Genomic DNA, 144179 nt, shown 5'->3' with positions numbered 1-144179 from the left:
ATTAAATCATCAAATATGTGTTAATATATGCATCGATGGTTTTACCTATAGAATATGATATCTGGCGCGTCACAAATGGATGGCGCTATACTGGTCGTCGCCGCAACCGATGGACAAATGCCACAAACGCGTGAGCATCTTCTACTTGCCAAACAGGTTGGCATTGAACGTATTATCGTGTTCATAAACAAAGCTGATCTAGTTGATCAGGAAGTATTAGAATTGGTGGAAATAGAAATGCGTGAAATGTTATCAGATTTTGGTTTTGATGGCATTAACAGTCCGGTAATTTGCGGTTCCGCATTGTTGGCTTTAAATGGTGATACATCGGCTTTTGGTGTGCCAGCAATTGAAAGCTTACTACAACATTTAGATACTTATATACCGACGCCAACGCGTGATTATACATCTCCCTTCATATTGCCAATTGATAATGCATTCACAGTGGCGGGACGTGGTACGGTCGTCGTTGGCACAATCAAACGTGGAACAATGCTTAAAAATGATTTAGCCGATTTGCTTGGTTTCAATCAGAATATCAAAACTAGTTTAGGAGATATACAAATTTTCAAAAAGAGTGTACCGAAGGTAAACGTATTGTATGCATATTAGAATTGCCCTGAATTTTTTATTTTTTAATTTTTTTGTTTTAAATATTGCGCTAGGCTGTAGCGGGTGAAAATGTTGGAGTCTTATTACGAGCCGTTAAAATTTCTAGCGTGGAGCGTGGTATGCTCCTATGTGCGGCTGACACCGAAAATATCTCAAATCACTTCGAGGCCTCCATGTATTTACTATCACGTGCAGAAGGTGGACGCAGTAAACCTATGCTCTCCAAATACATACAGCAATTATTTAGCGCCACTTGGAATGCGCCGGCACGCATTGACATTGGTAAGCATTTTGCAAATAAACAATTAGGCACTATTCTATGTTTTTTTTTTTTATTTTATGCAGTACCCTCCGATGGCATGTTAATGCCTGGCGAACATGGCAAGGTGCGCATAACACTACTGCGAAAAATGGTTTTAATACCAGGACAAGCTTTTACGATAAGAGAAAATGGTGCAACCGTGGCGACGGGCATGATTACCGAAAGAAAAGCCTCGTTGGATATACCAAAAAATAAATTGTCTAAAATTGTGGTAACTTGTTGAGTTGACATGCATACTTATATTTAGATGTATGTATGTATGTGTAATAAAATGCAAATAAAGAAAAACAAATTGGTTTTTTTAATGTATATTATATTTATTTGAAATATGTACGTAGTTTTGTAATTGCATGTTTTGAAATTTAACATTGGAAATCGTTGTTATTTTATGGCAATACCGGAAGTTTTTGGAGCTTAACATAAATATTTAAATATGTACATATGTATTCAGGAATGTGCATACTGTGTAAAGTTTGGCATTTCGGCTAATTTACATTACAATGCATGTTTCAGAGTAAATTATTTTATTAATGCGATTTTGCATAGCTAATAGTAATATTTCAGACATTTGGGCAAGATTTGTAATAATTAAATGGCATTAAGAAAATGAAACTTATGAATTTGAATAAATTAGTGTTTTTCAGATAAACGAATTTTGGCAACTTTTCTATAACTTTTTAAAAAATAATTTTCAATACAGATACAGTTTTATATATTTTTTCAATTATGTTGCATTATTTAATTTTAAATATTTATGTTTGCATTCAAAACAAATATTTTTAAGTATTATGTTATCTAAAACATTCATATTTATAAACAGGCAAAGTCTCAAAATTATTATGTCTACATGTGTCATGCAGTTAAAGCCTCTACAAAAACAAAAATCATTTTTAGCTGCTTTACAAAGTTAGCAAGTACTACATATGTATATATGTACATATGTATATATGTACATATGTATATATATGTGTATATGTGTATGCATACAATTATATACATATGTATAAAATGCGCTAAGTTCATATATTATAGTAATTTAAAGCAACCTAATTTATGTTTTTTTGCTTATGAGCTAATCAAAATAAAGATTTTTCTCAAATACTTTTTAATTCTATTACAATTTCAGCAATATTTCGGCAAATAAATAATTGTATGTAAAATAAATTATGTTTAGAGTAAAGAAAAGTAATCAACATATATAAATTATGAGCGGAAAATGTTGTATACACGAAGTAATAGATGCCACAATGTATGTATGTATATATTTAAGTAACCAAGGCTTGATGGATATTCTAAATGCGCTAAAATTATGCCAAAAGTGTTTAACAACTTTAAATTATGATTTTATTATTGAAGTGCCATTGTTTTGTTGGATTTTTTTAAGTTTGTTCTTATTTTTTTAATTTTATCTGTTTTTACATTGTTTACCAAATTTATTACTGTGTTTTATTTTCTTTTTACAATAATTATAATCATAATCAATATTAATTTTCACAAGTGTTTCACAATATTTTTGCACTAAAAGTAATATAACTAAATAAATGAAAAACAAAATGCAATAAATACAAGTCTATCAAATATGTAGTAGCAGCGTGCTCTATAAACGAAAAGGGCTATGTTCTTCGCTACTTACTAGTGCAGGCAGTTAAACTTTTTAGGAATTTGCATATTCAACAGACGTAGATTTCTTTATAATATATATTTCTATAGATTTAATGTGTACTTTTAATACATATGTATAAGGATGTATGTATGTATGTGTATAAATAAACATTTCTCTTTTTTATATTATTTTTTTTTTATCACATGTACGATTGCTCACAAACACATACTCAGTGGTCGGTGTTGCTGTTGCTGCTGCTCGCTCGCCAACACTAAGGCAACTATGTTGCTGTGGTTTCACCATTATTAACATTATTAAGCTATTCAAAAAGTTTCCCACGCTTTAAATACAACTTCAACTCCAACTCCAATTTCAATGTAACCTTGCAAAATTTAATATAGCTGATTATATCAATTATTGCATTATTTTACTAATTCATTTAATGTGTATATGTGTATATGCCAATAATACTAACAAGTACCGTTAACAAAGTTTTTCAAATGTTTTAGTATTTTATGAAGATGGAGATGCTTAGCTTTTGTCGTGAATAAATTAACTAATAGGCGAGTTTAAGTCGTTGCACAATGTCAACATATGTTCTAAACAAATTCTTAAACGTTTTACACTTTTCATGTACAATTATACATAACAATTTTTTTTTAAATAAAATTGCTTATAAGCTTAATATAAATTAACACAAATAATTTATATAATTTATTTTAAGTAACTGAAATAGTCCATTTAGTGTTTATGCTATGCATGTTTTTTTTTCTAAATATATTTATGTATATTAGCGCTAGTATTAAAGTATTCAGTTACAAAATACTTTTTTTCGTGTAGGGGGGAATGTTCAATTCATTCATAAGTACGTAATTTACTTTAATAATAATATGTGTATGTTTCAATGGCAACAAATTGCGCAAGGTACACAATATATCTTTCTGTCACAACTCTTTTCTAACAATAACAATTTTAGCTTGGAAGTATATAGGTAACTAAGGCTTAGCTAATGTAAATTCATAATTTTAGCATTTTCTAATATTAATTTATGTATATGTATATATTTTCTTTCTTTGTCGGAGGGTGGAATGTTTGGACTGTATAAATTTGCAACAACATTGTTTACACATCTTACACACATAACGGTTAATTTAAATTTTCGCCAATAGGTCTTCCAGGCCCAAATGTTTCGGCAATTCAATATCCTCCAATTTGACATCACTATACTTGAAAACCACTTTGAAGGGATGTATGAATTTCTGATCCATAGTAAATTCGTCGTTTTTAATCTGTAAATTGAGTATGTTGGTTTGTAGTTGACAAATAAAGTAAATATTAAGAAGTATAAAATGAGTAGTGTTGATATTACCATTGCACGTTCGTTTAGCTTTTTGGTGAGTTTCTCCAAAAACGTATTCGTTATTTCACCTTCATAATCATCCAGTTTGTATGATTTCATAACCTTAAAATAGTGAAAAATATTTTTTTATTAATAATTATGTTTACAAGTTGTTTAAAATACAAGTTTTTAGGTTAGAATTTGCTTCTTACATTAAAAGCAAGTAAATTTTAATATGTATATTCATTTTTTTTTAATTAAACTTAAATATTTTTTTTTAAATACTATCTATAGTATAATAATTTATATATTAAACAGAAACAGAATTTCAATAATTAATTAAATTATTTTTTAGTATGTATAATATAATATACATACATACATAGGTGTGAATAACTTATAGCTTAGAAATATATTGAATATTTAGCAATATTTTTTATTTTTTTTTTATTAACGAAAATGACAGAACATGAAGTACACAAACGGGATAAAATTTAGATTCTTGCAATTTTTTGTTTTAATTTTGAATTAAGAGCTTGATTTTTTTCAATTATTGAATTAAATTTATTTTGAGATTAATTTTTTTTATTTTTCTTTTCGGTATTAATTTCTTTACGCAAACGTGATAAAATTTAGATTCCAAAACTTTTTTTATTTGAATTATAAGCTAGGGATTTTTTTCAATCCGGTAGATTGAATTAAATTTTTTTTTGAGATAAATTTTTTCATTTCTCATTTTGGTATTAATTTTAATAAATGCAAATAAAAGTTTAAAAATTATTTTTAATCAATATTTTCTTCGATCCCGTAGAATTATTTTTTTTTAATTTCCATATTATTTGTTTTATTTCGGTATTTATATTTGTAATTTTAAATATTATTTTTAATTATTATTTCGGCAATTAGCAACACAAAAACAATGTAAATGAAATGTTTATTCAGAATTCTGCCGCTTCAACCACAAAAAATGTAATTAACATTTTTTTTTTATTACTTTTTGTAATGCATTATTACACAACCCTGTTGTACATTTTCAAATATTTAAAAAATAGTATAATTAATAGTTTCTAACGAGCTTTCTTAAATAAATAGTTTATAAGATAGAAATATTTGATTAAGTTTAAGAATTTAGAAAGTAAGTATAACAGTTAACTTTAACGATAACTTAAAATATTCCTATTAAATATCTTTAAATTTAAAAATTTCAACGATTTATAAAAATTGTTTATATAGAATTTTGACTTTTTTATTTATACGCTTAAACTAAAAAAATTAATTTAAATAAATTAAGCAATACTTTTAAATGTTTTTTTTTCTCTTCATTTTGAGTATAAAAATATTTTTTAAATTTAAAAATATTTTATAATATAATAAATTTGATTTTATATAATCAAATGTATAAAATATATTTAATTTAACAATAATTTATATAACACACCTTTTAAAAAAATAATGCCTCAATTCATCAAATTCAAATATTTAAAATTTTAGTTTAAAATTATTTATTAAATAGTAAAAAAAATTGTATGCAGTGAACTTTTTTTTTATAAATAAAACGCAAATATTTAAAAGTTTGAGTAAAAAAAAAACAAGAGTGAAATATTAAAACAAATATTTTTTGTTTTTATTCTGTGAACTTTATATTCAAGATTTTTTTTTATAAATTTTACCCTAATTGAAATACTTGATTAAATAAAATTACTAAAAAAGTATATATAAATAAAATTGAGTCTACGTACGAAACATAAAAACATAAAAAACTATCACTTACCTTCAACACTTGCGCCGTATTCAACGATGTGCACAAATCACAAATACTTTGCACATCTTGTTCGCTCTTGCGCGATTGCAACAACTGTGATACTTGATTCAGTGGCGCCAATGGTGCCAACACATCATTTGACTATGAAAAAAGTGTTTAAAACAAATGAATATATAATATACGCAAGCAATAAAACTGAATTTTGCACACTCACCATTCCCTTGCTCCGCACCCAATCCTCAATATAACCCAAATTGTAACGTATAATCATGCCAGTCTCCCACATACAAATATCACCACGTAACATTAAACAATTTAGTGCGACCGCACAAATGAAATACAACAATTGATGGAAAATCTGTTCTGAGTAACAACGATCTAAGCCGAAGTGTTGGAATTGTTTATAAAATTGTTCCAGGTGATTGATGAGCAGCTTCCAGGCAGCTACTTTACCATGCTCGGGTGATGACGTTGAATCCATTGAGGCAGTACGACCTCGCATACCTTGTACTTGCCGATTACGTTGGATTTCGTCATTATCGAGTATGGCTGGTACGATATAACGCTCCAATAGGGTTTGTATCTGCTTCACCAACACCTGGTATAAACTGATAATTATGTCTAATATTACGCGCCGATACTCGTACAGATTGAAGTTCTTTAGTTGTTGTTGATTTTGTTTTTCCGTATTGAATTTAACATATTCCTCAACGTCACCATATTGTTTCAATAAATTGAGAAGTCTGTTGACATGTGAAAATATAAAAAAAAATTAAATGTATTATATACACCAAATATTTATTGTTACATACGTGATGGAATTGACCAACCAAAGTGAACGTATTTCGATTACGTTTGGGTTACGGTGTATTTTTTTGATTTGCATCACGAATTTGCTCAGCAGATCGCGTACATCGTCATCAGCATTTATAAGATCCGTATAACTGAATGAGAATTTCGCATAAAAATACAAAACAACATTAAAATAGTTATAAAAAAATAAATAAATGAAAACATAAAAACAAAATAATAAATAAAATGTTCAAACAATTTTTTTAAAAATATTTTAAGAAAATAGACTAAAAACAGAAAAAAAATACAAAACAAAATTTAAAAAATATATTTAAAAAAATTAAAAATATTTAAAATTACTGGCAATTTAAAAAAAAATTAAATATACATATATGTACATATATGTATATTAAAATTTTTTTTAATATTTTAAAATGTATTAAAAAAAAATATATTAAAAAAATATATAAAAAAATATTTAAAATATATTAAAGATCAATTTAATAATTAATATTAAAACAAGAAATTTAAAAAAATAGAAAATATTTAAAACTTTATATTAAAAATTATAAACAAAATTAAAAATATTACATATATATGACATATTTAAAAATAAAAAATATAAAATATAAATTATTAAAAATATATAAAGAAACATAAAACAAGAAATTTAAAAAATTAGAAAAAATATATAAAACAAACATAAAAATATTAAAAAAGTAAAATATAGTAAAATTAAATACATTATTTAATAAAAAATAACAACAAAAATGTATAAAAAATTTAAAAAATATTAAAATGAATTAAAAAAAATAAAATTAATATTAAAAACAAGAAATTAAAAATAAAACTAATTTAAAAGTATAAAAAGAAATATTTAAGATATACTAAAAGAAATTAAAATTAATATTACAACAATAAATTTAAAAATATTTTAAGAATATATATTTAGAAAAATGTAAGCAATATAAAAAATATTTAAAATATATAAAAAAATTAAATACTATTAAAATCATGAAATAAAAAAATCGGAAAGTGTGGTTGTACATAGTATTTACATGCTCTTACCGTATACACATGAATATTATATACGCAGGGAAACCGGGCAATAGTCCAATAGCCAAACGTGGCGTCATATCGCCCACCAGACGTTGCAGAATTTTGTCGAGATCTTCACTGCGGAACTTCATGACACCTAAAGGACAAGGAAATACTAGTTATTAGTTTCTTAATAAACAAATAAAGTAAAATAAATTTAATGAAAATATAAAAACAAAATTATAAAAATTAACAAAGAATATAATATTAATCACACACAAATCACATAAATGCACTCACCTTGATAATTTTGTATCTTCTGCTTGCTCACGTTAGTCACAGCCTTTTTATCATTTTCCTTGCTATTACCATCTTGAGGAATGCCGTGCTCCTTTAGTTTGAACATTAGCTTGTCGTTGCCCTGTTTTAGCGCCTCAAATTTGCGAGTCATGGCATTCATTTCCTCCTGAATAGAGATTAAAAGGAAAATAATCATATTAAATCTGTGCACACATGCAGAGCGTTTTGTTTTCAATACCCACCTGTAGCTGTGAGTATTGCAATACCGAACGTTGCAACTCGTAACGCAGATACCGTTCACTCTGACGCAATGCCTCAATATTGCTTTCATCGATTTGCTCCAGTCCGTTATGTAGCAGTTCCTGTAGTTGTGTCTTTTCGTGACGCAAGTCATCAATTTGCCGTGTTAGATCGGCGAGATGTGCGTTATTCTCTTCTGTTAAAGCGCTTAACTCGGATTCCAATTGTCTGCAATAATAAAGTAACAATAAGAATAATTAATATTTCGAAAAAACAATCCAACTGCTTTTTGAGAAGATTAAAGTTTTTATATATGAAATCTTGAAGGTTACGATCTCTTTTCGTTATTTTTAAATAATAATCCTTTTTTTGAAATATTTTTCAATTTAAAAAGAATTGCCGTTTTATTAACGCGTTAACGCGCCGCTCAACGCTTTTATTTAGGTATGCCAGTTAGTTGAAAAACAATTTAACCTGCTATATATATATTCAGAACGTTTTTGAAACCATTTTAACACTGCATTTATGAGAGTTGCCAAGAAATAAAAAAAAAAAAGTACCAAACTCCGAAATCGGTTGTCAAATGTAGCAAATGACAAGTGGATATGAAACAGCTTGCAGGATATTTTCACCTGTCATTTATGCATTTAGTTTAGCAATGAGAGTTTTGTCGGAGTACAGAGATGAACAACCGCCAGATAAAGTTGTCAAGCAAACTGTCAGAACTAATGTCAATAATTGACGATTTTTTGCAGTAATTTTGCATACAATAAAAAAAATGAAATGACCGTAAAAAATCTTCAACAAAATTAATTTTTTTTTTTATAAATTTTGAAAAGTTTGCGCAATTTGTGTCCAGTCAAAGCAATATATTACATTTTTATACTTCACAAGTCGCTTACCGATTGACCAGCTTCTGGGCTTGGAAAGCCTCGATCAATTCATTATCATTTAAATTCTTCAAATCCACGCCACGCAACGAAACGCCTGTGGTACCGAATGACTTCAACGATTGACTCTGCTGTTGTAGAACAGCTTTTAGCTGGATACACTCATCACGACGACGTCGGAGTTCCTCTTGCAACGCTTGATATTGAGCTGAAATTACAATAGCACAATTATTTGAAATTTGTTTATTTTAGGAAATATCTTAGATTTCCTGCTACACTTGGTTAAGACATTAGTTAACACAATACCAATAGTTTTACCTTCTAATTCATTCATTTCGGAGCCATGATTGATGCTGCTGCGCAAGAGATCATAGTCGCTACGTAGTTTCTCATTCTCCACCTCCAGTTCGGAAACGCTGAACATGTGGAATATAGAAATAATATTATTTTTAAATTTGAAACAATATGCTTCTTCTTATTTCACCGTATAGAGTCTTCTGTTTGATTATTTCGCTTCGTCAGCCGCTCTAATTGTTCAGTTAACTGCTTGTTTTTCTTTTTCTCCTCTTCGAGTATGCTGCGCAATTTCAAAATCAGAGTCGTTTGTCCCGATTTCGGCGTTGACGTAGTTTCTGTAAGTATTTAGTTGAGTATTAGGCTTATAAGTGCTAGTTTCATATATGAAATATATTTACCGATTGTCGTAAAAGTTTCCGGTGATATTTGATTGGCATTCTCTCCACCTTGATGGCGACGCAGTTCGAGCGTATTCTTGGCGGAAACATAGCCGACGTCGTCTTCATTTTGACTCGAAGCATTACTAACCGAACGTGAATGTTGATTATTATCACGTGTGCCATTCGGTTTCTGATGGCGACTCAACTCCTCCTTCAGCATGTAATTCTCATTTTCTATGATCTCCTTCTCTTTGATTGCACGCTGGTAGGCTTCATTAATTTCGTAGGTTTCAACTTCAGAGAATGTACGTTCCATACGCGAACTGGTGTTCATTTCGGCATTCTTCGCCATTTCGATCATTTGATCGATCTGTTTGCGCAATTCGATATTTTCCATGCGCCAAACCTGCTTCTGTTGCACCCAATCCTCCTCAGTGTGATCTTTCTCCTCGAGTAATTGCATTTTTTCATCGCGTTCAACTTCCAATTGCTTATTCAATGCCACCAAATTGTTATCCTTTTCAGCGACGATCGATTTCAGATTACGCACTTCAAGTTCCAGTGATTTCTTCACTTCTAGTTTCATTCTGTAAATGAAAATTACAAAGTGTTATATAAGCTCATATAAAATTTTCGAAATATGCTTACTTTAATACGGAAATTTCGCTGGACTTCGACTTCAAGCTAACATTCTCGCGATTAAGCTCGTCAATCTTCTGTTGCATTGATATGATCTTGTTCTCGAGACCTTTGTACATTTTCTGTATATGCGAAATTGTTTTCGCCTCCGCCTTCAGTCGCTTGAATTGACGACGCGCCAGGAAACGCCGCACCGCCGACTGGCAGACAATGATAGCGCGTCGTTTCTTCTGATAGGCGCGTCTCGCCAAGTAGCCGCGTATGAAGCGTTGTATTTGCACAGCGCGATAGTGATCCATGGCGGCCTGGAAGCGTTGGCGTGCCAGCATACCACGCGCATACTGTTGTATGCCGCAAATTGTGTGGCGCAGACGCAGGTAACGTCGACGGCACAACCAGCCGCGCGCATATTTCGATATGACAACAGCCGCATGCTCTTCGCGCATTTGTTGCGCTTTCTGGCGAGCCAAATAGCCGCGAGCATAACGTTGTATACCGAGCGCCGTCCGCTGCAAACGCTGAAACCGTCGCCGCTGTATGAAACGACGCACCACCGACTGTATGATCGTTATGTACTTCTTGCGCAGATTTGCGCGCACCTGCTCCAGGTAGGCTACCTGACCGGCCCGAAAGAATATTTGCGTATTGCCGAAACGATATTTGTCCACATCGAGTATCCATTTAGTCACAATATTGTGACACGATTGCTTCATGTCATTTTTGTTGACCAACGTGCGATGAGACAGCAATTGGTAACGCATATAAAAGTCATGGTAGGACCAGCGTGATGGGAAACCAGCGGCTGAGATGCGTACCGTTTCGAGTACGCCACATGCGCGCAGTTGTTGAACGATTTTTGAAGCCTCCCACTTGAAGGCCACTTTGTCATCATTCGGCTACAGAGTGTGGTAGAAGGAAGGGCGAGACACATTTATTATTATAGAGATTTTTTTAATTATTAAGTCAGTTTTTATTTATATTTTAATAAGTGTAGTGTTATAAAATAGTATTTGAATATCTAAACTTATTTTTTTTCGAAACTTCTTCAAAATTATTAATCGAAACAGTCGAGTTTGAAGAATTGTTTTCAAAATTCACATATTTCGGAAAAAGTGGGAGCAACAGATCTATTTTGATCTCTTTTGGTATAAATTAACAATTTAGCTTATAAGCAAATACCGTTAAATAGAAAATAGGCAACATTTTGCACCTACTACGAACAGTTTTACATTGATTGCGTCTAAAAACTTGTACGATCTTTAACATATACTGTATATTTGTTGATGGTTATTTTTGAGAAACGAAAATTAGTTGGTGAAATTTTAGTTTGAATGAAAAAATGAAAATTCCTATGTTAAATGTATGGGAACCTAAAAAAAATTGAGACACCTTAGAGTTAAAAGGTTGAAAAAAAATTAAAAACAAAATTTGAAGCACCCTAATGTATATGTAAAGAAATATATACAAACATGTATTTAACTTTTAAATCGTGATATAGTTTATTCTAAACTATAGAGGTTAAGGCAATATTTTTGAAATTTTCTTGCTTTTAGTTAAAAGATATATTTACATACATACTCCAGAACAGAAAAAATAAACGAAAAAAATCCTAACCTCAAAATTGCATTGAAGAAAAAATTGAAAATTTTTAATTGTTAATTGAAAAACAGTATACATTACAACAAATTTGTATCCAATGTTTCATCATTTTGAAAAGAACTTAAAAAATTAAACGTTAAGGCCGCAAAAAAGCGAGTAAACAAAAATAAATTAACGAAAAGCGTTCCTAACCTCAAAGTGACATTGAAGAAAAAAATTGTTAATTGAAAAACAATATATGGATATTACAAAAAATTTGTATCCAATTTTACAACAATTTGATAGGAATTTAAAAAATTTAACGTTAAGACCGTAAAAAAGCGAGTCAAAAATTAATATGTATGTACATATATATACCAAAATGTTTTTTATTTTAATTTTTTTTTTCATTTGGAACTAATTGAGACCTAACACAATATTGTTGGATTTTTACTGAACAATATCTTAGTCATAAAGTTTCTGAAGAAAACTGACAATTTCTAATTTAGCATATTCTTAAATAAAATAATTACTTTTGCTGTTTAATGTCACTCACCTTTATGCAGCGCACGTAATGTGGTGTTGTTGCATGCAAAGTAGATATGAGCGATGAAAGACTCTCTCTAAATTGTGAGCCAACCGAACGGCGATGTTGCTTTGACGGAGCGATCTAGAAGATAGCGCGATATATTGGCATCAGTTAATTTTTTTTAAAATGATGTAAAATGGTTAAAAATAACTGAATGTCGAAATTAAGTATGCGGCATGCAATGTTTCTTGTTTTTGGTTTTAGTTTTTTGTTTTGGTTAAAATTTTGGTAAGTCAAAAGTGGGTTATTAGAAAGCAACACAAGTGAGTAAACCAAATGACGGTTAGACTTTGCTTATCAACCAAATTAGTTACGTTTATAAACACATAGAACATTATTAGAGTTATAAATATGTTAGTTTTTGTTTGTATTCATAAGAAAATTAGGGAATATTGAGTATTTTTGTGTTAGAAAACAACAACACATAAATGCTATTTAAAAGCACTAACTCGCTTGCGATTGTCGGCAGTTAACTAAACATCCACGCAAATAACGACATCATTATCAAGGTTCAATCAATACAGTGACGTTGACGAAAAAGAGGAAAAGAACAATACGAAAACAGTTACTTATTGAAATGCGTACATAGAACTAATTTGTTTTTTTTTAGGAAAAACTGCTGAAATCTTCAAATAGTTAAATTTAATATGTACATATAAGTATATGCAGTAAAGAGACATTCTTTGCATTTTAAACCTACACATTACACTTACCTGTTGCCTAGTTGCGCTGATCACCACACGCCCACCTAGCGTTGTCACTTTTGCGGCGTCTGCACACAGCGTATCAATTTCCTCCATATCCATTAATTGTTTGCATAGCGACATCTGCGATTGCCGTATAACATTGACCAGCTCTTTCGATACGGTATCACGATTCTTTTCAAGAAAGCCATAAACGTCATATTCAACCGTATCGGAGAAATGCTTGATGTAAAAGCCTTAAATAAAGGACATATTTTATTAAATATATTATTTAAAATTGATAAACATATTAGTCTAGGCGTTCAACACTTACTTGTGGTGCCAAAGCGTGGTTTTTCAAAATGTGGATATTTATTGCATTTTTCAATAAGTTTACAAGCCCAACTCTCGTCACTGCCTTTGGGCATCTGTACAAATATTAAATATTTCGTTAAGTAAATATGTAAATCCGTATATTTTTTACACTCTACACACACACACTTACCCTACATTCCTCATCTAGTAGATCTAGCACGCCCAGCTTCGATTCTATTAAGTCTATGCAGGGCTGATTATCATAAAAGTCTATCATTGTCCATGTTATGCCTTCCTTCAAATATTCCTCTTGTTCCAATTTGAATACATGTTGATTGAATTGTTGCTGCAATTTTTCATTTGCATAGTTAATGCAAAATTGTTCGAATGAATTAACTTCGAATGTCTCGAAACCATAAATATCCAAGACGCCAATGAAACTGTTTTGCTTGCGACTAGCCGTATTTAGGCTCTTGTTGATAACTTGTACAATATACTGAAAGAGTTTCGCATAGATATGCTTTGCGAGTGCATCTTTGGCAGCTTGCGCGGTGCTAATGCTGTTCGGTATAAGCACTTGTTCGTTAACTGATTCGATTTGACGTGTTTTTAACCATTGACGCAACTCATCTGGATTAATTTTTAGCATGTCAGCAGTCACATGCAGGTGTAGGTCATTGTGCTGTTTAAAAATTACGTAAAGTTGATGGTTTTCTACAATTTTATAGACAAATTATATTTAAATTTACATACATTGATATCACAACCATCTGGATCGACGTCGTTAGTGCCTTTTTTATACTGTGGTACAAATATTATATTGCCTAAATGCAATATACCGGCAAGAATGTTTAAGATATCTGTTATCTGCAATAGAAAATATAAAGAAAAATTAATAAGTCTGCAAATATTTCAAACTTTCTCATTTAACTCACCTGCAATGTGCTAAAACCTAACACTATCATAGCCTGTATGGTTTCTTTGAATTGCTCTTTGTCCGAGACTCTATCAATATGTGGCGAGTTCCCCATTTTAAGATACTCAAACTTATCCTGATGATCTACAAGTATGTAATTATCAAAAACAAATGATGAAAACAGAAAAATACATTTGCATATATTCTATATTAGACGCACCTAATATTAACTCCGGATGCATTTCACGTGCATCGCAAAGTTGATAGAAAATGTGATAATTCCGCTCGCCCGGCGCTTGAAATACAACACGTGATTTCTCCAACAAATATGTATGCATTGTAGCGCCCGTAAGATTCATAACACTCATATTATTCTTGAAAAGTAGTTTCGTAAATTTACCAAAGCGTGAACTATTGTCGTTACGTGTAGTCTTTGCATTGCCGAATGCCTCCATGATTGGCGATGATGCGAGTACTTTTCGTTCAACTTGTGTTTCGGATTCAGAACCTCCAACTGCAGCAAAATAACGCATTGCATACTTTGCAGATACCGTTTTGCCCGCACCTGACTCTCCGCTTACAATTATGCTTAAATCACATTTCTCACGTTCTAGCTTGGTGTATGCTTCTTCGGCTAAGGCGAATATGTGTGGCTCTAATTCGCCCATTGAACGGCCACGGTAAGCTCGTATAATACTTGGGCCATAGAGGGGTAATTCGGCATATGGATTTATGGCGACTAAGATAATGCCACAATAGGTGTAAATGATTTGTCGTTCGCAGAAACGTACCTTTAGATTGTGTAATACAGCAGGTTCATGCAGATATGACATAGCCGTCAGATCATTTTGTCCGATTAGTATAGCGGGATTACGCAGTGGTGGCAAATTACTTCCATCGGGCTTTGTAGAAAGTTCCACTGAAGTGCCGGAATCTTTGACGATCTGTATGGTTATGTCGCCTTTGTGATAATCCCTCTGTACTGTGGCAGTCTCCCATACTTGCTCTGGATGGGGAACCCAGATTTTGGACCCCTAAAATAATTGTATAGAAAGACCAATGTTTTCATTTTAATACCACATTAATATTAAACGATTTTTTCTCAAATTAATAACATTCTTTCCATTAATTTCAAAAATATATACGGAATGTTTAATTTACTGCAGCTGTTTTATATTTCCAATACTATGCAATTAGTAATCAAAGCTCGAAAACATATAAACATTCACTGCTAACTCTTTTAAAATGACTTCGCTGTCAAGTGCTGTATACAAAAATAGCAATTACTTATTCTTGTATTTGGCCTTATCATTGGCAATAGTCACTTCACATTGATAGACCACTGAATCATCATGCACCCTTAGTTTAGCTTTTTTTTTATATCATTTGATTTTTTTACCTTTACCACTTGGTACAATTTTTTTTCTTATTAGAAACTAAAACAAACATTTTTTTATTTTGTCCTTCAAAATAGAATCGATTGCGTATAAGAATTATTCTAGTTAGACCAGCTAGACTATGAATAAAGTTTCAACCGAATAATTGAAGTATTGGTTTGTATCAAAGTTTAGTCTATGTACATGAAACCGCTCGTCGGCCATCCAACTTGTCAACACATTACACTTGCACTTGTAGGGCTGCTGCTACCAAGTTGATCACTCAAGCAGACAACCGAAAAGCGGCGTATAATAAATACCTTTGCATATAACATGTCTTCGTTCGACATGATTTTGTAGTAATCTCAATGCAACTCCTTGTCTACTACTCGGGCGATTAGTATATGACTTCACACATAAACTGTATATAAGTAACAAAAGTGTTTACTACGGCGGTAAAACCAATTTTCAATCAATTTGTTGGTATCGTCTTCGTATCTTCTTCCCACCAGGTAAATGCTAATCAGTGTTTATTTTTGTATATGAATGTGTGTGACCTTATTTTTTAAATTATATCTACTTTTTTAATGTTATTATAATTTAGCGTACGCGTTTCACTTCTTTCAAATGCATATTTCTTAACGTTTTTCTTATTTTTATCTATATTTTCTAATTATATTAATATTACAGAAAATTTCGCTGCCTCAAACAAAGAAAATCAAAATTAATTTGTAAAATAAACTAAATTTTTCACTCTGACGTCTAGTCAACTGAACGTTGACGTTGACAACAAAAAAGCAATAGAAAATACAGAACCACACGTACACAAACACCTGCCGGCCGTAGCGTTACCAGAAAACTGTTACTTTTGAGATCTTTCTTATCTCATTCATCTTGTAACAATTCCGGAATTTTATTGCAAATTAAAAAATAATAACATTTAAGAGGTTCTTTTATGAGTTCTGGACACTTCTAAATTTAAATATTTCAACAGAATTTGAAATGGGAAATTCTCAAAGAAAAACCGGTTACATTCAAGTATCTAAATCGAAATGCAATCGTGCTTCAGAAATGTCAATCCGAATTTTCGCGCGGTTTTATTTGTCAGTTGCGTTTACATTCCCATTTGCAGCGTGAATTTGTTGGAATATAATCAAATAAAACCAAAGTATCAAATTGTTACATTATTAATATTTGGTAAATATATAATATCAATATATTAAAATGTCAAGTCCCGCTCGAACACCCGAAGGTGGGGTTACTCCAAGAGGTCAAGGCGAACGTACTCCAACACGAAGTAAGTATTTAAATATTTAATATCTACATAAAACTTATCACGATGATCTATTGCAGACCCTGTTGTTCAGGATGCAACAGATACACCGATGCGTATGGGTCCAACAACTCAACGTCAGAGCCAACAGCCATCGGAGATTAGTTTGCCTCCAACATCACCGGGCGGTTTAAGTTTACCAGCAACAAGTCCAGCCCGTGCGCTGGGCATGAGTGAAATTGATTTAAGTTCACCATTGAACTATGGTACTCCAAGCTCCATTGGTTCTATTCGCACACCACGTTCGGGTATTCGCGGCACACCTTTGCGAGCACGACCCGATATACGCACAGATAAAAGGATGCGTCAAGTGACTATTGGTGGTTCTGCACCCGGTGTAAGTATGCAACTTATTGTGTGTGCTTTTGTTTTCTTATACAAAAATTGAATTTTTTTAGTTGGATCCAATTCCTGAGAAGCCCTCAGAAGGAACTGATACTGTGTCTGAATCGTCTTCAACACCGCAGATGGTTGTTTGGGGCACCAATGTTGTGGTGCATCAATGCAAAACAAAATTCAAAGTTTTCCTTATGCGCTATATTGATCCTGACGTAGAGCGCGATGAAATTTCTGAAAATATAGATATAAATCAGCCAATATATATGCAAAAGTTGGAAGAAATTCACACTCTAGAAGAGCCTTACCTAAATGTGAATTGCGCACATTTGAAAACATTTGATGAAGCACTCTATCGCCAGTTGATTTGTTACCCTCAAGAAGTAATCCCAGCTTTCGATATGGCAGTAAATGAAATGTTTTTCGAACGATACCCAGCAGCTGTATTAGAGCATCAGATTCAAGTACGCCCCTTTAATGCGGATAAGACACGAAACATGCGTTCACTCAACCCTGAGGATATGGATCAGTTGTTAAGTATTAGTGGAATGGTAATACGAACATCTGGTGTTATTCCGGAAATGCGTGAAGCTTTCTTCAAATGTATAATTTGTGCTTTCTGCACCGCAGTTGAAGTCGATAGAGGACGCATTGCTCAACCAACCCTCTGTACAAATTGTAATACAAATCACTGTTTCCGATTGGTGCACAATCGTTCAGAATTTACAGATAAACAACTAATTAAATTGCAAGAGTCGCCGGACGACATGGCTGCCGGTCAAACACCACACAATGTGCTTCTATATGCTCACAATGATTTAGTGGATAAGGTTCAGCCTGGTGATCGCGTCACCGTAACTGGTATATATCGCGCTGTCCCATTGAAGGATAAGGGACGCAATATTAAGAGTGTTTACAAAACACATGTTGACGTAGTGCATTATCGGAAAGTTGACAGCAACCGTTTGTACGAAGAGGAGGAAGGGTAAGTAAAGAAATTTCTATCTGATTTCAAAAAAATAAATTCATATATTTCTTTATAGAAAAATGCATATTTTTACACCAGAGCGTGTGGAATTGTTACATTTACTCTCACAGAAACCGGATATATACGATCGTTTATCTAGAGCCATTGCTCCTTCCATTTATGAAAATGATGACATCAAGAAAGGTATTTTATTGCAATTGTTTGGTGGTACGAAGAAAAAGCATTCAACTTTGGGCAGACAGAATTTCAGGTATGCTTAAAAATATTTATTGTTTGCATTTTATTTTACTACTCAAATGGTGTTTAATTAATAGAGCGGAAATTCACTTGCTTTTGTGTGGTGACCCCGGTACATCAAAGTCTCAGTTGCTACAATATGTTTTCAATTTAGTACCGCGCTCACAGTACACGTCGGGTAGAGGATCTTCGGCAGTTGGTTTAACTGCTTATGTTACAAAAGATCCGGAAACGCGACAACTAGTGTTGCAAACGTGAGTATTAAATTATGATTTAAAAACAATATCAATAATTTCTATATATTTTAGCGGTGCACTGGTATTGGCTGATAATGGTGTTTGCTGTATCGATGAATTTGATAAAATGAATGATTCTACGCGCAGTGTTCTGCATGAAGTCATGGAACAGCAGACCCTAAGCATTGCTAAGGCTGGTATCATTTGCCAGCTTAATGCACGTACCTCCATTTTAGCTGCTGCTAATCCAGCGGAATCGCAGTGGAATAAGAAAAAGAATATAATCGACAATGTGCAATTGCCACATACGCTCCTGTCAAGATTTGATTTAATTTTCCTTGTACTGGATCCACAGGATGAGCAATTTGATCGTCGCTTGGCAAATCATCTTGTATCCCTTTATTATGTGACTCGTCACGAAGAAGAAGACACAATGTTTGTAAGTGATTCAGTACATTTCCATTAAGAAATTTTATTAAATACGATTTTTATTTAGGATGTTAGTGTACTACGTGACTACATTGCTTATGCTCGTGAACACTGCTCTCCTACTTTGTCGGAGGAAGCTCAGCAACGCCTCATTCAAGCATATGTTGATATGCGCAAAGTTGGCGCACGTCGCGGTCAAATATCAGCGTATCCCAGACAGTTGGAAAGTTTGATACGTTTATCGGAAGCACATGCCAAAGTTCGCTTAAGTAACGTAGTAACTGTAGAGGATGTAGAAGAAGCTTGGAGGTAATAATTGGCCTTACCATATTGTTTAGTATAAATATTAATAATACATGAATTTATTGCACAGATTACACCGTGAAGCTTTGAAACAGTCTGCCACCGATCCACTTTCTGGCAAGATAGATGTGGGTATTCTTACAACAGGTTTATCTACTGCCGCACGTAAGAAACGAGCTGATCTCGTATTAGCTATTAAGGAAAACCTTAAGAAGAAAGGCAAAGTGCCTACTGTTCCGTATCAGAAACTATTTAAAGAAGTCAAAGATGCTTCACAAATTGTAAGTATTTAGTAAATCATTCCAGCATTTGTAACGTACATATAATCATATAATTTGTTTTTTTAGCTTATTACACGCGAACAATTCGAGGATGCGCTCAAAGAAATTCAAGATGAAGGCGCCATTGTTGTGATGGGTAAAAATACCATCAGAATCTGTTAAGTACAAACACATAAACATTCATATATACGTTTTTTGTCATAGTTTTTTATTTCATTATCTAAAATTATTCCAAATAAATGTCTTTAACATATTTTAAAAACTGGCATTTTGAATTTCTCGCTTTTATTTAAAAATTGTGTGTTCTTTTTACTTTTATTTGTATATTTTTATTTATTATTTTTTAGTTTCTATTTAGTTTGGCTAATCCTATCCTAATAACACTACTAAACAAATTAGAAGTTTCCATCACGTACAGCTATTTTTGTCTACAACTCAAAAAAATGCTAAATGTTAAGAAATATTTACTCGAATATCGGATTTGTCAACCCAAAATTAAAAATATCACGGTAAACTAGTGTAATTTTAAATATCTACCGCCTAGCTCGTTTAACACCTCTGTTTCTAACTCCTTTCCTATTTATTATGCCGCCGCTGTAATAGTTGAGCTCAGCGGCTATATCAATTTAAACGTCGTTGAAATAAAACGCAACTATACTGAAGTTTGGCAAAAGTCTAATGTGTCAAAAGTTTTTCTTGTATATTAATTTATTTAATACAAATTCAGCACCAAAATATAATGTCTCCTCAGCCAGTTGCTGATATAATGCCGAGCAACTCTTTTGAAGCAGTAAAAGAGGAAATGGAGTCTATAGCCATAGATACATCAAGTAATATGGTTGCACCAACGGATTCTGGTGAAATTAGCAACCAAACAGATTGTATGGTCCCGCGCAAACAACGCGAACGCCGCAATAAATCGCCAATTGCCATATCAACTCTTTTAGAGACTTTTGCTGCTCCATTGTCACCGGCGTCCTCCACATCAACCTCACAAGGTAACTGCAGTGCAGATGCCACATTTGAACCATCAATTGATATGATGGTCAACGATTTTGACGATGAACAGACCTTGAACGAGGAAGAAGCCTTAGCCGCAATGGAACAGCAAGACCCTAACGATGAAATTGCTACATTGCAAGAGGAAAGTGAAATGCCTTTAGAAGAATTGTTGGCAAAATATCAAGTAACACCACCAGCTCCTGTACACGTTGGAGCATATAGAAAAAAGAATAAACGTTCGGCTGGTGGTGGTAAGAACTCTAAACATCGCAAAGTTGCAAGTGAATCAGCTGTAATTTCTGAAGATCCTACAGAACCTACTTTAGAAACTGTTGAAGTTAATGAACCGAATACTAAAGAAAGAGCGACAAGTGACATCATTTTGATTGAAGAGAGTGGTGATGAAGAAAACATTGCCAAAAAGATAGTTCCAGAATTGTGCGAGGATAATGAAGAATGTATAGAAGAAGATGAATTTGATTGTAAACAAGATGAAACTGTAGAAAGTGTGGAATTAACAAATGGACTTGCAGATAAAAATAAATACCGTCGTACACATCTTATGGACCTTTATCCAGAGGAGTCTTTCACTGAAGTATTAAATTCAGGAGTTGGAACCGAAAAAGGTTTGTAACTCGCAACTATATATATATATATATATATATATATGTATATATTTTAATTCATTTTGAATTTTAGACGCACAAATCGACCTACTTTATGATGATGATAATGAGGAAGATGTAAATGATGCCGAAGAGGAGGAAGAAGATGAATTTGACAGCGACTATGTAAAGAAGACCATTATGGTAGGACCATCATACCAAGCAACTATACCAGATGGTTTATCACAATATGGCGATGTGTTACCCTATGAAAATGAAGATAAACTGATCTGGGAACCCAGTCAGGTTAGTGAGAGACAAGTTGAGGAATACTTGCTTAAGGCACGGGATATCAAACCAAGTTTGTTAGATAATGGCGACGAGGAAGGTGAAGAGCCTAGAAGAACTACTAATACAGAGGAACAGACCCTAGATACAACAAATGTTGCATCAAATGGCGTCGATGTCGAAAATAAAGAGTCGTCTCTTATTAATAAAGCAGATGACATGCTAAGCACCGTTACTTCATTATCAAGTGAAAGCGCTGATGCAACTGCTGTGATTAAGGATAATGAGCAGGTAAGTGTTATAAACATTTTTATATAAAAATAATTTAAAATAATAGAAATTCTATGCGACAGGCACTTCATTTACTCGTCCAATGCGGTTATGACTTTAAAGAGGCCTTACGACGTAAACGTCTAAATGCCCTCCCACTGACTGGTTCGATGAGCCTGTGGTCAGAAGAAGAGTGTCATAAATTCGAGGAGGGTATACAAAAGTTTGGCAAAGATTTTTTCAAAATACGCCAAAATCAGGCAAGTATAATCTCTAATGAGATTCAAGGATTGGAGCATTAATTTATAGCATTCGTCGCTATTTAAAGGTGCGTACGCGTACAATGCGTGAGCTGGTGCAGTTCTATTATATCTGGAAGAAAAGTGATCGTCGTGATCACAATTTTGCTAACTCTGACACAGTAGATCACATGGACATTTATTTGAACGAGGGTGGCGATTTCAGTCCAACAGCGGGAATTAACGGTAACTCCACAACGGGGCATTCTTCCAACGCTAATGGTGCTGCAACGCTAGGTGCGAGAAAAAATAACGCTTGCGTTCAAAAAAATCCAATTTCCATAATGATGGTAGGCAACACCACCACTAATAGCGGTACGCCGATAGCAACAACAGCACAAATAAATGGCAATACTAGTAAAGTAGCAAGCAATCGGAAACGCAATGTTGTAGGAAACACCAATAGTAACTTTGAGAATCCAATAAATCAAAATATACCAGCACCGGTTGCACAAACGAAATGATGACGAATCATTGGATAGTCTCCTAGTGCAGCGCAAAGCAGAAAGCAAATCAAACTGCGACGTGTTAAAGCCGGGCCCTACTGGTACTGGCGTATTACACGCAACACTTTGCTTAGGTTGCTAATGTTAAGAAAGTAAATAGTATTAAATAACTAACATTTCTTTATATATTCCGACATATATACATACATATATACTATATATATAACATAAAATACATAAATAATAATATTTTAATTTATTTTTTTTTATTGTCAATTAAATTAAAAACTATTACTACTCTATTTTTAATTATATAAGTTAGTTAAGTTTGCAGACTTTAGCATAAATGTTGAATCCTTTACTGTATGATCTGTATGAATTCATATAGTATGCATTTTTTACACACAATATAATCTCATATGTATAAAATAATAAATCTTCAAGAAGTTATTTCCATTAAAAATGTGAATTTTCAGAAATTTCATTTGATACCCATATTAGACACACTTTTCTGCACATCGTACCTTACAGGATACCGCACCAATATTAATTACCAAGGCCATATCTAAGCTAATCTATTCACGGTGGAGCCATCAACACCTTTACCGACTCCCTTTCAGTGAGTGGCGTACTTGGAGTCAAACCGAGAGTGACCCTTGCGCAACTTCGAAGCTGTATAGCTATTGCATATACTGTAGTAGGTTAAACTAATACTTATCCAGAATAGACCCTGACATATCCAATATATGTCCCCCTCCCCCTTTGGGCCGAACCCATTGAAACAGCATGTTTCTAGGGCCTACCGTTGGATGACGTCGAAGACGACCTAACTGATCCTTACAATCCTAACGGGGATTAGATGTAGGTATCCTTTAAAACAAATTCAACAACCAAGGCCACCTCCGTTCCCGCTACAGTCGGGTCCGGTTTCTGTATATAAGACCAATATAATATCAAATAGATCGCCTTTACGGAACTGGTCAGACTCAGTCAGACTTGAACATGTTTGAATTTTCGTCTGGCTCGTGGATCGTGGCTGAAGAAAATCCGGGAGAATTCTGGCAACGCAGAACAGACTGTCATGGGAACTGAAACATTATTATTACAATTCAAAAAATTACCACCATTTACTAAACATACAAAAATAGCTGTACGTAATTGAAAATTTTGAACTCAAACTCGTCATCAGAACGCCTCAAATACCCCACAAATCTCTTAGAACATAGCATATCTTCTTCTTTAATGGCACATACACCGCTTTCACGGTTATAGCCGAGTTTACAACAGCGCGCCACTCGTTCTTCCTTTTCGTTAGATTTCGAGACTTGCATTGTTGTTGGTGTTAATGCTGCTTTCAAGATAGACGAAATTATCTACGACTTTTATGTTATGACGGTCAACAGTGACGTGGAAGCGTCTGTCACTCTTATAGAATATTGTACCTTCTGTATTCAGCTCTGCAGCTGGAATTATTTTCTCCGGGAGTAGATAGAAGAAGTCGCACGATAGGGAGTCTCCTTGTCTGAAACCTCGTTTGGTATCAAATGAATATCTGGTCAGTTGTTGATTTTCCAGGCCTAAAGCCACACAGACAAGATCCAAACAGTTTGTTGGCGGTAGGCACAGTACGCTCGATAGAACCTTGTATGCGATGTTGAGGAGGTTTATCCCTCGGTAGTTGGCGCAGATTGTGGGGTCTCCCTTTTTATGGATTGGGCATAGCACACTTAAATTCCAATCGTTGGGCATGCTTTCGTGCGACCATATTTTACAAAGAAGCTGATACATGGTCCTTATTAGTTCTTCAATTCTTCTACTTATCTTGGCCAACTATCAATGCCAATTTTGTAAAGAGCTATATGTTATAATAATTCCATAACAGCGGTTCCAACAAATGTGGAGTTTCTTAGGGAGAAAATTTCAAATGGCTATCTCAAAAGCTGAGCTAAAAACGTAAATACAGACAGATAGGCATGGCTAAATTGACTCAGCTCGTTGCGCTGTTGATTTACATATACATATATAGTACATACATATATTTTTATTCAGTCTCCGATATTTCCTTGTAGGTGGTTTAGACTACATGGCATACTTAATATACTCTTACCCGGTTCAGGGTATAAAAATATTCTATACCATATATGCATATGGTTTTGAAAATTAAATAACCGCTTTTGTGCCACCTTTTACAAAGCTCCCTATATACATACATATTTATATATGTATATACGGTGCGTGCATGTGTGCGTGCTTTAAGTAATGAGTACTCCTGATTCCTGCCTCTACCATCAAACATCCACTCATTCTGCTCGCAAGTCGGGATATTAATTTTTGGGAATGTATTGTGACCCGACAGCAAGGCAGCACGTGCGATAGGGGTGACTATTTCTACTCTTCGCTCAACGCACTGCAGAAAAGGGAGTGTGCGACTAATGCGAGTACTGCAAGTTTAATACATACATACATAGATTTGCAAATACGTGTGTGACTGTATGTATGTATGTTTGTTTGTCTCGACCGAAGCAATATGCCTCAAAAGTCAACAATGTAGTAGTTAGTTGTAAGGATTAAGGTTTGTAATTGGTTTGTGTATTTTTATCTTTTCACGTTATTGTGTATATTATTCTAAGTTGTATATGTTAGTATAATGTATTAAAATGTAAATATAATTTATTTGCGTTTACATTTTCATTTTTATTGCTGACTTTCTGATATCTTGAAGTTTTCTCTATCATATACATACATACACATTTAAGTACATATAGACGTACTTACAGACAGTTGCACACAAATCCAAATACATATCTACACATTATTAAGGCACTCTCTCGTCCTGTTTGTTGCGCATTGGTTTACATTTGTAGCCTACAACAACACCAACAAGCCAAGAAGTCACCACCACCACCACCACCACTATGTCGTTTGGTAGCCCCAAAACCTTAAGCAAAAGGGGACCCAACATTGACCACATACATAGTACATACATATAAATGCATGTACGCATGTGTGTAAGCGCCTGCGTGCGCTCACATAAATGTATATAAATGCAGCGCTATAAAATATATATGCACATATGCAAGCTTGGAAATGTCCATGTGTGCGTGCATGCCGTAAGTTTGGGTGTTTGTGTGCGCCCAACACGCCAGCTGGGCTCTCTCATTGACTTGCTGATAGGAAATTGGGCAACACAACATAAGGGCGCGCTGCCTCAACGGTGAGTTAGTGTCATGTCAGAGCTGTTGTGTGAAAGGTGTATAGTCTTCGTTATTATTGTCCTTAAATCGTGCAACTGAGCGTCTCCGTTGGATTTGATATATCAAAAAGTAATATCTGTATATATATATATATATATATACAAATAAATACATATATATATATAGTCAGCGTTTAAAAGCAGCTTTGGCGATTGTACAAAGCTCGTGCAATGGATTTGATCAGACTTAAATAAATTTATGTGAAATAAATAAATAATAAACACTATGCAATAATCTAAGGCCATAATATAATAACTAAAATACATACATACACAAGTGTATGTAAATAAATATGTATAAGAGTTTTTAAGAGTGCTTTCAAAGCCGAAAAATCGAATAAAAGGAGCAGGGGAGTATTACTGATTTTACATAAATTAACAATAAAATAAATTCATATAATTACAACTAACAAAAGGGAACGGCTTCAAAAGCGGTACTTTTACAATATATACATACCTAACTATATATTATATAAATACATATATATATAAACATTGTATAATGCATTAGCGAAAAAAAAACTTAAAATTAAATACAACAATACAGGGGCAGTGCAACAACAAATTAGAAAACAAAAAATCAAATTAAGTAAAATAACAGCAAACTACAAAAAACTAATGCAAGAACAATAAAAAACGCACTTTTAACTTCTGTTACGTTTTCATTGCTGTGGTGCGCCCGAAATTCGAAAAGGAAATCAAAAAAGAACAAGAAAAAAAAACGAAAAGAACTAACAGCAGGAATCCGAGAAGCACCGAAGAGCGCTCATAAACACATGAAAAGGCATTAGATTGAAGCATATCTATGTGCATTTGACAAACAAACATACATACATACATACAAATATATGTATGCACTCAATCAAACAAATACTTTTCATACATATGTATGTAAATACATATACACATACATATGTATGCATGAAAACATAGAAAGATAATGCGAAGTAAGTTTTCGGCGACGTAGTGGAGGTTTGGAAGATTACAAAAATAACAAGAACAACAACAACAGCAAAACACCAGCATAAATCGACTGAACTCTTCCAAAGTACTATATATCTATGTAAAATCATAAAAAAAACAAAAACAAAAACGACTTGAAAATAAAATTATAAACAAAATAATAACTAAATATATAATTAACGCATACTCGTGGCCCTTGCAAGCAACAAAAACAAAAAAAAAATCATAGTGTTAAAAATCCAATTGGGAGTCGGTTAGCCCAGCATTGACTGAATACAACCCTAAAAGTATTCATAAATCAAAAGCAGAAAAACAAAAAAATTTAATTTAAGAGAAAATAACATAAAAGAGAAACGCAAGCGATTGTGTACAACACAAATTGACGAAAACAAGAAAAAACCAATACATAGAAGATTTGGGGAGCGAAAAGCAAAGCAAAAATCCCAGCACCTTTATATACATATGCAAAGCAAGTAGATTCGTATTCGTATTCGTATTCGTTAGAAGCATAGAAACAGCACGGTGAAGCAGAAGAAGCAGAACAAGACGGCGTAACGCAGCACACAGGCAATAGTCAGAACGTTGTATAAGGGAAACGGAAAAGACCCCATAGATACGTTGGTGTCGGCCTTTCCTTCGCTTACGAAAACACTGACAGCAGTGACGACGACACAGATACAACAACAACAACTGAACACGCATACACATATACAAACGCAAACTTGTATGCCTGTGCCAAGAAACGTAAGTACAAAAATGATAAAAATAACAAGCCATCATAGATAAGTTTGCTATAGACAGCGAGTACGCATGTATGTATGTATGTACTCAGATATAATTACGACTGTGTGTGTATGTGTGCGTATATTGACACAGTAAAGGTAAAAAGGATATATTTGGGACTGCATTCGCTACAACGCATTTAAATCGCCTAAGATCTGAATGATAAAAGTTCAAGTACACACATATGTACATACATATGCATGTAAAATGTTGTGTACATACACATGTATGTATGTATTGAGCGGCGCGGTTAAGCCTGTTGGAAAAACTACTTCTAACTGTACTAGTGGTATAGATTTTGGTTTCCACTGACACATATTGTTATCAACAGAATATGTACATACATCCGTATACATATTTACATACATATGTATGTATGTATGTAAATTATTTGACGACCATTTTGACTGAGTGTTGAAGGATTTGTCTTTGGTTATGCTTGTCCAAGAATTTAAAAAATTAAATCTTTTATATAAAGTACACTTTAGGATTGGTTTTTTCGGCAAAATCAATTTATTTTATTCAAAATAGTCTCCTTCTGCTTCAATACAGCTTTTTGCACGGTCCAAAAGTATGTCGATCGAGTGTTTTAGCTCGTTGGCCGGTATAGCCGCCAGTATGCCCGTGCAAGCTTTTTGAATGGCCTCTACGTCTGCATAACGCTTTCCTTTCATGGGCAAATGCATTTTTCCGAAAAGGAAGAAGTCGCTCAATGCCATATCAGGTGAATACAGGAAGTGGTTAATGGTTAAAATGTGATTTTTGGTCAAATAATCGGTCACAAGCGTCGATCGATGAGAGCAATTTTTGGTCGTCAGTCAATTTGTGCGGAACTTTCGTAAGCCCAAATGTTCGGTCAAAATGCGATAAATCGATGTTTTGGAGATGTTCAATTCCATTTCCATGAATTTCAATGATGATTTCGGCTGATTTTAATGAATTCACGCACAGTTTCGATGGAATTTCCGGTGATCATGGATATTAATTGGCCCACATGTTGATCGTTACTTATGACCTCACGACCACTTTGAAAACGTTGAAACCACTCGTGCACTCTGCTACGGGATAGGCAATCATCGCCATAAACTTGTTTCATCAATTGAAACGTTTCGGTAAAAGTTTTATCAATTTTAAAACGAAATTTAATGTTGGCTCTTTGTTCGAGGCTCATTTTCGCACCGATAACACAAACACTGACACTTAAAACGCAATAACTTCACTTCCAATCGATGAAATGTCATGAAATTCTCACTGGACAATCGATAAAGATAGCAGATTCTAACGCACTAGTCGACATGTAGATGGCGGCACCAGATTCAAAAAGTCCTGTTTACTTTTTATTTAATCAAAAAGGTTAAAGCAAGGAATTTCAATTCCTCTTTCCTTACTTCTTGAATAAATTGTCACAGTTAGACCGTTTTTTAGGGCTCTTGACTGATCTAACCTATTAAGAGTTGAAGGTTTTGAATTCCTTAATGTTTTGACTAATATCCAATAGACTTTTAACAGTTGGGTTCCGTAACTCTCAAGAGTGGTCAATATGTGATAGAATTTACGCTAATGGGCAATAAAGGAGTTCGCAAATTCAATTTTATGCTAAATGAGAAAGTAAAAAACATTCTCTCACACGCTCTTAAATGTTATATTTTTACCGTAATCGGACACTATGTTAAAATTCAATTATTAAGGGTTTAGTTACTTAGCAGCGCACTCGTCACCCTATTTTTACAAAGCTTTTGTTTCATAACACATTTAATCAGATTTCAAAGAATGTCAAACGACTTTGTTATAAAATGGCAGGCTGTGGTGAAACTGGAGCTGTACTTGGTGAGAAGAAAAATGTAACGATGGCGACGCTGAGTTGATGCAACTTTTGGTTGGCTTCATTTAGGCAGTTCCTAATGATTAGGTCCAGTGTTTTAAGCGTCCCTTACGAAGTATTTACTTAAAAGTAGCTTTGATGTTCAATGGCTCCTTGATGGTAAAAGATTTAGATGAAAATTAATAAATTGACATCACTTTGTTTAAACCTCACTCACATAAGCTCTTTAGCTCGCAGCAATCAGAAATCGGGTAAAGCTTAAGATGGCATTTACGAAAACAATATGTAGAACACCATAGTCCAACATGATATAATTTTTCATAGGACAATGAAAAATCTTTATCGAAATAACTCGCAGCGTATACTAGACGACTATTTTTCAGTCAATTTCGACTTTTTGTTTGAACGGATCTTAACCTTTTTCATCATCTAGTCTAGTCCTGTTGCAAATAATGGCAATTCGAAACAAAAAGTAAAGCTAAGTCATTCTTCATTTATGTTGCGTTAAATAGAGCCGGTGATTCTTCATCAATTTGTTCGATGACTTTCCAGTTGTTTTACTTTTTTAAATATTCATTTTATTTTGTGTTTCAAGGATGACTTCTTGATGATTAAGAAGTTCCCAAAGTATTAATATTGAATAAGGATGATTTTTATTTGATTAAGGATATGCTTGGTATTTTATTTTTGATTTACTAGCCGAACTAGTTCTAAGTTTAAAATTTTTGAATTATTTCGTATTAATATACCTTTATCAAAAAATATAGAAACGAAGTAACGAAATGAGGCCATTTTAGACAATACGTGTACTACAACGACAAAATGTTGGCGTTAACTGTTTAACAAAGTTTGGCTTTGGCAAAAAGGCATAAATATGTATTACGCCTAATATTGTTGGTTATTTAAATTTGTTGATCGTTTTTTCTGGTCACAATTTCAATCACAATCAGAATTTTTGGATACTTTTTCATGTAAATAACAGCTACTGGCTTTAAATAAATTAGGTTAGGTAGGGGCCGACGCTAACAGGGATCTCATTTGGACAGATTAGAACGCGCGGCCGTTGCGGTACTTAAAAAACTTCTATATATAGTAAGCCTCTTACAAATTGAGCCTATCATAAATGATGAGTTCATGAGATGTGTCAGCCTCAGTCAGAACATTGGCAACTGGCTTCCGGCAACTTTTTACCCTTACCCCATGAATGCCCATTTGACAATGTCAATTACGTACTTCTCGATGAACTTCGCTAAGGTAAAGTATTTTCGTAGATCTCCTGCGTTCTATTCTAGGCCAAAACGATCTCGCAGTCGTGAAGCGCATACGAGGTCCATTGGTACAGTGCTAGAACGCAAGACACCTATGGAGTTGTGAGCGAGTGGGGGGCAAGAGTTTCCCTTCTGGTTAGCATATGCTATTACTAGTAGGTACAGACACTCCTTGACTAGCTTTGAGCGCACAGTTAGCGAGCCCACCGCGCTTGTCGGCAGTAAATGCTCACCTCCCTGAAAAAAGCTGCTCTTCGTAGTAGTAACTCCCTCCTAGCATCGACACATCCGTGAAAAAGCTCACTGCGCCAGTAATACAATTGAAAGAGAAGAGAATTTCGACATGTCCTTATTCGGTTCCCTTCATATGCCCAGCTTACCAGAGCCGTAGAGCACATTTCGCAGGAATATACGCGGTGCTATGTTTGAAATGGCATTTAGTGGTATTGTTGGTGTAGTCCGTAATGAACCGCAGATGCCAATAGGAGCCAGATGAATACACCATAGAACATTTTTGGCTTGGCTACGGTCCTTAGAGCCAAAAGATCTCCTTTAGTAAGAGTCCTCCATCTTTTGGATGTAGCTCCTTTACAGTAATAAATGCATTTTATACGTATTCTGTATGTTGAACATTCAATTTTGGGCTCCTTAAAAGCTTTCTATCCAGGATAAGCGCATTTCATTCATTTTTCACAAAATGGCTGAAGTGAATGATGTTTTTAGGATCTTTAAGTGGACTTAAGACCAACATTTTTGCCTTCGATTTTCTTAATCCAAAACTGGTTAAACGCTGAAAATACAGGCTTGAAATAAAAAGGGTGCCAGCTCGAATATACTCACCTGCAAGCCCAATGTTTGAATTTATTCTGGCTGAGACTGTGTTCTTTACTTCTTTAAGTTGAAAATTGTAGGAAATTTCCTATATCCAGCACATAGTAGGGTTACTATCTGGAGCAGAGAAATCTGTAAGCATACATACATATGTACATACATACTTACATAGGTACGAAGTTATTAAATTTCGTGCAAGAGTGTAGCCAAGAAATTATTCTACGCAATTCTCAGATACATACAAACATACATACATACACACATATACAAAGGTATAATGTTTTTGCATTCTGCGCACTTTGTGTGTTTTGCCCTTGTCTTAATACAGTTCTTAGCATTTCATTTGGCATATCGTGTCCTTAACTCCATACGGCACTATATCGGTACATTGGTATGTGTGTGTTTGCTTTGTAATGCCATAAAAGTAAATATGTATGCATATAGATTTGGGTGTACATGGCTGGTGAGTTAGGGTACCTTCCAGAAGGACATACAAATCGCAATAGTATTTAATCTTTTTAGGGGTGAGTTTACTTTTAGTTCAAATTTCTATGAATAACAGGGGTGGTTTTCCGTCGACTGTCTGTGCCTTCATGGCCTAGCGTTAAAAACTTCTTCCCCGCTGTTATTGTAGTTGTTCTGCTGTCTGCGGCACTCTTCTCAAGAAAATCACATACATATACATGCATGTGTGTATGTGTATGTTTCTGTGTATGTTTGCATGTAGTTAGGAACGCATATGATTCCTTACGCATTCGTAACACTTCGATTGCAGAAGAACAAAATAATAAAGAAAAGCGAGGCGAGGACCGTACTAGAAAACCCTCTGCCGCTTTACGCCAAACGAAGTACGTGCATTTACGCACTTCCATTTGTATGCAAGTATGTGTGTGCGTGAGTATGTTTGTGCTACATACCTACTTTATGCGGATATGCATGCATTCAGCCGTTAACAGATGACTCGCCTAGAATTTCGTTCGACGGTAATGAGCAGAGGGACATTGATTTGATTTGCGCTGCAGTTCTCTTGTTAATGCCTTCTCAGCATCTCTTTCAAAATCGCACAATAATTCAATTTATTTGATTTATTTATTCATGCACACAAGCATATGGATGTGTGTGTACTCATCAATTTTTGAAAAAAAAACGTAATTTTAGTTGAATACGTGCATATTGTATGACTTTGTGCATCTGCATGCACTATCTGTTAGTGGGAAATATCCATAATCTCGTTGCAACTTCTACTCAGGTATGCAGTTACCTAGTTGCGGCATCAAGGCACCATTTTCCAAGATTTTAACAGCATGCTTTAGAAACTTTTATGCTATTGTGAGCTGTCAGCTGTTACAGTGTAGCGAATCGAACATGTTTTGACTGCTAGTCAAATTGATTGGAAGCACTAACGGTGAATTTTTTAAAATAAAAAATATATGCCATTAATAATAGTAAAACTGGTCTAAACTCTGTTAAACAAAGAAGAAAATGGTTACACCCTTTTAATGAGGTGATCACATACTCTCTTTCATCAAATTCACACCGTGAACAACATTCGAAGCTTTGATTATTAAAAACCACACAAGGTTGCTTGGCTAATCTGGATCTTTTTCAAAATCATCTGAAGTTCTTTAAGCTGATTTAAAATCTCTTTGTCGAGAAGGAGACATCACTTGATCTGAAGTTTCTTCTTCTTCATCATTGGCATAGATACCGCGGTTATGGCCGAGTTTACTACTAGTACAACAGCTCTCCAGTCGTTATTTCTTTTCTCTGTTTAGCGCCAATTAAAGATTCCAAGTGCAGCCAGGTGCTTCTTCACCTGGTCTTTCGAACGGAGTGGAGGTCTTTCTCTTCCTTTGTCGGTACGGTACTTAACATGAAATGAAAATACCTAGCTGTAATGAGTTCAATAAATGTAGTCAGCTGGTCCTTTTCACTACGAAATTCTGCTAGGTTGGACTCTGTTAATATTTTGTTAGTATGATGCAAGTCGAAAATTTCATTAGGTATTATTGTAAGGCAGGCAATTGAGAAGCAAAGTCCTCTCTCGACGAACAAAGACCAAACTCTATAAGTCACTCATAATTCCGTCCTGCTATATGGTGCAGAGGCCTGGACGATGACAACAACTGATGAGCCGAAGATGTTATGTTTTGCTTTTGGATCCAGCCTTCTTTTTCTTCGAAAAATTTACAAATTTACGTTTATCCAATCATCTTCTTAGATGAGGCCCACTTCCGGCTAATGGCCTTGTTAACAAACAAAATTCTTGCTATAGCGGTGAGTGAAGTCATCGTTGGGTTCAGGAAACGTAAAGGCACACCCAAAACTTGACCGTTTGTTGCGTATTTGGTATGGGGGCATTAACAGGTCTTATTTCTTCCGAAATGGGGCAAAAAACCGTTACCATCAATTGCGTTATAATATAATGTTGAACGATTTTTTCCCCGGAATTTGATGTAATCGACGCGGACGATGTCTATTTCCAACAAGACGGCGCGCGGCCCCAAGTTTCACGTCTAAACATAGACACGTTGCGGTCAAAGTTTGGCAACTCGTTAATTTCGACAATTTTTGAGATACTACTCTGAAATATTTCACACGTCAGCTGCTCATTTGTCGGAGGCATAGATATGTATAATAAACTGTTATATATATATAAACTGCACGATCGGGATCAAACTGTTATATATGTACATTGTGACAAAAAACCCGAACTCCCAGATACCATGCTCGGAAATTGTAAATAAAACGCAAAATATTTAATTATTCATCAATATTTATTTTGTCGCCTTTAAAGTAAACCCCACCAGATGTAATACACTAATGACAACGATTTTTCAGGCCTCGAAACACTTTTTATAAGCACTTTTTGGGATGGCCTTCAGCTCCTTCAGCGAATTTATCTCTTCGATCGACTGAAAACGGGTTCCACGGAGCGGCAATTTCAGTTTGGGCAACAAGAAAAAATTATAAGGAGCCACATCTGATGAATACGGTGGTTGATCGAAGGTATTCATTGCGTTTTTGGCATTAAATTCGATCACAATCGTGGTTGGATGCGATGGTAAAATCCATGAATTGTTCTTCCACAAATCCGGCCGTTTTTACGGATGTTCTAACACAAACACCTCAATACAGCAAAATAGAACTCCCTACTAACCGTCCGTCCCTCGTCCCTCCGGAATAAATTCATGATACCCCAAACCACGAATATCGAAAAAAACGATGAGCATCACCTTGATTTGAGCGGCTTTGGCGTGGTTTGTTTTGGTTTCGGCTTGTTTTTTCCCTAGATTCTGTTGATTATTGACTTGTTTGCATGTCAAACTCATAAACCCTTGCCTCATCGGCAGTTATAGTGCTCTACATGAATGTAAGATCGGAATTCGCAAGGTAAAGCATGTCCAAAGAGAACTGTTTTTTGAAAAAAAATTAAGCTTTATGGGGACGAGTTGAGCAAGAACGCGTTTTATACACAAAAGATTCATCAAAATCATTCGAACGGACTCGCGAGAGATGTCGAGCTCTCCTGCCATCTCTCTAACACTTGTCTGATGATTTTCAAGCACCATATCTTTCACTTTTTTTAATATTTTCATTAGATGTATAGGTCAAAGGTGGTCCAGAACGAAGCATGTCTTCAATGATCTCTCGACTGCCTTGATGGCTTTGTACCACTCGTAGGCTTGTGTTTTGTGATTAAACTGAACCACGTACGCTCTTCCAACATTCGCAACGATGCCGGACACGAAATTTTGTTGGAAATACAAAATTTGAGACAAATTCTTTGCTTGATACCTTTTATTCATTGTAAAAATCGCAACTCACTACTGAGATGTACCGACTTAGGCAGCTACTGTAAACAAACTGCTTGACAGATCGCGCTCATATTTGGCATAGTAATTAAGGACAGTCCTACCGCCTTGCTAAAATATTTTTTTTGAAATATCATAATACATTATGTATTATCAATATATTAGAATCATAGCGTTTTTCTTATTTTGTGATTATTTAACATTAATTGTAAATATGCCTACATATATGTACATTAGAGTGGGTCGATTTTTTATTATAAAATCGAGTATGCAGGAAATGTTTTATTTTGCCGAATTTACCGAGGAGACTATGGGTCTAAAACCGGTTTCGAGCTAGCGATTTGAAGGCAAAGTTTATTAATCTGAATATGGGAGATTTTTGATATAGTTGCGCCGATTTCGACTGCATCAATTTCTTGGGTTATTCAAAAATTGTTCAAATGACAACTTTGTTAAAAAATATGTATTTTATTATACTAAATTATATTAATGCTTATGCAGTTAGATTTGCATTTTTGCAAAGGTATTCATTCCTATATAAGTACATATGTATATACATACGTTAATGTAATATACCTATTTCGGCCTAAATTTGGTCTATATACAAATGTATACATATGTACTTGTATGTGCATTTAGTCTAGATCGACATTGTCGGTCCTACACACCCACACACACAAACAGTTATTGGAAGGTAACAGGGTAAGTCGAGCAGGCGATAATCCTACCTTTATTTGATGAATTTCTGGCAGCTGAAAACGAATGTCTTTCTTCTCAAATCTATGCACTCGAAGAGCGGAACTGATACTTTGCCATTTAATAGCTTCCCGAAAATAGTAAAAACAAAACACATGTTGCTAGAATTGTTGCAGCCGCACATACACACATACCCACATGCAACATTGCAACCATACATAGGCACCTACGACCCACACATACATACGCACACAAATGCGCTTACCGACATTGAAACAATAGCAAGCCAAGCAAAGATTATTTGTGACCTGTGCTGTCTTCCTGCTGCAAGATACCTGCGTCTGACGCCCTTTAACAGCGCGGCCGAGTCAGCACGTTGCACAGTGTTGTTCGCGCCACCGTCAGAAAGACATCGATTTAGTCGAGTTTAAACATTTTGTTTTAAAAAATAAAATTTTTGTTTTTAAAACACTTCGGTTTTGTTTCAAAAACATTACAATTTTATTTACAACAACTACAAAAAATCAACCATAAAATAAACTCAAAGTTTATTTAAAACCAAAAAAGACCCAAAAACATTTCAAAATATTTTACAGTGTTTGTGAAGAAGCGTGAATTAGTGTATTTTTGTATTTTGAATTTTCAAATTCAGTGTGCGAAGTTAATTGTCGGAGTGGTGGACGTGTGTTCGATTGATCGCGTAAGTTTACTCGCCGCTTTAAGTACAATTTTATGATGGAACTCATATCGGGAAGCTCCCCCAGCGTACAACAACAAATGGCAGCCGGCAATAACCCACCGAACGGTAGCAATGGCCAAATACCAAATGGTCATGCAGAGCGTTTGCTAGCCGACTTTTTCGATGCCTTTCCATCATGGGATATGACCGCCGCTCGTGCTGCCGCTCCGCAATCGATGCAGCATTTAAGTAATGAATTGTAAGTACACATAAGTTAATTCTATCATTTATATGCAATTATGACGATTTTGTGTTGGAAAAGTAGTAGAAAACGTCCTTTGATATTTTATGGCCTTAAGGAACACATTTTATGGGGTTCGGTGGAATTATATTCCCCAAATAATGTAAGGTAGTCTGACTGTATACCCATTTGTTCACAAAACGAAGGTATTTGAGCTTCTTCGCATACTAGTCAAAAGTTAGACCACAGTCGAGAAAGGGAGTGAGTCGAGATTTAATCGAAGGCACAAAAAAAATTACAGTTTATTCCAACTAATTTTGGTAATATGGCACAGAAACTCAATTTTTCGAAGAAAATTAGTAAACATTCAGTACATTCCATTGTTCAGTATTAATAACTAACAATCTACAATCGAATCCTCCGAACGTTGAAGGATTGGTTTAAGTGCTGATGCTTGTCATAGAGACCTTTCGTTGAACAAAAGCACTCATATGTTTACCGTTATTAGATTGAATTGAACCTACAATAAATTACATACTGTTGTAAAGAGATGCGAGTAATATTATCTAACTTTATCCATTTTTACTTTGTATCATAAGATGGTCAAAAGCAATGTTCTCACTGCGTTCGATTGATATAGCTTTGTGTAGTTTGAGAGATGGGTCACGCGGCCACAGATTCCCCTACTCGGATTTTATTATATGCTCTAAATTTAATTTTAATTGATTTTTAACTTAGAAAAATCACTAGAATTTTTCCATTAACGATTTTTGTGGGCTTGGCAATACCGATCTTATTAGGGTATCAAGGCACAGTTTTACTAAGATACCTAAATTTGTACTCGTAGCACCGAAAATAAAACATTGGAGACCCTACAAAATGTATATATAAATGATCAACGTGGCGATTTTCGCATCTGTCTGTATATACGCGAATTAGTATCTTAGTTTTTGAGATATTGATCCGAAATTTTGCATGTGCCATTTTCTCCCTAAGATGCTGCTCATTTGTTGGAACCGCCGATAGCGAACAACTATAGAATATAGTTGCCTTACAAACTGATGATCCGAATAAAGTCCTTATATTGAAAACTTTTTTACTTGACCAACTAACTTAACGAAAATTGGCTCAGGTTATTATCGAGACAACACGACGCTGTAAGCTTTTTTGTTCAGAGCGGACGACTATAGCATATAGTTGTCAAATAAACTGATCGATCATAATCACCCTACAGATATTTGTATAACCTTTCCTTCTTTAAAAATGCAACTGTGAGCTGCGATGCAACCGAAGTTAACGTTTTTTTCTTATTTTTCTTGAATTATTATCTGCAAAGGACAACCGTTTATGGTTTCGTCTTGCTTTTATAATCAATTTGATATATAGTACATAGTTTTAAGTATTACAAAATTTATGCACTCCATGAAACATGTACCGAGAGTAATAGGAAAGAATCCAAAAAATAGTTTTCAAGGTAAAAACATCTGAACATGACATAAATGAGCCAGATCATGCTTTAGTTTTCTGAACAGGTTTTCAAAGGAAAGTAATAATGTCACTGATCGCGGGTTGGGTCTAAATTAAGATTAGGTTAGATTACGTTTGAGCATAAATCTGATGAGCTGACGCCAATAATTTCCAAGTAAAATTAAAAGTGGACTACTACTTTCAAAACAAGAAATTCCACAATGGAAATAGTATATTTATAAATCGTCCACGATTTATTTCAGTCGCTAACTTTGATTTTGTTCATTGTTCTCATTTTAGTTCGCCTCCAATCACCGACTACACCTTTAATAACTACTTTGGTGGTGTAGAACGGCCATCAAGTGATTTGGGTAACATTGGGATGCCCAGACCGCCTATAACTCGGCCCAGAAAATTCCCATCTGAGTCGTCTAGCAATTCGAGCATGAATTGCGGTTGGTGCGAAGTAAGTGCTTCCATACGTTGTATTGATTGTAATGAGTTTATGTGCAATAATTGTCTGCAGGAACATCGCAAGAGTCCTGTATTCGCGAATCATGCAATCGTGGCGTTGCCCACACCGATCGGCACAGCCTCCTCACCCACCAGTGGAGTCTCTAGTGCCACATTAACCGCTGCAGCACCAGTAGCGCCACCGGTAGCACCGCCACCATCGCCCAGCTACGTTTGCGATCAACACAATGAGATGTTGCGTTACGTTTGCGATTCGTGCAAAAAGTTAGTCTGTCAATGTTGTACGTTGCACGAACACAAAGAGCACAATTACGCTTCCATAGCTAGTTTCGTCGATGAAGCTAACGACAAGATACAATCGGCCATTGAAAGTAGCCGTACGGGCACCAAGTGCATTAAGAGTAGTATTGATAAGGCATTGACATTTATACGAATGATTGAGCGCAATTGCATCGAACTGAGTGACACTATACGTAAAGCCTTTCGACAATTCATAATTGCCATCGAGGATCGCGAACGTTTCCTCTTGGATTTTGTTGATAAATTGCGTCAACGTCGCCTGGCCACGCTGCACGATCAAATGGCCGGCTTGAAATCGGCACTTTCCGGACTTGCTGAAACTTCCGATATGTTGCAAAAAATTATCGAGAATAGCGGACGCATGGATCACATTGAGATTGCGATGAAGATCGCAAACGGCGAGCGGCAACTCGAACAATTCGCTGCCATATATAAGGATCTTCAGCCAAAACAGGAGATGTTCGGTTTCATTTCGCCGGACTATAATATATTGCAAGATATACGCAATCAAGGAGGAGTTGTGTTGGTGGACGAACAAAATATGCCAATAGTGAACGGTGGTGGCGTACTCGCCGCTGTAGGTGCCGAAATGGGTGCCGTTATGCCGATAACCAATAATCCTAATATGCCAGTGGCCAACGTTGCGATGCCACCGAATATGCGTCGCCCGTTCATCCGTGAGAATAGTTTCCATAGCATTCCATCACCATTGTTACCACCAGTACGTGGTGGCAGCGCATGTGGTTTTCAGAGTACCGGTCTCGAATGGGAGCTCAGCGTTTTGCGCACTTCGCCAAATCTGCATTTTGGTGCACCGCGCAGCACACAGGCCATACCCGGTTCGCTTGAGCACGTAAAGGCACGTAATTCCAATACACTCTCGCTGTCTTTTGCCACCGAGGGTCATGACGATGGGCAGGTTAGTCGCCCGTGGGGCCTGTGCGTCGATAAGATGGGTCATGTTTTGATCTCAGATAGACGTAATAATCGCGTGCAAGTTTTCAATCCGGATGGCAATTTGAAGTTCAAATTCGGTCGCAAAGGTGTTGGCAATGGCGAATTTGACTTGCCGGCTGGCATTTGTGTCGACATAGATAATCGTATTATTGTTGTCGACAAGGATAATCATCGTGTACAGATTTTCAATGCGGCTGGCATGTATTTGTTGAAATTCGGTAGCTATGGCAAAGAGTATGGACAGTTCCAATATCCGTGGGATGTGGCTGTAAATTCGCGTCGTCAAATTGTTGTCACCGATTCGCGTAATCATCGTATACAACAATTCGACTCGGAGGGCCGTTTCATACGACAAATCGTATTCGATAATCACGGTCAGAATAAAGGCATTGCTTCACCGCGCGGTGTATGTTATACACCAACTGGCAATATTATAGTATCGGACTTTGACAATCACTGTCTATACCTGATCGATCCAGATATTAATGAGGTATGTATGTTTGGCACATTGTGTATATATGTTTGCGTTTATATATTTACAATGTAACTTAAGTATGTGTCTTCGTTTCAGATTATATCTGCTAAAGGCCATGAGGGTACTGGCATTCAAGAATTTAATCGCCCTTCTGGTATTTGCTGTGATGACGACGGACGCATTATCGTTGCCGATTCAAAGAATCAACGTATAATCGTCTATAGTCCTAGCTTGGAGTATCTCTGGAGTGTAAGTTGTTGACAAAATTTCTTAATTAATCCTTAATTAGATTTACGGTAATTCCTGCTTTTTGCTCAACCTGGAAACTTCTCTTAATTCGACAAATTTTGAATGTATTAGCATTTAAGGGTTTACATGGGTTTCCTCGGGTAATAACCAGCCTTTTTTTCAAAAATTGTTTTCTGATACAAAAAAATTAAATATTTTATTAGAATTTTTTAACCTTACAAACATACACTATTAACAAATAAAATCTGAAGTTTTTGGAAAAAAAATATTTTAAACTTGGCCATTACGACGCCATTTCCGGTGAGCCCTCGGAAAAAATATGCACTCGCTTTGGAAGGGTAACTCCTTACAGGATCATCTAACTTGAAAAAAAAAACGTTTTTTTGTTAAAACCTTAACATAGAACTTGGATGAAGGAGAAATAAACTGAAAATTGAATTTTTGGCAGACATTTTTACAAAAAAATTAAAATCGTTATAATCGAAAAAAAACCATTTGTTCAAATCTTTAAGAATTGTATCTCAAAGACCTGTGCAAAATTTTATGAAGAACGGTTGCAGAGTTCTCGAGAAATCTTGCCAACCGACGTCAAAAACACAATTTTGAGAAAAACGCGTTTATGTAAAGCTGGCGCACTTCGCTTAGCTAGCCTCGAGCGCACAAGTTCTCAAGTATCTCCGAAACTATTACTCGGAAAATTTAGGACAATATTCTAGAGGTATTGTAGAACTAGACTGTAAAAAAATTGTTTCTTTTTTGAAACCCGTAACCCATGTAACCCTTTAAAGTGAGTTGCTCGTATGGAAAATGTATATATGTATTTTCCGAAGATATCTATTGCATCGCTACAATATTCGAACATATTGTTCAGATTGACCACTATAGCATATAGCGGCACACTGACTGAAAATATCTTTTTTCTGTTTTGATTTAAAATATTAAAATTTTCCTTTAATTTCTTTCTCCACAGATTGAGATACGTCCATCGGTTAACCCATTGATGCCACAAACTCTCGACGAGAAGGATCGCACATGTGATGTTGCACTAATGCCCGATGGCCGCATTGTTTTCCTAATCGAACTATCGCCGGATTCCAAAGAAGGCACAAATCCTTATAAAAGATTTGTACACGTTTTTTAATTATAGTTGAAAACCGCAAATTTTATTTCAACAATTGTATGCAATGCATATCGATTAACAATTGTCTGTAAGTTCATATGAAATTTGAATTATTTTATTTTGTTTTATACACTCTGTTTTTTGTTTGGTTTTTAATACTGTATTTAACTGTAATCAAGTGCATATGTTTGTGTGGTACTTTGGTTATACCTTTTTAAAGAAGACTGACTGCCAAAGCGACTAAGACATGAAATTATAAGCACGCCACTAATACCAATCTCGACAGTGTTTTATGTGAAAATTCACTTGATTGTGTTCATTAGAATTTAAAAGTTACAAAAATTAGAAAAAATATTTAGTCTGTAAGTGCGCATAAAATATATTATATATTGAAAATTTATACTATTAAATATTACTATTGAAAGAGTATAAATTATATATACAAGATTTAACAAATTGTATTCATATAAACATACATATAACATATATGGTATATGATACATATATACATATATATATTACTAAAGTTTAGCAAATTTGCATGTTGATAAATAAGACATACATATGTATGTAAATTTATACGCGTATGTTTGACAAAAAACGCAATTCTATATTATATACGAGTATAATTACATACATACATATATGTATATGTATGGTATACATACTTACAATATGGTTAATGAGATTTCAAACTTGTGCCAGCATACATACAACCATATGTACATCTTGAAAAGTTCACTATGCAAAGTACGCAAAAATATTTACGAATATATAAAAATTACAAAAAAAACACAACATCTTGAGTAACAAGCCAAAACTTATTGTTCCTCGATCGATCCAAAAAAAAAGTGAAACAATTAAAAAAAAATTGATGTGAAGCAAAGCGAAAATTTTGAAATTATTACTATAGTATTAATGATAAAAAGAAAATCTTTAGCGAAAATATAGTTGTAATGCATATTATATAACATCTAACAGATACATACATACATACAAGCAAATAGTTGTAAGTTAGCGAATTTCAAGCATAAATTAACGATTAACTGTACCTATTGGTTAGTAGGCCAATAAAAGTGAGAACGCGAGCGTAATGGGAACGAAAGAAAGTAAAAAATACAAAAACCCAATTTAAAAACAGTGACATTTACATAATTTGTAATTGGCTGCGGCTGCTGTTCACACCACCAAAAGTCCTTCCAAAAAAGTAAAAAGAAACAAAACCAGCATTAAATGCAGTTAAATTCCATTTACTCACACCTCGAATGCAAATTCACCACTTGTCAGACGGGTGTGCGCCGTGCGAAAATTGTTTTACAAATAATTGACACTCTAAAAGCAAACAAAACAAAAAAACAAAACAAAATGAAAGAAAAGATAAAACACCGTACGATTTTATATTTGCAAAGCGTATATTTATTATTTTTATATGTAAGCGTGTATATGTATAAAGTTTTCCGTTGTCATTTTCTAAGCAGTTGCGCGACATTGAACATCTCTCCGCATGCAAACAAAGAGGCAACAAAGGAAAAACTAATATGTACATAAGTATGTAATTGTGTTAAACATTAAGAATGTGATCGAAAGTTCAGCATGTTCTTTGAAAGACTTTAAATTAGATGCTAAAACAACAATTACAAAATAAATAATATAGTAAATTAAAAATATATGTATGTAAATAGACTATTTTTTGTGATCCCTGGTAATATGCTGATGGAATTCCACATTTTGTAAAACACGTATGGAAAACCAATAAACAACAACAACAATTATAAACACAATAGATAGCAATAAAAGAAAAGAATATGCATGCAAAGAAACAAAGAAAAAGAAAAAACAACAAACAACAATTATTACAGTTGCATACAAAATATTTGTCAAACAAGAACAAACATGTTAAGCAAACGCCATTGAAATGAGATTTTGAGCCAAACAACAATTAATGCAGTTGCATACAAAATATTTGGCAAACAAGAACAAACAAACGCCATTGTAATGAGATTTTGAGACTGTTGAGTGCATATTTCATATTTATTAAAATTAAAATGCAAGTGTAGTGAAGAAAACAATTAAACAGCGGCGCAAAATTACTAAAGAAATTTAAATGCTAAATTTTGGTATAAAAATATTAAAACAGCAAAAGTTAAATAGACATTAAGCAGCAGCAACAATTAAGTCGCATATTTATAGGTATTTGCAAATAAAAAGTTTGATTTTTCAAAAAATTGCTTAAATGTAATGCAACAACAAGCTATTTAAGTACAAGTAGTTATATAAATAAATGCAAAATTCAAAGTAAAATGATCTCAAATTTAAAATTAACTGTAGCAAAACAAGCAAAAAGGAGTGAGTTGGTAAAATTATTTTAAAATAATTTGTTGTGCATAAAATTACAGTGAAATAATTTACATAATTATGCCGTTATATTTTAAAGTGAAATATACATATATGAATGTATTTTAAAAAACTATTGCCAACTTGCTCATTAAATATAGAGATAATTTTTGCAATTATATTCGGTTAAACTGCTTTTCATTGCAAAGAACTGATGACTTTGATTTCATAGAATTCCTATATTGCTATTTTTAATAATTAGAAATATTAATTTAACAAAGACTGCCATACCGAAAAACACAGTTTACAGTATAAAAAATAAGAGCCATTTTAAATTGTTATTAAACAAGAAAATATATATTTTACATTTTAGTTTCTGTTTTTTTCATTTAATTATATTTAAAAAAAGTTGCAGCCATAGGCTTTTAATCAAAATACTAGTTAAAAAAAAAATATTTTCAGTAAGAAAACGACAACAGATTTTACACCATACTTTTCTTTGCTGCTAGTTCAACATATTGGCAGCACTGTTTGTATATTTGATTAACAAATTTTTATAATTTAAATTTTTTTACACTGATACATTCATACAGACCTACTGAAATTTACAACTAATGCAAATATATGTGTAAAAAAAAAAATATTTACTATTACATTTATTGAAAAAAAATATATAAAATGTATGTAAAAGTAATTAATTTATGCATAAAACAGTTTTATAAAACGTTAAAATACATGTAAACAAATGCATATATATATATTTAAATATATATATATATAATTTTGACTTTTGTCATTATATTGTGTAAACGCGAAACCATTCTGTTAGTACAAATTGTAGTTTTGAGTAACTCGTATACGGTATAACTCTAAATTAATTTCGTTGTATGTAGTAAAATTTATTTTGCCAATTATATATGTATGTATTGTGAAAGCAAAAGCTAGTTTTTTCAACAAGCAGCTGAAACTATTTGAAAGCTAACAAAACAAAAATTATAACAACAATTAAAAAAAATTAATGATAATTAAAAAAAATAATAATAATTAAAAAATAACAATTATTATTATTTTTAAATCAAATTGATAATTATGAGGCTTGTTCATAAACGCAACATTAAAATTAATTTTATTACAAAACACGCAAGAAGAAATATTAAAAAATTTTAAATTTATTTTATTGCGCAGTTTTTAAAATTTCTTACTATTAATTTTGAATAACATAATTAATTTTAAATAATCTTTTATTACGACTATTTTTGGCTGTCAAAAATGCAATGCAAATATTAAAAAGAAATAAAAAAACTAAAATGTAAACTTTGCTTGATAAGCGCAGTTTCGCTCGAAACTAATGAACAGCTAATATACCCACAAATTTTTAATGAGTTAAGCAGAGTAGTTTATAAAAAAGTCGGCTTCGATATGCATTTAAATTTAGTATAATAACTCTTTCGGCTACATACATATACATATGTATATGCTGCTAACTAAAAGCTAAACTGCCTAATTCTGTATTATGATTTATAAAAGTAAAAAAAAGAAAATTGAGACAATTAAAATTTTCTAATTAGAACGCATAATTCTATAAAAATCGATGCTAAAAAATTAAAAATTTATTAAAAAAAGATTAATTTGTGAGACAAAATTACAATTTTGTAATTAGAACGCATAATTCTATAAAAATCGATGCTAAAAAATGAAAAATTTATTAAAAAAAGATTAATTTATACGATAAAGGGGCGAAAATTATTTTATACCCAACAAATACATAAATCGTAAATTTAAGAAAATGCTATTTTGAACTAAAAACTACATGCATACATACATAAATTTCTAAAATATTTAACTCAATTTTATACCTACAAACAATTATGGAAAAAAGCTACATTACTACTACGTACTTAAAATCGAGCAAACATATTAAAAAAAAATATTAAAAATATTAAAGAAAATTAAACTAAAATTAAAATTAAAAATTGACGTGCTTCGGTAAACAATTTGAAAGCATAAACTAATTATGTAACATTTCGAGTGCAAAATGCGAGTTCGAAGGAATTTTAATATCGATAAACGAGACGATAAATGTTTATGAACAAAATATATGCTTAAATATGCATAAATATTGAATGAAAAGCAATTCGAGTACAAATCTAAAGTACAAATTAGCGCTAAAGGCATTTAAATGTGCATTAGTGCGTTAGCAAAATAAAGAAAAAACATATTATTATATACAAACAATTTAATAAATTGAGTAATAAACACTCAATGCAGTTACTACTCTAAACTGCATCTATATGAAACATATATGAAAATCTAATTAAATTAAATTAAATTAATGTAGCTAAAAAAATGTAAAAAAAATCGAAAAACAAAAAACACAACACGTGGTTAACATGCATTTAAAATTGAGAACAAAAACAATTTTATGAAAGTTGGCATATGCAAAGAACAAATTAACATAAACTTATCATACAAACGAATACAAACTTCAAGTAAAAAAGTCTCGAAATCCTCTAAGAGAAATTTATAATATTCTATCATAAAGAAAAAAACACGCATACATACTACTAAGTATTGAATACAATTAAAATCTCTATATTAACTGCAAATAACATTAACTCTATTAATACTACGAAAGACCAAACTAAAATAGTTTAATACTAAAATCGATAAAGTTGTATACAAAAACAGTAAAATCGAATGAGATAAAACTGAATATCTGCATATACTTACATACTTACAATAATGTGCGCAAAGTAAGCGTTAAGCAGATAATAAAATATTTTATTGTACGTAATAAAAAACATACATACATACATAAATATATTTTGTACGAGAAAATAATTTTACGAAACATTTTACAGAACCAATAAAGAATTTGCATGCTATAGCCGCAGAAAAAAAACGACATTGCTTTCATTTATATACTTTTTTTTAACTTGGCGGAACTTAGTGCTACGATGTGGTCTCAATTTTAATTAACTTCTCACACAGCTTGGCCTCCGCTTACTTTTATGTGTAATATCATTTCTTATACCAGTACATCAGTTTCAATCACATTGGTTGCGTAAGATTCCGATCCCGTACCAGCCTTCTGACAACTTTTGCCATTAAATACAAAAACTTCAATCACAACAAAGGAATGTCGAAAGAAAAACGTAGCCCCTAATATGCGAAACATTTCTTCGAAATAAAGATGAAATCGATAAGAATAAGAGTAATCTTAAGTAGAATGTTTTGGAATTAAAAATCAGAGTATATCTGATTTTGATTTTCCGATTAATTTTAACCCGTATAAAGGGGTCAGTATCTCAGATATCTATTCAGGTGAGAATACTTTGTTAGCTGTTTTGTAATTTATGAAAGAAGTAGAAGAGTGGACAAAATCGCACGATTTCCTATCTTCTATATAAGGATGTTAATATACGACGGACTGTTGAAGTAGATATATGTATCTTATAACAATGAAGCCGTCTTAAGTCAATTGGGGAGAAAATGTTACCATCACCAGGTAGGAATATGACAACAAAGGTTGGTAAAAATTGGTCCACGTTCTCCCCGTATAATGAATCGTAATTAGTAGACATATTAATGTATTTTAAATTATTTATATATTTATCATTTGAATATATGTACGTATAGTTAATTGATTCATCACCAACAAGTTAGAATACTTTTTCGAAATTTTTCATTCAACCCAATAATACTTTAACAACAGAATTTGCTATCAAGTTTCACATTGCTAATGTATTCAGGATTTTTAGAAAGATGGATGAGTCGGTTGATCGGTTCCTCTTTTTGGAAGGGAGATGGCGTAGTGAAATCAAAGAACGTTACGGTAATGTAAATGGTGACCCTGCTCTTTTGATGGCATCTTTCAAGTGTCGGTACTTGATGAGCAACGCCCAAGTGCTTTAAAACAGATACTGCGATGGATAACGCGACAACCGTTAATGATCTCGTATTAGCCAATTGAAAGTGGGCGAGGTGGTTAAGGGGTTAGGGGTAGTCAGAGGAGCGAAAAAATGAGAGTTTTCAGTATGTTTTTTTTTTGCTATTAAATCATGTTATTTTAAAAAAGTAGTAATATAGCATTATTATAGGATGTGTTGACTTGAAGTCACGAAAATTAAAAAAAAAAAAAACAATTAATTTCCAAAGTTATAGTAGTTTGTGTTGACCCTGTTCCAAAAAAAGGTACTTGCGGTGACAAGCATAAGTCCTTGGGGATTCATCTAAAATCAATCGGACAAAACAAAATTAGTTTTATAAATAGATAATCCTGGGCCTGATCGAAGGATTTTTATTTTTTTTTTCAAAATTAACAAAATGGCGGCCTCAGGAAATTTTTTTCTAAATTTTTGCGAAAAAATCAACAGTTAATTGGTCTTAAAAAATCGAAATTTTCGAAAAAATAAAAATCCTGCGATCAGGCCCGAGCTCTTTTTGTTATTTGTCGAATAACTCAAAAACTAATAATCGGATCAACGTGAAATTTTCAGGGAATATTTTTAAGATATTACACTTAACGAAAATGCAAAAAAATCGGCGATTTTTGCATTGAGTGAAATTATTCTAGAAGGAAGTTCCATTCAATTTGGTGTGCGGAATTAATTTTCTGGTGCCGAAAGGTTCAGAATGTTGAAAAGGGTCCTCGGTGATAATTGTTTGTCGCGTGCAAGTGCTTTTGATTGGTACACATTATTCAAAGAGGGTCGAGAACGTGTTGACGACGAACCACTTATAGGATGGCCCTCAATATCAACTGATGAACAACACGTCAATAAATTAAAAGATTTGGTTTCTGAGAATCGACGATAAACAGTCAGAGATATTACTGGCATCGTTGAAATATCGGAAGAATCAGTGAAAACCATTTTGAAAGATCATTTGCATCGTTTGCGCGAAGCTATTCGTAAAAAGAAACCGGAAACCGGTGTTATTGGCCGACACCTTTTGGTTTTTGGACCACAATAATGCACCGTCGTATATTGCGTTGATTCTTCGTGAGTTTTTCGCCAGATTTTTGAAGAATAAATTAATAATTTAAAAATTATTAACAAAGTCTTACTATTTTTTGCTCATAGTAGTATATACATACATACATATGTATATGTATGTAACTTCATTGAAAGGCAAAGAATCAAAAATAAGTTATTGTTCACATCTTCCGATGTGTGTATTTCATTCCATTACACATATGGTATTTATTTATACTACATACATATGTACATATGTACAAATGTATATGTATATGGTTTTTTTGAATTTTGGTTTTCGCTTGGTATTGAAATGCGCGCGCAAAGCATTATTTACGCGTTTTCAAATGATAGCCGGAGCAAATGCACCACCAAATAGAATCACAAAATGCAATACGTCTGAATAACTCTTAGAATTGTATGCATGTATTTATGTATGTCGGATGCACTCAGGTCAGTGTTAAAAGTAATGCAAGCAGAACAGCTGCTTGTTAGAAACATCGGCGTCTCTAGATCACTGTCATGATCGTTTCGGCGCCCAACCAGTCCACATTGCGATGCTATTGAAGCCAAAGCCGAGTTTGAAAACAAGTTTCGCTTTGTATGACTATTTTTTCTAATGCTATAGATTTGGATGCATACATACATATGTATGTACAAATATAGTATAGTATGTAAGCGCTTAAGTACTGCCTGTGTTGTTTTTATCAGCTGTTAATATTTTCTTTTATTACATACTTATCTACAAGTATGTATTTCTAAATTGTGCAGAGAGCGAGAAATCTGAGGTCACTTATTATTTTTATACTCTTGCAACATGTTGCAGCAGTTTATAATAGTTTTGTTCACCAAACGGTTGAGAGATATAGGTTATAAATGATCAGGATGCCAATAAGAGTTGAAATCCAGATTACTGTCTGTCTATCAGTCCGTTCTTGCAAACTGTAACTTAAGTAAAAACTAACATATCTTGATTAAACTTGGTACACATGCTTTTTGCCAACAAAAAACGTACGAGTCGTAGATGGGCATAATCCGACCACGTCACGTCACGCGTTTAGCACTCCAATCGACACTGTGGAAATGGATGAAATCAAAAGATAACCCCGTCCCCTCCCTATGTAGTGGTACTGTTAAAAATTACTCAAAGTGCGATAAATCAATATCTAAATATGTCACAGTGTGAAAATGGGCGAAATCGTTCACAACCACGCTCACTTGCTATATAATACAATTTTAAATTCCATTTGATTCAAGCCCTTAGGTATCGAATATGTGGACCCCAGTATCTATGGTTGACTATTGACCGAAAATATCGTCCAATGTACGGGATTCAGAGAAAATATTTTCCTGATAATACAATAGTATCTCTATGTGTCAAAAATGGGTTGAATCGGGTCAATATTTCCCGGACTCCCCATACACCCAATATAAAGATTTTCGAACTTCCGGGTAACTTTATATCACGCATATCGGCCAATATGTGAATTATCTAAATGAAAATGAAGAGTGTATCTTTATGCCTACAACAGATATGTAGAATTGGGCTAAAACTAGAACTTTTCGAACATCTGGCAGTCTTTACTCCATATGATTAGTGATTGTATGTGAGATACTTTATGAAACCATTGAACATTTTTTAGTACGTGGTATTGGCAAAAACAGATAAAATCTGGTCGAACGCCCATATACCAAATATAACCATTTTCTTTTTTCTAACAAACTGAAAAATTTCTTTAAGATACCTTATCAAAAAATAGAAACCTTTCATGGAGGCCAAATATTGAGGAGAGAAAAAGGAATGCATACTATATTGCTGTAAAGAAGCTATAGAGAAAAGGTGGTGTTTCTTACGTAAGGTGGTGTTTTGGTTCAAGGAAAGCATAGTAAAGCTAATAATTTTCTATAGTGTATTCGTGCAATAGATGATACACTTACTAAGCAGATTGAACGTTACCAAAAAGCAGCTCCCATTGACATCTTCGATGCACCAACATTAGCACGTAATGCCATTTTATACGCAGCACCCATGGATATTGCTGACAGGTGCAATATTGTGAAGTGAGACACGCCGTAGTTCTCTCCCCCTTCAACTGCATTCCTGAAAACTTAGCTACTCGCGGATTTTTCTCTGTCCACATTCCTATGAAGGATAAGTGGATGATAAGCAGTCGCTGGAGAAGAAGCGAATTGAGCTTCCCCTTGGATGGCTACTATTAAGGTGGTATTGTACACAAAAGTATACAACTATTTTCACCAATTTTTTTCATATAATAAATAAATTAACTTATTACAACCTTTAAGTACAAAAATAACCTTCCGATGTTTTTGGCTGTAATTTAAAAAAAATGGAAAACTTTGATTCTGCTTGTGGATTATTTTTATTTGGTCTTTTAGATTTTTTTTACATCAAGTCGAGAATATGATATCATGTAAATGGCCGCCACCACAGCTGATTGTCATTTGAGCCCTTTTTATGGCATTTTCCATTTTCCTTTGGCCAGAACTTTCGGTGATAGGTCCTCATATTCTTGACGGATATTGTCTTTAAGAGCTGCAAGAGTCTGAGGCTTGTTGACATAAACCCGCGAGTTCAAAAATTCCCATAAAAAGAAGTCTGGAGCGGTCAAATTAGGCGATCTGGCCAATGCAAATCGGCAAAACGGGAGATTAGGCGCCCGGGAAATGCATCCTTTAGCATATCGGTTGTTGCACGTGCAGTGTATGCCGTTGCACCGTCCTGTTGGAACCACATGTTTTCCAATCCCAATTCATCAAGTTGCGGCAAAAAGAACTCGTTGATCATTGCTCTATAGCGCTCACCACTCACAGTAACCGTTTGGCCCGCGACGTCTTCGAAGAAAAAAGGTCCGATGACTCCTCCAGCGAAAACAGCACACCATACAGTGACTTTGAGCGGGTGTAATGGCTCTTCGTGGGTTACACGCGGATTTTCAGTGCCCCAGTAGCGTAAATTTTGCTTATTTACATACAGGCTAAGATGGAAATGTGCCTCATCACTCACGATTATTTTTGATGAAAAATCATCTTCCTTTTGGTGGTGATTAAGGATGGCTCAAGCGTATGTTAGACGCGATTGGCGGTCAGCAGCTAACAGCTGATGCGCCGTCTGGACTTTGTACGGAAACACCTTCAAATCTTGTACCAAAAACCGTCGACTGATAACCATTTGCGTGGCACGTCGTCTGGTCGTGTCTGTGTCGACGGCGCTTCCATGACGTCCTCGGCAACAGCAGCAATATTCTCTGCAGAACGCCTACTACGGGGTCTGCCATGCAGCATTTCGTGTTGTGTCAGTCTCTTCGAGGCGAGCGGCTAAACGTCGCAGTGTTTCACCAGTAGGCGTCGGACGGCCAGGAAATCTGCGACGAAATTCACGTCGTGCCGAAGTAACCGACCGATTATTAGTCAAATAAATAGTCACCAGTAACCTACGTTCTGGAGCAGTGTAGCGTACCATTGTTTATTTACGTGTATTTCGCATGTGTTTACCAGACAAATGTCAAAACAGAACTGACATTAGAGGTCAATTGCAAAATTTTTAGCATCTTCTGATAGGAGGATTACTTTTGCGCCACCCTGTATATCAAAGAGAATAATATTTTGTGAATTTTTCATAATTTTTTCGGACATTCAGCCATTGGCAGCTGTTTTCCGGAGGTATCGTCCAAAAACGTCTCCCTGCGGTGGTCACCATAACAGACAAAGGATTCATTTAAAATTTCATCGTTTAGTACATATGTAAGTATAGGTCGAGATTTTTCGAAGGATTTGGGGAAAGTTAACTTTTGGCAAAGTTGCAAACAAAATAGTATGATTTTAGGCCTAATTTTTACCATAAATTGCTTTGAAAAAAATACTTGTAATCGAAAATAAAAATGCTTCAATCAATATGTTATTCTATTTAGAAGAACTGTGAAAAATTTCAATAAGATCGCTCATTAGTTTCTGAGAAATCGTGACCACCGACTTTGAAAACGATGTTTTTGAGAAAAACACTATTGAAATAGCCGACCGGCCTAGCCTGACGGCTCGCTCTCTCAAAAGTCCTATCTCCTACACTTTTATTGCGATTACCTTGAAACTTTGGGAAGATGTTCTAGACATATCCCAGCAATAAAAAGAAAAGATAAAAAAAGAATTTTTGAAATTTCAAAACCCAAGTAACTTTAATACATTACCTAAAAATATTCCAAAAAAGTTTACTTGTATACTCACAGTTTCAAAAATGATCCTTAAATAACAAAAAAGTCAAAATTCGCAAAGCAAATTTTCAGCTCCGAAATTGTTCAAAAATCGGATGGAGAGAAATTAGAATACCCATTATTTATGGATCACACGAGTATACAAAAGATAATGTGCATTTGATGTTCAATTTTCGTTTACCTACGAAGGTCGTCGTATAGTATGGTATTTACAATAGGACGTCGCCACAGAACAAAAGTTTGAACTTCGAGTGACGAGCATAGAAGAGCATAGAAGCGGAGCTCCTACAAATTGGATAACAGTCACACACTCAATCCATTCATCTAGACATTACTAATTATAACTAATTTTTACATAAAGAGACTTAACACATTTACTTTGGCTTACTTGAACATTTATACTTCTATTGTTGAATTTTTAAGCATCTAAAGGTCAATGAGGGGATTTTAGTTGATTCATCTCACTTTTATTTTAAAATATGTGCTTGCAAAAATATTTGTAGTGACGGGCTATTTTTTTTTTTTGTTTTTTCCATACCTAAAAACACTTTACAATTTAAATGTTAGTGTAATCTTTATTGAACTTCTTCTTCTTCTTCTTTCTGTTTTTAATTTATTTTCTAACTCTATTTTTCGGTATCAATTACGCTTTGTTGCTCTTAACACGTTCCGCTAACCTTCAAATATGGTTTTTGCTGAGTTAATTATTTAGCTATTCTTACGTTTACCTTTAAGAATCAATCCGATATTTTTATAGCTTGTAATACCTGTTTTAAGGCATTTTAAAAGCGTTAGCAGTCTTTATCTTTCATCTTGTCATAATTACTTTAAGATTAACATACATATGCATATACATATGTATGTACTGTACGTATATATGTAATTAATCATTAATACTAAGTCCTAGAAGCTAAATGCAAATAAATAACATTTTTTATCTCGGGTGAGATGCCCAACATTGCCTTAATGGTTTCTTCTTTATTGGCACCGCAAAATGGTTTACTTTAAAATAGTTATAAATTGAAACAAGTAAGAATGAGCTAAGTTCGGGAGTAACCAAACATTCTATACTCTTTATACTCTTGCAACTTGAAAAGATCAAAGACTAGAAAGTACTTTCAGGTCCAAAAGGCTTATTAGTTATATAGGATCTAGGGCGAGTTTTCACCCGATTTTATTCACTCTAAAAACAAATGTCTACCGTTATAACAAAAACACCCTATTTTAATTTTATTTTGATAACTCAAGGTATAAAGTCGCTCGGAAGTTCGAAAATCTATATATTACGTAATTGGGGGGTAAGGTTGTAGCACACAGATATAATATTATCAGGGAAGAATTAGTTCTGAATTTCACGTTGGTGCTGATATTTTCGGTAAAATTAAACTATAAGCAAGGGTGCACAAATACACTACCTACCTCGAACAGTTTTTGTTCGATTTAGGTAACTTTCAATCATAAGGTGACACACCTCAAAAGCACCATTCGTGCAATGTTATATCCTGATATATTAATTCATTACTGATTTGTATACTGAAAAGTGAAAGTTTCAAATAGAATTTAAAATTATGTTAAATGGGAAGTTGACGTGGCAGTACTCCGATTTCGTCCATTTTATCACTGTAACATAAAAATTCAGAAAATTTTGTTGAAATCGATAGGGCGGGTCTCGAGATATATGATTTCACCTAAAAGTGGGTGTACCAAGTTTCATCAAAATATCTTAATTTTTGCTCAAGGTACAGACAGACAGTCACCCGGATTTCAACTCCGCTCGTAATTCTAATCATTTACACATGAATAACCCTACATCTATCTCGCTAGATGATTCATAGTCTTAAAGTTGAGGCCACTAATTTCGAATTTCAGTAGTAAATTTTAATAATTTCGGCTAGTTGTTGGATCGTATATCTTTCCATGATAAAAGGGCAAGTCTTACTGAAGAGAAATGTCAAAAGAAGGGGAAAAATATGGCGTCATTTGCTGTCCCTATCGCTCTACTGTGGTGTCCTATTGAAAAAAACTTATACAACCGTTAGTTGAAAAAAACTCTTATAATCTGTAGCAATATGTTGCAAGGGTATAAAAAAAACTGCCAAAGAATTCAATATTCTTTATTCGACGAAATCATGAATAAATTACCATCAAATTTATCTTGGTATATTAAAGGTAATAGGCTGACTAAAACTATTACTACATTTTACTTCGCGTCAGCTTAACCGAAGAGGCTAAATTTAATATAAAGAATTGGTGTGCAAACGTCAACCAGACTATCGGAACTCATTAGCAATTTCATTCATATTCAGCGGTAAACCACATAATTTTTAAGATAACTTGTCCATTCAGTTTCGTTAAAATACGAGTATCACACATTTTGCCCAATCTGTATGCTTTAAAGTCATGTGTAAAGTCGGCACTCATAATATAGTATATGCTATATTGGGAGCAGAGAAGGGGATGGGTCTTTTGCATTAATTGTGATATATTTCAGGTATATTTGAGAACATACTTTCAGAGTTGGGGTAATCCTTAGTCTATGAACATATTTTCGGCATTACACCATAGTATATCCAATATTATATGTTCGGGTATTTTTAACTAAGACATCTTTCAAATTGACCGATATATATGGTATAAGTTCAACCGGAAGTTTGAAAATTTTATGTTAGGCATATGTGGGCTAACGGAAGTCCGTTTTGGACAATTTTCGGTCAAAAAGGAACACACTTCAAACGCACTATTCGCTCAAAGTTTTATTCGGTTATTTGTACCCTGAACAGGGTATATTAAGTTTGTCAGGAAGTTTGTAACACCAGGAAGAAAGCGTCGGAGACCCCATAAAGGATATATATAAATGATCAATATGTTGAGCTGAGTCGATTTAGCCATGTCCGTCTGTCTGTCTGTCCGTCCGTCCGTCTGTTTGTATATATACGATCTAGTCCCTCAGTTATTAAGATATAGTTCTGAAATTTTGTAAACGTCATTTTCTCTTCAAGAAGCTGTTCATTTGTCGGAACTGCCGATATCGGACCACTATAACATATAGCTGCCATATAAACTGAACGATCGGAATCAAGTTCTTGTATGGAAAACTTTCACATTTGACAATGTATCTTCGCAAAAGTTAGCACAGGTTATTTTTTCAGATAATAATGTAATATCAGAAGAAATTGTTCAGATCGGTTCACAATAGTATATAGCTCCTGTGAAGGGTATATTACCTTCGGTGCAACCGAGGTTAATGTTTTTTCTTGTTTTATGTATAGAATCAGATGGACTTTAAAGTTGTGTAATATGGACAATGAATGTGTTTTTGTCTGATCCGCACTGTAATGTAGGAATGTCAGGATAATAATACCTCAGGAGTAGCTCCTGAGATATGGCTTTTCATCTAAATGTGGGCGGTAACACGCCTATAAAGCCTTTTCGTATCATCCTAGGTGTAAAATTTTATGTCTCGGATGCATTTAGTTATTGGTTTATCGCGTGGACGGGTCACGCCACTTTTCAAATATTTTGCAACCACAGGCGCCCTCATTAATGCGACTCGTTGTACCAAATTACAGTTTTATTTGTATACTCGCATGTATTAATTTGTGGCTTAGTTATGACAAATTATAGGGTTTCGATTAATGGGGTTTTGTGAGCGTCGCAGTGGTCCGATTACTTCCATCTACAATACAAAACTTTTTATGGTGTCAAGGAGCATGTCTACCAAGCTCATCAAGATATTTAAATTTTTACTCATTTTATTGCCTGCACGGACAGACAGAAGATAGGACAGACTGGCAAAAAGTCACGTGGATTTCACCTCACCTCGGAATACTGATCATGTATATATGTGACCTGGTCTACGAAAAGGGGGCTTAGGTGTCAAAAAAAGGAGAACAATTAATGAGATAACGAGAAACTGACGATTATTTTTAACAGCTTTTCCCAGAAAATTAGTTTTCGCACGTTAGTCCCCTTTTCGTAGACCAGGTCACATATAGATAAGTTTATATACATCGGTTAGTATTTGGTGGGCCAAACAACCGTTAGGTGAACAAAACTATTATACTCTGTAGCAAACATGTTTCACGAGTATAAAAGCTTATAGGGAAGCGCTGAGTTTGGGTGGAACCGAACAATTTGTAATCAGAGTAAAGTACTCAGTATCGGGGTTGTGAATCAATATATACCCTTGTACTTTTGTACTGTTTGTCGAAGGATCGTTGAGTTAAAGCGTTTGTTGTACAAAATATGAGGTAATTGAGATGTAAATTGATTCATAGTTTTCGCTGCTCAAAAAATTCAATTCAAACAAATTTGCATTTGGCAGCCACTATCAGTCGGCCTTTGATCGCAATTTAACTTTATGCAGGAGAAAATAAAATTATTCAAAACGTTTAGACATTAAACTTTTCAATTGATTATCTATTAAGTATTAATGGGCAATTAGTTAATTTTTTCATTTTATAGTTAGTTAACAATTAGTCGGTATCAAATTCAAAACAATTATCTAATTAGCAGTATACTAAGTATATACATATAATCAGGTTATTTGACAGATTGTCTACGGAAATTGCCGATTCATAAACATAGAAGTAATGTATTTAAAGGAAACTAAATGAATTAACAGTTGTATGTGGTGATTGTTATTGTTTAACATAAAAAAGCCTAAAATATTTCTGAAACAATATACTGTTGAACTTCTATAACTCAAACTTTCTTAACTCGAAGTTCTCTATAACTAGAACTCATGAATTGGCAATAGAAGTAAAATGTCATACAAATTTAATTCCTAACTTGGCTCGTTTTTTGGTAAAATTCCAATTATTTATCCCTTCGAATGTTACTTTTACAAATAATATTGAAATTCACGTTCTGTAAAGAATGTGCTTCGCTCAACTTATGGTCAACAGAATCGGCATACTGAGCGTACTTTTCGCAACTCCATCATACATCAGACTTATTAGATAATATTCGACCGAACAGACAACGTCTAGCACGCACTGAAGAAAATATAGCAGCCGTAGCTAAGAGTGTAGACGTGGAGAGTCGATGAGGCGCCGTTCGCTGCAACTCTGACTGACGTATGGAACAACTTGACGCATTTTATATCGAGATCTTAAATTGAAAGCATACAAAATGCAGCTTGTGCAAGAACTGAGGCCGCTCGTCCTTCCCAAGCGACATCGCTTCGCTCTTGAAAAATTCCAAGAAGATCCTCCGCTTTCGGGTCAAGTTTTGTTCAGCGATGAGGCTTATTTCTAGCTTAACGGGTATGTAAACAATCAAAATTGCCATATTTGGGACGAAGAGCAATATGAAGAGATGCAAGATATACCATTTCATCCAGAAAAACAACGGTTTGGTGTGGTTTGTGGGCCGGTGAAACCATTGGCTTATATTTCTACAAAAATGATGCCGCTGAGAACGTAATCGTCAATGGCGACCGTTATTGCACAATAATAACCGACTATTTGATGCCTAAAATTGAAGTTCGTGATATTGGCGACATTTGGTTTCAACAAGACGGCGCCACTTCCACCACATCGCATCTATCAATGGATTTATTGAGAGAACATTTCGGTAAGCAGGTAATTTCACCCTTAGACTTTTTCCTGTGGGAGATGCAAAGCCTAAAGCCTATGTACCTTGAAGCAAAACATCACACGTGTTATTCGCCAGTTACTAGTCGAAATGCTCGAACGAATCATCGAAAATTGGACTCATCGGATGGACCACCTGAGAAACTTGAGGACTTGAAAGAGATAATCTTCAAAAAAAAAAAAAAAAATAGTACCAAAGAATGTTCTTTCAAATGATAATAAACATTCCCCATTAAATTTGAAGTTCCTGTGTTTTTTCTTTAGAAAAGTAGGGAACCTAGAAATGGATCATCCTTTAAATTCCTTTTTAAATACGCATATTAAAACAACTACATGTACAAACATATTGTACAACTTATTGAAACATTTTATGTTTTAAAGAAAGCTTTTATAACTCGAACTCTCTAACTCGAAGTTTTTCGTGCATTGTGGTGATTCGAGGGAAGTGCAACTGTTTATATTTACATACATATTATAAAGAGGAAAGATTTGATTGTTTGCTTGTTTGACTGGAATAGACTCTGAAATTGCTTGACGAATGAAGAATTCTTTCACCGTTGGAAAGCTACACTATCTCAGATAAACAAAAAGTTAGGGATTCTTTTTAAAACGCCTATAATGTAATCCAAGGTGTTAAAATTAGTTAAATTATTTAATCTGTTGTAGATTTATGTGACCTTTCGATAAGAAATTAATTTTCTTTGAATAAAAAAAAAACAAAAAAGGGATTTAAAGGGTATATTTTATTTCATTGTTTAGTAAACAATTTTATTGTGTTGTAAATATAAATTCTGTATCAAAAACAATTCTTTTTACGTATCTAAAATTCTATTTATATGTACATATGTAGCTTATTTACAGTTAGAATAGAAATTAATTGCGCTCAAAAAATTCATTATTCGAAATAGAAGAATAATTTATTTTTACCTGTATTCTCGCGAACCAGTTTCTGCTCGATTTTACTTTCTTCACAGAATGTTGATAAACGAACTAGGCATAAAATAAAAACAAAACGAGGAATGCAATAATGGGTTGGCATGAAAGTGCGATGAACTATTGGTTAATACGATATTGAAATCGGCTAGATTCGACGAAAGACCTTGTGAAAAAGTAAGCGTCAAATGAGTAAGTAGTAAATAAAAAGTAAAACCACATTTGGGCTTGTAAGCAAAAAAAAAAACCTATTCGAATAAAGTGTTGGTCTGAGGCTATCAAGCCTCCATATAAAATTGAAATTAATAAGATCGACAAATAATAAGAAAAAAATATAAATTGCGTTGTTTAAATATGTTTTTATTAATTTTAACGCTATTTTTAATAACCTATAATACAAATTTCCATTCCTTTCTTTCATCCTATTATCATATACTGGTACATACAGTTGAATTGGAGCCAGTTTGAGCGACACTGTTGTCGATAAACAATAAAATTTGCATGGAATGCTTACACTTATTGACGTAATTATATTGTTGTTGTTTTTAATTTAAGCATATTTTATGAATAGTTTACTTTTTAGACATACATACATACGTACACCAGTATGTGCATGTACATATGTACGTACAAGCAGGGTTCAAAAAATAACGTAAATTTTCGTTTTTTGAAAAAAAAATTAATTTGTTTACATTTTGGAGTAGCAAGGGCTTAAAATGTTTGAAAACATATCTCCTAACCATTAAAGCTACAACAACCAAATTCACCTGTAGCAAATATTATAAGAAATCCTACCTCCAAAAGAGTGTGGATATAGATAAAATAGTATGTCGCGCTCTCTTGCCATCTCTCTAAAACTTGCCTGACGACGTTAAAGGCTTTGTACAACTCGAAGGTTTGTGTATTTACTGAATCGTAAGACTTTTCCAACATTCGCAATGATCTCGCATTTAGTAAGAAATACAAAATTTGAGACAAATTCCTTGTTCGATGTTCTTATCTATTGTAAAAATCGCAACGCACTACTGAGGTGTACCGACTTAATCAACTACTGTAAACAGGCTGGTTCACAGATCGCGCTCATATTTGGCATAGTAATTAAGGACAGGAATTTATTTAAAATTTCCGGGTGCTTTTTTGTCACAATTTACAAATAAAATGCTATTTATTTACGAAATACAGTCTATGAAATGTCATAAAAATGGTCTTCACCATCTATAGTTTGCCAAAACACACATTAATAAGGATATTCTTATGTAAGCTTCCGAAATCGAGTTGAGAAAGGGTAGAATAGACCATTTAGTCTTAAAAATGTAAGACTTATTGTGAAAATGGGAGATGCTATGGTTTGGACAGCTATTGCTGCAGTGGAGATCGTCATAATATAAATTATTCCAAGTACAAAATAAGGCTTCGTGTACAATGTTTTTTTTTTTTTGGAACGAAACTAAAATCCTTTAGTGGAAATTTTTTACTTGGAAAGAGCTGGATTTTCCACTTAGCTAGCATATAGCTCTCATCTTCAGGGAACGTTTGGTGAGCCTTAACAGACAGTTAAATTCTCTGTTCCCACGGCAGTCAGGTCTTAGCAACCGGAACGAACCCAGAATTTTATTCGGCCAAGGACTGTCAACTCGGCAGCATTCTTTCAAATTATTTAAGGGATGCTTTCGGTCACCATAGCAACAACAACGGTATTTAACTGTTTTATGTAACACTTAGAAAAACTCCGTATCAGAAAATGTTCATAAACCTTAGGCAGCCACTGCATAAGCTCAAATTAACGGAGTTTATAGGTAATGCACTGTTTGCGACTAGCGCATTTTGAGCAAATTGTACTATAAAAATTCTTAACAAGTCTTTTTTTGTTGTAGTTAGCAATAGCAAAGTAATTAATATTCTTGTTCTTGCTCTTACTAGTAATCGAATAACTTAATTTTCATTTCACTAGTAATTATCTAAATCACCGGTTGGCCCAATATTTTTAAAACCAGCCAAACTTGTTGAATTAAAACATTAAAATGTAGGTGCATGAAAATATATAAAAATACATACTGTGTACTCACATATGTATATGTACATACATGCGACATATACATACATAGATGAATGTATAAAATATAAATCAAAAGCGTAACATGTAATTATTCGTAAATGCGGTTATAGTATGTCAAAGAGTAACTGCCACTCATATACCACATACATACTTATACTATGTAATTTTTACTTATGGAATATATGCGTGTATGCACGTTTCTGTGTGTGTATACATATATTCAATTGAAATTGTCTAAGATATACTCGTATTGGCGATTAAAACATGCATGACTATGTACAAATTGATATGTACATATGTATATGACTTTTGATTACTCCTAAACTAACTACAAACAGTCAGATAAGTACTTGGCCTAAAGAAATTTTTCGAACAATTGCGATTTATTTCTCAACATAGTTTCCTTTTAGCTTGATTTACATAGGCATTTGACTCAGCGATCCCACTTCTTTAGCCCGTGTGAGAAATACGTTTCTCTGTGGCGTTAGTTTCCCAATTCAACTCAAATTTTTGCCCAACGCGGGGCTTTTTCAAGTTTTGAAACTCGAGGAATACGTCGGATAGTAATTACGATGGCTGTAATTCGACCAATTTGGCCCCGACAATAGCGGAGGAATGAGCAGCTGCGATGGTAGAAAATCAGTTTTTTCGCCCAATAATTCGGCATAGTAGGGAACTGAGACATTTTGCCCTTCTTTTTAGAAGTCAATTTAGACACCACCTTTTTAATCCCAAAAAGCGGTAATAATCACCTTTGCCAGCAGATAGGATAGGTTCGCTGGGTAAAGTCCATAGTTCTTGAAGACTTGGATCACTTTGTCGCAGAGCCTACTCATCGTAGTTTTTCCTTTGCTCACATATCGACAGAGGATATGTGGATGGGAAGGAGTCTCTGGAGCAGAAGTGCAATTAAATTTTTCACAGATGGGTCGAAGCTTGGACGGAAGGTCAGTGGGGAGAGGAGTTCTCAGTATGGAACTCTTATACAATCAGTTAGCTCTAGGCTACCGAACCCCGCTATAGTGTTTTTCAGACAAAAGTGACTGCTATTAAGGCTGTTATTACCACGCTTTTATGGGAATGGGAATAAGTTGGATCTCCATTGTTAACATGCGTTCTAGCACTGGATCAATGGACTTTGCTTAACATACGCTTATCAGGCGTTGGTCGATTAGCCGCTCCTGTGTGTGTCCTTTTGGCCTCGAGTAGAACGCAGGAGATCTACTTAACTACTTGCCCTTAATGAAGTTCATCGCAGAAGTGGGGCATTTATGCGGTAAGGCTAAAAATCTTTTTTGATGCAAGTTGTAAGGAGGAAGGTGATGTGGAAACAACCAGGCAGTTTCTCCTCCATTGTCCAGCCGTGCAAGATTGAGGTTAAAACAGCTCAGCAGTCTTACCTTCGACGAACTAGGAGGCATAGCCGAAACTGATATTATCCGTCTCAGCAAAATTGTGATAGGCTCAAATCGCTTTGTCGATTTATGAGGAATTATGAACATTTAAAAAAGACCTAGGTTCTATGCCGTCCAAGTGAGATCCCAGCGGATCGACTTAACCTAAATGTACGCGGTCTTTAGAGACGTCTACCGTGGTCTGCCATTTACTTTTGTCACGTTATCCTCCGTGTTAGCTCCAACGACGAGTTCGATACCATGTGCGAGAATGCGCCAAGTACTTATTGTACCGAACTCGTACATTTGTACTTATATGTTTGCAAACACACTCTTTATATACCAAGTTAATCGCATCTAATTCAAACTGTCATGGCATGTAACTTTTTTGCATCACTTAAGTATAAATACCTAGTCAATTAAATCAAATCAACTAACAAGTTGTGACTATTTACTAACTTACTTTTTTGTTTTGCTTTTAGATATACAAACTTACGTACCTATGCACGTATAGTATGTTCGAGGTGTGCTGTTAAATTGCTATATGCAAGTATTATGCATGCATAAATACATGCGTTTGATGTACGTTTGATTGCTGTGTATGACAAAGAGCGGTGTGCTTGAAAAATTTGTATTCACGGTAAGTCGGCGAATACTCGTCAATCTGCAAAGGTTTTAAACAACACTTCAGCTATGCGTACTATGCATGTGTGTATGTACATATGTAACAAGAAGGTTATGAAATAAAAAGTATATCAAATAAATTTTTAATGTACAGTAAGACCTAAGTAAATAACTCGATATAAAATATCCGTCTAACTTCATATTTAGAAAATACAATTTGAAACAAGGCCTAAGTTCGGGTGTAACCAAACATTTTATACTCTTGCACTTTGCTAGAATCAAAGCCAGGAAAATACCTTAAGGTGTAAAAACAATTATATAGAGTAATGTCAACCGAATGTTTCAAAATCCTGATATTTTACAGGGGCTAGGCCAAGTTTATCCTCAAATTTATCTATTTTAGGCACCATTTGTCGAGGCACGGTCTGTTTGAGGTTCCGCCAAAACTCATCAATCGCCTCTTATGGTTTCGAAAAACGTTGAACTCTTTGTTTATTTTTTCTTAAATAAAAGGAAGTTATTCGGTCCTGCGTCAGGACTACACGATGAAAGACTCATCAAATTGACGGTTTGAGAGCTCAAAAATGCAATTGTTTCAGTCGATGTTTGAGAGCTCGCATTATCATGATGAAGAGTGATCCGTCTTCGGCGGTTGGTTTCCTAATTTCTTAGAAGGCAACAGGCAAAGAAATGATTGTGTACCACACAGAATTTACTGTTCTGCGTTGTTGTAGTGATATGATTCCGATTTGTTCAGTTTTTCAAATAAAAACAGGTAACCATTTGTTTGGAAGTGTTCCGTGCGTCAACAACTTTTGTTGTATTCGACTTATCTTAAGATAGCCATACAGTCATCACCTGTCACATTGTCATAGACGTGTTTCGAAGCACAGTTAACGTATTTTTTTATTATTTCTCTCGTCCAATCGTTCTTTGAACGATCGACAAATTGTATGGCGTCGAACGTGAAAATTTCTATTTGTATTTATAACTATAATAATTTTTTTTACAATCAAAATTTCATGCAATATTTAATGTATGATGCTCCTACCAATGCCTATAGTTGTCTCAATCCCACTACAGGTCATATGACGATCTTGTATTATCAGTTTGAAAACAGCATCAATAGTTTCCGGGACAAGAACTGATTTTGTTGGAACTTCTCGAAATTCTTCATGGAGTGATCTACGAAGTCGATTGAACTCACCATACCAACGATAAACACGGGTCAAAAGTTGAATTAAGTTCATCCATGATGCACTCTTGTTGTTTTAATCCACGTCGAAGGTTATAAAAAGTAGTCGTGCGAAAATCCTCGCTGTTAAATTCCATTTTTTTTGTCGAGAAGAATATTTTAAGTGACTGTTAACAACACAAATAGCGCCCGTATGTTAAAACGTATGCTTACCATCAAAAATATCAAATTTTACGATAAAATTGTGTGCTTCCACAACACTAGCTTTGCCAAATCCCGAAACATAAAAGGATACGTTCTTTATCCCAAAATGAGAAACCTTTTATTAAAACGGTAACTATTTACCAGACTTCGTAAGACCCTCAATTACTTTTTGCACTAACTGTAGAAGTTCTTCAAAGGGGCGATACTGCACCCACTTTTAACAAAAATTTTACCCACAGGTGTCCCTGGCTATAGCGATCTCCTATACTAAATTACCGTTTTGAATGTTAATTTAGTGCTTAGTTAAAGCCCTTTATTGATTTTGGTTTAAAGGTGATCCATTCCGCCCATCTGCAAAATCAACCTCTCTTGGGTGCAAAGAAATATGTATGTGTACGCAATTTCATCCCAATACGTTACTCAAGTTAACGCTTGCACGGGCTGAAGGACAGACAGACGTCCCGTCATCCTGATCATTTATATATAAACCTATAACTATCTCTATTAGTTTTAGGTGATACAAACAACCGTTAGGTGAACAAAACTATTATACTTTGTAGCAAGATGTTACTCCATATGAACGTGCGTATGTACGACTTCTCTACACTTATACTGAGATTTTATAGAAGCGGTAACACTCATCAAGCTTTATAAAACTCTCGACTAAGTAGCTAACGACTAGACGAATTCGTGCAAAGAAGAAGTTTTAGCGTACTTTCGTAACCCTACCTGAGGTGATGGTTACATTACGCACCGATTTTTCTGATTTTATATGAGATTTTACTGTACTTAATTTTACAGGGTGCAAAAATTGTAAATAAAGTTGTGAAGTATTTTTCGCTCCTTTCATGTCTGGCGATTTTCTAATAGATTTTGCAATTAGTATACTCATTATGTACTATTTATGAGCAGACAAAACAACTTTAGATCGATTTACACATATGTATGTATGAGAGACCTGTGGTACCAATTAATGACGATCTAATCCTCTCTCATTCAAAGTCCTACCCAGTAATTAAAATTCAATGGTAGATTATACTAATATATACTGAAATAATGGACCATGGAAATACATGTTTTTACATCACGCTTGGTTAGGTAGATGGCTGATTATTAGGATCGCTCGTGGACTGTTATAAGTAGTCCTTTGTGAAGCTATAGGAGAAGAACTCCAATGTTCGAATTTATGAATTAGCAAAATGCTTAGTAGCCAATAATTTCTACAGACGTTTAATTTTAATTCCCGCCAGTTCGGTAGGAGTTGTTTAAGCCTTGACCTCCCAAACGCAGGACAGTCAAAAAAGAAGTGTTGAGTTGATTCCACCTTGTCTTCTATCATACAGCTTCTGCAGATGGCGTCTGGTGAGATTCCAAGCCTTACAGCGCGGACGCCAATAGGGCAATGGGATGTTAAAACCCCCACAACTAGGGAGAGACTAGCTTTACTAGATCGCCAAAAGGATTTTGCAACAGCGGATGTACCGATGGTGGCCCAGCGCTGGCCAAGCTCCTGCGAAGCCCAGCTATCTAGTAGTAGAACACAAGAGGATACGAAAGCATCAACCCGCTCCCATTCTATTGATAGTGGTTCTAAGGTGCCTTTCCTTGATAGCTCATCAGTTTTACAATTGCCTGCAATTCCGCAGTGTCCTAACACCCATACCATACGGATGTTAGGCATACCTTGAACAGCGCTGAATCCACTGTTAATGAGTTCAAGGCTAGCTTCGTCGCCCTGCTATCTAAGTAGATGGTCACTTCTCTAAAGGAGGCTGCACTCCGGAACAGTAAATCTACTGCTACTGGCCGTAACCTCGGCCTGGAAGACACTGCAATAGTCAGGAAGTCTGAAACTGGAGTTGGTAGAAAGTTTCTGACCTAAAACCCTCAAACAACCCTCCCCCCAAGCTTTGACTCATCCGTGAAGAAGCTCGCTGCCCATCCCCTCCAACGGTACAAGGCAATCGATGTATTTTTGCTCTCTCTTCGATATTCGGCTTCCATGAAAGCTTCAATACAGGATGAGCCCTAGATATTTCACTGTATCCGCTGGTTGCAGACGGATGTCGTCGTACTCTATACCAACAGAATTTTAATTTAATGTTCACTGCTTAATCACCAAAGGTGTGCAAACTCACATTGCTCGCATCGAATGTTTGTATGTATAGATGTGTGTATGCAAATAAATTCAGCAGAGAAGGTTTGCAATAAGGACTTCAGTTTAGTTGAAGTTGGTAAATACGTTTTGAGCTCAAATTACACTTGCGTACATATATATAAGTATGTACATACACAAAAGTGCAATAAGTAAGCAAATCAACTGGCAAAAAATCAATAATATATTATGAGTGTGTACTCGTACATATACATATGTATGTATACATATATGTACATAATTGCAAGTATGTTATAGAAGAATCGTAATGGCATTATAATCACAACAAAACAAAAAAATGAATAACAATAAAATCCAGTATTAAACTGGAGGTCAGCCACAGTGACAGCTGTTTAAAATGATTTGCATACACACATATTGATATATACCACTTACATATGGATGTACGTATGTACACATGCGCATATTATGAAACCCATTTCGTTTGCAGAATAAATTGATGGATAGATATATTAGTGACAGTTTATTGTAGTGAATCCAACTGCTAGTTTATGCACGCGCTCGCCGGCGCGACGTACATGTTGCTGCAGTTAAGGCGGATTTTCAAGAAGTGCAGCGACAGGTCCCTAACTCGGGGGCATCAAGGTGTTGTCGTGTCCAGCGCGTCAACCGACGCAGTCGCAGAGCCAAACACAAAGCAGCGGCAAAGCGTTGGTTAAGCGGGCGCGAAGGCGCAGCCTGAACAATATCGTACGCATTCTGCATCTAGTATTAGTATTTTACTAACACTTATATGGGCAATCAGCAAACGATTATGGCAACGTTAGTAAAACCTATAGCAGCACACAAACACAAACACACGCAATCCGCGCTCAAGCACATGTTTATTTGTTTATATTTGTTGCTGTAACTATATAAATGAATTATATGTTTGCATGTGTACACATGCTCGTATTATATGAATATTTGTGGCGTTGTCGTCGACGACGCGCTTGCCGGCGTTTTGAGCTTTGTTTTGATATCGTCTAAAGTTGCTGTCTTTTCGTAGTAGCCTGCTGCTGCTGCTCGCTGTTTTGATACTCGCTGCTCGCCTTTACATTCAATATTTGCAGTCCCATTTACGCTGCTCATTCGTACTCTATCACCTGTTCATGAAACAAAAGGCTGTCAGTGAGGTTTTGATTTCAGTTATCGGTGCACACGAGCTGCTCATTTTTAGCGCCGCTACAAAGTGGAGCTCATCTGCTCAATATTTGGTAATTTGTCTAACATTCGCATAGGCTTTTTTTCGCGGGTGCGTAACTGAATTTTAGAAAAAAGAAGTTACATTGCAAAGTTGAACGAGAAAAAACATACTCGTCACCCATAGTATCGAATTGATATGGGCGTATGTAAATAAACAAACTAGAGCCGCGCTACAGCAACAAAGACGTGTGTCAAAATACGAAGTGTAACATAATTAAAAGCAGAAAAGGATTACTACATAAAAACGGCGGAAGTGCGGAAGTACTCGTAAAACGTCAAAAACAAATGTGCGTTTGTTTATAAATGTATGTATGTATGTACATATTTGTGTATACCTACATATGTATTAAAATATGTATGGATTCAAACTAATACATTTAATTAACTGTAGAAATGTTGAAAATGTTGAAATTTTAAAAGTAAAATTGATCAAAATAAAACGAAATAAAATATGATAAAATAAAATAAAAAAAAATAAAATAAAATAAGATAAAATAAAATAAAATTAGATAAAGTGAGAGGAAATGAAATAAATCAAAATAAAATAATATGAAGTAAGGTAAAATAATATTATAATAAATAACGAAAAAAATAAACAAATAAACAATCTTCTTCTTCTTAATTGGCGTAGAAACCGCTTAAGCGATTATAGCCGAGTTAACAACAGCGCGCCAGTCGTTTCTTCTTTTCGCTACGTGGCGCCAATTGGATATTCCAAGCGAAGCCAGGTCCTTCTCCACGATCTGGTCTTGGGAATGAGGGAGGTCTTCCTCTTCCTCTGCTTCTCTCGGCGGGTAATTGCGTCGAATATTTTCAGAGCTGGAGTGTTTTTCATTCGGACGATCCGGACAATATGACCTTAGCCAGCGTAGCCGCCGCTGTTTTAATTCGCTGAACTATGTCGATGTCGTCGCATATCTCGTACAGCTCATCGTTCCATCGAATGCGGTATTCGCCGCGGTTAACGCGCAAAGGACCATAAATCTTTCGCAGAACTTTTTCTTCTTCTCGAAAACTCGCAACGTCGACTCTTTGGTCCGTTAAGTTGACATCGTCCAAGACTCTGCACCATATAGCAGGACGGGAATTATGAGTGACCTATAGAGTTTGGTTTTTGCTTGTCGAGAGAGGACTTTGCTTCTACCGCTCACTCAGTCCGAAGTGTGAAATAAATCAAAATAAAATAATATGAAGTAAGGTAAAATAATATTATAATAAATAACGAAAAAAATAAACAAATAAACAATCAGTTAGATAAATATATAATATGTTAATGTACATATGTATAGTATGTGTGTGTGAAATTAATTTCAAGTATAATACGTGTGTATTTCAACCTTAATTTTGTGGCTTATTAGCAGTTTATTCTCAATTTCTAATAAATTTAAAATACCAAAAATCATTATAAAACCAACATAGTGAAAAACAAGCGTTTGATTGCTACTTTTATGCATTTATAAAAAATATATTTTAACGTATAGCAACATTACACATGTACATACATATGTACATACATACTTATGTATGTATGTGAAATCATTTTACAAACAAATCTGCTCAAAAGCATATTTCAGGAGTCAAAGTGCGCTTAAAAGCTAAACTCTTATGAGAATAGCGCTATTAAATGGTTAAACCTTGATCGGCCAATTTGTAAACAGGTTATTTATAAGACAAGTCAAGATTTGTGATTTGCTGTTTCAAATAGGCAGTTTTACAATCTAAAAGTGTAAATATAGTGTTATATAGAATTCAATTAATTTCGATAACTAACGAAAACTAAAATGTATATTACACCAGATAATTAATTTACAAAAACAAAAATTAATAAAATAGTAATCAATAATGTTACAAGAATATACATATACGTTTCGCTTTGAAAAACATATTTTGGTTTATTATAACAATGTTTAATATTTTAATATGGCTCACACAATATTAGCAACAACTTAAGTAAACCTTGTTGTAAGCTACATTACTAGCTAATATGAAGTTTTCCACAGTGCGCCGGTCTTAACGTTTCAAACTCGCGGTGTAAGCCAAATCTACAGACAGAGCTGGGATACACGACTGCGACTGTATTGTTTTCTTTTTTTTTGTTTTTGCAAAACATACTTCAACTCAATGTTTCATCTGTAAACAGAAAACGAAATCCTTGGCTCCATGTATGAATATATAAAAGGTCGAGTGTAAGCAGTCGTGACCCCTAAATGACTTTTTGTTGACAAAATATTAATTTGAAGTTTGTCAAATAGACTCAGGTGAATTCAGAAAAGACTCAGCTCATAAACGCAGTTTCAGTAGATAAATAGATTTCATCGATAATTTCAGAATTGTTTTCATTAAAAAATATATACATATTAATGACCTAGAACTGCTCTTTTGCCCTGATCGAGGTTGTCTATTTGCTGCAGCTTTTAAAGCTATAAAGAAACTTCTACAGGTTATTGAAATTTCAAAAAACCCTCTCGACTTTATCTGGGTAATATTGTTATCAAACACATGAACCTTAGTTTTTGATTTTGAATGACCAAATTATGTGGGGCACCAAAATCTTGCTTTCTTACAAGACGTTCGAATAATTGTTGCCATTATAAAGAGTGATCCAAGTAGAGGTTCTTTTTTCATAGCTTTTTTTGACAGATCACGCGTAAGTCGTGTCAAGTTGTCATGTTGTTTTTGTTGAGTATTGTTTGGCATTTCATAATGAAACGACTTACGCCTCTATAAAGAATGTGTTTTCGCGCGCTTCGCTCAACTTATGGTCAATATAATCGGCCTACTGCGTATACTATTCGCAACACCATCACCCATCTTGGGACGCAGCATTCATTATTGGATAATATTCGACCGAATAGACCACGTCCAAAATGCAGTGAAGAAAATATAGTAGCCGTAACTGAGATACACGAAGACCGTGGAGAGTCTATTCAGCGCCGTTCGCAGCAACTCGGACTGACTGAGTTCTTAAATTGAAAGCTTACAAAATTCAGCTTGTGCAAGAACTGAAGCCGCTCGACCTTTCCAAGCAACATCGCTTCGTTCAATGGGCTCTTGAAAAGTTCCAATAGAGATCCAACGTTTTGGAGCCAAATTTTGTTCAGCAATGAGGCTTATTTCCGGCTCAATGAGTATGTAAAGAAGCAAAATTGCCATATTTGGGACGAAAAGTAACCTGAAGAGATTCAAGAGCTGCCATTTCATCGTTTTGGCCGTTAGACTTTTTGCTGTGGGGATATGCAAAGTCTAAACCCTATGCATCGATTCAGGCCTTGAAGCAAAATACCACGCGTGTCATTCGGCAGTTACCAGTCGAAATGCTTTAGCCGCTGCCAACATTTGAAAGATACAATCTTCGGGAGGATTGAGTCATGTGTAGAAGGAGTCATGCTCAGACCAATAACTATTCTTTTACATATGGCTCAAGCAGCTCACGACTTCCGGTCTTAAACCAAGTATCCTCTGTGTAGCCAAAGAACATCCGTTTGAAGGCGAACCATCCCTCCCCAGGGTTGCGCGCTGTGTTTGGGACCCGCCACGTGAAAAACGCTCCCAATGAAAAAGATTACTCGGCTATAAACGCGTAAGCGGTGTCTATGGCAGTAAAAAAGAAGAAGAATCTTCAAAAAATAAATGCCAAAGAATGCTCTTTCGAATACTTATAAACATTCCCCATTAAATCTGAAGTTTATGTGTTTTTTCTTTAAAAAAAAAAGTAGGGAACCTCGAAAAGGATCACTCTTTACTAATACTTACTATTTTTTTGTGAAAATTGTGTACAACAATCTTCAAATGACATACGAATGGTTTTAAGAAATAGATTTTTACTACATTGTCACAAAAAAAAAACTACAAAAATATGCGTGTTCTTCAACGAATTAAGTGTCTTATATTTATATAAAGTGTGATATCTATCATTCGATTCAATATACGTCAATGGAATAAGTTTAGTTATGCATTATTAATATCAGCTGACAAATTAGAATTCTTATGTAAACAAAAAATGCATATGTAGAAAGTGGGAGGGGAGCCTTGGTATACTCGTAACCACTGTTCCCCATATAAGTACGTCTTATAACTATATACGTATTAAGTTTTAAATTAGCATATATTAACTGCAAGTGCGTATTTTAATCGTTTGCTGGTTTGCGTCCTCATGGCACTTAGTACTGCGAGTACGAAAACAAATATGGAATTGCGGCGACCTCTGTGCACCTGCCGGTGCTGCGACTCGATGAAATATTAATAAACATAGAATACTAAAGAAGTATGCATACATACATATATATGTAGAAATAATGAGCCCTTAATGCAAGCTGCCATTTTTGCAAGGAATGTGGAGCCATTAGTGTTTTGTTAATTGTGGGAGCCTCGTGTGTTATTTGCAGCACTTCCAAATCGAGGTGTTAAGCCTTTTCATTAGTGATTGTATTATTTAGAAAATAGAAAAGCTTTCATTGCAATTTAGTTGGCATTTCGACTTCATGCAAGCTGGTTTTTTAGAACCTACACATATTTACTTTGCGTGTAAACAAATATTTAAACTTGACCCCGGTGTTGTGTGTGAGCGCATCAAATCGTAAGTGTTTTACTAACTTTAAGATCTTATATGTAGTGTATACTTCGGGTATGTTTGTGTGTGTTTGTTGTTTTATCGTTTTAAAATGTTTACAACAATATTTGTTTTCTAAACAAAAGTTTTTATAGTATTTGTGCCGGAATGAAGGTGATAATGTGAGCTAAAAAAAAAACAAAATTATGAATCATAAAGCGAGTCAACAGCTATTAAAACAACACGTGCATACAATTTTGAAACAGAATCGAAGGAAAGCTTTATTATACCCTGAACAAGATATATATGTATTGTAAGCCACGAAAGAAATAACGGAAACCCTACAAAGTGTACTATATATAATGAATCAGCGTGATGAGCTAAATTGATTTAGCCATGTTCGTCTGTCTAACTGCCTATCCGTCTGTGTATATGCGAACTGGGCTCTCAGTTTTTGAGTTATCGACCTGAAATTTGGCACACCCTTTTTTCACCAAGAAGCTGCCCATTCGTCGCAACCGCGGACCATATGGCATATAGCTGATCGATATCAAGAGTCTGTACGGAAAGGTTTTTCATTTCACGATATACATACATATCTTCAAGAAATTTGGTATAGATTACTGTCTGAATCAGTAATGCAAACCCCGAAGAAATTGTTCAGATCGAGCAACTATAACAGCTGTCATACAAACTTACCTATCGAACTTAAGTTCTTTTAAGGAATACTATTTTATTTGACAAGATATCTTCAAGAAATTTGGCGTATATTATAATTCAATACACCGCTACAATCTACGAAGACATTGTTCGTTCCCACTACAGTCGGGTCAACGTAATCGGAATGGACCCGGATTTTTATCCGGCCAAGGACTGTCAACTCGGCAGAATTCTGCCGCTACAACTACTACTACTACTACGAAGACATTGTTCAGATTGAACCACTTTATAAACCACCACATATTTTAGATATTACTCAATCAGAGTAGCAGAAGTGCTTCAACTATATATATAATATAATAATAATATCTCTTAATCGATAGTATTTAGGAAAATAATAAAGCGGTTTTGGAAGAATGAACCATTTCGAGGTTCCCTACTTAAAAACAAAAATACAGAAAATTAAAATTTGATGGGGAATGTTTATTATCATCAAAAATAACATCTTTCGCATTTATTTTTTGAAGATTATCTCTTTCAAATATTGGCCGAGGATACGTCTCAGCTGGTCCATCCGTTGAGTCCAATTTTCTATGACTCGTTCGAGCATTTCGACTAGTAACTGGCGAATAACCCGCGTTATATTTTGCTCCAAGGCCTGTATTCGCAATAAATTCATTGATTGATGTGATGTGTGGGAAGTGGTGCCGTCTTGTTGAAATGAAATGTCGCCGAGATCACGAGCTACCCATTGAGCCAAAAATGGGCTTCTTCACTGAACACAATTTGACTCGAAAACGTCGGATATTCTTGGAACTTTTCAAGAGCCCATAGAGCGAAGCTATATCGCTTGAGAAGGTCGGGCGGCTTCAGTTCTTGCACAAACTGTATTTTGTACGTTTTCAATATAAAATCTTGTCGTAAAATGTGCCAAGTCGTTCCATACGTCAGTCCAAGTTGCTGCCAACGGCGCCGAATCGACTCTCCATGGTCCTCGTATACACTCTCAGCTATGGCTGCCATATTTTCTTCACTGCGTGCTGGACGTGATCTATTCGGCCGAATATTGTCCAATAATAAACTCTGGGTCTCAAGATAGGGTATGGCTTTGCGAATAGTATGCTCAGTGTACCGATTATGTTGACTATAAGTTGAGCGAATTGAAAAAGTACCTCCACTTGGATCACCCGTTTTGTTTTAAAAGGTAACCCTCGTAATATTGTATACTCTTTCTTTTAATTGGTGTGACACTGGTATCGAAAATCTAACAATATCCGTCTAGTAATTATAATCAGCAAAAAATACTGCTATTAAAAAATATTGCTTACTTTCAGTTAGTATTTTGTTGCTTAACCCTTTTACTTTAATACTGCTTCACATCCACGGCGAATTGACATTATAAGACTCTGACAGCACACCACTAGTGTTGCTTGCCATGCCGTCCTAAATTCATCAAAAAGGACATCCATATTTGTGATATGTTTGGTACCTACAGCTTTTTTGACATTAACCCAGATGTGTTCTTTTCAGGCCACTCCAAAACATTCATGGAATTTTCAACAAAAAACTTTTGTGCTGAATTTGCCGTAAGCTTTGCATTGTTATTTTGTTGGAATTTCCATATAACAGGCAAATTGTCCTTAGTCCAGGGCAGAATGACATTTTTTAGGATGTCGACGTATTTCTCCTTATTTAACATTCCATCAATCACACTATTTAAGCAAAAAAATTCCCACACCATGATTGATCCTCCCCTATTCTTCACTACGCTTGAAGAATAGCAAGGATCAAATTCTTGATAAATTGATCGGCAAACATACCTTCGACCATCAGTATTTATGCGATTTAATTTGGTTAAATCGCTCCAAACAACATACTTCCATTTATTTGTTGTCCAAGATCAATAAGCGTTGGAAAAATCTACGCGTTGTTTACTACGAATTTTAGTCAGAAGTGGTTTCCTGCGTGCTGCCCTGCAGTGAAATCCAAATTCGACTAAACGCCGGGCAATTGTTTACTTGGATATTTGGACATTATTTTTGTCTTGAATTTTATGTAGAATGTCAGTTGAACTCTTTTTTTGGGACTCCGCGGGAGATGGTAGTAATACTGCGGTATATTTCTGTTGAAGTTTTTCAGGTTTTTTCTTTGCGGGCAATATTGAAAATAGTTTTAAAATTCTGTATATGCTTAAGGGCATTGAAAACAATTTCTTTTGAGCATTTGACCTGATTCGAATTTCGTTCCAGACTGACGAAGGTCAAAAATGTAACTACGTAGGGCGGGTGTACAGCCGCAGCTTTTACTCATTAAAAATTTGCATAATACATTTTAATACATTTTAAACCACAACTTTGAAATACACCCTTACCAGAAATCAATAGCATTATTAATAAAAATTAACACCTTGAGAAATTTTAATTCTTAAAACTACTGTTTCTAATTAGACGGCGCACTTAATTCACCTTCTATATCGTAACGCATTTACTATTTGGAGAAAAATTAAAAGAACTTTAAATTCACAATTAAAAAACAGAGAGAATTTAGTAGTAAATAGAGTAACACGAACAATGCAAGACTTTTAGGAATATAAATAACGGTATATCAAAAATTTGTATCATTATACTCATCAGCCATCTACAAAAAAGTGAGCGTTTCTAATTTGCTGTCAACAGCTGTACCTAAACACAAAAATATATAGAATTATTAAACCACACATGCACACAGAAAGTTGTTTACTGAAAGTTTAAAACGCACGCACACTTGTACAAATATTTTTAAATAATTTATAAGCATTTTGCAAAAGTGTTGCATATTTATAGGCGCTTTATTATAAATATACACAATATATCGCCAGAGAACAAATATGTGACCTGGTCTACGAAAAGGGAGCTAACGTGCGAAAAGTTATGACTTTTTGTATTCTATCACGTGAAAAAGCATCTCATCTTCCATCCGAATCAACTAAAAAGTGAAAATTGATTTTTTGACACCTAATCCCCCTTTCCGTAGACCAGGTAACATATGTTTTTCATATCCTCATAAATGATGTCGAAAGTGAATGCAATCCATCGGGACCTAGCTCCAATATTCATAACCCATGTGGGGATTGCCGAAGCTAAAATACACATCACAAATACAAAATATTCCTTACAAGAACTTAATTCCGATTGTTCAGTTTGTATGGCACATATATGCTATAGTAGTCAGTTATCGACCGTTCGTTTATATATAGGCAGACGGACAAGGCTAAATCGACTCAGCTCGTGATACTGATCAATTATACATACATATTCAATTATATATATATGAATTATATATTTTATAGGGTCTCCAACATTTCTTTCTGAAGTTTGTAACAATGTAAGCTCATGAATATATGCAGTTCAATATTTATGCATTTTTAATACAATTTAAATATTCTATTTGTGCTAAGTACCGTTGCGTACACGTTTATTCGGGCATATATTTGACGCGTTGCTTTTGCTAATATAAAATTGTTTCTTTTTGTAAATGCATACATACATATGTATGTATGTATGTTATGTATCAGCTCAGCTGAGATAAAAAATTTAAAATATATGTTCTTGAGATGGTGAGATTAAAAAATACGGTATTTTAACTGAAAGTTTAACAATAGAATATTATAGATTTTATATCTAGCGGACAAATAGAAAATTACTGTTTCCCATAAATGACGCCAACATTGCAAATCTAAACGAACCTAAGGAAAAGAGTTTTATTTGGCAAGATTTCTTCAAGAAATGGATTGTAGATCGAACCTCTTTAGCATATAGCCGCCATACAAAGTTTTATCAAAGTGATCGATTAAAATCAAGTTTTTGTGCGGAAGTTAATCAACATATTCACTAACTCCTTATCCGAGAATGGTATTCTGCAAGAGCTATCGCCTATACCATCCAGTTTCCTACCACCTTGAATAATTCTTACCAGTACAGATTTGATTCCAACTTACAATCTAAATTTCCAACATATAAAGACTCGATAACACTAACCACCTCGTTGCCCTCTCAAACTTACTGTTCTATATACTAATCTGTTGCATGACCTTAGCCTATCCGCGTCTTAAAGTACTAATCTGAACTAATTACAATACTGTCAAAGTTTCAAGATATTGGACTCAAAGATAATTTTGTTTATACTGAAAAAAATCTTTTGATAAGATTTATTCCAAATCTGTCACATGAGGTAGTATCTAATGTCAGAAAACATCTCGAAAATGTGTGAAAATGAAAAAGTTTAGGGGGAATAAAAAGTTATATTTTGTTTAAATCATACATAATAATCAGTGGTTACTTTTGCTAATTAAAAATAGAATGCGTCAAATATGAGCGTGATCTGTCAACCAGTTTCAGTACAGAAGCTGCTTAAGTCGGTACACCTTAGTAGTGTGTTGCGATTTTTACAATTGATAAAAATATCGAAGAAAGAATTGTCTCAAATTTTGTATTTCTATCAAAATTTCGTGTGTGGCATCATTGCGAATGTTAGAAAATGCTTATGGTGATTCAGTTTTATCTAAAGCACAACACTAGGAGTGGTACAAAGCCTTCTAAGACGGTCGAGAGATCGTTGAAGACATGCATTGTTCTGGACGACCTTCGACCTCTTCAACCCATGAAAATATTAAAAAGTGAAAGACACAATGCTTGAAAATACTCAGGCAAATGTTATAAAGTTCTATTTGGCCGTATTGAGGCGTTTGCGTCGGAAACCGCCGGATTTGTGGAAGAACAATTCATGGAATGTACACAATGATAATGCATGATCGCATCGAGCCACGATTTTGACCGAATTTAAAGTCAAAAGCCCAATGAATACCATCGATCAACCACCGTATTTATCTGATTTGGCTCCTTATAGTTTTTTCATGTTTCCCAAACTGAAATTGCCGCTCCCTGCAAAACCGTTTTTCAATTGATCGCAGAGATAAAACAAAATTCGCTGAAGGAGCTAAAGGCCATCCCAAAAAGTGCTTATGAAAAATGTTTCGTTTTCGTATTACATCTGGTGGGGATTACCTCGAAGGCGACAAAATTAATATTGATCATTAAAAATTAAATAGTTTTAGTCTTATTTGAAATTTCTGGGTACTATTTTTTTATTTTTTTTTCTTTTGTGTTCTTTGAGCTAAAATATTAGACACGTACTTTTTTATTTCGGAAAAATTTGAAAATTTTTGGAATTATAAATTTTCAAAATTTCAACGATTGCAAGAAGTATTTTTAAGTAATTGTGTATACGAAGAAAAGCATGTTGCAAGCACAATGTTTATGATTTTTTTCAGCTTTCCAATGTCGTACGTTAAAATTATTCGATTCTTTTTTTTTTAAACAAATATTATTTTCAATTCGAAACTATTTTTACTCAGTTTTGTTTACTAAAAAAAGTATTGAAGTTTGCTGTAACTAAATTATAAGTTGGAGAACATAACTTGTCGAACACTCCACCGAATTTTGGAGTCTCAGAATATATTTAGTTCGAGCAGCGTCGTTAATACTCGTACCATTCGAAACTGTGCGTGCTGCGTCGAATCAAATGTGATATTTTGAATAAATTTTATATACAAATGTATATGCATTATTAAATAGAATTAATTTTATTAAAAAATGTATTATAATCAATTTAACAACGGCCTGAACTTGTAACAGCACTTATGGCTGGATAAATAATGAAATATTTTATTTTATTTTACTTTAATGCAAAATATTATATTGAATACTATTTATTTTTGGTTTTGTTTTATTTATTTTGGTTTTTACTTTATTTCACTTTTTATTATTTTTTATATTTCTCTAAATACTATATAAATATATATTCAATTATATAAAACTAATTTTCGCATTTTCAGATCCAGTTAACGGAACTATATAATTTGCATTCTTTCGAAAATGAGTGCGATCGTAGATGTAGGTAACTCTGAGAAACTGTTTGTGCCGTCTACAACAATACTGATACCGAATAATAATAATAATAATGGTAAAATACGATCGTTTCTTTGTACTTTCCCTCAATAAAGTTAAAAAACTGTGTTTTACAGAGCCTGGAAAAAGTCATATTAACATTAAAAATGATGGCGCCGCTATTATTGAAATTGGTGAGTATTGCACAATTGTTTACAAACAAGCACATTAAACATAATATTTATTGAGTAACACAAAATATCGACATATAAAATAATCTGAAAGTGGATTAAAAACCTCTAATTGAGTTACAAACAAATTATTGAAACAACAAGACAGATTCCAAAGAAAAACTACTCATCGACAGTTGGGTCTACATAAATGCAATAAGCTCGGAAATATTGCTGGCAAGACTCTTGATCTCAAGATCTACTTGATAGCTTTCATAACATTTTGGGAATTGTTTTATTTTATTATATTACCCAGTTCCTATTCAATACTTTGAAAAATTTATTCGGAGACTTAGTGACCTTCAAATGTAACAGCTTTTTTCCGTTCAGTTCACTTCATAAAGTCGGTCTATACCATATCTTCCCCAATCGTCCGTCATATCTTATATTATTGATCAGAATACGTTATATTTTAATACAGTTATTTGGGCAATGGTTTCTGTCGCTACGACCTCAGTGACTTTGGAAACTAATCATTTTTAAAGTATTTACGGTATGCATATAGCTTCCCCGATCTTCCTTATATACCTTATATTATTGGTCGGTATACGAGATATTTTAATAAAATTAGATAAGTTTGTTTTACTTGGCATAAAGAGGTGAGGAAATCGTTTCATAACTCCCGCTTGCTCTCACAATAGTAGTACAGTATATAAAATAGATATCTATAAAAATTTCAGAATATGTCCAAGATCATTGAAATTTCTCAGCATATTTTTCATGTATATAACCATTTCATTAAGCTTAAATCGAAAGAATTGTATGTTAATTTTCATATTTATCATTATAATTTGGCTAATAATAGGTTTTAGTGACTATGCTAAACTAGTTTCAATAAAAAATGTTGTCTGGCAACACTTGTATTATTAAGATCAATTAACGACTGAAGCACTATAAATAGAAAGTGTTATTTATATGGCATTATTTATGAACTTGCACTTTGATTAGTCTAATACACTCATAGATTATAAAGCATAAATTGCAAACTCATGATCTAATCCATAAAACACATGTGCGACAATCTAATTGAACTTGAGTACGATAAGTAATTTGATTAGATGGTGTATACTCTGTATAGAGTACAGAGAGTTAGAAACACCTAGAAAGAAACGTGGGAGATCCTATGAGGTATACAGAATTATGTACACATTCTGGCATAGACACCGCTTAGGTGGTTATAGCCGTTTCTTCTTTTCGCAATTTGGTGCCTATTCGGGATACCAAGTGCAACCAGGTCCTTCTCCACCTGATATCTCCAACGGAGTGGAGGTCTTCCCCTTCCTCTGCTCCCCCCGACGGGTACGGCGTCGAATACTTTCAGAGCTGGAGTGGCGTCCATACGAACGACATGACATCGCTGGATAGGCGTAGCCGCTGTCTCTAAAATCGTTGAACTATGTCAATGTCGTCGTATAATTCGTACAGCTCATCGTTCCATCGAATGCGATATTCTTTCTCTCGAAAACTCGTAACATCGACTCATCAGATGTCATCAGAGGACTTTACTTCTCAAATCCCTACTTAGTCCGAAGTAGCATCTGTTGGGAAGAGTTGTTTTGCGTTGGATTTAATACTAGTTCCAAGATAGACGAAATTACATATATACGACTTCGAAGTTATGACTGTCAACAATGACGTGGGAGCCAAGTGGCGAGTGCGACGATAGCAGCTGTATACTCTTGTAGAAGATTGTACCTGCTTGATTAAGCACTGCTGCTCGAATTATTTTCTCCAGCAGTAGATTGCAGAAGTCACACGATAGGGACTCACCCTGTCTGAAACCTCGTTTGGTATCGAACGGCTCGGAGAGGTCCTTCCCGATCCTGACGGAGTTTTTGGTATTGCTCAACGTCAGTTTACGCAGATGTATTAGTTTTGCGGGACATTTACATTTTAGACATAGTGTCATAAAGACAACTCATTTTCATGCCGTCAAAAGCAGCTTTGAAATCGACGAGAGGTGGTGTGTCTCGATGCTCTTTTCACAGGCCTTTTCCAAGATTTGGCGCATGGTGAATATCTGCAGATATGGTCAGTTGTTAATTTACCAGGCCTAAAGCCACACTAATAAGGTCCAATCAGTTTGTTGACGGTGGGCTTTAATCTTTCACACAATACGCTCGATAGAACGTTATATATGTATATGATGTTGAGGAAGTTGGAGCAGATTGTGGGGTTCCCTTTTTATGGATCTGGAAGTGCACACTTTAATTCTAATCGTCGGGCATGCTTTCGTCCGACCGTAAACTGCAAGAAGCTGATGCATACTCCGTATCAATTCTTCGCCGCCGTATTTGAATAGCTCCGCCGGCATACCAACGCCCCCCTCAGCCGATACGTGACCTAGTCCTTGCTTTTTGTGATTGCAATATTAAATTCAGTACATGGTTTTTATTCTCCAAGAAACTGCCCAATTGTCGGAACCGTCGATATCAGACCACTATGGCAAAATCTAGTTCTTGCATTTGAAATTTTTTTGTTTGTATTAGTATTGTATTATTATTATGGCTTCGATATTAGGGAAACTAACTTCTTTTCTTGTTTTAAATATTGAATATGTGTATAAAGACTTGCATATATGTACATGTATCGCGTAATAATATGTAATATACATATATACATATGTATGTATAATTAGTTCAACCACTTACATGATAGAAGTATAATTCTGTGTTATAGTCGAAAGATTCCTTTTATATTATTTGTAAAAAATTAGGAGAAATATACATATATTAACTTCTTTGTATAATTTAATTACTCTCTAAAACGGAACTTATAATATACTCTTATGTATACTACGTACATTCGATCTTTAATCGAATCCAATTAAAACTACAAACAAATATTTAGAAGCAATTAAATATTAGAGTATATTAATTAAACGACGTTATTGCATTCATTCGGAGTTTTTGTTGTTGCAAAAATATGACAGCCACTCAATGACCTCGCGTTTTTAATATTTTTACATACAAATATATCTATGCATCTATGCATGTAAGCCTACTAATCGTTCGAATACACCTAAAAACTTATAGAACCAATGTTTTGCTGCTTATTAATTACATATATCCAGTTGGAACTATTAAAACTCACCGTTCTAACAATAGAGAAGTCAATCCAGCTTTCCACCATTTTATAAAATGGCTATCGAACTAAATATGATGACAGGTACATAAAACCGTTCGTCTCCTTTAAATTTCTGATATTCGTAATTAATAACAGTAAATACATACTTGCTTATAACAGAACAAATTCTTCTATTATAATAGAAGCTCATACCCCAACAAATATCATGTGTTAATATTTATATAAATTATTTATAATTTAGAATAAACACTTAATAACTACAATATTTTCTCTTAATTGCAAAAAAATACACACACATGTATAAAAGTAGAAACGCGCAAATGGCGCGCTAAAAAATCCACTACTCGCTTAAGAGAGCTTGAGAGATTTCAAGTAGCGCTTTTCAGTTAAAATAATTTGATTCATACTGCACATGGCAACACTGTGCATGCTCAGCTGTTTATTCGTTCAACGAGTAGCAGTAGTGGAGGAGTTTTTCCAATTGGACTAGTTAGCATTTGTTTTTTTAATCTACTCGTGTGCGGTAGTAGAAATCGTCCGAACGGTTATTCGATTTTTTTTATAATAACATTTCATCACCGTGCGTTGTGCTTTATATTTACATACATATATACATTTGCGGTCTGCCGATTCCTTTCCATTTTATACTTTGAATATTAGTATTATCTAATTGAAAGTAACTAGTGTGTTTATTACTAACCAAAAGGTGCTTACTTTGTGTTAAGAATATTGAGCCTTAAGGTGTGAAACTTAAACATTTGCATGTATACACAATAATTTACTTGTTTTTTTTGCTGTGTTAATAACTACATTGTTGTCAAACGACAAAGAAAGTTTTTCTGTTGTTGCAGAGAAGTAATAAAAAAAGAAATACTGCTATATTGCTTTTATTTGCAGATAACGCAATCGGTGCCGATAACGAACTGTTCAACAAAATGGCAAATTTTGAAGATGTGAGTGCTTTTCTTATTATTTTTGGTTAATATTCAATATATTGAATTGTGATTTAAAGTATATACTTACATATATACCTTTGTACATACATACGTTTTGTTTTATTCATAATTTGTATTTTATTTTCATACCTATGTGAAAATGGCTAAATCTAAACAATGGATCTACAAAAATATATTAACATAAAACACTCAAATCACAAATTAAATACAGATCGTCCAAAGATGCCGTACTGCATTCGCCAGTGGAAAAACAAAAGATGTCAATTTCAGGTGAGCGATATGAAATATTTACTTGTTACGAATTGCCATTACTTGAAGTAAAAAGATGAAAAATGGATTACACACAATAATTGCTTGACTGTTAAACTATAAGTTGTAAAAAATAAGCAGTATTATAGCTGTCACGCCCAAAGTCAGTAGAGGACCCCATTTTTTCAGTTCAGTCGAAAGTTTGCCGCAAATTTTTAGTTATATGAACTTCGCGAAAAACAATGAAACAATATTGCCTGAAAATAGTGAAACATTACCCGGTAATATCTTTTAAAATTGTGACCCACCCTAATGCATATATACACGCCACTGTATTTTTTATTTGGGGAATATACATACATATATAAGTATGTATGTTTGGATGTGATACATCATGCAATTACTCTGCTATATAAGTACGATAAAAATAAAAATAAACTCCAATTACCCACTAAAAGTGTACAAAGTCTATTTTCATAAGTGGCGGTTGCAGAATTCGTTGTAGGTATGTTTGTAAGCATATTAATTGCCTTAAAGTAGTTACAAAACTAGTATTTCAATATTTTTAATTGTTACAACGTGTTTTACGTACGTATGGTAGTACTAGTTTATGCGAATGTCCATTAAATATATATGACTTATGTAAATATTTGAACATTAACCGGCATTCTGCAAAAATCGACTCGCAAAAAATAACTTAACTGGTTGGACTCATATGAATGCATGTATGTACATATGTATATACGATGTATTACTCCTTATGCATGCGTATGTATGTATGTATGTAAAATGTGCAAATTTTTTCAATAACACCAATGAGGCGTTGACAACTTTAACAAAATGGCAAAGTTTATCCTTCATTCTAAAAATTAAAAATTAACAAGTTTTTAAGCTGTTTACAAACAGTTGATCGATTTATATTTTATGAGAAACCAGTTCCATATAATCGGAACGGTATCGGCTTTATATTATATCAAGGACTGTCACATTAGCAGCATTAGCACAAAGCTGTTTGGAGAAAGTTTTAGCAGATTTCTGAATAGTTAACCAAGACTCCTTTTTTCGGTAAGGTTAAACAGAACTTAAGTGATAGTTGTTTTCTAACCAGACATTAGGCAAACGGCCATTATGTAGTTATAATAACAAACAATCAAGTCAATAGCTTCATATTTCGAATATTAATAGTAATAGCAAAACAGCTGCTAAAATTAATTGCATATATGTACATATGTACCAACATATACTTATACATATGTATAATATGTACATAATATACTCATGTAGTATATAGTATGTTTATATTTAAGAAATGCATACGGTCTAATATTCGTCATTCGAGTAATTAATAATAGCTATAGGTAATTACATCTATTAGGTTGCCTTTAAATACCTTTTGCAATTAGTTTTGCTATAAATATGTACATAGGAAGAAAAACTGGTTTTTATTAAATTTAATAAGCTCGTTTAATTGACAGCAAGTTCGGTAATCAAGTCCATTAAAAAAAATCAAGAATAGTTGTTGCAACTGTTTTAATGACTTTTTATACATAAGTATGTACATACAGTACACTGTACGCACTTTCACACGGCTGATCTCAAACTATTCCATAGACTTTCAATAAAATTCTCTTACATACATTTATACATAGGTATGTATGTATGTACATATGTACGTGTGTACATGAAATCAAAAGCGTGTGCATTCATGCTTATCACAGGCAGTCTTTAATCAGAGATACTATACATCTGCACAAACGTATTATACATAAAGGTAAATAAATTATGTATGTATGTACCTTTATTTACACACACACATTTACGAATTCCTGCTCATAAATATATTAAAAATTTGGACTATTTGGTATATGCATATATGTATGTACATACTTACATATACATATGTATGTATATACATGCACGTACAGCATTTTTATTTATTCTGTCTTATGCTTTAGTATAGCATTCATCACACTTTGACCAAAACTTCAGTTTCAAGAGATTCCATAATTAAAAGAGTCAGCCAAGCAAGGCGTCAAAGAATTCGCATGGCATTTGGAAATCTAACTAACGGAAGTATTATAAAATACGGTTTGCTGCTTTTTGTTCTTTTTTTGTTGTTATCTATTCTCTACTGCCGCTTCTTTTGCTCAAGGTTTGCAATTAATGTTTTCAAGATTTTCAGAAATGTTTGAGAAAAAAATTATAGATTAATGCAAGAACAGAAACGCGTCCGTACCTATGTATATTTGTATATATACATGTATATACATATGTATGTATGTACGTACTATGTGTGCACATATATTTATATACTATTTAAATGTTTGCAAAATAACTATGGTAGTTATCAATCTATCTATATATGTATGTATATGCTTATAATAATATGTGTGGTAAACGTTCGCATAGATTTATAGATTAGATAAATATAGTCGTATGATTATGTTAATTATTATATTAATAATGCTGCACCATCATTAGTTATTTTGCTGGATTGAATCAGCACAGCTATTCCTTTATGAATGTTTTTTTTATTTGCAGTTATCTATGTGCATATGTATGTACCCGTACATTAGTATGCATGTATGTATGTACATACATATGTATGAACCTGCGTGCTCCTATCTGTAAATGAATGACAAATGTTGTACCCGATAGATAACATTAGATTTATAAATGTACATATGTATACTACGTACATATGTATGTATATATTATTACTGATATGCCCTGAATACAATATTTAGCTCAACGTCAATCTCTAGTTCCTACAAACGTACATACATATGTACATATTACGTGCATTATTATATGAAATAAAAAAAACTTACATATTTGTTTACTGACTTTTGGTCCTATCTCTGTGTATACATATGTACGTACATTTTTATAGTTGTGCATTTTGTATAGTGTTTATGGTAGAATATATTTAAGTTTAGAGGGAATAAAACGGAATATATGTAATTATTACTGATACTATGATATTTTTTCAATTAATATCTTAATGTACATACATACATACATATATGTATATACATATACGACGTAAAACGTTATTAGATTCAAAGATCCGAGGGCATAGCCAGGGGTAAAACTGATTTTTCGTATTAACTGGCTTCACCTGCTATAAGTTTTCGCTTGCTCTCTAATTTGTAACAAAAAAATACAAGTTTCATTCGCTTTTCTAAATCAGAAAAATTAAAAAATCTGAATAAATTAAAAATAAAAGACAAAGATTAACTTCTGTTGCACCGCATCTATAGTAGCCTTTAGTAATACAAAAGATTCCTCACAAGAACTTGATTTTATCGTTCTGTTTGTATATTAGCGAAATATGCACTGCAAGGGTCCGATCTGAACAATTTCTTCGAAGATTGCATTATTGACTTCGACAATAACCCATGATGAATTTCATGAATATATGTATGTATGTATGTATGTATGTATCTATGGTGACCCGATCTGAACAATTTCTTCGGACGTTATTGCAATGCTTTCGAATAATTCATGCAACATATTCATGCATACAAGAACTTGATTTTGATCAGCAAGTTTGTATATCAGCTATATGCTACAGTAGCTCAATATCTGCATTAGCGACGAATGAGTAGTTTTTTGGTGAGGATAGAATTTGTGCAAAATCTCAGATCGATATCCCAAAAGTAAGAAGTCAAAATCTACTCATCTCGCCACGCTGATCAATTATATAACATATTTTTTATAGGGTCTCCGAAGTCTCCTCCTTGGTGTTACAAACTTTATGGCAAATTTAACATACCCTGTTAGGGATAAAAATTACAATAAAAGCGGTTTTATTGAATTACTTTTTACAATTTTTGTATCTACTTCTAAATAGATATGTTTATTTCGAAAAAAAACATTTGATAATCGGAATTCACTACATTAACCGCTTTTACGTAATTTTTGAGAAAAGTTGCTTAAGTTTTTGAAAATGTGAGATAATTTTAAAATATTTTAATAACTAATAAGTAAGGTGTAATATATTGACAATTCCAATTAAATAAAACTCTATTAGTAATAGCTTCCAAAAAACTACAAAAAAATATATACATATGTACATACATATGAATATAGTGGCAATTCAGTTTTCTGCATATTTCCATATATTTTGTCGGTTTCTATTTTAGTGCAAAGTAATGTACAAAATGAATAAATTTTCAGACTAAGTACAATATTATTGGGTTTTTATTCTAAATTTTATTCTGTTTGTTTGTATAAGCGTATGTTAATATGCCTTTTATCTGCATTTTGTTTGCTCGTTCAGCAAGCTTATTAACCTCTTGCCTGGTGTAAGATCTCATTTGAAGTACAACAAAACCTAAATTACAAAGGTAAAAGGTGGGTCCGGTTTACTTATAAATAAATAGGATAATGCACATACAGTATGATAATAAGTGTGCTCATATACATATATTCAACGGTTTTTTTTGCATATGTTAATTGTGCGCTTTTTTATTTATCTATTATTATAAACTTAACATTGACCTTGCCATTTGCCATTTAACACTGCTGTTTTTTTTTTGTCTCTTGTCAGATACCGTTTCAAATAAAATACATAAATGTATGTATGTATGTATTTGTAGGTATTTATGTACATATGTTTATTAACTGTGCACATATAAAGCGGAGTCATTTAAATCAGCTGTTTTTTATTTTTTTAATTTTCGTGCTGAGAGTTGTATTGTCCAAATTTGCGCATGCATATATGCATACATGTTTGTTTGCATGTGTATATAAGTATTGTATGTCTGTTTCTACATACATGCATATGAAAAATTGTGTAAGGGTATACAAGTTCATATTAAGGCATTTTCGGGATCACAGCAAATTATTATTCAACTCCCCCTTTGTGTTGCTAAAAAATGCTCATACATACATGCATACATACATATATACATATGTACTATGTATGTACATTAGATCGGGTCGATGATTTTTTTTCTATGAAACCACGTATGCGGAAAATCTTCTACGGATCAATCTGAAATTTTTTTTAAGAGACTTAAGGATCTAAAACCGGTTTTTAGTCAGTGATTCTTAAGTCAAAGTTTAATAATTCCGAATAATCGTGTGATCAATATCAAAATGCAAGTACGCATTAACTTTCATTCGGATATCTCAAAAACTGACGAACAATGTTTTTTTTTTTGTTAAAAGTTGGTGGTTCAAAACCGATTTTAGACCCATAGTTTCTTAGGCAAAGTTGTTTAGAATGATCCGTTGAACATTTCCCGCGTATACGATTTATTTTTTTTGCTTTTTTTGGCACCCTTGATTTGACTTGACCTGCTCTAATGTATATGTACATATGAATAAAAACTCGTTTAGGTTAGAAAAAAAAGCCCAGGTTGCAGTTCAGATTATTAGTCATTTATAGCGACTGTTTAAAAATATAATTTGAATGCGGAAAATTTTGGTTATTTTATAAAGGTTGTTATACTGTATTTAAGTTTTGAATATGGGAAGACCGAAAGGTAATTAAATTCATGAAAAAGTTGCACAAAAGATAATATTTATCGAGTAAAAATTTTGGAATGATGTATACGTGTAAATATCACTACTTAAGGAATGTTTTGACTGTTTCGATTTTTTTTTAAATAATAAAAATTCAAATTTGGTGATATGGCCAGTTCCAAACGTAGACTTTCCGTAAATTTCATTTCATAGTTAAATTTAAAAAATATATATATATCGATTTTGTTTTTATATCTAGACTATAATACTCCCTTATCTTTATACATTCAAAGAGTCTGCAAAAAGTCCTATCGAACACAATAATGAATTGAATGATTATAATACTGATACTAGGTTTATAAGGCTCATACATAAATATATCCATATGTATGTCCCCGATCTTGTACTGTACGAATGTAATACTTTAAGAAAAGTTAATTACTCCAAAGCCTCAGTTTGCACTGTATATACATTATCCCATTTATTTATTTATAAGTAACCCTGACCTAAATATAAAAATGACGAGTTTTAGCGCTCCTCTTCCTTAGTCTATAATCTTAACGCACAGAGTATTAATTTCTACTAAGTCTATAACATCACAACTATCTTGTTGGCTCCATTTATGGTAATGGTCTGTTGTTAAGTGCGGCGTTAACATTCCTCAAGTACTTTCCTGCAATGGTGCCGTAGCCGGATAAAAATCAGGCTCCGTTCGGTTATTTGGACCCGACTGTCATTCGAACAGTATGGTCTCAATTAGTTCACTTGTTCTTGAAAAAGCATTCAAGAATAGAAGGGATAGATCCTGGAACGCGCTCGAATTTATATCCGACAGCCATCACATTAATTTCCCAAAAACTATTTACACTAGTACAAAAACAACATAATGAATAGTACCGGCAGCAAATTTGGATTTATACTACTGTTAGTCAAATAATTTATCTCTCTACTCTCCTTTAAATACTTAAAGCTCGACACCCTTATGTGAAACTAAAAACAGCACAGCAACAGTTGTTGTAACTTTTACCTAATTCCCCTTAGAATAGTGAGGATTCTTTCGACGGGGTCGGACCATAGGAAGAGGGGTGTCAGATGTGTAGGATTAGCAAGGCATGCAAAGAGGGCGTTAGTGTCATGCGGGGAAAAGCAACTATCTCTTTGGTCCAGCTATATCAACTTTTGAAAAACCTTTGAAATATAATAGTTTATAGTATTTCGCTTGAGTATATACATTTTTGATTAACATTACCAAAATTCGTTCCATTCAAGGCGAAAACAGTTGGAGAATCTACTGAAAATGTATGAAGAACATGAAAATGAGATGATTAACGCGCTCGATGCAGATTTGCGGCGCCCGAAGCAAGAAAGTTTGGTGGTAGAAACAGAGTTTCTTAAAAATGACATCAAACACATACTTTACAATTTGGGAGATTGGGTTAAACCCGAAACGGTGTGTACTACATAGTAGCGATTTATCCTTTCGTTGTTTTATAACAATTTTATAATAGCCGGAAAAATCATTTGTTAATCTACTGGACGATGTGCAAATTTTCAATGATCCCTATGGTGTGGTCCTGGTGATCGGCGCATGGAATTATCCACTACAACTGTTGTTGGTACCCGTTGCAGCTGCCATAGCTGCTGGAAACTGCGTTGTGCTCAAGCCAAGTGAAATTTCCACCAACTGCGCCAAATTCATAACGGAGATGGTGCCGAAATATTTGGATAATGTAAGCATTGTATTACATAAGAATATCTTACAAAATTAAACTGAGTTGTTACAATTTTAGTCTCATTGTCCAAAGGTAGAGTAATTTCAAAAGAAATCCAGATCAAGTTGAAATCATTCCGCCTTGACAAATGTTGTTTCATTGTGCTAAATTTTTACACATAAATTTCACACTATTCTAATCCAAATAGGACTGCTATCCAGTTGTGTGCGGTGGTCCAACCGAAACGGCTGAATTGTTGAAGCAACGCTTCGATTACATTTTCTACACAGGCTCAACAAGAGTTGGCAAAATTATACACGCTGCCGCCAATAAGTATTTGACGCCGGTAACACTCGAATTGGGTGGTAAAAGGTATGCCTTTTTAATAGATTAATTAGAGGTTATTTGGCATAAATATATTTTTTGTATAATTTTTATTTTAACACCTCTCTTTTTTAGTCCCTGTTACATTGATAAATCCGTTGAACTGCGTACGGCTGTGAAACGCATACTCTGGGGCAAACTGATCAATTGCGGTCAAACGTGTATAGCGCCCGATTATGTGCTGTGTTCGAAAGAAATACAAGAGAAACTTATTGCCGAAGCAAAAGACGTGCTCAAAGAGTGGTATGGCGAGGATATCAAGAGCAGTCCAGATCTCAGTCGTATTATCAATCATAATAATTTCCAGTGAATAATACAATTACACAATTATGTGTATATATTTTACTAATATAACTTCTTTTAATTCAAACTTTAGACGCCTGCTTGGTCTAATGAAAAGCGGCAAAGTCGCTGTTGGTGGTAATTATGATGTCTCTGAACGTTTCATTGAGCCCACAATATTAACAGATGTTAAAGCTGATGATCCTATTATGCAAGAGGAGATTTTCGGCCCTCTTTTGCCCATATTCACAGTTGAAAATGCCTACGATGCAATCAAATTCATCAATTCCAGGTAAGCAAACACATTTCCAAAAAAAAAAACATAAGAAAAAAATGCATACAATTAAGTATGTTCATGAAAATAATATTGTTTACTATAAATGCAGGAAGATTTGTGTATCACACTTAAACTTCGACATTTGTACTGTACTTTTGTTCATTGTTGTCGCACACCCAATCTACTTTTTTCCTACTTTTTTTTTTAGAGATAAATAGGTATTTGGACTTCAAAATATATACCAGATTATCACGTGTTTATAAAGGTTCGATTAAAAAATCGCGTTTATTGCCCAACAATTTCTTCATATGTGTAGCAGATTACCGAAACACCATTATTATTATTTTTCCAAATTATTAAGCTAAGTACTTATTATCGGTTATAACTTTAAAAATTTATACTAAAAAGCATAATTAAAGTATTCGAATACAAATTTGTATAGTCATACGTAATTACTGTTGAATGTGTATTATTTATGCTTTTTAATAGAAAAAAACAAGAAAACCGACTGCACGAAGCTATATACCCTTCACAGACGTACCTGTTATATCATAAAATGATTTTTTTCTTCATTTTGATCGATCAGTTTATATGGTAGCTATATGGTATAGTGGATCTGAGCAATACGTTCAGATATTATAGCGTTTCCTTGGACAATAACCTGTGACAAATTTAGTGAGGATATTTTGTCAAATAAAAAATTTTTCATACAAGAACTTGATTTTGATCGATCAGCTTATAAGGTAGCGATAAGCCCTTGTGGTCGAATCTGAATAATACATTTAGATAATATATCGTTTCCTTGGACAATAATGTGTGCCAAATTTCATAAAGATTTTTTGTCATATAAAAAGTTTTCCATATAAAAACTTAATTTTAACTCGACAGATTATAGGTATATTACGATACCGGCGGTTGCGAGCAGATGAGCAGCTTCTTGGGGAAAAATGATGTGTGCAATTTTTCAGAACAACATGAATATACATACATGTACATGATGTATACAGTTGATTTTCCATAACTCGAACTCTTGAATTGGAAATAGAAGCCAAATTTCATACAAATCTTCTTCCATAACTCGAAGTCTCTCTCGAAGTTCTTTTGTTTTTGTTGTTTTAGCAGCTGAATTCTGCCGAGTTGACAGTCCTTGGCCGGATAGAAATCCATGTTCGACCCGGTTACGTATACCCGACTGTCGTGGGAACGGCGAAGTTCTTTTGTGGATAATGATGATAAGAGTTAGGGAAGTTCAACTGTATATTCTTTATAAGAACTCTGACTTTTTCTTCGGAATATTACAAACATAATATACTCATTCAGGGTATAAAGATGTGGTATAATGCCATTGAAAGCATATTGTTTGAGTTGAGCTGAATTTTTCACTTCCTTTACCTGGAGGAACTGGACCTCATCCTCCTGTAAGAAGGCACAGTTCTACATGAAACTGTTTGCTAGGAGTTTAGTTAGATCAGTTACTAAATTGTCTATTCGAATTTGTAGAATGCTAAATGACTCCATTAAAAATATATCTCTAATAGCTATAATACTGTTGGGTGTGCGATATTTCCAATTTATATATGGTTACGACCAAATTTTCGTCTTAAACGTGACATTGTTCATTTGATATTCATTTATTAATTTTTTATTATATTCATTTATTTTCGCAACGTCTAATAAAATGTCTCCAACTACATTTGTGTACGTTCAAAAAAAAAAATAATAAATTAAACATAATTACACACCTTGCAACACACAAATTGGCATAAAAACAAACACAGAGAAGCACCACTTTGCGCGTATATATTCACAGCAGAGGCTGAGGTACAAAATTTATTTAAACGCGACATCCAATCGGGCGGAATGTGTATGAACGACACTATAATGCATTATGCTGGTAAGGAAAGACTTGTATTGAAGCAGCAAAATAAAGAAATAAATGCAACAACGACTCCCCTAAACTGTGTCTACCCGCACACGGGCAATTGTCAGTCAATTGTTGTCAACTTGTTGAGTTGCCCGTTTATTTTCCTATTAATTTGTACAGCTAAATGCATTTCGAAAGTGGTGCAAAGTGGTGTTGGCGCGTTAAACTCCTACCTGTGCTATAATTTAAATAATGCAAACCCTTTTGTAAATATATTTCAATTCCTACTGTAATTATAGCGGCAATTTTAACTAAGTTTATCTGTATGTATACGGTGCTTGGGTGAATTTATTAGTATTTCTGCTATTGAATGAATGCTTGTGTGTAGAAATGAACCATATTTGTTCTAAACTTATAAAAATCTAAACTAAATTGGAGTTGGTGCTACTAAATGTGTGTAAATTTGAAAACTACGTTCTAAGTGACCGCTGTCAGCTGCTCGTTTGACAAACCTATTTGTCCGCTAGTAACGGTAAAGCGATTGGTTATGATATCCCTCCAACAGTTATCAAAGAAATAAGTTTTTGAAGCTAAAAACTTAGTAATAACTTACATACATATTGAATCACTACAACTTCAATATTTAATTTATTCTTTGACTTTATTTTGACTTTTTTTAATTTTTTCCTTAAAATAATAGGTATGTTTTTTGAAGAACTCTTAGACTTATTTACATATTATAATTATTTTTTACATACATATACATATACATATGTGCATTGTTACTTTCGATCAGTATGTAGAAATTTGTCATAGCATCCCCATCAGTACACAAGCGTGCAAATCACCTTGTAATTTAAAACTCACTTATTTAGTTATGTATGTACATTTTTGATGCCTTGTTTAACTGTAAAATATGAATTTTCGTAAAATAGGGAGAAGCCTTTAGTGATCTACGTTTTCTCCACAAATTCGAATGTAGTTAAAGAATTTAAACAAAACACAACAAGTGGCGGATTTTGCAGTAATGAGACCATATTGCACGTTGGAGGTATTTACGTGCAAAACTTTGCACATGATCTACTATATGATGTATAAATTATAAAAATACACATTAAAAATTAGCACACAGTGTAAAAGTTAATACTATTATTATTTTTTTTTTATTTTTCTACTTAATACATTTTTGACCAAATTTTTAAATTTTGAGAGTTTTGAGATTAAATTTTCAATTTGTTCACTTAAAAAAATAACATAGCATATGCAAATGCACTTGAACTAAAGCTTTTACTAGTAGCAGCGAATTATTAAACTAAAATATTGTAAATTAACCAATAAAGAAATAAAATAATATTTATTATTTTAAGATTTAAGGGGGTATTCTAGTCTAGAGGCCCAAATTTCGAGCGTTATTTGGCAATTGATAAAACAGCATTGGATATTTTTACTATAAATTTTTTATAATTTGTTTATTATATTTAAAGTGTACACAAAATCAAATTAAATATTTTGTTTTCATTGAGTTATGCGTCTTTGAAGTGGTCATTTGGCGGCTACTCACAAAAAAGATCGAATTTTTCGTAATTTTTTTAACCTAGCCGAATTTTGTAATAATATCACAAATTTCATTTTGTAATTTTTTGGCTTCATGTCATAGAGAGAGACGTATTTTATCTTTAGTCCACAGCTTCAATTGGTCCAGTTGCCTCTAGGAAGGTATTTTTGAATCTCCAAAATTTTTAGACTAGAATGCCCCCATAATTGTTGTAAATATGTATATATCATTTTATCGCATGCTTTAATATAACACGCTTTACTTTAAAAATCTTCATCCTAAAAATTGTCGAAAGAAATTTGCTTTTCACCCCTTTTTTTCCTTGTTTGGCTAATATTACCTTAAAACTTGCTTTACTAAAATTTAAGTTATACAATAATGCGTACAAATTATTATTTTTTTTTCAAAAATTTGCACGCTAAAAATAACTCCAAAGCAATTATTTGTTTTTTATTTCTATTAATTATAATTTTGCATTCCTTAACTATTTGCATGCATAATTAATAACTTTACTTTAATTTGCTTAGTCTCGCTTTAACCATTATTTAATAAGGATTATTTATAAAAAGTTATTACTTTTAAGTTTTGCTCATTACTTAAACTCCACCTAATATATTTCTTTCTTGAATAACGCTAATACGCTTTTTCCCCATAAAAGTTGACACTTTGCCATTTGGCGGTGTCGGATCCAGTGGCATGGGACGCTATCATGGTAAATATGGTTTTGAAACATTCACGCATAAGAAATCGTGCCTTGGCAAGGATCTGCATCCGCTTGGCGAACTACTGGCATCGTAAGTTTACAATAGGTCATTTCAATCTTAACAATTACTATTTATTAATACATTTTCCATTTCAGCGGTCGTTATCCACCTTATTCAGATCGCAAATCAACGATACTGGGTATGCTGCTGCGCAAACGTCGCCCATTCCCCAAGCTCTATCTGTCACACCTATTAGCGGTCGGTTTGGGTATCGGCCTCACAGTACTCTTCACCCATTATTTACAGGTAACTACAATTATTTTCTATTAATCAATTATAGCGAACTTCATTTACTCAATTGTAGTACTAATTGCGATTTTATTTATCTATTTCATTTTTGCGAAACACTAAAACACTACACATCACAAAACGTTTGATTAATGGAATGATTGCATTCACGTTCATACCCATTACATCTTTATGGAAATATATGAAATAAAAATATGAATATTATCAACACATTAAAGGGCAAATTATTTTCACGCTAAAAAAGCTTGTTTGACGTCCGTTAATTCAGTGATTGCCTCCACGGCCACTACGGCCACCACATACCTAAGCATTGATTGGTGGGTTTATTTTGTATACACTTATGTTTTTGACGTTCAACATTTCATCGTTGCGGTGTCAGTGTTTGTTACATGTACATACTATTGATATTACTTTTAGATTGCTCCACGGCTCAACAATCTTAATTTCACTTGTAGTTGTAATTTTCCATGAATAATTATTATGAGTACAGCTTATTGTATATTTAAGTACAAACCTAAATGCATTTTAAAATTCAATTCAAATAAATAATGTTAACTAACACGCTTTGATTCGAATATTTAGTAGTATTTGTCGGCGCATCATGCATAAAGCATATTTTATATACATTTGTTATAAATAAAATTTAAATACATATACGGTATTTTACACTCAATTTTTATATACATTTGTTCATATGGTTTTTTAAATGCTTATCCTTTTGCAGAGTGATTACGATAAGAAATGATAGAAATGTTCTTGCATAAAACAAACACAAAATTATCTGTAATCAATAAATGCTGAAGCAAGGAGATGACTTAAATATATTTCTAAAATGTTATTTAATATTATATATATATATATTTAAACATGTAAAGTTATTTTAAATGTAATAAAACTCAATATAATTTTATTTTTCACTTTCTATTCTTATTTGACATTTGTGACAAATAATACCCTTTACGAATTATGGAATAATCATTTACGAATACTAAAGATTTCATATAAGAAGATTTTGATGTATTGGTTTGTATGACAGTTATGTATATATGAATGTATATGCTATGGTGGTTCAATTGGAATAATTTCTGCGGAAATTGCAGCGATGCTTTAAATAATAATTATGCTAAATTTTGTAAAATGTCTTGTCTAGCAGCAGAATTTTGTGAGGTCGTTTAGTTTGTTTGGCAGCTATGTACATATGTATATGCCACTGAGAAATGAGCAGCTTCTTGGAGAGAAAAGGACGTCTGAAATTTTTGAAATCGATATCTTAAAAACTGAGGGAATGGTTCGCTTATACATATATAGACAGACGGACGGACGGACAGGCATGGCTAAGTCGACTCACCTCGTCATGCTGATTATTTATAAACATATGTTTGTACTTATGTATACATTTTATAGGGTTTCTGACATTTTCTGGGTGTTACAAACTAGGTGGCAAACTTAAGACACTCTGTTTAGGCTATAAAAACATGGTGCGAGATTAAGTCTGGATGTTTTCGCAATGGCTCGTAGAATTGAATGTTAATCACTCATTGTATTATAAATATACAGTCCCGTTAATTATTCAGCAAATAATTAAAAAAAAGCAATTATCGAATTGCGGGTTAAAGGAAATTAAGCGCAAACGCAAATACATACATATGTACATATATGGTGATAAAGGCCAATGTATACATATATCTCAAGAATAAATATATAATTCATTAAAACATATGTATGTACATACATATATGCAATACTTACTTTCGAAACATGCAGCATCCTGCAGGCAAATTATACATTTGAAGCAAGAACATATGTTATTTTTTGATGCTCATAACCATCAACGTCGCTAGTAAATAGGTGTAAATTACTTTTTTAATATGGAAAGCTCATTAAATAAATTAGTCACAATAATTATAGGCCAAAGCAATTACTAATATGAACAATATTTATATACGGACTTTCCGGTTGAATGTATCCGCTGTCAAAGAGCTGCTGAAAATCGAAATGGTCGCATTATTGAATATCGTGGTGAATTAAAATATGGTGGATAGGCGTAATCCGTTTGGCTAAATAGTTCGATATCGATATTAATTTATTAAAAAATATCGAATAAAAAATACTGACCATTTATGACTTGATAATAAAGAAATGCCAAACAATATTCAAAAATAAAGTATATGGTATTAATAAACTAAATATTTTTAAATATATTCAAAATGCCATTTTTTGACGTTAAGGACTATCAAATATATGGCAGCACATTGTATTGTCATTTGTTAGTACAGTCTGGCAACCTTCAATTGATTTTGTATTAAATCTGTGAAATCATTGTTTTAATTTCTTAATTCTGTGCAACGTGAAGAAAATAAGATTTGAATGCTAAAAATATGTCTAACAACGATGAATTGATAGCACAATTTATTGAAATAAGCGGTGGAGATGAAAATATCGCCAGATTTTATTTAGCAAGTTCCAATTGGTCGCTAGAGGTGAGAAAACTTGAAGAACTTTCATCCGGCTCTAAGGCATATAATATGATTTCAGGATGCACTTTCCAATTTTCTTGGCAATCAAGTTGATGGAGAGGGTGTAAACGATGAACAACCAACTGAACGAAATTCAGGTGGAGCGAATATTGAACCAGCACCTACAAATTCAAGTAGTCGGGTGCGATCAGAAACCGGTGCCGCAGACAGTTTTACTAAGAAAAGCTCAGATAAGCCAAAGTAAATATGCAATTATGAATTTTTAGTTCCCGAATTTATATTTATTTATATATAATCTAATCAGAGTAGCAACACTAAATGATATGACAAAGCGTACATCTAATGAGGAAGAGGGACAAGCGTTCTATGCTGGTGGTTCCGAACGTTCAGGCCAGCAAGTTTTAGGACCACCAAAACGTAAGAATTTCCGCGAACAGTTAACTGACATGTTTCGAATGGCACAAGAACACAACACCGGCGAATCTGCTAGTACTTCAACCGGTCAATCAACTGGCGCTGTACAATGGGGTCAAGGTGTACGGTTGGGCATGACCGATACAGACCATTCTGTCGTAGGTTCGCAGCAGGATGATGCTAATGCAACGGGAGAGAAGAGACCTATTGTTGTGCTGAAATTATGGAGCCAAGGTTTCTCCATTGATGATGGTGAACTACGTCTATATGATGATCCCGAAAATAAAGAGTTCTTAGAAACTGTCATGCGCGGGTAAATATATTTTTATTACAAATAACAATGTTCAAGTACTTATATGATAAATTCAGTGAAATACCTCATGAATTATTTGAAATGGGATGGGTTGTTAATGTTGACGTGGAGGATCATCGCCACGAGGATTATAAAAGGAAGACAGTCCCACCTAAATTTAAAGGTTCCGGTCACACATTGGGAAGGTAAAAATCTTTACCGTGATTAATAAAGCTTTCCTATATATATTTATAACTTAATTTATATGATTTAGTCCCACACCAAACGTTGAGGGAGCAGCATCAACAGCACCAGCTTCAAATACTGCAAAACCAACAACAGCTGTTAATGTTAAAGAGGATGAAAGCGCCGCTAAAGCAAACCTTAAGATTGATTCTTCTCAGCCAACAACGACGTTACAAATACGTCTAGCCGACGGTTCTCGTTTAACCGCCCAATTCAATCTCAATCACACAGTTGCTGATATACATCGCTACATAACTAAGTAAAAAATATAACTTTTGTAAAATTACATAATTAATTGTTGATTATTTGTTATATAGTGCCAGACCACAATATGCGGAGGGTAATTTTAGGTTAGTGTCCTCATTCCCAACCCGTGAACTTACGGATGAAGCTGCAACGATTGAATTAGCTGGTCTAAAGAATGCGTCAATAATGCAGCGACTGAACTAAATTGTAAACCCTACATATATACCCACTGAATACAATTTTTTCAACTTATTGATAAAAATAACATTAATGTAATAAAATGCAACTACATAAATGTGTTTGAGTATTTATTCAATAAATGAACGCGTTAGCACTTTTTTCTAAACGAAATAAATAACATTGCTGTCGTAATAAGTTTTATTAATGCATATGTCTAAAAGTAATGGTATGCTCAATGTAGCTCATCGTTCTTAATGCAGACGAAATTGATTATAAGTCTAAATTCATAATTTTTTATCACTAGTTTAATTATACATTAATTCTCGTACTTCTTTTCTAATTTTAATCAAATTATTCATGAAATCTTGACGCAGCAAGTTTTGCAACATATGTAGGCCATCATTTCCTACATGTACGCAGTCGGTGTATCTATGAGCAAAAGCTAATGACGGAGCCAAATTAGTAGTACTACTTATAGAGGAAGAAGGGACCACAGGTCTGAAAATGTTTATCTTGTGTGGCTGCACCACTTCTGGATCATAAAAGCTATTATTTGAAAGTAGTTCATTCTTTCCATCAATACAAACTGAGTAAGTTTGTAACTCATATATAGTCTCAGAGGTACTATATGAATTCAATGAATATAGTACAGAATTGTCGTCACTTAGTTTGGCATTTGGAAAGAAAAATTCGTTTGGTTCTAGCAAAGTAACATATTTTGCTTTGTGCATGCTACGCAGTAAGCAATCTGTTTTAATGAGTTCACGCAAATTAGATGTATTATTTTTGTTTGCAAATGGGAAATTGAAAGGCAACAATTGTAAATGTATATTTTTATGTTTCATAAGCTTTTGTAAAAGTATTTCGGTTAGTTCATCACCATTGTAAACGATAAACTGGTTGATGCCAACAACATAATGATGTATAAAGAATTCAATTAATTTCGAATAACTTTTGCCGAAACTACTGCTCATATTAAATGAGACTAAATCCAGGCAAATAGCCACCTGTGTTTGTGGTACATTACTTCCTTGTGCACTTTTTACAAAACGTAACCGTAACTTGCGATTCGCATTACTGCCATCACCAGTCAGATCGGTATAAACTATGCTATTTGGTTCTCCTAAGTCATTTTTAAGACGACAATAAAATACATAATTTGTAGATACAGCATCGGTGTTGTCTTCTTGATTCATGTGTTGAAATCGGAATTTGCCTTGAATATCGCGTCCATCGTCGTAATGTGCTTTACAGCGAAAATTTACTGCTGCCCCTGTTTTACCGGTTACAAGCGTTAAAACTTCTCCGCCGGAAGACACAAGATCGTTGCGTTGATAATAAGAGGCGTATGCATGAAACGAGTCTCCTATCAGCTGCCAGACTGGCAATGGTCGATTAAAATCAATGATATCGTCCTCCGCTGCTGTGAAGTTATTCAATAATCGCAATTCATCCGCATCCTTGCGGCTAAAGAAGTGCACAGCACTTAGAACATCTTTTAAACGTGAATTTTCACTCTTATATGTGAGCAAGACAATTATGCTAATACAAGAAATTATAACTAACAAAAGCTGGTGATATTTACGCATCGTCGCTTTGATAAGTATACATTCTTCGTATATATGAAAACTTTTTGTCAAACTATTTATAAAATAAACACATTAAAAATACAAATAATTAAAATGTAGGCAATTGACCGATAAATAGGGCTGCCGAATTTCAAATTAATGGTATAAAAATAGTAATATAATACAGTGACGCAAGTCCTTACGTTCCTCAACTAAATTTAAATTTTTATTATATATTACTTCATACACTTGAAAGCTAATAAAGTTCAAAAATTCAACTATTAAAAATTCGTGTTTTTTCGATTTATAATGAATTTGACACTTATATTTTTAAATTCATGAAAAGTGTACATACAACAAAACAAATGTCTGTGCAAAGCGAAGAAAAAGTGTTATATGAACTAGCCGAACAACTTTTCAATACCATATCTGAAAAATATGGTCTGGCAAGCTACAGCTTAGATAATGGGTGGCAGCACATTTAAACTTTTATTGGATATGTGGCAGCATTTGTTGAATTCATGATGGCAGCACTGCGATATATTGCGTCAAATCTGGTGGCTTTGTGAATGCGTAAAGTCGTTTTTAATATACTGTGTGAGTTTTGAGTAAAATATTATATATTTGTGGAAAAATTTCAACAAAATTGTACAAATTTTGTGAATTTACAAACGGTGAGTGCAAAGTGCAAAACTGTATTTAGAGTTTTTCTTTAGTTTTAAACTTATAATGTGCTAAAATATTTTCAAGTTGTGCATAGTACTGACGCCATTTTGGAAATTTATTCTTTCATTCGAGTATACAGAAAATGTTTCATATATTTTTATTCAGCGTTACTATTTTACATAAGTTCAGTGTTTATAACTAAACATAAACCTAGAACCATACATAAGTGGAAAAATTTTAATCAAAATTTTTATGCAAAATGACTTTGCATATTCGATGAGTTCTTTGAATATTCGGCAATTTGAGTTGAGTTTAGTAGGTTAAGTGTAAAGCATATAGAGTGAAAATTTCTTTCTAGGCGGCTGTTTTTGGCGGTCAGTTCCTTCTGTTTCAGTATGTGTATATCTATTTTTAAATAAAATATAATATTATAAATTTATAATTATTTATGCAGCATAAATCCAAAAATTGTGTATCGGCAAACTTTTTTTTCTCACTTTTATTATCTTCAAATGTAAGTACATACCGAGATGTGTGTACATATGTACATCTACACGTACATAAGTATGTATGTTCACCAGTATACATAATTTTTGGTTTCGTTCTATGCTTTGCAATCGTAAATTTTATGAATAAACAGGTATGAGATCTCTATTTGTAACTCGGGAATGATAAAAAGCCGGTGCGGTAATTTTTTAGTTAGTTGGGAAAGAGTAAAATAAAAAATTAACTATAGCTGCTATTTTTTAGGTTATTATTTATATTATTAGTATGGATTCTTAGTTATTGCATTAATGACAATCTAAATTTCAATTCCTTACAGGCTGAACTATAAATAGTCCTTTGAGAGTAATAATAATTTTACAGCAGGTAGGGCTACATTCTTTTGAGCACTCATAGACGCTCAACTGAAATTAAGAATATTGTTATTAACTACATAGTATGAAACGCAGTGCTTCAGGAGATTCACCAACCAGGACCAATCATTTAGGAAGATCTTCTCACGGTAGAACTATTATGGGTCGCGGATATGATAATGGTAGCGGAGTTCCAGGCGATTCTCCCGAACGCATGTCTCCAGATCGCCTACGACGTCGGATAGGAAGGTCACCAAGTCCACGAGCACGTTATGGTGTTTCACCCCATCGTGAAGAATATTTACGCGGGCCTCCACCAGTGGCGGAAAGACCAACGTACAAAGTGCTATGTGTTAGTGCTTTGCATCCTAAAGCTTCCGACGATTTCATTAAGGAAACCTTGTATCGTGAATACAAGAAATTCGGTGACTTCAGCATTCGTATATCTCATGATTTGGACGAACGTGTTGCTTACGTTTGTTTTAGAACGTCTGAGGATGCTCGTGAAGCAAAACATCATAAACCGCGTATTGTATTGTATGATAAAATGGCATTAGTGGAACCAGTTTACGAATCTTCTTCACATAATGAATACAGGTTTGTGTGGACCTCTTTTGATTATTTATTTATTTTTTTAATCTATTTCGTTTTTGTATTTTCTAATTGTAGGCCTCGTGGACGTTCGATAACTCCCCCTGACTACGATCGATATCATTATCCACGTTCGCCTATGGGCCCGACTGGTCCAATAGAACATCGTCGACCACCGATCGATCCGTATGACCGTTATGGACCACCCATGCATCCGCATGGTCGTTCACGGGAATATCGTGGACCAATTCATCACGAATATCCACTTCCCCCACGGGGCCCACCAATGCATCGTGTGCCACCACATATGCATGGACCACCGCCCCCACATCAGTATGCACCTATGCGTCATATGGGACCTCGTCCACATGTTCCATATGAGAAGCCCGAAAGCAAGAAAGATAAATTTCCTAATTATTTGCATCATGTGCAACCAGAAGACGACCCACTTGCAACAAGGACTCTATTTGCTGGTAATTTAGAAGTGAATATTTCGGATGAAGAGTTGCGTCGTATATTCGGTAAATACGGTATTGTTGATGATATCGATATAAAGCGACCCCCACCAGGTACTGGTAATGCTTTTGCTTTCGTACGTTATCAAAATCTGGATATGGCACATCGTGCTAAAATAGAGCTTTCCGGTCAATATATTGGAAAGTTCCAATGTAAAATTGGTTATGGTAAAGTAACACCAGCTACTCGTATATGGATCGGTGGTCTAGGTGCTTGGACTTCTGTAACACAATTGGAACGGGAATTTGATCGTTTTGGTGTCATAAAGAAAATAGAATACCAAAAAGGCGAGACATGTGCATATATACAATATGAAACCATCGAGGCAGCCTCTGCTGCAGTGAAAGAAATGCGCGGTTTTCCTTTGGGTGGACCAGAGCGTCGTTTGCGTACTGATTTTGCTGAATTACCTGGAACTACTCCAGCTGCACCATTTAAATCAAAGAGCTATGATGAGGCACCTGAATATAGGCGTCCAGAGTATGACTATCATTATGAAGAGACACCACATTATGCTCCACGAGGTGGGTATGCACCTTATCCACCACGAGGTGGTTATAGGGGTCGCGGTGGCTACCGCGGTCGTGGACGTGGTTCATACCATGTCTATCATAATGATGTGCATCGTCCAATTCATGGCAGTTCTACATCGTCGATGCCACCACCTGCTGGAGCTGAAGATGAATGGCGTCGTCCGCCAGGCGATTCATATGAGCGAGCACGTTCTGGTTCACGTGAGCCCGGTGCTGATCGTTCACGTTCACGCTCCCCTCACAAACGCGCACATTCACCCGAGTCGGACTCGGATTCTTCTTCACGTCGAAACGGTGCTTTGAGTACCGCACGTACTCTGCCTGATATTTCCCGTAAGTGCACTGTTGTATGGCAGGGCGCACTCATACTAAAGAGTTCACTATTTCCGGCTAAATTCCATATGACGGATGGAGACGCGGATATTGTCGACTCCTTAATGCGCGACGAAGAAGGAAAACATAACTTGCGTATTACGCAGCGTTTGCGTCTCGATCCACCGAAATTGGAGGATGTGCAAAAACGCATTAGCTCATCATCGTCACATGCAATATTTTTAGGTTTAGCTTCATCAGCTGCAACCACTCTGGAGGATAGTAGCGTACAAACGCGTCCACTACGAAATTTAGTGTCGTATTTAAAGCAAAAGGAAGCTGCCGGTGTTATCTCACTGTTGAACAAAGATACTGAAGCCACTGGAGTGCTATACGCTTTCCCACCATGTGACTTTTCTACGGAACTACTGAAGCGTACATGCCAGAGTGTAACTGAAGAGGGTCTAAAGGAAGATCATCTTGTGGTAGTAGTTGTAAGAGGTGGAACTGCTTAAAATTGATAACGCGTAGTCATTCGCCGATTTTTTATTAATTGTAAATGACTTTGAGTGCGCTAAAATAGTGAATATGGACATACTTTTAACGCGTCGGTAGTGATATTTAAATAATACCGAAGAGTTAAGGTTGAAGCCCTTAAACATCAAATTTTGAATAACAATAAGTTCGCTGTATTGAATCTACAACAATATTCATCTTATAGAAAGCGAATAAAAAGTTCAGACTACTGAATAGCTTAGCAGTCTTATTAGATCAGAAGTCTGTCAGTTTATTTGGAACTGATAAAAGTATATACATTTATTTAAATGAATTAGAGGTTCTTAAAACTCTAAACTTAAAATTAAAAATTGAATTATATTTATGTACTATTTATTGGGTCTTAATATTTTATTCGCTTAAATTAGTCTGTTGTTTTTTGACGCATATTTATTATGCTACAAATCAACTTTATCAAAGCACTTCATTTTGCCACATATTAATAACAGTCTTTCAAACAATCAACTAGTTTAGTAAGTAGGTAAGCACTTATACAAATTTATAATACTTTTTAAAAATGTTCATGATTTAGTTAAAAAAGTGAATAAGTTGCTGTGGAAATTTTGTGAAGTTTAATTTGATCGTTTATGATACCATCTAAACGCAACAGATTTATGCTTATAATTATAATTTTTGAAAACTGTTTCAAACTTACTTAATTTTTGTGTAAAGATGAGATTCGAACAAAAAGAAAATTGTATAAAATGAACAAAACTAAATTGTGGTATGTTTATACAAAGAAAAAAATTATCTAATTTAATTTTGTACGCGTAGTGAACAAAAATTATAGCTTCTAACAAAGTTTGATTTTGGTGATGCAGTGTGGCGTTGTGGCATTGTGGCTATTTAGTAGTGATGAGCTTTATTCTCCAGCAAGTGTATTTTTTTTAAATCAAAGTTGATCACAGAGAAATTTGTTTGTGTTGTTTTATTTTATTTGAATTTGTGTTTTTTACATATTGTATGTAAGAAAAATACCTACCATGTATGGTCAATTGTTTAATTTGATTAGAAATATTGTTTTTGTTTAATGAAACACCAAAAATTGTCAGAAGAAAGTGAAAGTTCAATATTATCCATATCAAAGAATGGTTCAGTTCAGTCCACAACTAGTGCAGTTCGCCCCCTTTAGCGCCGTAATTTTAGTGCGGTTAAGATGCAATTCAAAGTCAAAGGTGGTTAAAAGTGTAATTTGTACGAATTGCTGGTGTGGTGTGGTGTGATGTGGGTGTTTTGTGGAAAGTTTTCCAAAATTAAATTGGCTAAACCAACTAATAGCTCCCTGAAAGTGAAGTCTCCTTAAATATAAATATGTGGGAAAAATTCAATGCGAGTTTATGAGGAGCGGTTTCTTTTGTTCTATTTGAGTTGTTTAATATTGCTAAGTAAGGCTGCTGTTTGGTGGTACAATCAAAAGTAGTTAAAACTTCTCTGACTGCATTAAAACTAGTTCTAACGGTGGTTTTGTATGGCATAATTAATTCAGTGGTTCAATGCCTAAATATACAATTTCAGTTGCGAATAAATACATGTTTGTCGCCTACACAATGACGCGAGTGCCAAACCAACGAAAGTGCGTCCGATTGTGACCTCTTGTGTCAACTCTCTCTAATGTCTGTGGGTGTAGTAAATGTTTTTCGAAGCCATGCTAAGAGAACCAGGTGTAGCATTTGGTTAAAATATATCGCTACATATAAAGGGTTTTTTCGAATGCTACATTGTTTTCTTAAATTTGCGCACGGACGTCTAATACTGTCTTATTTATTATTGTTGTGAATTTGCTATCACTGCACACTAATCTTAAAAGAGCCACGTTTACAAATATGAGTTTGCCAGGTGAAACAGAAATATATGAGTTGCATAATATTTTAAAATTTTTGAATATTTAATTTTTTCCGTGTGTAAATGATTGATTTTGAAGTTATCGATTTGCATATACAATTAAATAATTTTAATGGCATGCTTGTAAGTAACACAAAAACATAAAAGTCGTTTATGAAGAGTAAAATGAAATGGAAAGTGCATAAATTGTAATATTAATAAAAATATACTCTCTTACGTAAAACTTAATTAAATAAACCATAATTATCAAACATGTTTGTGTTATTACTGTGATAGTGCTGTGTCTTCTCTGAAAACGAAAAATTTTTCCTCAAATCCCAAGTATGTAAACATTGAAGCAATATCTTAGGTAAGTCCAATATACTAGTTACTCTGCCACCATACATACCTACATATGTATATGTATGCACAAAATGTAAGATTTCGAACGTTAGAATATATTAATAATCATTTCGAAGTCGATGTAATAAGTAATATATGTAATAAAACTGCATAATTTCGTCAAATTTAAAGTTAATTTAGTAAATTCATTAAATTCACAACTCAATAGATAATTATACTCTGAACAAGGTCTATTTAGCTTGAGAAGACTCTTGTAACATCCCGATGAAACGTTATTCACCCCATAAAATATACATACATATGTACATATTTACATATGTATAAATTTTTGATTTGACAAGATATCTTCACGGCGGATTACTGCCCAACGATACAATATCAAAATATAATTTTTTGGAGCGGATCACGATAGCATATAGCTGCAATGCAAACTGATCTCCAGTCCTTGTATGGAAAACTTTTTTATTTAGCGAAATATCTGTTGTTGTTGTAGGGACAGAATTGTGCCGAGTTGACAGTCCTTGGTAGGATAAAAACCCGGGTCCGTCCCAGAAACGTAGACCCGATTGTCCTGGGAATGGGGCGAGATATTTTCACGAAATTTGCCACGGATTAATGTTCAAGGAAACGGTTCAATCTCCAAAGAAGTTGTTCAGATCGCACCATATACAAACCTTAACCTTTAATTTATGGGCCCTTAAACTAAGCAAATGAATATATAAGCTATTCTTATCTATATATAGTATTTACTTATTACTAATAATCCCATCGTTGATTTTATAAATATACTTTTTGATATCAAGATTGGCAAACATAATTTTTTTATTTCTCAATAATAACATTTATCTAATATACATATGTATGTATGACATTTCTTTAAAACCTCATTGAATTGGAGCTAATCATAATAAAGGTAGTAAAGTGTGGCGATACCGAAAAATTTTGGTGTATCATAAACGTAGGAAATGTAACCATCCTTTTCTGCATCCCAAAGAAAATTTACCAGCGAACAGTATCCTTGCATTACCTTTTCACCGATGGTCACGACACAAATGTAACGGTAACTGAAATAATTCATTATTTTATAATTACGGTTATATATATCTTGGGTCATATATAAAATTAAATATACATATAGTATAGTGCTTCGTAAAGTACTTAAAAAAAATCTAGCAAGCTAGTCATCTGTATTTGAATTGCGGTGAAACAAATTGCGGTATACATTGATAGTTGTTAAAAGAAAAAAATGGTAGATGCTTATTAGAAACATACTAATTAATAACTTGGATGGTTTATTCGATAAATTTGTGAACCGGGACCGTTCCCACGATAGTGGCGACTATGTTTCCAAAGCACTTCGGTTTAATATGTGGCCGATCATTGACTACACCGACGATTTGAGAATACATACACTAACGCTACCACAAAAATAATTTGTGTAATAAGTATTAGTATTTGTAAAAATACATATCTCGGTAGTTCATACATACATATATCTATATATTCTAGGGAATCCTATGAAAGTATCAAATTTGAACGCAAGCTATAAGAAAAATATTAAAGATGCACATATCTTTGTATAAATCTAGAACTGAATATTTGTTGTTATAACTAAATACTAGTTACTGAGATTAAACTCCCATATACATGTGGTATATAGTAGATATATATCTTGGTGTCTGCTCCGGTTTTTAGATAAAATACGCGTGAAAAACGATGTTTAATCTTTCAGGAAGTGTTGCTACAGTGTCAGTACTTGACGGGATACACATTGATATTCGTTTTAGTAATAATAAACAAAATATTCCCTCTTGGAACTTTGAAGGGTAAACAAATAGAGAACAGCGCGTTAACACATGCGACTAGTCAGAGATTATTTTATTTTATTTTCCCAATTTCCCAGTACATACCGATCAAAGTGTTGCGCTTTAATTCGATTCTTAATCTCTTCGCTGATTTGTGCACACAATGTTAGTGACGTTTTGGGCGAATACATAAAATTTTCGAATGCATTGTCCATCACGGTGCGCATAATTTTCTCGCATACTTCTTTATTTAGCGGATACTTTGGATCCAGACGATATGTGGGCAAATACTTCAAAACTGGCTGCAAACACATAGATAGTGGTGAGCTTACACTGCTGCTTTGTTGTGACAAAGGCATCGTCTTACCCGCGCTTGAGGAACTGTGAATGCCGCACTTAATCTACGTCCAGTCGCCGATTTCAGGGAACCACGTCGCTGCAAAATTGATACATTTTCATTTAGAAATTATTACAGACAAACGAATAGGCATTTCCTTAAGTAAAATAATTATATAAACGGGTGAGAGGGTTAATTGTGTTGCACCGCTGCTTAGTTACGCATAAATAAATGGTAAAGTGATTGGCGTTTAAGGCTGCGTGTTAGGCGCGCATAGCCATTTAGCTGTTTATGTTGTGTTGATTGTTTGATTAATGGCAATTACACCTAATGTCATCGATCATTAGTGACATTAATCCAAATTTGACAATCTGAATATACATACATACATATGTATTCACTCTTACACCACACTCTTATGCATGTTAATCCTAATATAAACATATACACTCTCACACACAAAAATAACAAATTGAATTATATTTATTGCCGTGGTTTATTGATACGAATTATTTTGGGAATGCAAATGCAAATTGCCAATTTGAGAATTACGAATGCACGATTTTCTACCTCTTCGCGTGCCTGACCTAGACACAAGTTTACGAGGTTAGACCAATTCTCTGCCATCAAGAACTAACCGAGTGCAATCATATTTTGACCTGATTTGCGAATTTGGCCAAATGTTAAATCGATATGACGTAAATAAAATGTTATGTTGGTACACAAGCTCGGCAAAACATATGTATGTATGTATATTTACATATGAGCACTATTGTGGTTGAGAATAATTAACTAATTTGAATTTCAACAGGTAAGAGAAGGAAAACTGCGGACGGAATCGAACATTAAATATTTTTAATTGTATGAAGCAGAATTGTATTAAAGAAAAGTGGAATTTTGTATGATGCCTGTGGAAATCCCTAACAAAACAATATAACCTGGATATCGGCACAAGTTATTAGAGAAAGTTATGGATCAATTGCGTCCATTTTTTGGTAATGTACCCTTGAGATGTTTGGCTGACGGTGTAATAGGCCAACGTTTGGCAAAGACTGAGTATATTACGATAATATCTATCTCCAAAGGAATGTTGCATATTTTGGAATTGTGTTTTGCTTTTACAGAAATATTTATGGGCTTACCGACAGATATTTTTATAAAGAAAAACTGTAACGATCTCTTTTTGGTTCATACTGTTAGATGAACATAGCTCTTATACCCTACGTAACATGTTGCGTGGGTACGGAAACCATAGAGACAATTAATTTGCCACATATACCGTTACAGTTGCTTGGCCGATATTATCCATCTCTTTGTACAACGTATTGAGGTTTACTACAAAGAAAGCAGCCTTCGATATTATGAGATGTCCAAATTACCCCTAATGAATTATTGGAAGATTTGGTTGATTTCTGAAGAACGACCTTTACCAGAAATTATTATTATCCACTCCACGCCCCCGGTTACAAATTAACTACAAACTTTTTATGTAAGTACGTATACACATATACATACATATGTATGTACATACATATATGCATATTATGCATATATATGGTAGATTTAAATCTGAATACTGAACATCTTAGTGAAACCCACTAAAAACTGACGGTGCTACATGAAATATAGAAAGACGTTTTTTGAACAATTCTTATGGGATATCAAACACGATTAATAATTCGTCTATATACCGGCTCTTGGTATAAAATACGACTTCATTTCACTTAAGTAGAACCGATTCTCTCGGACTTCTAAGCTTCTCGTGTATGATGCCCCGAACTCCATTTAATTTTGATAAAAATCTCTCTGATCTCTAATTTTTCCATTATAAGATATTAAGTGACGCGTATCTATTTATATACAAAAATGTTGCCGATATAAACTGCCATACGTACCTCTCCACCAACATCCATAATGCCCAAAAAATGTAAAATATATTAAAATATTCAAAATTGAAAACTATATTGAAGTTAATGTTAGAAAGAGTTTTGTTTTCAAAAGACAAAAATATCAAAAAATTAGAAACAGAAAAAATAAAAACAATTTAATGAGAAGATGCCATTAGTTTGTGATCAAATTAGTGTTGAAGAATGCTTTTACAAAAGTTGCCCCGATTTATGAATCAACTTCACCCAGGATTAATTTTTTTTAAGGATATCTTACGTAGCAGAGTTATTTGCAGCATTTTTGCAAATTTTGACAAATCTATCGATAAAGGTGTGGTTTCGAATCGATTTCAGACCAGAATTTAGTTAGCAAAATCTTACAATCATCATCTTAAACTGAAAGTTTATTTCTCTCTTTACATCAATAGTTACTCTCCTTGTCGAAGATGTACGTAGGTGTCACGACCAGTATATATCTCTTCCATAGATTAAAAGAGACTTGGAGGAAAACGTTTTAGATACTGTGTAGTCAAATAGCCGAAACTGGACCTGGTCTTTTCAACGGAGTGGAGGTCTTCTTCTGATTCCCCCGGTGGGTACCGCGTCGAATACTCTCAGAGCTGGAGTGTTTTCATGCATTCGGACGACATGACGTAGCCAGCGTAGCCATATCTCTTAACTTTCTGAACTATGGTAATGTCGTCGCATATCTGATCGTTCCATCGAATGCGATATCCACCGTTGTCAATGCGCAAAGGACCATAAATGTTCAGCAGAAAGTTCGTAACACCGACAGATGTTGTCATCGTCTATGCCTCTGCACCAAATAGCAGAAGGGGGATGATGAGTAACTTATAGATTTTGATCTTTGTTCGTCGCGAGGGGAATTTACTTCTCAATTGTCTACTCAGTCCGCAGTAACACCCGTTGGCATGAGTTATTCTGGTTTGGATTTCGATGCTGACATTGTTATCAATTAAAATACTTACATTCTTCTGGAATTAAAAAAAAATTGTTTCACCTCAACTTCACTTTTATGTTAAATTTTGATAAACCTTACGATTTGTACATAAATACTAATTATTTGTGTGTTGCAATATTTTTTATTTGATTTATTTTTATATAGTATACATATACACAGTCAAAAATCCATTTACGACACTTTTGTAGAAATATTATTTATGTGAGTATGGATATATATTGGTGTATATACATATATGCTAAATATACTAATGCAATTATATATGTATATGTACGTATGTATATACATATTAGATACATACATACATACATTTGATTACAATACGACATTATGCAAAGTGATGATTTCAGGTATAAAGTACAAACACATAAACATAGAAGTTTACGCACTTTCATACATACACATATAAATATTTATTACAAAGGGACATTCAAAACAACGTATTATGCTATTACAATAATACAACAATTATGAAAATATTGATTTGTATGTATATATGTAAGTATAAAAAACAAAATCAAAAATAAGTTTTTATTTGTAAACAATCACGCGCTTGACCACGTCAACCCCAGCTACTTAATTCGACATCATCATTACAAATATACAGCAAATTTGCTTGCATACAAACATACATACATATGTATGTATGTATATATGTACGAGTATAATAAAGCTCTTAGTACTTAGTATTCGTTTGCGAAAATTAAGTACTATTACACAAAATTTTGCTATACACATTTACTGTTACTTAATTTTGATACACATTAATGCATTTTTATCTATGTAAATACCTAAACTTACTTTTATGTATATTTTCATATTTCATATACTTTTATATGTTATTATTTATCACTAGTTAATTTTAGGTATAAGACTTGCCTTTAAGGATATACATACATATATGCTAAAACACACACATATACATACATATAACTATTATTATAATTTTTATTTTTAATTAGTAGTAATTCATAAGTGCATACCGAACTGGTAGAGAAAGTTTTCTGATTGTGATTGTTCGGGATAATCGACACATACATATACATACATACATAGATTTTCACAGTGTTGGCACATTGGTGAACTGAAATGTGTTGATTGGACGATTGCGAATCGCGATTGTAATTACTGATAGTTGCAGGTATATTTTTTTTCAAGCTAAGTTCATTCTTTTGCTAAAATTTTTAGGTAACAAATTTTAATTTGGCATAAACATTTTTTTTACTTAATTTTTTACAAAGCGGTAATGCCTTGAATGAATAAAATTATATACTCAATTCCCTCAATAGCGGGCACTACGTCACCGAATTAGTCCGGATTACATCCGGCCAAGGGCTGTTATATCGGAGATCTAACCCCGTTTAGTTCGGTAGGTCTTAATAAAATTATATTGATCAGGGCCATAAGATCAGCATAGAAAACTCACTGAAATGTAGAGTTCGCAATTTCCTTTTGTTGCTGTACCAACTTTAAAAATTTCTTAAATACGTTCTGCAATGCTACAGAGGCCGCATAAAGATGCATGTCCATTCCGGTTACGTTTTGATTGGTGATGCAAAAGACGATTAAGTTGTTGTTGTTGTTGTTTTTGTTATGACAACATCGCTGAAGTAACAGCACTTGATCAGTACGTAGAGTTATAAGTCTCAATACAAGTTCCCACGACAGTTGGGTCTAAGTAACCGTAACGAACCCGGATTGTTATTCGGTCAAGGACTGTCAACTCGGTGCCATACCGCTACAACAACAACATAAGCCTCAATATATTTTAAAATCATAGGCTCTGAGTTGATAACAAAATATTAAAATTAAATACAAAAGGTTTCTTTCAAATTTGAGGTTAGATAAAACAAAAATAAGTTAAAAATGCTTATAAAAATGTAGGTATTTAAAGTTTTTGACACACAATTTTTACCTTAAAAAATAAATATTTTTTTTTTCTAATGTCCGACATTTAAGTGCAGTAATACAGAAACATATGCACTCACACATTTATATAATAATTACTTAGAGATACATACATACATATAATTGCGCCAACACTGAATTGGACTTGTAAATAGTTGGATTTATAATATGTGCATTACTTTGCAAAGTCTTAAAAAAAATTAGCAAAGGTAATTCAATTCAGCTACTATTTTATAGTATTATCAAAAATCAGTTCTGTTATTCGCAACACCAAGCAACATAATTGAAGAGACAAATTTTAACTGAAAATAAATCTTTTGTACTTTTTTAGCCAACAGATATTATATGTATAAACATATATTTATTATATATAACGAAAAAATAATGATAATTAAAAAAAATAATAATAATTTAATATAAATAAAAACAAATAATAAAAAAGCAAAAATATTGACATAACGAACTTATAAAAAAAACAAATAGTAAAAAAATAAGAAAAGTTAACTTCGGCTACAGCAAAGTTTTAATAACCTTCACAAATACAAAATATTCCTCATAAGGACTTCATTTCGATCGTTCAGTTTGTGTGGCAGGCATATGCTATGGAGATCCGATCTGAAAAATTTCTTCGGGGATTGCATTATTGCCTTAGACAATAGCCCATGTCAAATTTTGTGAAGATATCTCGTCAAACGAAAAAATTTTCTAAACAGGTAGTTTACACCGATCTTACAGCTTGTATGACAGCTATGTATATGCTATAATAATAAAAATAAGTAATAAATATAAAAGAACAAAAACATATTACGTTGCTTAGTGCAATTTCAGTTTCAAATGTCAGCCATAACACAACGTTGTTGTGCCACCCACCTAAAAAATGATTTTGAAATATAATTTTCGCTAAAAGCGTTGAGTAATATGTAGTTGTAAATTTCACTAAATTAAATCGATAATTTTGTGGACATATTTACATAAATATATTTCGAGTATAGCATTCAATATTAATTCATATCACGTTGGTATATTTTTGTAAGATATTCAAGAAATTTATATATTTCAGGATTTTGATTTGAAAAATATCAACAACCTTTTGGTTGAATATTTTGTGCATATTGATTTGATTTTGCAGATTTTTTATGCTTATATGTGGTTAAATATATACTAAAGTGCGTTTTTGAGTGCTTATTCGTTATATTACTATTATATAGGTTTGTGTTACAGGTGTCGTGGCGAGTAGTGAGAGATGCGTCTAATGAGCGGCAGCTAGTGCGCCTAATATGTGGTGAATATTTTTGATTCTCAACGCTATTAGTTTATGTTAATGCTAGTTTATATTATTTTAGTAAAATTCTGCACATGTTATGTGTGGTGAATTTCTGAATAATTGTTTAAAGAAAATTATGAAATTAAAGTGATTTTGGTATTATATTAAGAGAGGGTTAAAAGTGGGTAAAAGTAAAAAAAATATTTCTAATAAAATTAAAAAAAATTAATAAAATTAAAATTTTATTTTTTTTTAATTAATAAAATTAATATATTTTTATATATTTTTTTCGATCATAAAAATACTGAATTTTCGAACCGCAACGAAAAGCAGTTCGAATTGGTGGAAATGTGCCTAAAAGCAGGCAAAGTTTTTAAAATTAACAATAATTAGTAAACAAAAAAAATCTACACAAATTTGACAGGTAATAATCATTACGAAAAATCTGCGCATTTGAATGGGAAGATAAGAAAATAATACACATTTTTTTGTGTTTCAAAATTTGTTGTTTATAAAGGAACTGTGTGTTTCTTCTATTATAGTAAATAAATGTATGCATGTACAAATTTCGTTTCAGTTTCGAGAATACAATGTTGAAGAAAATTATACTTATGATTAGAAATAATAAAGCTGGTCTCGGAGAGTACATAAAGTATACAAAATCATATTTAACAAAGACAATAATATTTAACATGAAACAAGAAGCAAATTGTGCACCATTTTGAGGAGAATTTTAAACCCAAATATAATTTTTGGAATGATTTTTCAGATTTAAGTAAAAGTATTTTAGCTGCAAACTTTTGTTAAGTCTTTCAAAGTATCAACAAAAAAAGAATACTATAAATTTCACAAAGAAAATTTTTGCAAAAATAATTATTTTGCTTTCATTTAAAATTATTTTAATAAAAAAAGTAATTAAAAAACAACAAATCACTAATATTTAATACATATTTTTTATGGCTCTTGATTAATTGTGACAAATATGTAGAAAGCGTAGATGCACGCTTTGTTTACAAACACAACACCACACTTAATGTACATACATATGTATAGACTATATTTTTATACGAATTCCTCTAGTATTAATCTCTATTTTGTTTACATATTTGGTGAAGTACAGTGTGGATTAATTACATTAAACAGGTGTTGCATGCTGAAGAGCATTCTCTTACTTTAGTTTACATTACATATATGTATGTACGTTAACATCGATACTAGTACGTGTAAAATTCATATATGTTATTGTTTACTTTGTGTTACTATATTTATTTGATATTAAATTTAGATGCTGCATTTTAGAAAGTGTGTTATATTATAAAAGCTTTTATTCTGGAGGTGGTGATTGAATTTGGCTGGAATTATTGTGCATGAAACAATATGAAAAGGAACAGTTAGCTGTTATCCTCTTCACCACTCTTTATAGCATACATAGTTATAGTTGCCTAAACTTGTATATGCTATATACTAAATAATCTGTTTACTTATTTCTAGTCATTAGAGCGCACTTTACGCAAAGAACCACGATTAAATTTACAAATCGACTCTAAGAGTGCCGAGCGTGTTGGATCACCGCTCTGCTCGACGTCTGTGGAAATATTTGGTGTTGACGCTTGTCTTTCGACATTTGCCAAAAATGTGATTTGCTTTGTGGCAGAATGTGGCTGCTCCTGCTGTTGTTCTGGTGCATTATGTTGCACGAACGGTGTTGGTGGTGGAGCTAAGGAAAACAAAAATTATTGCTGCCTTAAAACGGTGGTAACGCACTTTACTTACATTTTATGTCCGTGTTGGAGGAAGAGGGCGCCGCATTTGACTCCCTTGGCATATGCATACTTAATACGCTGTCCGTGCGCTCGAATGGTGTTACGCCACCAACAAATGTGCTAAGCGCTGCCGATCCACTAGCTGCGGAAAGTGACAAACGCCCGTTGCCCGCTTGCAATGAACCTTGCTGTTTCAGTTTTGACTGCTTATGCTCAAGTTTCTAATGAATAAATATTAAATAAAAATATAATTTTAATTTATTGCAAAAAAAAAATATATATACCGCTCTTTGTTTCGATTTGCGTTTCTCCTCCTCGCAGCTCATCATCTCCTGCACACGCACAATGCGCTTTTGGTTTTTAACTGATTTTTGTTCTTCCCGCAGTCTTAACTCAGCTTTCAGCGCAGCTTGCTTTAAGAATTCCTTGGCGTTAAGCGACAATTTGAAATGCGTTCTCCGTGAATCTTCATTACAACAACTAAAACCGCCAGCAGCACTACTAGCATGTTGCGCAAAGAAATGGTGACTGATGAGTTGCTGTAGTGATGGTAAACCAGCTCTAACCGCCTCTTTTGACAATATACTCTCCAATAGGTTCTCTAAATAGAAAGTTTAAATACATATTAAAAATACGCAAATTAGCTACGATTTCCAATCAAATTACTTAAGGATTCGGGACATTCGTTAATTTGACGCACTACAGATTCCTGTAGTGGATAGCCCATTGCCATTTCGAACAGCACATGCCCAAAGCTGTATACATCTATAGCTTCCACTGAGTGGATTTTACTATGCTGCACAAAGAAAGGCCGATAGAAGGCGGGTACACCCAAAACGTAATTCTCGATGTCCAATAATTTAACGCAATCATCAACAATCACAATATTGCCAGCATGTAAGTGACCTGTAGGTTACGAAATATGTTGGAAATTACTTATACAAGTCTTCGCTAAACATTGCTTTACCATATGGATACCCTTTTGAATGTATAAATATTAAAGCCTCCAGTATTTGACGTCCATAGATCGCGACTTGTTTCATTGTTAATGCCGTTCTGCCCTTAGGATTGCCGTACTTGCTAAGGAATGGATTTTTTGGCGTTGCCATACAAAGTATATCCTTCAGAGTGCCTTGTTTGTAAAATCTGTTGCAGGTGACATGGTATTTATATCTTATGAACAATTAAATAGCAATTTGTATTTTGTGACTTACCTACGCACAGCTATGCAGCCATTCTCGTTGTGTGCCGCGTAAACGATTGTCTCGATATGCGGATGCTGTAAACCCAATAGACTCTTTAGTATGCCACCCATTTCCTTTTCGTCTATATATTTGTCGGGTCCGTATTCGATCCATTCTAAAACTAACTCAGAAGGATCCAAACTGCCACCATCTATTGATCCACTACTGCTGCCACCACCGCCGCCATTACTGCTCGATGAGGCGAAATGTTTGCCTTGATGTGTTTGTGAGCCACTTTTCACGAGTAACTTGTTTCCAGTCTTTTCCGGTGGTTTTGGTGAAACTTTGAAGTAATGTTTTCGTAAGCGCCAACCTATTGGACCAAGTGTGGTACCCAATGTCCATATACCCTCGCTGCGTAAACATAGCATAGCATTTTGCACTGCTTGATCTAAAAGGAACGATGTTATTGACATTGTAGAGAACTATTGAATTGCTATTTAAGACTAGAAATACACATAATTACATACCTATGAAACTATATCATACTTTTCATATATCAAGTACTTTTAATTCATATTTTTAGTAGGCATGAGACAAAGCTTTAAGGACTAATATACGTCTATTATTCAGAAAGCAACAGATGCGCATAACTGGTACACATACGTGTATATATGGCGAAACCCATGTATGACGTGTTCGTGTTGACATAAAGGTCTCCACAAACGCGCGACATACATACTTCCGTTTATAAGACAATGGTATACATATGTTTGTATACACGTAATAAATTTTCCATATCAGCAGCATGATACTTTAATGTGTATAATCCTTCAAACAATTTATAACATGTGTATTTACAAACACTCATATGCTACGCTATTTCATACGGGATTGGGTGCGCCTCATTACATTACACTAATTTTATAACACATATTCAATTAAACTTAATGACACCCTAGCGGCTTATGTTAGGAGACGTACTACTGCATACATACATATGTATATTACAACCAAGGTAATTAATTATAAATTATTTAGTAGTATAGACATTTAAGTACTTACCATGAAAGGATTGCGAGTAACTGTCCGGATCGACGAACCGTTTGGCTGGCAATGACGATGCCAAAATGGGATTCATTAGTACTGTATTTATGTAAACCTGTAATGCTTGTCTTCTTTCAGCTATGAAGTCTGGCCGCATATTACCGAAAAGCCGTTTGCCTGGCATGGGCAGATCGATACCTGATATGCAGAGGCATTTGTGCAACTCAGCGAAATCATTGTAGCGACGCAAAATCTTCCAACAATTTTCTTTATTTGCGCCACGCTGTAATCGCAATAAATACTCCTGGAATGATGGGACAAGTTTTACAATATGTGTGTTTAGTTGTGTACAATTTTATATTCTTCATCTGTATTCTATTTGATGGCATTGCGTTTACCCCCACCCGAAATTTCCACCTTACGGCGTCACTTAATATTGATTTTTCTATCACTGATACACTTCTACAAATCTAGTTACATACAGACATATCTGAACAGAAATTCATTTGATTTAAGTGTTTGATGAAAATATGATTTTTCTAATTACCGTGTGGCCGTTGACTTCCTGTGCTGTCTCAATTACGCAAATTATCGCCTGTGTGTCATCGAGTTTGTGTCTATAACCGAAAGCTCTCTCAAATATTGCCATTGGTCCTCCAAATAATCCTCCCAGAATATGGATCCATTTTCAATGCATACAATCCATACCAAGCGCACATCCGCCGCTAACTTTGGCAATTCTGTATGTTCACTGCTTAGTTAATGTATTATAGTTGTGCCATACGATTTAAAAGGTGTTATTAAATAAACCTGATCAGAAATTTTCACTATAACACCTGCTGACTTAAATGTGTAATCACTTCTGTGCACAATAGCTAATTGACTTTGTGAATGGTTCTAATTTATAAAAGGAAAAAGACAAAAACAAAGTACATATGCTTCCTCTTCTCGTAAAATTCACAATTACTTTGATAATGCTTTTATAAATAAATATTTCAGATTCAGAAATGGCAATGAAATTTAAAATATAAATAATGGTTATCCGGTAACACTAATTTAGGCAATATACATTTTCTCAACAAGTGGCAATCTTGTTAGAAGTCAATCTGTAAAGAAATTGCATGATAACATCAAATCGCAGAAACAAGGAGAAAACTAGTGTAAATAGATTAATAAGTTGCTATTTTTAATTTATACCCAATTTGTGGAAGTAATATAAAACATTAAACTCTACAAAATGTCAATCGGTACAAGTGCTCTGCGTACACAACTCATGGCGCTCGCTAACTTTTCTGGCACACACAAAGAGCAAGCAGACAAGTACCGGCAATTGCTAGTAATGGTGCTCAATAATACAGGAAGTGAACTGGTGGATACACTAAAGCTCTTTGTAGAAGCCATAGTCAATGAGCACGTCAGTTTGGTAATTTCAAGGCAAATACTAAATGATGTTAGCAACTCCTTGTGTAAATTGTCTGATGAAATTTCGCGACAAGTTTCTCATTTTACGCTGGAGAAGGTCCAGCCGCGTGTGATATCCTTTGAAGAGCAAGTAGCTGGAATACGACAACATTTAGCCGATATTTATGAGCGCAATCAGCTTTGGCGTGATGCAGCAAATGTGCTGGTTGGCATACCTCTAGAGACTGGGCAAAAGCAATATCCAGTCGGTTATAAGCTCAAAACATATTTAAAAATTGCCAGTCTCTACTTGAAGGATGATGATTCGGCACAAGCTGAGTTTTATATAAATCGCGCCTCCTTGTTGCAGACCGAGACAACCGATGAGGAGTTACAGGTAAATATTTAACCTAAATTTAAACACAGGAACATAGGCAATTCTAATTTTCTTTTAAAGGTGCTTTACAAAAAGTGTTACGCTCATGTCTTGGATTATCGTCGAAAATTCATAGAGGCTGCACAACGGTATAATGAACTGTCCTATCGTAAAACGATGAGCGAAAGTGATCGTATGGATGCATTAAGGAGCGCTTTAATTTGCACGGTGTTAGCATCTGCTGGGCAGCAGCGTTCTCGCATGTTGGCAACATTATTCAAAGATGAACGTTGTCAACAACTGCCAGCCTATGCTATACTTGAAAAAATGTATTTGGATCGTATAATTAGACGGTCGGAATTAAAAGAATTCGAAGCGTTGCTACAACCGCATCAAAAAGCTATAACCGTTGACGGTTCATCTATTCTAGATCGCGCTGTATTTGAGCATAACTTGCTTTCCGCTAGTAAATTATATAATAATATTACATTCGAAGAGCTAGGCGCATTACTTGATATACCCGCTGCAAAGGCTGAAAATATTGCTTCGCAAATGATTACCGAAGAACGTATGAACGGTCATATAGATCAAATATCCGGCCTTGTTCATTTTGAAAGTCGTGAGGTGCTACCACAATGGGATCGGCAAATCCAATCGTTATGCTATCAAGTAAACTCCATTATTGAAAAGATCGCCGCGGCTGAGCCGAACTGGATGACAAATACACTGGATACTTTGAACTGATACATTTAATTGAAATATCTTATCTATTATACACACGAGACATTTTTAAAGAGATATGTTTGTTTTTGGGTTAAAATTTCTTTTGAGACGTCCTCATATTTCACATTAATTTAATAAAAAATAAAATAAAAATTAAAGGACTGGAAGAACAATTTTACATTATAATTGAATTATAAAAAATTTTGATTTTGATTTTTTCCAGAGATTATAGTTGCACTAGTGTCGATACATAATAATGGGGTAATATTTCATTTTCACGACAGTCGGGTCTACCTAACCAGAATTTTTATCCGGCCAAGGACTGTCAAGTCGGCAGAATTCCGCCAACAACAACAACACAACAGTAGGGTAATATTTATTTGCAACATTTCATCAGATTTTAGACAACGGTTTAAAACTTGTAGTACCCCTCTTTTGTTGAATTAATTAATATATTCCACCCTATAAATCTTATTACGCCCCAAGTAGTTCTGGATAATCCTGCTCTGTAGACAACCCTCAGAATACATAATTCAAAAGATCGTTAAAGGATTTAGGACTGCTTGAGTGTCTACGTTGACAGGCTCATTATCAAAAATAGGTATTTTATAAATAAAAGGTCCCAAATTTACTTTTGAATGTGTAGGTGGAAATGAAAAAATCATTTCAAATGTATTTTTTATGTTTTGAATTTGAATTTGATTCCAAGCCTTATTACTAAAACTCCGGTTTGCACGATGTAATCGGAACCGACCCGCATTTTCATCCGGCCAAGGACTTTAAACTTAAAAGCATTGCTGAAAGAAGAAGATGGCACCCGTTTCTACAGTATTCAGCTCTTCCGGTAGAATAATTGAGTTTATAAATATTTCAGCCGAAAACAGTCGCTTTGCCAGTTAAAACCACTACACCATTGCTACAATAACAGCAGCAGCTATGTTTAGTAAATTAATTTTCACAAGTTCTCTCCTGCCCATTCAAACTGATCGATCGAAATAAGGTTCAACTTATAAAAACTTGATTTCGAGACTTGACACACATTATTGTCTAAGAAAGAGCTACATTTAGATATATAGATAAATAGACAAGGATTGCATAGCGACTCACCTAACCCCAGCATATTGATATATTTCAATATACTGCTAGATGTTAGTAAGGCGATGTGCTCCCTATTTGGAAAGATGGATGCCAGGGCCCTTGCCCTTCGTCTGCAGACTGCTGTCCATTCAATTAGCAAGTGTTCTAGAGTCGCAGTGTCCTGCACCAGTAGCAGAGACTGCCTTAAGTGCCGCAAAGCTACAATTACCAAACATATCATTTGGATCGGACTACTATAGCATATAGCTACTGTAGCATATAAACTGTCATTCAAACGGACGGTTACAAATTAAGACACAAATTTTCATATCAGTTTTTGTTTATTTGTTAAGTAACCGTAATTTGACTAATTGTTTGTTTATATCAAAGAACGTGGCCTAAAGAACTGGAAAAATATTTCCCATTGGATGCAAACCGTTGGCCGGTTACTTTTTCAGAATGAGTTATACTCAAAAAATTCAATGCCAATATATTTATTTACTAATTTATATTTCCATTTATTATGTAGTAATTAGCCTTAGGCTTGACATAATTTTAGTGTCTGTGGATAATTTAAAACTTGCTTTATTTTATTTTACAATAGTTAACATCCACTTTGTTCGTTAATTCACAATTGTTATACAACTAAATATAGTATGTATGCATTTGAAAAGTTTTCTATTTACTATATTAAGGGTATCTTTCTAATTATTTTTCATAATTTTTTGTACATTTTTAACAATTCAAAAAAAAAGTATGCTATAAGATACACTGTACTAAACTAAATATCAAACATGGTTTGTACACCCCTCTTTATGTATTATTTTACGTATATAATGTAAATTGTAACTAGTCATATAGTATTGTGCTGCCATTCGGATTATTACTTTCAGTTATTTTTTAGTATTTATTTTGCTTACAAATAGGAAGAGTAAAAGAGCACATAAACAAGCCGTAGATACATATGTACGTTTTATATTAAATAAATCAGTATTTAATAAAGCCAATGTATTGTACATAATAATAAACTAAATTAGAGAAAAACAAACAATTTGCATTAACAAAGCGCATATGAAGTGTGTAGGACGAAGCTATAGCGAGACGTTGGTCGCTCATTTTATGTACGCTTATCTAAGTATTTACAGTACCGTATTGCTACGTAAGAGACTAAACTTCGTTGCGTGTTGAAGTTGTGGATGATGAGTAGAGTATGTATGTACGCATGTATTTGGCCACACAAACGATTTGAATGTTAATACATTATTAACGCATGTCTGATATACAAACAAATACGCATATGAATTAATATGCGCGATATCATCCCTGCGTATTTGATGCTGTCGTCTCCTCATTCAACTCCAATTGTGTTAATGTGCGCACCACAGCACCGCGATTCATAGGCGTGAGGCCTTGGCATATGCTTACAACAGCATCTAATGAGACATCCGGGCAATCCTGAAATAATTTAAAAGCAAGTGTAAACATATGGAAAATACTATGAGCTACAATGTAAAAAGAAAATACCTCAAGCATTTCGGTGATTTTCGAGATTACCGCATTCTGTTTCACAGCGTTTATATTCTTCGTGACCACAGAGTCTGGCCGTTTCTGTTCCTCATACCAATGCACCATCTCTTCGTTTTTATCCCAGATATACGCCTAGTTGGAGAATAATTACCATTAATAAAAATTAATTTCACAGTTTTTGCGTTTGCACTTACATCCATGGCACCACGATCTTCCACCAACCAGCGACGCAACATTTGTTTGGCTTGACCCACCGAAAGGCTCTCTTGCGCCTTCATTATTTTCTTTATGTAAGCATCCTCGAGCAGCAAGCGCCGCAAGCGCCAATGTAGCAGACGTCTAGAATCGCGCCACGGTATAATTTCGCTGATACATTCCTTTTCCAGCATACGTTCGGGCGTGTCATGCAGATCGGCAAAGTGCACAGCTACCGTGTGATAAACGTGCGTCAATTGTGAGATGCGTGTCTTTAGTTTTTCCTCAACCACGGCGGCTTTGATTTTATCGCCGGTAGAGATTAATTCTTCTAACTCTTTTTTGAGCTGCAAATAAAATACAAAAAAATCAATAAGTTTTAGCATATGTTTACACACAAAACCGTTTATGGCGCCAACTCACCGCAATGGTTGTTGTATCCAAGCGATGAATTGTCTTTAACAAATCCTTCTCTTTGTACTTGATTTCGACTAAGCCCTCCGGCTCCAAAATACCACCACGTGCCTCTGGATCTGCATAGGTTTCCATATAACGTGGATTAATCAGTGAATCCAAGACGGCCCAGGCACCACCACGCAATTCTGCATTTGGTGGTAGGTAGATGATGACCGGTTTTTTGTATTCACGCAAGCCATCCACAATGTATGCGCCGAATTTAAGCACTTGCTCGTACATGTCCTTCATGCCGCCGGAGAAACCACGCCAATTAGCAAATATAACCAATGGCAGCTCTTCGCGTCCGAAATCTTTAATGGCCTGCGCTGTCTTATATGAAGAATCTGGATACCAGACTTGTCCGGCTTGTTGAAGTGTCTGAAATGTGGTTTTAGTTAAAATCGTATCGCATCTTTCTTGCAAGCGTCGAAATGCTTACTTTGGCTTCAGAGTCTAAATTAGCGGGATCGGCTGGTAGTTCCACCTCAACCGTACGAGTTTCAACAGCAATAACACCAACCGGTACACCACCCAAGCGGGCGCGTCCAGTTACAACCGTTTTCGCCCAGGTCGGCATAATTTCAGCCCAACTGTCACGATCGAAGAAGCCATTCTCCCATTCGTTGGGATTAACTAGACAATTGAACAAATGGAAAATTTTTTAAATGTAATTTTCATACCAAAAAAAAAAAAATTATAATAAGAAGTAATTAATTATAAGTTCGGACACAACTAAAATTTTGTTTTTTGGGTGTCAATGATTCAATCCAAACATAATTGAGAAAACTAACACAACACATAACCTTCAAAATAACACAATCAATAATTACCTGGATTCACGCGTCCGGCTAACATCCATCTGGGGTCATATGGCGATTTCGTTGGCATAAAATCTACAGAGCGATCAATGCGATCGTTTGGCAATACAATCGGCAAATCACAACCGATGTATGCTGGAATGTATGAAAGCCATTGAAGAAGCGTATACACACCGTCGAGATCCATGGCTGTTAACGGTAAATAATTTGCGTTAAATTTCGATATAAAAACAAAAGCGAAAAATATAAACAACAAATTCTGGAAACACACCTTCAGTCTTATGTGTGACACCGTTGTTGTACATGATTTGCACACCACCCAATTGATTGTTGGAAGCGTACACTTTGCGACCAAGCAACTGTTAAATAAAATAACATGAATTAAAAGTATTAGAAAATCAGAAAGCTTTCACACCTTATTGAGCGCGGCATAACCAGTCAGTATAATGTGCGAGTTATCAATTTGTATGACACGTTGACCCAAGCGCACCAAATACGAACCGATACCAATGGTACGGCACGTCACCAAAGACATTGTGACAATTTCATTATACGCCTGCGATGTCTCACCGGCAATCAAACCGGCATGGCGCAAGTTTTCCACACCCAAACCGTCCTCCTTGCCGATAATGTCGGTAATTTTATAGCGCGGTTCACCCTCATCTTCGATCAGTATGGCGCGTACCGAATTCAAATTGGCGATTTTACTATAATCCTCTGTGGATAGATAGAGATATTTGAAACCCTTGTCGGGCTCTTCGGGATCTTCCCATGCCACTCTAAACAACGATTTCACCTCTTCGGCTAAACCGATGCGTGCGCCACTGTTCACCGAAATGTAAATCTGAAATGTTAGCGGAGCATATAATAGAGCAGGAAGATGTTATGAGTAGAAGCGCAAATTTACCCTTGGCACTCTTCTGCTGCGTGCTAATTGCGATGCCTTATTGAAGAGTATATCTTCTTTGATGCCGAAAGAGCCCATAAAATATGTCAAGTCATTGGCTATCACAATAATTTCACGGCCCTCTGGGTACTCGGGTGTGGCCAGTACAATACGCCAGGCAACCATGCCGCACTGCGTTGCAAAGGTAATTGGGGAATGTTAGGTTATTGAGATTATAGTGAAAATGATGGTGAAATGCTCACATTGTTTTCGCCTGGTAGGCGCTGCATCTCAACGAGATTATCATCATCCAATACCAGTTCCATGCATTCAATCAAAATTTTATCCGGGATTCTGATATCCACAGTGGGACGTGCCTTTGAGTATTCCTTCCAATGGCGCTCGGTCATTTGGCGGAACATATCGGGTATGTCATACACATATGTTGTGCCATTCTGTTGCGCCTGGAAGCGTTTTTGTTGCAGAAAATCTTTGGTCATGTACGGTGTAGAAATCGGATGACCGTGTAGTGATCCTTGCTTTTCGCCGTAAGCCTTGAACTTGATCTAATACAAAAGTGTGAAATTTCTTTACTATTTACAAAGTCAAGCTTCAAACTATATGCGAGGTACTTACAATGCCCGTCTCTGGATCGGTGACCTCAGTGTACATGGCAATGTCTAAGAAGTAACCCGAGTCATTGGCAATACACAAGCGTATGGCTTGTGTTGGTGATTGCGGTGATTGTCTGATCAACATTTTCAGCTCAGCTTGCAGTACGCGTAGTTTCCAAAGACGTGGCCCGTAGCGCATGATCATTTTTGTAACGGATTCCTCGATTTTCGCCGGATCCATTATAACGGTTGGCACGAAATTGAGGAAAATATGATTGCAATCGGTGCGTTTAGCGTGCGGGTGTGAGAACGCCACTTCGAGTTCGTCCATTGATTCGAGCAAAACACGCTCACCTTCGTTTTGTAAATATTCAAACGATGCTTCCTAAATGAAAATAGCAGATAAAGCAGGGTTTAATGGCGGAAAAACATTTATTTAAACTATTTGAAATCTACCTTGGTGATCAGATCCGAATGTCGTATAATGGAACGTATGAAGAAACGGTAATCGGTGACCTCTTGGCTCTTCGACCCCTTTGCTCTGCCCAAATAGAGATGCATTTTTTGATTTGCAGTTGGCAATGCTTCCAATTGATACGATTTCATACGATTCAGTTCGAGTTGGAAGGCACAAGCGGGCTCCAAGTGACGGTATATTCTATCCTCTTCGAAATTGTCGCGGGCACGGTAGGTGAAGAATTTCGGGAATTGGCGTCTATAAATGTGTGCATTTATGAAATTATTCAGTTTATATATAATTTAGGTGAATATTTAATTACTTTTTCAAAGCGGCAAATGTTATGCGACGAATGCGGCGCTGGAATAGCTCATCACGGTGCTCTTTACAGAAATTTCCAAATATGTGCGCCATTTGCAAATCATCCATATCACCGTTATCACGTACGGCAACACTAATAATGTGAATGGGCTCGGTAGATTTTGCCTCTTCCACAGCGTTGGCGCGTGTAATGGGATCGGAAAGCGAGACATTGATGGATGTGCTTAGACGGCCGTCAGAAATGGAATCAACGGCATCAACAGCTTCTAAAATCTGCGGATAATCAAGCCAGAGCACAATGAAAGTAAGTGATGCATTTTGTAGCAAAATAGGGATTTTATATTACCTTTGCGCTAACAAAGGCAGGTGAGGCATAGTCCTCCAACAGATCCAAAATTTCATCCGAGTGCATTTCGAAGTGATCAAAAGAATCGAAGGCTGCCATGCAACCGGTACGCATGAACGAAGAGCCGAGTAGCTTTTCACGAGCTTCGCCATCTTGCAGCATGCGTGGGAAGAGTCTGCACAACGATATGAAATTTATATTTTTATTGCAATACTTTAATTAAGTTAGTGATAATTTTGCGTACATACCTATTTGGATGTGCGGTGGGTAGCAAAAATTGGAAGTGCACCAACGGCAAACCGCCAGACAACTCCAAGTGCTGCAAGCAGGTGAGTTCGTATGAAGTGTAGGCACGTCTCACGTACACCTCCAAAGCAGCATTGCAGACTTGACGATTCGTGTGATAGAAGAAGTCGTGTAAGATATCAAATATCGATGTTTCGGACAATATCAGGCGTTGCAGATTCTCCGGATGGAAGTCATGTCCGTACATATCGACTGCGGATAAGAAAATCGATTCCATTTGATTGTGACGCAGTTCATAGGCGGGTTGATGGGCGGCAATTAGTACTTGGCGACAACGCAATGCGACGCGTGAGTGTTCGGCACGATTTAACGAAGTCAATTCGCTCAGCGTATTTGCCAGCTCATCAGTTAGACCCGGTTCAAATGACCACAGATGATCGATCAGCAGTGTGACTAGTAGATTCTTCTTCGAGACTTGCGCATGCGAAAATATAGTGTTCACGACCTTCTGCATATCATCCTTGCTGTTCTCACGCACCAAAGCGACACATTTATCATAGTGACCATGTTGGAACTGCGACTCTACTTCATAGTATTGACGCAATAATTCATGTACGACGGCCTTCATGCGCCCCCTGATACCGTTGCGATAGCGTTGCACCAGCTGTACAATACTCTGCGTGGTGAGGAAAAAGACATCGCGATCAGTGCGCTTTTGCAATGTAGCAGCATGACTATCAATGACTGCGGCAATTTGTTGCGAGGGGAATTGGGCAAGCACACTGGTGATGTTACGCTCATACAGAGTCATTAGCTTGCGTATTTTCTTCTCCACAGACACAGGTATGCGGCCCGAAATGGAGGCGATCACCTCTTGCAGTTCGAGCAGGGGCAATGAAGCATCACGCAAGCTGGTCATGAACTTTTCAATAACATCGCGCAAACGTTGTGCATTATATGGTTCGGGTAGACAGTAACCGGCCAAGGTATTTTCCAAAATGGATTTGTACAAGTTGTGTGCACGATTCAGCTTCTCAGGCACTTGTGGATTCTCAGATAGTGGGAAGGGATTCTTGTAGGGTTGTGCTTTAGTTACCAATGAGGGATCATCTAATTCCAAATGGCCTAAAAGTGAGCCAGCATCGAGCACTGCACCGGGGCGACGTAAGAATGAAACTGTGCCCGCTTCTTGGGACGTGAGTGTCATAACCATTTTCATAACCTCAATTTCGGCGTAGGCTTGTCCTTTAGCAACGTGTGCGCCATCTTCAATCAACAAATTAATCAACTTGCCAGCAGATGGACTGCGCAATAGTGAGGGATCGTTTTCTTTCTCAAAGACACAAGTTTGATTACCGATTACCACACGATAACGGTCTACTTCCTCTTTCATGTAAGTGGTATAAGAGGCACCTTCTAATGATATTAAGAGCCCACCATCAGACAAACGATGTATTTCCACTTCTTTGAAAGAGTTATTCATGAGTAGGAAGTAAGAGTTTGCACCACTTTTGGCGGCCTGCACCTTGTACCGCATACCCTCGTTTATCAGCTCTACATCGATTACATTTGTCAGAGTATTGGCGGCTTGTATCTGACCCTTCTCGAGTGATGTCTGAAAGCTGGAGAATGCTTCGCTGATCTGGCGATCCGCGATATGTAATGCACCGCAGACGACACCCAATAGAATATCGGGTTTCTCCGATTGTACACGTTCCGCAATCAAAGCATCCAACCAAGCAGTATCAATGGTGTTATCCAAGAAGCTGTTAGTCTCTAACAGTGTTATCAGATATTCAACGGTTGTGCGGAAATCGCCACGAATCGAAAGTTCCTTCAGCGCAATGACTAGATTTTCACGCGCCTGCTGACGATTTTCTCCCCAAGAGAAACAATGACCAAACTGAGAATCGGCATATTCATGCAAGCCACCCGAAGCAGCAACACTGAAGTAACCCCATACATTTTTACTCGAACGGAAATTCAATTCCTGCACTGTGCCTGAGCTGGGCTTGAAACCTTCGTCTGGATTTTCCGATGTGATACGTGCAGCAATTACATGTCCGGATGGTTGTGGTTTATTCTCAGGATTTTCGAAATCAATAACCGAAGAGCCCCACGGCGATTCGCCATATAAGAGACGAATATCTTTCAAACGATATAACGGTATACCCATACCAATTTGCAACTGGGCGGCAGGCAAATTCACATCTGCTACCATTTCTGTGCAAGGGTGCTCCACTTGTAGACGCGGATTCAATTCAAGGAAAAAGTATTGGCCATCTGAGTCATACAAATACTCCACCGTACCGGCGCTTACATAGCCCACCATTTTTGCGAGACGTACAGCGGCTTTCTCCATATCCTCAAACACTTCGGGTTGTGCCACAATCGCTGGCGCTTCTTCAATGATCTTCTGATGACGACGCTGTATCGAACAATCACGTCCGAACAAACTTATCGCATTGCCATACTGATCAGCAAGCAATTGCACCTCCAGATGTCGTGCGCCGCGTGCCAGCTTCATTACGAATATGGGTGAACCGGGAACTTCGGCCTGCACTTGACGGAAGAGCGCTGGAAATTCGGCTTCGCTGTCGACACGACGAATACCTTTACCGCCACCACCTTCGGATGCTTTAACCATAACCGGGAAGCCTGTAGGAAAAAGTTAATAATAACAACAGTGTTAATTTTAATGAATTTTGGGAAAAATTATTTTAAGTTTTTCATAAAACTTTCGCTTACCAATTTTTTTTGCTGCTATCAGACCCTCTTCGGCGTTACTGACACAACCGCGTTGAAACAATTCACTCGAAATCTTAATTTTCTTGCCATTGTAATGCGCCTTCAGTCCGGTACCCGACCACGACAGGGTGGGTATATCAGCTGTTTGTGCGACAATCGAGGAGGCAACCTTATCACCCAGCGCCCACATAGCACGATCCGGTGGACCCAAAAAGACCAGACCCTGCTTATTCAACAACTCGGGCAATTTCGGGTTCTCCGAAGCATGTCCCCAACCAGCCCAGACAGCCTGCAAGAAAGTAGTCAAATTAACGTCGTATTGATGACATCGTTTATTGATAAATTGAGCACGTTAACATTGACAGTGAAGTCAGTCTTACACGATGCGAGCAGTGAATAAAGATAAACAAAATGCAGCTTCCCATCTTGTTTACACTGAAAACCGGTTTTGTTATGTGAGCTTTACGCAGTTTCGTATTTAATTATTGTTGTTTGTTTGTGAGTTTTATTTTTTTTTTGCCTTAAACGAATAACCATGAAAATGCGCGCTAATCGATCGTACGACATTATGAAATATAGTTAATATGCTTTACAAGTGCCTTCACTCACCTGAACTTGAGTCCGAAGTGCAATATCGACGATCAGCTCAACATTGGCATAGTTGTTGTTATTTGCTCCACCAGGTACGGGCACATAATGATCGGCCATCTTGATGTACTCAGCATTGGCTTTAAGATCCTCTGGTGTGACCATTACCACAAATCGGACAGCACGTTCATTTTTGAACATCTCATAGGACCAACGACGTATCGAGCGCATACATTTCACAGCGGCAATACCGTTATTCGCGATTAGCACACGATTAATGACACGCGTACCACCAAACTTCTTGACAAACTCTTCCGGTGTGGCAATGTGAAAATCGCGGTCCTGATATCGATCCTGCCCCAGACCAGTGCCACGCGACATGCTCGGCCTAAAACCGAAAGACAGATGATGATTATGCATTTTGACCGAATTTCTAACTTAGCCAAACTACTAGTGTGAATGGCAACAAGTCAAAAAGGAAACTGAAAACGCAAGTGTAAACAACCAATTGGCTCGTCCCAAAAATGCACTGCACCACTTTTTTTTTTGAATTTATTCGTTTAAAAGCAGAGTGTAAAATATTTTTTTCCACAAGATCACGGCAAAAAATCAGAGACCAGTTTCTCTCGCCATACGCTCGGCCGCGATGGTGCAAATTGAATATGAAAAGAATACTGTAAAATTAAATAAAACCCAGAAAGCTCATAAATGCCTACATACATATGTACTTCTGCATTTACATATGTACATACATGCATAGCTAACCAGTTTGTTGATATTTAAGCTTTGTAAAAGAGAGCGAGTGGAGAATAGAAATCGAGTCACAAATATTCGGCATCAACTTTATTTTGTTGTCAAAATTATGTGGGATAGCAAAAAAAAAAAAAAAATTAAAACAAATAAGGCTATGTGATGGCTTCGTAATCTGCGTTTGGTCATTAATGTCTTCCGACGTAAATGGCAAGCGGCAGTGACAGTGTGATGATGGTAAGCAAATTTGGTTTAAAAAAATATAATGTTTTAGAATTCAGTTGGGGGGACATTAGTTTTGAAAGGAATTCAATTTTTTAAAAACATATTAAAACAATATTGTTTGTACAGGTTAGGGTAATGTTAGGTTAAGATAGCTGATTAATATTTTTTTTCAAAAAACACCCATCTTTTTTCCCCTTCAAAGATATTATTTTTTTAATTCATATATGTATGTATGTACAATAGTATATATACTTTTTTATATTTGATTCATAAAGTAAATTATTAAAAAAAAAGTTAGTCGGTTTCATTAGCAATCTGATTAATATTTTTTTTTTCATTTATAATTGATTTCAACAATTTTTTTAATTTTTTTTTTTATTTTATTCTAATTTTGTGACATGTTATATTTCGCAAATAATAAATTTAAGCAAAAAAGTTTTGAATCGTACGAAATGAAATAAAACCGGCTAAAAATTAAAAATTGTTTTATTTTCAAACCGTGTTTAATCTAAACCATATAAAACAGAATTTCTTATTTTTATATTCTAAAAAAATAAAAAACACTAATAATCTTATTAAAAATATTTTTTCTAGATCTACGTCAAATCTCTCTTCCCTTCATTAGTCACTCTTTTAACATTTATTAAATACAATTACCACAACTCTCTTACTTGATATCATAACAACATAAAACTATTATTACATATACATATGTTATCACTGATAAGGCATAGTTTGTAATGGCCTACTTCAGGGTAGCATGTAATTTTGGTGTGTAGGTATCTCTTAATGGCCGAAGTGATTGACGAATTAAAAAAATTGTTTATTCCATAGAATTAAGCATTTAGTTCGTTTTGTTATCGATAAAATTGTTAAACAAAATTTCAAAACTTATTTACAAAAAAAAAAAAAAAAAAATTAAATTAAAATAATTTTGTATAATACATAATAATAAATTGGGTTCAAAATATGTTTCCAACAAAATTTCAACCTATATTTATATAATATATTGATTTCAATGCAGAGTTTATATTCAGAATTTAAAAAATGCTCGAAGTTGAAGGCTGTACAAAAGTGTAATAAATTTTTAGTGAAAGAAAGCTTTTAAAATTAGTAATTTACTCAAAAAAATTATGAATTATTTGAAAAAAAATCTATAAAAAATTAAAAATTTCATCTAAAATTAATGAGTAAAAGTTGCTACCAATATAACATTTTTATTAATAAAAGTAACTCTTACTGTCAACATTGTGCATTAAATAGAGAATAATATCCTTTTCAGCATCATACTAAAACCGCAATTTTAAATATAAATAAATTTCTTGTGAGTTAATGAACAAAAACCGCGAAATACAATATATTATTAGCTATAAAATGGAAAATATATATTATTATAACTAATTTTTTAGAAAATGTAATCAAAAGAAAGTTCAAGTATAAGAAATGATACAAGAATTAGTAATTTTTAGCAAAACTTTTAAAAATAAAGACTGCGGCTTCAATACTAAACAATTTCACATACATTTTTTGAGCAAATAAAAACAATTACTTTCGAACTTTGCCTAACTGCAATTTTTACGACCACTTAAGAGTAATTCATTGCTTTTAATAAGTCATAATTTTTTTTAACCTTTATATTTTGTAACTTTCAATACACAGTGCACCCATTTGAGTTTAATAAGTATGAGGTACGTACAATATATATATACATAGTACATATGTATGTAGTATGTGCGCACATTTAAAAGTACACGCAAGCAATTAGTGAGTAATAGTTATGTATATTTATATGAATGTATATACACATGTAAGCATTACTTTATAGTCCTTTGCGCCTGCGATGGCGATAGTAAGGAGAGATCCGTTCTCTGTGTTGAGGATAAATTCATTTGCGATGAATTACGTCTAAAATCAACATTATTGTTGTTGTTGCAATTGGCGCAAAAGTTTTTTTCCAATTGATTGTCGGGCGTTTCATGTTTAGCCGCATCACTCGTATGCTCATCTACAACAATGATGGGAGTTGATGCATTGGAAGGCACAGTTAGCTCTGATATAGCTGATTCCTCGTCGGCTGGTTCACCGATAGTAAAGCGTCTAGTGCTTGGTTTCATCATTTCAAATAACCACTTTAAAAACGCGACTAACATAAATGTTATATGCGTGCATAGGAATTCGGCAAAACTAACGACTCAACTTTTGCGACTTTCAAACACACCACATACATACATATGTTTGTATGTACACAGATAAAATATCCTTGACAACGAGGAACCCACAATTAAACACAATTATACACTATAAGGTGGTTGCTTTCCACGGCGGTTACTGTAAATACACGTTAATAAACCACACGACACGACGTTCCAAGTGTAACTGACATTGTTACCGCAGTTACTGGTGTATAATTTCGTTGAATGCGAATATGGGTAAACATACGATTCAGGCGTGTACGATATGTGCACGTTTCAGCAAAAATTCTCACTCCCATCTGTTTGTGTGTACATACTACAAGTTTTTATCATTTATGTACGTAAATAGTTGGTGGCAGCCCCAATCAGCTGTGGCGCTCACCCTTGCTACATACATAAATGCATATCTACATATGTATGTACATACATACGTACGCACTTAAGTAACGATAAAATGTTGAAAATCATTTTGCCGTAGTCACCTGTAGCTGCTCAGTTTTGATATTGGCCGCAACAAACCGGTCGCTAAACGTATCCATCGCATATTTATGTCTGGCCCGTTTATTCATTCATTTACATTGCACACACTACATACATACATATATTTAAAGAATTTACTTTATTTTCTTAGCGGAAGTCAATGCGTAATAGCACAACAAATAAAATGACAGCAAAAATGATATTGACAACTAAACTAAAAAATGACAACCGCCGGTGGGGTATTAGGAATACAGTGTGAATTAAATACACCCGTTGTACTGTTTCTTTTTTTATGGCGCAGAGATTGCGCCCGAATGGCCACTCACTGCCGGGCGTTTTGCCGGCATATTCTCTTGTGCATGGTCTATTATTAAGCTCTCAGAGAATACTCTATGCTGAAAGTGTATTTTTGTATATTTGTATGTATATTGTTCCATATATATCAATAAGTTGTTATCATTTTTCTACAAGGAGAGCTTGCAATAGATCATATTGTGATCATATAATAATTCAATTATTGTTAAAGAGAGCATCATTTGGAGATTATATAGTATCTCTTACTTACTATTAGTATTACTTTTATAAATGTGCGAACATATTTGTGACCAATATTAGAAATGAAAACAAGAAGAAACGTTAACTTCGGCTGCACCGAATACCCTACACAGATGCATTTGTTATGCACTAAAAATGTATAAAAAGATATTTATCATGATTTTGATTGATCAGTTTGTGTGACAGCGAAATGATACAGTGGTCCGAACTGAATCATTGAATGTGCGGATATTGTAAGAATGTCTATACCAAATTTGGTGGAGATATCTCGCAAATAAAAAAGTTATCCATACAAGAACTAAAGTTTAATCGATTACTTTATACGGCAGCTATATACTATAGTGGCTTGATATTGACTGTTTCAATATTCGAGCAGCTTCAGAACGATATTTCAAAAATTGAGGGACTAGTATATGGTCAGATAGGCGGATATGGTTAAATAGACTCAGCAAACTTAGTGGAAAAGCTAGTGATCTCAGCGACATTTGGATTCAACAAGACGGCGCCACTTCCCTTGGAGGCACCTTGGACCTTGGAGCAAAACATCAGGCGTGTCATTCGTCAATTACAGTCGAAATGCTCGAAAGAGTCATCAAAAATTTGACTTAACGGATGGAAAATCTGAGACATAGCGTGTAGCGTGAAAGAGGTAATCGTAAAAAAAGCCAAAGAATATTCCTTCGAATATATTAAATTTGAAGTTTCTGTGCTTTTCTTAAAAAAAAAAAGTAGGAAGAAACCTCGAAATGGGTCACCTTTATAACTAACGCCTGCCTTGCAACTTATTATTTAAAATGAAATATTTTGATTTGGAAATATTTGGTTTCAACTGATTCGAGTTCGGCTCTCAAGTGTTACAAAAGGTAGGATTGTGAATATCACAACTCAAAAATAAAAAATGCTATTAAACAAAAAATATACATATAGAGGCATATTCTCATTTGTGTGTACCTCAAACGTTTGCGACGTTCCATCAAATCAATTTGTGGACGAGTTTCATTTTGCATTTTTTGTGGGAATTCATCGCTAGCTTCGCTGACTTCATCAAGTCCATTGGCTGCGACTTCGTCTCCAACCTAAAATAAGAATTAAGCTTGTGAGTAAATATGATAAGTAAAATTAACAAAATTTACACAGAGTCAAAAAATATACATGTGAAATTTTCTTTTATCATATATCCCTGTATAAATTTTAAAGAAAAACGGAGGGGGGACCTAATCGGAAAATAAATATACAAGACTGCGAGAAGAAATTATTTCTACATAACCTTCAATACTCGTATAAAGTCGTCCAAATTTGTAGAATTTATATTACATTTGAATGTAATGAAAGAAGACAGTAAAAAACGAGTAGAACATACATACTTTAAAAAGTGTACTTTGTTCTTTTTTTTTGTTACAGCAACGTTTCCTAAGTGTACCTAGGTTAGTGTATTCACAAGTCATTATCGTTGCGATTGAACTTCGTTCCTTATACGCACTGTCGCTTACAGCAACAGTACAATACCTACATATACAGATGTAAGTGAGTCGTATGCATTTGCATTGTGTCCAAATTAATATGTTCCCAAGTACTGATGTTTAATTAAGCATAATTTAAAGTTCTTTACGCATAAAGTAAAAGCATATTTAAGCGTATTCGTAGACAGTGTGATTCAAAAGTAAAGGTACAGAATCATATTAATCTGAATTGCATTCGTACTCGGTTTTGTAGACTTAACTATTGTGGAGAAAATTTTTGCGAAGCTTATACAAACTATTTTGTAATCGTTCATATGACTACAATGGTAATCGACTAAAATATATTTTGTTGTTGTTGTAACATCATAAGCGGTTACGCTATTGAGAAGATAGAACGTGCCTGGATGTAAATACGATTCAATTTAGGTTATGTAGACCCGACTACCGTTGTGGAAAGTGACAAATATCGAAAACTTAAGCAGAAGATTTCGTTTTTAAATGCGACAAAGGATCAAAATTATGTTATGTCTATTATACGGAGATAAATGAGTTGAGCTTCAAGTAAACAAAGAGATTCATAACATCCGTAGGATCCATAGCTCAAAATTATCGGATGAAAGCTCTCAGCTCAGAATCAGCAAAAAATTGACGGCGTCAAATAAAAAGTCCAAAACATTAATTTTGTAAGTGCTGAACTACTAAACAGAATATTTCATATATAATTCTCGACACTCTCTGTTAACAGTTCCTACGAGAGTCAGTTCAACGCAACCGGAACGGAGCCAAATATTAATCCACCCAAGCGCTGTCAATCTGAAATTTTTCAGTATTCTTTGACCTTCTAATGCTCTGTAGTATCTACTGTCTTTTGGATGTGCCCATTCAACCAACATGTGTAGCATAGAACTTTAACCAAGTGCATAAAGATTACGGTCCTTCAAAGTTGGATTAGTACTCCGTTAATATGGTTATAGCCCGCTATCTTGTTTCCAACGTCATTTCAAAGTCCTGTCACACATCAACGAGGCGAAGTCTTTAAAGAATTTATGCTGTCTACGAAGCTTAAGGGTTACTTAAGGGTAAAAACTTAAAAAAATATTTAGCTTCTCAAATGAATAAGCTTACCAGAAAGCTGGGACGCTCCGTAGATGTATCGTTGCTCATGCTGATTTCGATATTGCTACTTTCAGTATTGTTACTACTCAATTCAAGGTTATTACAATGCTTGTGGTTTAGTTGACCGCTGTCAGCAAAGTCGTTATGATTATTCTCTATTGTGATATTCTCATTCGAAAATTGTACTTTCTTAATGCGGTTCACACAATCACTGTGGTTGTTGCTGCTGCTGTTTGATGACGGTTCCTTTAGCGGCTCACCCGATGTTTTGTTATCTGTAAAGTGAGAGCAGAAAAAAGATGAAATTAAAATTATTTCAATTGTACTTGCCCCGACGTTCACATAATGTGTTTATATAATATAATATTTGCTTTAACATAAGTACTTTTTATGCTAAGCTGCTCGCCATATACGACGACTTGATTGCTACGATTAGCGTTGTCCGAGCGCGAAATCGCTGACAATACGATTGTTATGGCGAGACATAATGTTGTCAGTATTATGATGATGATGAGCATCGATTAAGGTGAATATTTGGGTATGTTGCCACAGCAAGATGTGTGTGAGCCTGTATATCGTCTATTGAAATTTTATTTTATTTTTCTATTTTCGCTTTCGTTTACGTTTACGCACGTTACGTTCGCAGTTGTTGTTGTTAGTAGAATATGTTTACTTCTAGTTTACTTATATTAATTTGTTTTTGTTGTGTTAATAACGTTAGACTGACATGAGCATTGAAGCGTTCGGTGGATGCTGTGTGACGAATTGCGGTAAATAAAGGCGAGCGAGGCGTTGAGCTGGTGCATGCGGCAGAACAGCGTTTGGAGCCTCAATTGCTTAGAGCACTATACAAAATGCGAATGTACATATGTATGTATGTGCATACTTTATTAAGTGCATGTGCATTCAGGTTTTAAGCGTTCGTAGCTAGAATCAGAGGAGGAAGGTGAAGTATGGCTGTATTAGACCGTTTTTTTTTGTCTTTAATAAATATTAAATATTTATTTATTGGCGTTGCGTACAATGTTTTCTTGTTCTTATTTGTGTGCGTAGGAAATGCGATTTAATGGGCAAATAATAATGAAAAAAAGCTAAAAGCGACAATGAATAATTCAAATTACAGCAAAGGGCAAATGTTGGCGTGTATAAAATGCATAACACATGTTAAGGTAGGAAATATGTACATATATGTATGTATATGCACATATATTCCTATGTATAAATATGTGCATGTGAAAGTCATATCAAACAAAATCTCTTTTCAATTACACTTTTTTCGGCTAACGTTGCTTAGAGCCAAGCAAAAAAGTAGGAAAATATATTTTAAATGAAGCGAAAGAGAAAAGGTTTACAGTGCGGAAGCAAAACAAAACTAAAACAGGAAAAAACATTAACTTCGACTGCACCGAAGATATTGTATACTCTTCACAGGTGCATTGCTGATAGCAACGGCCAAAGATTTGCAACAAGCGGAAAACGTTTTGTTAGTTTTTTCTGTTCAAGCTGTTTATATCAATTTTTTGTTAAACAGCCTTCAAGTCGAAATAATGTTATTTAAAAAGGAAAACTATTTCTTATGTACATACATATACATATGTATCTTTATCTTGACTTTCATTGGTCGGTTTATATGACCGCAATATGCCATAGTGGTCCGATCTGAAGAATTGCTTCGGAGATTGTAACGTTACCTAGAACAATAATTTATGCCATTTCGCGGAGATATCTTCTCAAAAAGGTTTTCCATACAAAACTTGATTTTTATTGTTCAGTCCATATAGCAGCCATAGTGGTCTGATATTGACGGTTCCGACGAATTAGTAGCTTCTTGGGTATCGTGTAGATGGACGGTCAGACAGAAAAACGGATATGCTAAATCGACCCAGTACGTGACGTTGATCATTATAATGTTCAAATATTTGAGACATTTAATTTTGTGAGAATATTATAGATTTGTTGAATATTCAATAAAAAATAAATCAAGTAAAACAAAAAAGTTAAAAAATTAGACATCTCTAATGTAAACACCTATAAAATGCAAACACATAAATTTGGAAAAAAGAAGTTGACAACATTAAGAAAAGCGAAATGTTGAATATATGATAATGAATTCAAGCGAAAAAACGGACAGACAAGTAGTTAAGCGAAAAGAAAGACACTCGCACACATACATACATATGTACATACCTATGTATGTATGTATGTTTGTACATATATGGTATATGAACCGAGTTGAAGGTATTGCGGTGTCCAAAAGTCATAATGACCGCAAGAGATGTCATGCACACATACTATATACATTTTTTATATACATTTGTATGTACATATATGCGTACAAATACATAATTTTCGTTTTTTGACTGCCGGCTAGGTCAATGTCTACATCATTTTGTATGCAATTTTTCATATTATTTAAAAATAAAGGAAGATTGCGGCAATTTAAGCTAATGAACGCTTGCTTAACGCTTATAAATAAAATTGTATAAGTAAATGTAGGTAAAAATGTTTGTGTTTGCTTTTTATTTGGAATGAGTGTCAGTCAACTCATTTAATTATTGTTAACTTAGTTGATGATACGAAAATTAAATTTCCTTATTAATGCAAAAATATTTATGTAAAATTAGAAAGCAGTTTTGTCTGTCGCAAAGATTGAAATTATTTTAAAAATTAAATTGAATTTTGTGAAATGGTAGAAAACGTGCAATATGTTTATTATGTGTTTTGATAAAGCTAGGCAAAATCAAAAACGATTAAAACGAAATCTTAATTGCTTAGCCGCTTTAAACCAGTAAAACTACCAGCTTCTGATAAGGAAAACATCAATAATTGCATTTAAAATCTGTGCTCTTCATGATACAAATGTATGTATAATACATATGCACGTAAATATGTATGTAAGTATGCATGTACATATATGGTCATAAAAATAAATCTATTTTAGTTTGCCATTCATATTGTACGAAATCGAATGCTTATCACAAATCAAATCTGCATTTTTTCCATTTAAAATTAACATTGGCATACCCTTCAAATTTTTAGTGATAAGCCGATGGTGTTAAAAAACCTAGTGGCTACAAATTAGCAGTGAATCCTCAATTCGCTTGTTATCACTGCCTTTACTGTATTTTATAAAAACACTTTTTGTTTTTAATTAATTGAATTGCAATAGCGCATATAAATTTATTGTAAGCATTTCAACGAAAAATAACAATTGGGGTACTCACAACCCGTCATAAAGCATCGTAAAATCGTAAAATTATAAATTTTTACACTTGTTTAAAAAAATTGTTGTTGGATTTCATACAAAAATGAGTTTACATATTTACAATTCTCAATGCTATGTTTTCGAATCGTTATAACTTTATGAGACTTGTGAAAACCCTAAATGTTATTGTTGTTCAAGCGCCAGTAAAATAATTAATAAATATAAAAAATGCAATCCACAAAATCGAATAATTTAGAATTTATTAGAATTGTAATTATTTAAAACAGCAATTTAGAAAAGTGAATTATTTCCAAACGTCACACAGAATTGACGTAAAATGGTTAGACAAGGCGTATGAGTGATTTGGAAA

At 34.3% G+C, this 144179-nt stretch overlaps 13 protein-coding genes and 1 long non-coding RNA gene across 36 annotated transcripts in view; 9 read left to right on the top strand and 5 right to left on the bottom strand.

The window, feature by feature from the left end:
- LOC120771813 (elongation factor Tu) overlaps positions 1–1226 on the top strand; it is a 1783-nt gene extending 557 nt beyond the window's left edge. The window contains exons 2-4 of the mRNA XM_040100021.1: positions 52–588; positions 666–894; positions 958–1226. Of these exons, the coding sequence (XP_039955955.1) occupies positions 52–588; positions 666–894; positions 958–1157 (966 nt within the window). The 3' untranslated portion in view covers positions 1158–1226. The remainder of the gene's footprint in view (positions 1–51; positions 589–665; positions 895–957) is intronic.
- A 1487-nt stretch (positions 1227–2713) lies between these two features.
- Positions 2714–16391, bottom strand: LOC120771810 (unconventional myosin-Va). 3 transcript variants are annotated; one of them, XM_040100015.1, is made up of 22 exons: positions 15992–16021; positions 14516–15329; positions 14315–14439; positions 14133–14246; positions 13570–14061; positions 13399–13492; positions 13095–13321; positions 12831–12854; positions 12349–12462; positions 10224–11110; positions 9594–10162; positions 9383–9530; positions 9217–9314; positions 8911–9106; positions 8011–8236; positions 7769–7934; positions 7499–7625; positions 6451–6582; positions 5853–6381; positions 5648–5779; positions 3907–3999; positions 2714–3826 (listed from the first exon to the last, which is right to left on the bottom strand). In XM_040100015.1, exons 1-22 carry the CDS (start codon positions 16019–16021, stop codon positions 3689–3691), a joined length of 5475 nt encoding a protein of 1824 aa, XP_039955949.1. In that variant the 3' UTR covers positions 2714–3688. The 3 variants fall into 3 exon arrangements, with proteins under 3 accessions (XP_039955949.1, XP_039955951.1, XP_039955952.1); XM_040100017.1 differs by lacking the exon at positions 15992–16021 and adding an exon at positions 16281–16391 and having other exon boundaries at positions 3689–3826; XM_040100018.1 differs by lacking the exon at positions 12831–12854 and having other exon boundaries at positions 3689–3826; positions 15992–16272.
- Positions 16392–16827: 436 nt separating this feature from the next.
- Positions 16828–20037, top strand: LOC120771811 (DNA replication licensing factor MCM4). Its single transcript, XM_040100019.1, has 9 exons — positions 16828–16968; positions 17025–17341; positions 17403–18325; positions 18384–18578; positions 18643–18819; positions 18874–19240; positions 19298–19539; positions 19604–19814; positions 19881–20037. Exons 1-9 carry the CDS (start codon positions 16896–16898, stop codon positions 19974–19976), a joined length of 2601 nt encoding a protein of 866 aa, XP_039955953.1. The 5' UTR covers positions 16828–16895; the 3' UTR covers positions 19977–20037.
- A 427-nt stretch (positions 20038–20464) lies between these two features.
- LOC120771812 (mesoderm induction early response protein 1) lies at positions 20465–22967 on the top strand. The gene is made up of 4 exons (XM_040100020.1): positions 20465–21442; positions 21516–22000; positions 22063–22239; positions 22308–22967. The coding sequence occupies exons 1-4, from the start codon at positions 20554–20556 to the stop codon at positions 22740–22742; spliced, it is 1986 nt and encodes a 661-aa protein (XP_039955954.1). The 5' UTR covers positions 20465–20553; the 3' UTR covers positions 22743–22967.
- A 3581-nt stretch (positions 22968–26548) lies between these two features.
- On the top strand, positions 26549–42462 carry LOC120771641 (protein wech). Of its 3 annotated transcripts, XM_040099742.1 has the most exons (6): positions 26549–27684; positions 36808–37093; positions 38843–39008; positions 39069–40763; positions 40845–40997; positions 41968–42462. In XM_040099742.1, exons 2-6 carry the CDS (start codon positions 36888–36890, stop codon positions 42136–42138), a joined length of 2391 nt encoding a protein of 796 aa, XP_039955676.1. In that variant the 5' UTR covers positions 26549–27684; positions 36808–36887; the 3' UTR covers positions 42139–42462. The 3 variants fall into 3 exon arrangements, with proteins under 3 accessions (XP_039955676.1, XP_039955677.1, XP_039955675.1); XM_040099743.1 differs by lacking the exon at positions 36808–37093; XM_040099741.1 differs by having other exon boundaries at positions 38843–40763.
- A 26478-nt stretch (positions 42463–68940) lies between these two features.
- Positions 68941–98058, top strand: LOC120771642 (aldehyde dehydrogenase, dimeric NADP-preferring). 11 transcript variants are annotated; one of them, XR_005704988.1, is made up of 15 exons: positions 68942–69304; positions 80099–80226; positions 80288–80344; positions 84365–84420; positions 84635–84693; positions 91417–91597; positions 91656–91877; positions 92068–92231; positions 92319–92549; positions 92620–92817; positions 95602–95717; positions 96880–97015; positions 97081–97231; positions 97453–97551; positions 97959–98058. XR_005704988.1 is itself a non-coding variant. In XM_040099750.1 (14 exons), exons 2-14 carry the CDS (start codon positions 80139–80141, stop codon positions 97471–97473), a joined length of 1680 nt encoding a protein of 559 aa, XP_039955684.1. In that variant the 5' UTR covers positions 68941–69304; positions 80099–80138; the 3' UTR covers positions 97474–97886. The 11 variants fall into 11 exon arrangements, 10 of the variants coding, with proteins under 10 accessions (XP_039955684.1, XP_039955685.1, XP_039955679.1 ...); XM_040099750.1 differs by lacking the exons at positions 95602–95717; positions 97959–98058 and adding an exon at positions 94581–94696 and having other exon boundaries at positions 68941–69304; positions 97453–97886; XM_040099751.1 differs by lacking the exon at positions 97453–97551.
- Positions 98059–99530: 1472 nt separating this feature from the next.
- Positions 99531–101204, top strand: LOC120771480 (NSFL1 cofactor p47). Its single transcript, XM_040099514.1, has 6 exons — positions 99531–99714; positions 99770–99951; positions 100016–100438; positions 100495–100623; positions 100692–100922; positions 100981–101204. Exons 1-6 carry the CDS (start codon positions 99613–99615, stop codon positions 101111–101113), a joined length of 1200 nt encoding a protein of 399 aa, XP_039955448.1. The 5' UTR covers positions 99531–99612; the 3' UTR covers positions 101114–101204.
- LOC120771479 lies at positions 101201–102803 on the bottom strand. Its single transcript, XM_040099513.1, has one exon. It carries the CDS (start codon positions 102676–102678, stop codon positions 101395–101397), a length of 1284 nt encoding a protein of 427 aa, XP_039955447.1. The 5' UTR covers positions 102679–102803; the 3' UTR covers positions 101201–101394.
- Positions 102804–103208: 405 nt separating this feature from the next.
- LOC120770928 (RNA-binding protein spenito) lies at positions 103209–106798 on the top strand. Of its 2 annotated transcripts, none has more exons than XM_040098632.1 (4): positions 103209–103331; positions 104147–104193; positions 104265–104777; positions 104850–106798. In XM_040098632.1, exons 3-4 carry the CDS (start codon positions 104266–104268, stop codon positions 106645–106647), a joined length of 2310 nt encoding a protein of 769 aa, XP_039954566.1. In that variant the 5' UTR covers positions 103209–103331; positions 104147–104193; position 104265; the 3' UTR covers positions 106648–106798. The 2 variants fall into 2 exon arrangements, with proteins under 2 accessions (XP_039954566.1, XP_039954567.1); XM_040098633.1 differs by having other exon boundaries at positions 103210–103331; positions 104277–104777.
- Positions 106799–109669: 2871 nt separating this feature from the next.
- LOC120772050 (dynein light chain Tctex-type protein 2B) lies at positions 109670–113051 on the bottom strand. 5 transcript variants are annotated; one of them, XM_040100423.1, is made up of 4 exons: positions 112909–113051; positions 111044–111112; positions 110782–110978; positions 109670–109935 (listed from the first exon to the last, which is right to left on the bottom strand). In XM_040100423.1, exons 1-4 carry the CDS (start codon positions 112924–112926, stop codon positions 109770–109772), a joined length of 450 nt encoding a protein of 149 aa, XP_039956357.1. In that variant the 5' UTR covers positions 112927–113051; the 3' UTR covers positions 109670–109769. The 5 variants fall into 5 exon arrangements, with proteins under 5 accessions (XP_039956357.1, XP_039956356.1, XP_039956360.1 ...); XM_040100422.1 differs by lacking the exon at positions 112909–113051 and adding an exon at positions 111584–111732; XM_040100426.1 differs by lacking the exon at positions 112909–113051 and adding an exon at positions 111652–111731 and having other exon boundaries at positions 110782–111112.
- Positions 111679–113514, top strand: LOC120772051. 3 transcript variants are annotated; one of them, XR_005705033.1, is made up of 4 exons: positions 111679–111759; positions 111825–112069; positions 112138–112502; positions 113328–113514. It is a non-coding gene; the product is annotated as an uncharacterized LOC120772051 (long non-coding RNA). The 3 variants fall into 3 exon arrangements; XR_005705031.1 differs by having other exon boundaries at positions 111825–112502; XR_005705032.1 differs by having other exon boundaries at positions 111716–111755; positions 111825–112502.
- A 2909-nt stretch (positions 113515–116423) lies between these two features.
- LOC120772736 (PX domain-containing protein kinase-like protein) lies at positions 116424–121928 on the bottom strand. The gene is made up of 8 exons (XM_040101498.1): positions 121595–121928; positions 121066–121351; positions 120031–120451; positions 119784–119962; positions 119483–119722; positions 119101–119417; positions 118827–119037; positions 116424–118770 (listed from the first exon to the last, which is right to left on the bottom strand). The coding sequence occupies exons 1-8, from the start codon at positions 121694–121696 to the stop codon at positions 118541–118543; spliced, it is 1986 nt and encodes a 661-aa protein (XP_039957432.1). The 5' UTR covers positions 121697–121928; the 3' UTR covers positions 116424–118540.
- Positions 121929–122142: 214 nt separating this feature from the next.
- LOC120772733 (COP9 signalosome complex subunit 4) lies at positions 122143–123705 on the top strand. The gene is made up of 2 exons (XM_040101496.1): positions 122143–122845; positions 122906–123705. The coding sequence occupies exons 1-2, from the start codon at positions 122285–122287 to the stop codon at positions 123566–123568; spliced, it is 1224 nt and encodes a 407-aa protein (XP_039957430.1). The 5' UTR covers positions 122143–122284; the 3' UTR covers positions 123569–123705.
- Positions 123706–125102: 1397 nt separating this feature from the next.
- Positions 125103–141180, bottom strand: LOC120772731 (acetyl-CoA carboxylase). 2 transcript variants are annotated; one of them, XM_040101492.1, is made up of 20 exons: positions 140990–141180; positions 140614–140879; positions 138980–139104; positions 133848–134214; positions 133239–133527; positions 130493–133148; positions 130245–130419; positions 129900–130171; positions 129577–129835; positions 129143–129505; positions 128770–129072; positions 128528–128698; positions 128036–128464; positions 127892–127979; positions 127633–127809; positions 127242–127435; positions 126770–127180; positions 126346–126693; positions 126149–126283; positions 125103–126079 (listed from the first exon to the last, which is right to left on the bottom strand). In XM_040101492.1, the coding sequence occupies exons 1-20, from the start codon at positions 141120–141122 to the stop codon at positions 125942–125944; spliced, it is 7299 nt and encodes a 2432-aa protein (XP_039957426.1). In that variant the 5' UTR covers positions 141123–141180; the 3' UTR covers positions 125103–125941. The 2 variants fall into 2 exon arrangements, with proteins under 2 accessions (XP_039957426.1, XP_039957427.1); XM_040101493.1 differs by lacking the exons at positions 138980–139104; positions 140614–140879; positions 140990–141180 and adding an exon at positions 136620–137120.
- Between the last annotated feature and the right edge of the window lie 2999 nt (positions 141181–144179).

The sequence above is a fragment of the Bactrocera tryoni genome, chromosome 3 (genome assembly GCF_016617805.1).
Source record: "Bactrocera tryoni isolate S06 chromosome 3, CSIRO_BtryS06_freeze2, whole genome shotgun sequence".
Taxonomy (NCBI): domain Eukaryota; kingdom Metazoa; phylum Arthropoda; class Insecta; order Diptera; family Tephritidae; genus Bactrocera; species Bactrocera tryoni.
This window is presented reverse-complemented; position numbering and strand designations above follow the sequence as displayed.

Excerpts from the sequence above, each read along its gene's own strand:
- LOC120771812 (XM_040100020.1), top strand. The coding sequence starts at position 20,554 with ATGTCTCCTCAGCCAGTTGCTGATATAATGCCGAGCAACTCTTTTGAA. Across the intron at positions 21,443-21,515 it reads AGGAGTTGGAACCGAAAAAG|ACGCACAAATCGACCTACTT; the intron begins GTTTGTAACTCG and ends TTTGAATTTTAG. Across the intron at positions 22,001-22,062 it reads TGATTAAGGATAATGAGCAG|GCACTTCATTTACTCGTCCA; the intron begins GTAAGTGTTATA and ends TCTATGCGACAG.
- LOC120772733 (XM_040101496.1), top strand. The coding sequence starts at position 122,285 with ATGTCAATCGGTACAAGTGCTCTGCGTACACAACTCATGGCGCTCGCT. Across the intron at positions 122,846-122,905 it reads CAACCGATGAGGAGTTACAG|GTGCTTTACAAAAAGTGTTA; the intron begins GTAAATATTTAA and ends TTTCTTTTAAAG.
- LOC120771641 (XM_040099741.1), top strand. The coding sequence starts at position 36,888 with ATGATGGAACTCATATCGGGAAGCTCCCCCAGCGTACAACAACAAATG. Across the intron at positions 37,094-38,842 it reads CAGCATTTAAGTAATGAATT|TTCGCCTCCAATCACCGACT; the intron begins GTAAGTACACAT and ends TTCTCATTTTAG. Across the intron at positions 40,998-41,967 it reads GCTTGGAGTATCTCTGGAGT|ATTGAGATACGTCCATCGGT; the intron begins GTAAGTTGTTGA and ends CTTTCTCCACAG.
- LOC120772736 (XM_040101498.1), bottom strand. The coding sequence starts at position 121,696 with ATGGCAATATTTGAGAGAGCTTTCGGTTATAGACACAAACTCGATGAC. Across the intron at positions 120,452-121,065 it reads TTACTCGCAATCCTTTCATG|ATCAAGCAGTGCAAAATGCT; the intron begins GTAAGTACTTAA and ends CGTTCCTTTTAG. Across the intron at positions 119,038-119,100 it reads GCAAATCGAAACAAAGAGCG|AAACTTGAGCATAAGCAGTC; the intron begins GTATATATATTT and ends TTTATTCATTAG.
- LOC120772731 (XM_040101492.1), bottom strand. The coding sequence starts at position 141,122 with ATGCTCATCATCATCATAATACTGACAACATTATGTCTCGCCATAACA. Across the intron at positions 134,215-138,979 it reads GAACGTCGCAAACGTTTGAG|GCCGAGCATGTCGCGTGGCA; the intron begins GTACACACAAAT and ends TTTCGGTTTTAG. Across the intron at positions 126,080-126,148 it reads AAATCACCGAAATGCTTGAG|GATTGCCCGGATGTCTCATT; the intron begins GTATTTTCTTTT and ends AAATTATTTCAG.
- LOC120771811 (XM_040100019.1), top strand. The coding sequence starts at position 16,896 with ATGTCAAGTCCCGCTCGAACACCCGAAGGTGGGGTTACTCCAAGAGGT. Across the intron at positions 19,241-19,297 it reads AAGAAGAAGACACAATGTTT|GATGTTAGTGTACTACGTGA; the intron begins GTAAGTGATTCA and ends ATTTTTATTTAG. Across the intron at positions 19,540-19,603 it reads GATGTAGAAGAAGCTTGGAG|ATTACACCGTGAAGCTTTGA; the intron begins GTAATAATTGGC and ends TTTATTGCACAG.
- LOC120772050 (XM_040100422.1), bottom strand. The coding sequence starts at position 111,640 with ATGGCAGAGAATTGGTCTAACCTCGTAAACTTGTGTCTAGGTCAGGCA. Across the intron at positions 111,113-111,583 it reads TAGGTCAGGCACGCGAAGAG|CGACGTGGTTCCCTGAAATC; the intron begins GTAGAAAATCGT and ends TCAATTTTGCAG. Across the intron at positions 110,979-111,043 it reads TCACAGTTCCTCAAGCGCGG|CCAGTTTTGAAGTATTTGCC; the intron begins GTAAGACGATGC and ends ATGTGTTTGCAG.
- LOC120771810 (XM_040100015.1), bottom strand. The coding sequence starts at position 16,021 with ATGTCGAACGAAGACATGTTATATGCAAAG. Across the intron at positions 13,493-13,569 it reads TACTAGATGAGGAATGTAGG|ATGCCCAAAGGCAGTGACGA; the intron begins GTAAGTGTGTGT and ends ATATTTGTACAG. Across the intron at positions 4,000-5,647 it reads ATACGGCGCAAGTGTTGAAG|GTTATGAAATCATACAAACT; the intron begins GTAAGTGATAGT and ends CACTATTTTAAG.
- LOC120770928 (XM_040098632.1), top strand. The coding sequence starts at position 104,266 with ATGAAACGCAGTGCTTCAGGAGATTCACCAACCAGGACCAATCATTTA. Across the intron at positions 104,778-104,849 it reads TCTTCACATAATGAATACAG|GCCTCGTGGACGTTCGATAA; the intron begins GTTTGTGTGGAC and ends TTCTAATTGTAG.
- LOC120771642 (XM_040099751.1), top strand. The coding sequence starts at position 80,139 with ATGAGTGCGATCGTAGATGTAGGTAACTCTGAGAAACTGTTTGTGCCG. Across the intron at positions 92,232-92,318 it reads CTCGAATTGGGTGGTAAAAG|TCCCTGTTACATTGATAAAT; the intron begins GTATGCCTTTTT and ends TCTCTTTTTTAG. Across the intron at positions 92,550-92,619 it reads ATCAATCATAATAATTTCCA|ACGCCTGCTTGGTCTAATGA; the intron begins GTGAATAATACA and ends TTCAAACTTTAG.
- LOC120771479 (XM_040099513.1), bottom strand. The coding sequence starts at position 102,678 with ATGCGTAAATATCACCAGCTTTTGTTAGTTATAATTTCTTGTATTAGC.
- LOC120771480 (XM_040099514.1), top strand. The coding sequence starts at position 99,613 with ATGTCTAACAACGATGAATTGATAGCACAATTTATTGAAATAAGCGGT. Across the intron at positions 100,439-100,494 it reads TTAGAAACTGTCATGCGCGG|TGAAATACCTCATGAATTAT; the intron begins GTAAATATATTT and ends TGATAAATTCAG. Across the intron at positions 100,624-100,691 it reads TCCGGTCACACATTGGGAAG|TCCCACACCAAACGTTGAGG; the intron begins GTAAAAATCTTT and ends TATATGATTTAG.